This window comes from Heloderma suspectum, chromosome 2 (genome assembly GCF_057233095.1).
Source record: "Heloderma suspectum isolate Gila_16-S chromosome 2, 16-S_ref, whole genome shotgun sequence".
Classification (NCBI taxonomy): domain Eukaryota; kingdom Metazoa; phylum Chordata; class Lepidosauria; order Squamata; family Helodermatidae; genus Heloderma; species Heloderma suspectum.
In genome coordinates, this window is record NC_139459.1 from 222,597,318 (window position 1) to 222,740,682 (window position 143,365).

The following is a 143,365-nucleotide window of genomic DNA, read 5'->3' on the forward strand; positions in this document are numbered from 1 at the left end:
ATAGGCTTTTATTCAGGTTCAGGACATTAAACCTTGAACCACAGAATAGCATGAGTAGAATTTGCAATATCTTAAGGGCACCTACAAATGATGAATGAAAGTGTGGCTTGTCATGGTTGTCTGGCCTCAGCAATACAAATCACAAGATTCTTAACTTGTGAGTAAATTTATCTAGCAGCCTCCTTTCCTTCCCCATTGGGTCAGAACCCTGTTCACTCCTGAAAGAGGATGGAAGTTGACTTGCTGGGGAAACTAACTGGAAATCAGATTTAAAAGAGAATTGATAGTAGGGCAATACACTGCAGAGTGTATTGCTTTGGCAGTAGTGCAGAAGGAGCGTCCCTCAAAAGGGAATAAAACCCCACACAGAAAATTGTGCCAGCATTATTCCTCCAGTCTGTGCTGAACATTCTGGTCTCATAATCGCCTGTCTGTAATGCTAAAAGGTGGGAGGCTGGCACTAGCGATAAAGAGTTGGCTGCAAAGGTACAGTGTATGGACAGTTGACTCTTTAAAAATATAGTTGTACCATACTGAAAAGGGGTCAGAGATGCAGGTGAAAAACTGCATTCCCATCCCATGTCCTTTACCGTTTAGATCTTTTTTGTGCCACCATTCCAACTTACAACACGCTGGATTCCTTTGTCACTCCCTTGCTGTTGGTATGGCTCCCTGTTTATTTCTGGGGCTCCAGATTTTCACATTCCTTAATTGAAAAGGAAAGATACAGGCAACTTACTGCCATGTAAATGCTTATTCCATACAAAAGATAAAGGAACCAAATAGCTATAAAGTGGATATAATTGTGATAAAAGGTAAAGGTGTCCCCAACCAGTCGTGTCCGACTCTAGGATGCGGTGCTCATCCCCGTTTCTAAGCCGAAGAGCCAGCGCTGTCTGAAGACGCTTCCGTGGCCATGTGGCCGGCATGACTGAACACCGAGGCGCACGGAACGCTGTTACCTTTCCCGCCGAGGCGGTACCTATTTATCTACTTGCAATTTCTTGCTTTCGAACTGTTAGGTTGGCAGAAGCTGGGACTGAAGACGGGAGCTTACTTCGTCACGCAGCACTCGGGTCTTGAACTGCTGACCTGCTGACCTTCCAGTCTGCAGTTCAGCGTCTTAACCACTAAGCCACTGCGGCCCCGATAATTGTGATAGTACGATATAAATATAGTGCGTTTGTTGTAAGACAGTGATTACAATTGTTGTAGTCAGTGGAACAGTTATTATTTGTTGACTAGATCTCCGGATTATATCCTATTTCATTACTTTGTCAAAACCAACTTAAAACCAAAGATTCCTCCTTTAAATGTACATTTCTTACTCATGGAGGCAGCTGAATTCTTTCTTTGGCCTATAATATACCTCTTATAAACCACTTGTGAAGCTTCCAAAAATCTCTAACCACAGAATTTGTAGGAGTTCTTTTGTTTTTCTTATTGCCCTGAGCAGTTTCAATGCGAGAGAAAAAACAAATCTCTAACCACAGAGTTTACTGGGGTTCTATTGTTTTTTTTCTTTCTACTCCGCAAAGAGCTTCAATAAGGGAGACCAAACAACATTTCACAGATGAGTGGTGGATATGGGTTAACAGTGTGGTGGATATGTTTTAATGGAGGCATCTTTGGTTTTAAGTTGGTTTTGATGAAGTAATGAAATGGGATATAATCCGGAGATCTTGTCAACAAATAACTATTCCACTGACTACAACAATTGTAATCACTATATTATAACAAACATACTATATCTATATTGTACTATCACAATTATACCCACTTTATAACTATTTGGTTCCTTTTGTACAGACTTTGGTTTGGGAACCTTCTCCTTGGGTTTATCATGTAAATGCTTAATGCCAAGTATATAATCACTATTGTCCATTCCCCTTACCCAGAGAATCCCACACATGAAGTCACGATAATGCATTTATTTTAAATGTCAAAAACCCAAATCTATATGTTCACTTCAAAGCGAGTTCTACAGAATGCAATGAGGCTTACTCCCAAGTAAGCATGTATAGGATTGCAACCTCTGATAGCTCCATTACCCTTTTTAGCCTGTTGCAACCCATTGTTAAATGAGCCTCATGGCAAAACACACATGACTATAATTTCATCTCAGCTACTTAGGACGCAATCCTATGAGGATAGGTGACCGCCTCCAAATTCGGAGGCGATCGCCTATCCAATGCAGGGCAGAAGCACGGAGGGATCATTCCCTTTGCGCTTCTCCTGCCCTGCATTTGCAGCTAGACAGCCAATTTTGGCTGTCTAGCCGAGGGAAGGTGGAGCAGGGGAGGAGGCTGCCAGATGACACATAGGATGTGTCGTACTGGCATTTCCGCCTTCCCTGCCCCGGAACACTGCATTTTGGTTGCTCTGTGCTCCTCTTCCGAGTGTGGAGCACAGGGCCGTCCCATGTTACCTGTGAGGCAGCGCAGAAGTGGGGGAAGGTCGGTTCTCGGAAAACCACATATCCTATGACTCTCTAGCTGCCGACTAGAGGCCACAGGATTGCTCCCTTAAACAATTTAGCACTGGAGTGCGCAGCACACCATCTAACATGCATATTAAGCCAGGTGGGGACTCACAATGTGGTTATTTTGAAATCTGTATGGATGATCTGGCTGAGCAAAGGACTATGCATGTATGCTTCAGCTACCAATTTACTCACTGGGAGCTGAGCTGAGGGCCATTTGCACTAATTCTGTTCCCATGCATTAGGTTACCTTATATGACACTTCCAAGACTGTGACCTCCTTATCCAGACCACATTGAATGAATAAAAGATGCTACATTAAAGGACAATTCAGATGTTATTTTAAAATGCAAGGACTGCAGAAACACAAATTGCTTGGCCTTCTAATCTCCTGTATTTAAAAACATGCAAAATGTGCACTCCTTTTAAAATATCCAAGTAATTCCTTAAAAAATGTAAGGCAATAAATAGGATACAAGTCAGCAAAGTAGTTGAACATTGAACTTATACCAGTAAAGGGAGAAATCTACAAGTCTGCACACTGCACAGCATCTCTTTTTGCAGAATCCTACAAATTACGACACAGGAAATTTGCTGCAGCACACAAGGTGAAACACATGAATCTCTCAGAGTTTAGATGAAAGCAAAGCACAAGTGAAGTAATGGAAAATAAGATTTTATTTTAAATTAAAAAAACCCATAATCTTCATCCAATGAGAACAATTCTGAGCATCTTGGCTCCATTGTATGGATGGATTTGACGTAACAGAAAGTTAGTGGAGCTGGCACTTTAAATGTTGCTGTAAGAGTCCAGAGAGACTTTGCTCCTTACAAAAGGGAAGAATCAAGCTCTAAGGACCTGACAGGCAAAAAATCTCCTCAACATAAAGACACAGTCATTAAGAATTCAAGAAAGAAAAGCTGTTAGCACATTTTCCCAGTAAGTTGTGGGCGTTGCTTAAATCTGATAAAAAGCGAGGTTGATCAAGTTTGACTGAAGTCTGCAAGGAGGATTAAGAAAACCAGGACTTCCTCTGATGTAACAAGATTCTTCATTAGTGGGATGCCTGCAAAACATGCATCTTCTTCCATAAACTGGGCCAGTTAACAAGAGCTACTGTTTAACAGATTACAACTACCCACACATTAGCCTTTAAACTGCGCACCATTTAGGTAGAGGGTATCTCAACCTGCATAACCCAAGTTGTACCGCATTGTGCAGAATATTTATACCCAATACTGAATGTGTCTGGTCCTAGCAAGTCTTAATCTAGCCTCTCTCTCAAAATGTAAGTTTCTAGTTCTCATAGTTATAGAAAAGCCAACTATAGCCACCAAGTGTTTAGGCAACAGCCAAAAGTGCTTAGATCTACACCCACAGCTGGCATGATACAGACACTGTGCATTGGGTTTCAGAGGCACATAAAGAATAAAAGCCAATTTGTGAGAAGTAGGATATTATTTTAAAAATGACCAGTCATACTTTAATAAAGTTGTGATTTAACAATGATCCGTTCTAATTTTTCTCTGCAAGAATTCTTTGGAAGTAACATTGCAGCTTCAAAACTCTAGTGATATTGGTAATGTTGTCTCCCTCACAAAGGAAGCACTAAGCACACAAGCACTGAATTATTTACTTCTGCTTGCAAGACTGGGCCGGTAGAGAACCCATGACCCTGATTCCCTGCCCACAGCTACCTGATACAGTATACAGGAAACTGCTTTGATCTTTAAAGCTATTTAGTACAAACAGCCCTCTATTTTACTGTATTTCTTTTCTGAAAAGTGTAGGCAAGGAAGGTTTGGTACTAAACAGAATCAATACACCTTCCCCCAGCACAACAGTTGCCTGGCTTCAATGCAACCGGATAGGAAAATACTTGGCATCTGATAGGCTGATTAAAGTGGCAACCCGGAAAGAGCACAGCTGAAAGGAGCTGGCTAACTCACTATTCAGAGCCCTTCTTTTTGAAAGTCAAGTTAGGATACAGGTTTTAAGTGCAAGAATGTACAATCTTGTGAATAAAATCTACAACTTTTTTTTAAAGAAGGAAAGCCCAAGTTTAATGTGTGTTTTTTCCATCAGTTTGGGAATCTGCAATATAAAATATGCCCTATTACAGTAACAGAGACAAATAGCTTCTCTAAATGAACAAATCTCATCAATATTGTGGAAGATAGACATTTAAAAAGACGTAACAACATTGTTTGCAGCTGAGCACTTCAGTTGCATGTGGTTATTACTGTTAAAAAACCAAAACTGGTTTCACCCTGAAATAACAGAACTCTGGTAGGGTTTTGTTTTTGTTTTAAATGCAAACGGGAAGAAAAAAGCCATCTATTTTTTTTTTTTTAAATCAGATTTGGTACAAGGAGGAGAACTAGTCCATCCTTCTCAATGGTGGGTCCTTCAGTCTCAATCCAACCAAGGAAACTTAGCCCGCACGTCTTCCAAATTAATTTACTGATTAAGCCATTTAAATAATGCATGTGATTGAATTGATTTATCAGAATCCCAGTATTACAAATCCATCCATTAAATTTCCAGGTAAAGATGGCGTTCCCTGCATCCCTAGTGCCTAAAGGCCCCGCAGAACGTTTAACGTGGCATTTAATATATCACTTTGGAACCAAGCCTTTGTTTAAACACAAACACTACAAATACCACCCTCAAGTTTCAAAACCTCATGGTTGCAAAAAAATACTTTCTGCTGAATGTTTAGCAACTACAGGGCTACATAAACAGAACTTCAAAAAGCTGGGGAGGGGCCATAGTTCAAAGGTGGAGCACATGTTTGGCATGCAGAAGCTTCCAGGTTCAGTTCTCAGAATCAATCAACATGATGGGTTGGATTCAGTGTTCCTTCTGTGAACAGAAGGGCTCCTTCCATATGCAGAAAGGATTATGATCCAGCAGAGACTCCCACTGGAGGAACAGAGGTGTGTGTGTGCATGTGTGTGCACGCTATTCTTGCAGCCTCTCTGTTCTGGAGGGTGCCTCAACCCTGCAGAACAGCTTTTCAGGGTGAGGGAGGAATCAGCTAAAAGATCCCCCAGTGGAAGTATCCCTTGAACAGAACTCTATTCACAAGAACGCTGGGTCCCAGCCAAGATCAGGAACCAGGGCTGAGAAATACCTCTGCCCTTGGAAGTGCTGTGGCCAGTAAGTAGGCAATACTGGGCTAGATGGATTAGTGGTATGACAGGCAGCTTTATATATTCTAGGTCAAGGACTAGTGGTAGTTACATCAGTACTAGTTTCTTTCCTGTGTTTCCTTGTTGCTGTTTATCTGCCCCCATACTTCTGAATTCTCCATAGTTTTGAATTCCAGCAAAATTGGAAGATGTCAAGTTCTATAGCAGGGGTAGGCAACCTGGTTCCCCCCAATGTGTTGGACTACAACTTCCATACTCCCTGACCATTGGCCATGTTTGCTGGGGCTTATGGGAGTTGTAATCCAAAACATCTGGAAGGCACAAGACCGCCTAACCTTGTTCTGCATAAACTACTTTGAAACAAGTTGTGCAATCCAAGGGTATGCAAGGGAAATGAATGCAGAATTACCTGATTTGCAAAGATTATTCCTGTTCACAGAAGTGGTTTAGGAACAAGGATATTTGCCGGGGGGATCATTTGGGAATATATATTATCAGTGTTTACCAAAAAATAGTTGTTTCTTGCATGCATGGAGTTAAGGCTGGGAAGTGATATTTGGATCCCTGCATTAGTGATATGGTAGCATTTTGGCACATGCTAGAACCACGGAAGAAAATTATGTGTCAGAAGCTATTTCCTAAGCATGGAAATTTCCTGTAGGCATTTCCTACAGGGCCAGAAATCAGCTAGTAACTGGCTCCAAACTGGCTGATTTCACATTGCACCAGCTAGTAGATGTGGACTCTCTCTAGGTCCCTCATAATGAAGCACAAGAAGAGAACTGGAAAGCACACCCTCCACATCATGACTCAGAATGCACTGAGGTCCAGATAATCACTGTACTCATTTCTCAAGTGATCAGAGTACAGGACCTTTTCACTATGCTATTGAGTTTCAGGGTTGGGACAGAGTTACAGTTGTATATGGAGATGCAAGATCCATCTTAGAACATAATACCAATCTCCATTAACAACACAAAATGCCCTTGAAGCAGCAGCATATCCTGAAAGAATTCAGCTGCCCTGGGATACACACAACCACATCTTATTTCAAGACAAAACACACACATACGCACACACCTCAAATACCTGCCACTCTACAACAGCAGACAGAGTAGGAAGTTTCTGGGCTCCAAAGAAGCAGTTTCTTCATAAAATGGGATTGATATTGTATTTATTCAGACTCCACCCACTCTTCATAAAAAAGCATTCTACCTTCATATGACGTTTCCAGAAACTCCCACAGGGAGAGGTAAATGAAGCAGCTACAGCTTCTCCCATACCCGCTTTTTGTCTGGGGCAAACTCCTAAACTGACTGCAAAATACCAGCAGTTTTTCGTTAAAATAGAAAGCGCACGTAATCATAGCAATGAACTGCTTGTTCAGACGTTACATTTTCCATGAGTGTCATTAGTCCATGGTTGGTTTTATGTTATCTACAAATTAAGAACTACAAAAAGGTGCTTCTTGCAGGTGATCATTTACACAGTAGAAGAGTCACCTTAGGTGAATATAACCAGGCTAGTCTCTCTTCCTCTTGTCCTCTAGTAAAGATTCTGCTGGCCAATTACATACACTGGAGGTTGTAGTTCTGACCTCCAGTTGTAGTGCATGAGAATTCAACTTGTAAACATATGACAATGTTGGAGCAGGATACAGGCTTTCAGGATCTACCTGCTTAGTTTTAAGACAGCTTTGACAATAGAAATCCTCAGTTTCCTGTTCTGACTGCACAGAGTTGTGAGCCACAGCATAGCATTACAGAGGGCAGCACTGTCTTCTGATGTTTAGCTGACTTGTTTGATGGAGTGCAGAAAGAGAGCCTTGAGCACAAAGAAATTTCTAGTTTTCTCCTTTAGTTAGCAAGGATTCAGACTTAGATTGCAGGTCATGGCAGGTAGAAATTTGAATTTAAAAAGAATTAAAAAGGAGTGGTGAAGACTTGAGAAAGTTCCAAGCATACAGCTGATGGGAAGAATAAAAGACAGCTGGTTGGTTGAGACTGGCTTTAGATGGGTCTTGGTATCTTTCAGGGATGAGCACGGCTTCCACAAGATTCCCTAATCCTGTCAAAAAAATACAACTGCTTGTCAGGGCAAGTTTCTTGTAGCATACGAAATACAGCAGTATAGGACTTTTCATAGCGGCACTGCTGTATCCCAAACATCTTGGAAGTAGTTCCATGCTCCTCAACATTTGCATCAGTAGAGTTGTGTCTTACACTATAAAGAAGCAGTCAGAAGCAGCTAGCTGAACACATGGTCATTTGAGGAAGGTACTGAAATACACAGCTGGGAGACAGCCTTTAATTGCCCAACAATTCCCCATTCTGCTAGGCTTTAGGCCACACAAACAAATGGGAGAATGCCATCTTAAGACGTTTACTCCAACCAAAATCTTGCCTCACTCAGGTTTTGTCTTAGAGCAGTGACTCCTTAACTTTTTATCAATAAGATCCACCAAGAGAAGTGGATATGGTCAAGATCCACCTGCTGTTTCCAAGGAAATAGGAAAAGTATTGTAACTCCTTTTCCTATACCAGCCTAGGAACAAGGCTACCACCTATATCAACATTTAGGAAAGCAATATTCTCTAGAATGCAAGATTCAAGTGTAGACCATCTCCTTTGATGACAGGTTGCTAGACTGAAAGTACATTAGTCAAGGTGAAAGCGTTACAAGAAATTAACTTGAGGCAAAGATCTTCTATTATATAATTACTCATGCAATTCATAATCCTCCATTGCCAACTCTGGCACTTTTAACTCCCTTACAAGCATGAAACCTGATCCTCTCCTGGAAACAGCACAATCCTACCTCAACAATGTTGCAATTTTCAATTTAAATTTCTATTTCAGTTCTATTAACATTAAAGAAAAAAGCTGGACAAAACATGTAGAATGAATTTAATAAGCAAAGAAATCCTTCCTTGGCACTTCTGATAAACAGAAACAGTTCTCATTCAAAGCATTAAAAATGGACAAGGAGATGTATGTAGGGCAATCCAATTACATGAGCTGGGAGAAGCTCCCCTTTTTGTGGGCAACTTCCTTATTCTCCCCCCTCCCCCATGTCTGTAATTAGCAGCCCAGCCTAAGAGATCTGGCTAATTTCCATAATTTAATAAAAGTGGGTATCCTGGTTTAGTTACCTGGAGGAACTGCGCTCTTTGCTCACACAGTCATCGTGGGAGGTTGTATCACCATTCCCGATCATGCTGCACGTCCTTCGCTTTTTCCTTCGATGCATCATTCCTTCCGTCTCTGAGCTAGAATCACACTGAATGCAGAAGAAGCGGCAATAATAAATCCTTACTATCAAAATAGCAACTCCCACCATTACTGGTCCATAGTAATAGGTACAACATTTGAGGAAGAGCATTATTTAATAGTGACATCTATAAAATATGTTTGAAGGAGACATGCAGCATGTGGGCTATTGAGAGACGAATATAACTTTGCTTTCCCCCCCTTTTTAAATACTTTGGTGGCCCACTAGGACACATTTGCTAGGCATTTTATAAAGCAGTTCATCTCCAATTCAGCCATGATGTCAAGTTGCTGCTGAGTCTGAACCTGAAGAAACTATGACCTGTTATCATGGTTTGTAGCATCAATTTCAGTTTTTGGCACTTGAAGTGTTCAGCCCAACATTCTTCTGCTTCAGCCCTCCTCATCTTGGCTAATGAAATCTTGCCAAGAGAGACTAACTGGGTTGGTTCGAGAGGTGATCAATAGGTTATTACATGTGGGAGCGAAGCAAACTAACTCAGAGGAGGTGATGACTATAGCGCTGCTAAGAAAGCACATTTAGACTGCAGAACTGGGTATTTTTTTCGATTCCCAACATGATAGTTGGTGGCTATACTTCTAGGCACTCCTGGAAGAGGTAGATTTTACAGACGTATGTCAGGTGAGCTTCAGCCCAGGACTTGGAACTGATTTAGTGTCCTGGTGGACAAACTGTGCCTGGAAACCATAACCCTTTTAATTCTCCCAGTGAATTAAAAGATATCCCAGATATCAGTGGCATATCGTATTTACTTAGGAGTGAGCTCATTTTTTGAGCAGGGATCCTAAAGTAGCCAAAAGAGTACCATCCACACGCAAGAGGGAGGTATCAGTGGGGTTGAGGAAGCCTCAAGATTTGCAGAAGTACAACTTAAAAAACCCACTAAGGGGGTAGGAAACCAACACAGCCTAATGAGGACTAGGTATGCTATGTGGCCAAAGAACTTTGACAGTGTTGGCGGGGAGGGGGGAACCAAAACAAAATAGAAAACCAGGGTGGGTGGTGGAATGAAGCATCCTAGAAAAGGGCATGGCTGGCTGGCATCCTGAACAGGAGCACCCTACACTGCAACGTTCTGTTGCAGGTCCCACTATTGGCTATTAAAACCATCTGGACCACCTGCATAGGTTGAATAATTTAGAAAACATTTATAAAACAGTTCCAGTGCAAGGTTATGATTCAATTATGATTCGATTCAATTATGCTACAGTATGTATTTATTAGTTAAAAACTCACCATTTTATTTTGTATTATTTAAATCATTTTTATTATAGAGCATGCCCACTGATTTCAGTGGGAAATGATACACCCCACTTTGGAACAGTCGACATGACAAGTGTGTCGTAGTTCTTCGATAGGAATATTGGCAATAGCAGGCTCCTTACCTCTGAATCAGAATCTGAGGAACTGGAGCTGGAAGAACTAGAGGAATCACTGGAACTATCAGAAGCAATGCCTGTTGATTCTTGTAAGTCAACAGAATCTGCTAGCGCAGCTAGTTCAGGATGTTCTTGTTTTAGAACTCTTGGGGGAAAAAGAAGTAATTGTTGGCATTTAACAAGCTAACAGATATGTAAGCAGAGGACAAAAGCATTATGCACTCGGGAGAGATAAGAGCAGCTTCACAGAATACAAAGGAGAAACTGCATCCCGGAAAGCAAAAAAAACAATTAAACACTGGCATACACAAACCAAAAAGCAGCAATCTAAAAAGTATAAAATCAGCAGCGGTAAAAGTTTGGCACATAATTGGTATTTCCTTCCCTCTTCCTTCCACCAAAGGCACCTAGCATGCCAAGTCAGGAAAGAAGCCAGCCCCCACAAAAAAAAGTATTTCACCTGGCATTGGATCCTTTGCCAAAGTGCCCTTCATCTCTCTGGCAGCATCACAGACAAGGTTTCCCACCTAGAGATCTACCCCAGCCAGGGCCTCCAACAGAGGACAGGCACTCTACTTGCCTGCTATTTTCCTTGATGCCACCTGTCTTTACTGCACATCTCGTGTAGTTTAGGAAGCAAATATTTCACTGGCTAAATAAATCAGCTACTACGTTTCCAGAATAATTTGACACAAGCACCATGTTCACTGTGTTAAAGACACCTAAACTTCTGATCGATCTTTCTTATGTATTATCACATAATTTTATGTTTAATAATGAAGTGCCCAAATGCATGCTCAGACGTAAACTATGCTTTTCAAATACCTACAGTTGAGTCACCTTAGTGAATCTTGAAATCCAGAAGCCTAATCCTCCTTCTGGACTCCATGTACTCATGCAAGATGTTGCTATTACAAGCCAGACAGTCCAGAAAAAATCTTTCCAAAATGCAAAAACTTCATCAGGTTTGCATTTCATATATCCTGTCAAGCATCATTCCAGGGCATACTTTTTGTTCTAGGTGGCAACATTTGGCTTGTTGCTGGCTTTCCCAGCATCTGGGAAATCACTGAAGTAATTATCGCATCTCTCACCTGTACCATTTTCTTGATAATTTTGGCCTTCCCCTTACTGTCTTGTGCCACACCACAGGGAAGTTTGTACAACTGGCAAAGTTCTGAGTGACAGCAATGGTTGTATCAAGATTGAGAACTACATGCCACCAGCCACCTACAAATGCAACACCACAGAAAGTTATAAACTATGAACAGAAACACAACAATCATGCTGTTTTTAAATACAGGTTTGCCTGTTTGGAAACAGCCTTGAGTGGGGAAAAACAACACTCATCTCTCTTGTACAGTACACATTCTAACCATGCCTTAAGCTCATAATCACAAAGGTCCACACATTTTGGTCACCAATGGCCAAACACCACCGCACTGGATGATTCTATTCCCTGGGTTCTATGTACATTGTGGAGGCCTGGGGAGGGGGGTACAAGAGAAGAAATCTTTTACTTTTGCAAAAACAATGACAGATGTGTGCTGCTTCTGCAAAAGTCCAGCACAAAGATTACCCCCCAGGTCCTCTTGTGTGCGCGGGGGACTCAGGGGCGGGGACTTTTCTATCATTTTATGCAAGGCTTTTGCAGAGGACAAAAACAAGCTGAGCCTCTCACTGCTTTTGTAGAGAACCCCAGCTCCTCTTGATAGTGGTTTAACATATCTAAATAGTATACTTTCTTATAAATTAGATCAGCTGAAATCATGTGTTATTCAAATTTCCAGCTTTTAACATTTCAGTAACAGATAATAGCGAAGAAAATGTGAGTGGTCTTTTTTCTTTTCTTTTTTTTTTGGCAATCTTTCTAATAGCCCCTGTTACAGTCAACACAAGAAGCAAGCAATTAACAAGAAGGAAACCGGTCTGAAATTCCTATTTTCATTTGCCAAGAACTGAAAGAATCATGTGCTTGGGTAGGTACTAACAAGCAGCAACAAGAGTTTTTAAAAAGCTACTGAATTGGCTTACTGTTCATATGGAGACCTTAAGCATATCAGAACTCAATGACTGTTAAACACATGTCTTAGCAATATCATATGTGCTTGTGAACACAACAATCACACAAACAAAAAGAGAAGAACCTAAAGAAAATGAGCAGCAATAATCCCACTACATAACTTGAAAAGGAGAAAGTAAGCTCCCTACCTAAAAGGAAACAGATTTGCTACAGCTGTGGGAAAACCATGGGAGTTCCCCTAACTGCTGCTAATCCCATGGTTGGACGAGAACTGAGCGGGAAGGTATTCATCCTATCCCTCAAGGTATGCATATGTACATAAATGTCTCCCCAGGGGGAATAGGAAATGAATGCCAGCCAGAATGTTCTAGAGTGAGTTGTCTGCAGGTACAGAAGCCATATATGGGAGTGCACAGATACTGAAAAAAGGAATTTTTATACTCAAAGATGAAGAAAAATTCAGAGCAGCAGAGCAGGATAACAAGACACTAGATAATAGGAGGAAAAGGGTATGTCTCAGCAACTGGTGGATGGAAGTAGGGTTTCTGCTAATGCCTGCTTATTTGTAGTTGTCTCAAGCAGCATATAACTCTGTTCATGACCAACTATCCCTCTAGGGTAGGGGTAGGCAATGTTTTTGTCTCCAAGAGCCACATGCTGTGGTGGGTGGCGAGCGGGTGGGCTGGAGTGGGTGCGGCAGGAGCTGGTGGTGCCTGGCTCCCACCTCCTTCTCTCTTATGTACACACACAGCCTCCCCACCCCCACAAACATACACACACTGCCTTCTCCCCTTCCCCATTCTTTCTCTTTTTCTCTGCAGACCAATAATATTAATCATTCATGGAGTTCAATAGGATTTACTACTGTAGTGAGTTTAGGTTTGTAGCCTATGGTTACAATCATATGCACACTTACCTGGGAGTAAGTCCTACTAAACAAAGTGGGACTTACTTTCAAGTAAACCTGGATAAGATTAGGCTGTCAGTCACCTAAGAAGTCAGTATATGACAAATAATAACTCTCCCCACCCCCTTTTCTGGAAATGGTATTTTAGAACTCCACTGTACTTGATGATATTTTGAAAAAGTATCTCCCTGTTTTTTTATCTAAACTGGTTTAGCCTCTAATTAATGTCAAGGAGAGAAGAGATAATAAGCCTGAAATGACATAAATGAAATTGAAGCACAATGGCTTGGTTTTTATTTCAGATCTTACTGTTTCAGCCCCTTATACAATTATATTGTGGTTCAGTACAAGGTTTTAAATCAAGAACAAAGGATACACATAAGAATGGCATTTGTCATCCTTCCACACTTGGCAGCATGCTTAATCTAAGCTGCACAGAGACTTCTAATCAAATACCAGAAATCTCTTTTTAAACTGAGATTTTATAGCCAGAAGATTAATTTTCCAGTCATATGAACCTATTAAACCACAAGCACACAAACTTCTCATGATAAAGTTATAGGTACTTAAGACAAAGACAATTTATAAGGGAAACTGACAAGGCAACTCCTGTTAACTAATGAGAAGAGTACAAAAAGATCACAAGTATATTCTACATATAAAGTTTCAATTGCTAAGTGACTAAAAAGAACCCCGAACACCTAATTCTGGTTACTTTTTAAAAACTTCTTCCAGAAATGTGTGTGAGAAAGCCAAAAATCTGGTCAGGTCCAGAATGTGTTGGGAGATCATCCATCATTTTCACCTTGTGTATATGCTTTGTGTACAAAATCATGCATGGTGTGGAGAACGTGGATAGGGAGGCATTTTTCTCCCTCTCTCAAAATACTAGAACCTGGGGTCATCCTATCAAGCTGATTGGTGGGAGATTCAGGACAGATAAACGGAAGTACTTCTTCGCACAGCACATAGTTACAACTATGGAATTCGCTACCACAGTATGTGGTGATGGCCACTAATTTGGATGGCTTTAAAAGGGGGCTGGACAAATTCCTGGAGGAAAAGGCCATCAATGGCTACTAGGCCTGATGGCTATGTGCTACCTCCAGTACCAGAGGCAGTGAGCCTATGAACACCAGTTCCTGGGGAACATGGGTGGGAGGGTGCTGTTGAATTTGTGTCCTGCTTGTGGTTTCCTGGCCAACAGCTGGTTGGCCACTGTGTGAACAGAATGCTGGACTAGATGGACCCTTGGCTCTTACGTTCTTGAACAGTGTAGCCCAAATATGTATATTAAGCCGCCAGATCATTAAGCCTAACCTCAGGATGTATATGGCTCCTTCATATCAGCCTCCAAATGGCTCTGTTGAGCTGAGGGCAATAGGCTATCCAATCTCGAGAAGGGAAAGATAGTGGCATAGCAATATGGTAGTGTTGGCAGTGACAGTTATGGCAACTGGTCTTACACCTGATTCTCTACATGTCTCCTCTATCCTACCCTAGAATCAAAGCACAGGGCCAACTTTTTTATTAGGTGTGTCCCAACCTAATGGAGTCCATTACACTCGATCCATGTACTAGAGTTGTCTTGGGCTTCAAATGCCATCTGCCCCAACCAGCATGGTCAATGGTCAGGAATTCTGGAAATTGTAGCCCAAAACATCTGGAGGGCACCAGATTGGGGAAGTTTGTACTAGAGTTTTTGAGGTCAGAAACTGACAACATGACTTGTGCATTTTGGAAGAGCTAGTTCCATTTCACAGAACACTGGAGACACAAGATAAATTATTTTCCTAAAACCAAGTCAGGAACAAATAAAAATGAGGGCTGAGATGCTTCATTCTCTGCTCCATCTGCTGCATATACCTTTTTCAGAGAGATGCGCATCTGTACAGATGCCACAAGAGGTATTAGGCCTTTTTATCAGATGCATACGTGAGTGATTTTAAGAAGCAGGATTAAGCAGAGTCTGCTTGTCCACCTTCATTTTCTGCTTCCACTTTGGTGAAAGTCTCAAAGCTGACAAATCCTCTCCCCTATTCTAGTTAAGCTGCCTGTCTCTAATTTCCCCCCCTAATCTCCAGCAGTTCTTGTCCATTTTAGTTTCCTTCCTAAATGTATAATTTATTTCAGGATTAGTCCCCTACACACACATGTTGCATCCATCTTGTTCAACATACACAGTAAGCCAGTGTAACCGAATCCTGAACAGTATTCCTGGGACACCATTTTGTTTTGAAGAGTGGCAACTGCTATAGGCTTGGGGATCCTCTCAAAAAGGATACTGCATGAAGTGTAGTCTTCTACACGGTCAGATCACACTCCAGCACAGAACTTAACAAGGGCACATACCTGGTACAAAGACCGTCTCTCCTGGTTTTTGCACAACTTCCAGGGGTTTGAACTCAGAAGGCCAAGTGGAAAGCTGAGTTCTGGGATATATTACTCTGAACCAAGTGATAGCTTCATCTTGCTGGTTCCCTCCTTCTTCGCGAGTCACTTTGATCAGCTCTCTGGGAGTGCTGGTAGGGAAAAGGCACCAGCGCTTGTGTCCTTGAACTAAAGCATTCCAGGCACTGGTTCCTAGAGGGTCAATGTGAATGCCTGTTCCTGATCGAGGCGGGCCCATCACAAACCATCTGCACAAGAGGAACATCCAGGAGTGTTAGGAAAGACTTAATTACTGACCTTACCAAGTTTCTCAAAAGCAAGTGTTTCCTTTCCATTTCTAAAGCAGCTTGACATATTTTTATTTTCACTCTTTCTTTGGATACAGAGAGAGATGTAACAGATGTGCCAACAAAAACACACACGGAACTGCTCTATTTTACAAGTCAGAGCGTTTGTTCTTTTAGTCCAGTGCAGCCTACACTGATAGCAGCATGATTGGGAAAGCTCTGAAAGGCCTCAGGAGGAGGTCAGTTATCTGTGTTGAATGGGGGGGGGCACTTTGAGGTTGGGGGCCAAACTGGCCGTGGGCCAGACGGGAAAAGTGGATGGGGCGACAGCCCACTGCCAGCATGTGAGGCACAACCAGTTCCTGGAGGAGGAGCTCCTCAAACTGCTGGTTCAGCCTTAGCGGGCTGTCATGTTCCCCCTGGAGGAATCCTCCTTTGAGAAGGAGCCAGAGCTCTCACAGACAGACAATTCCAAGAAGCCAGCCGTGTTAGGAGACCTGTGGGAGCTTGGACCCTCAGGGGAGATGACCATAGGTGTATCCCTGCAAAAAGGGGGGAGTTCCACCTCTAAGACGGAGGCTGGGTGACCACCTAGCCCCTGAGAGCATTGTCACCCCAAGAGGCAGGCCAGTAGGGCTCCTTTGAGAACAAGTGCTCAATTACAAAGGAGGATTCCGCAAGAGGAAAGGAATCCTTGGGAACAAGGCCTTCCTCTAGAGTAGGACTTTTGCCAGAGGGCCTGTAACACACTCTAGCTGAGCCCTGGGTGGGGCTCAGGAAGCTTTGGCTATATAAGCCTTCAGTTGCAGCCTCACCACTGTTGGAAGAACATCCTTCTACTAGCTCCAGTGCCTTGCATCCCTGACCTTGCAGTTGGCTGTTTGACTCTGTTTCCTGAACTGTGTCTGGCTACTTATCTGTGTTTTGACTTTGGCTGCACTCAGACCTCTCTTCTGGAAGCCGCCTACTTGCTTGGTAATACTGTGCTTGATCATTTGCCTGTTTTCTTGATGTGCCTATTGGATTGTCCTATAATTTGCCCTAACACCGAGTCTGACTCAACCATAGCAAGACACTGCCTTTACCTGCCCTTAACCTTCCCCGATCAGGGAGGACAGAGCTCTAACTGAGCCAGCACCCCAAATAATTACAGAAACTTATTTCGTTGTTGAAATAATGTTTTTATGTGGCAGGCGTGCAATTATACATTTTCCCCAATGATGAGGATGCCCAATTACTCTGAGGCACAACTATGAAAAGTATAGTTAAGCATAAGTATCCACTGTAAACAGTACAAACCAGAACACACAAGAAGTACACCAAAAGGGTGATAATAAGGAGAAACAGCTGGCATTGACATAAACCACACAAGATAATTTCCCCTTTACCTTGAACTGATAAGCAGATATATAAGTAGTTGGTAAGTCTCTCTAAAAGCTTCCTATTTCATATTAGCTCTTCCCCATTAGGATGCTTAGTTTAGCTGGGCTTTCAACTCATTGTAAGATATTGCTCAAATGTAAGATATTGCTCAAATGTTAACAATGAACATTATTCTAGTAATGCTAGCTTAGGGGTGGCCCTCCAGATGTTTTGGCCTACAATTCCCATCACCCTTAGGCAGCCTAGCCAATAATGAGGGACCATGGGAGTTGTAGGCCAAAGCATCTGAAGGGACACAAGTTGCCTACCCCTGTATTAGCTGAAAGTAGTATTTACAGACCTCAATGAAGGCCAAGGCTTCATTAATGCTGTACATACTTGCTAGCAACAGCTGCTTTTCAGTTAATAACTGAAGTCACACCTGTATATAGTTAACAATTTCAGAACTGTAGAACAATTTAGTCTTCCTAGGTGGCTGGTTGAAGCCTAGAGATCCCTATGCCACCTATTTTCAAATGTTGTTGTATTGCAGACTGTTATTTTAGTTTGCTTGTTCTTTTCAGACCATCCCGTTGTTGGCATAATAGCTGACATTTCAAGACTTCTTAAATTCTGAATTAAAACCCAAGTCAGGTGTGCAGCTGCTGAACCATTTTCAACCCAAAGGCCAAATTCCATTTCAGAGAAGCTCTTGGGGGTCACATTCCAGTGGTGGGTAGGGCAAAAGGCTCCCCCAAAATACCAACCCCCCAGCATATTGTAGCTTAAAACTCTTACTGCCAGCAACTTAGAAAAGGCATTTCAACCTTTTAGGATGGGGAAAGAAGTGCACAAAAGCTGTGAAAGCATCAAATGATTGGTGGTTGGGGGATGGGGGTGGGGCCAGGGAAGGGGATGTGGCCACATGGGGAACCCCGGAGGGCAAGATTGGGTCCCTGGACCTGAGGTTCTTCACTCCTGGTGTAGGACAAAGGGAAAGCATTGGTCCCCTCACGGTTTGTGTGCTAGTTTAAAAATTACTGTCTCTTGCTGTTTCTATCCCGAGGCAGGAAATACTCTTTATACCTATAGGGCGGCCTTCTCTTCTCTCCTGCATACTTGAACAAGTCATCTGTGAAGAACTTCGGCACCTTGTAGTCCTCCAGAAGTTTCCTGCGCTTAGGATGCTCCCCATAGCTACTGTCAAATATATAGAGGGGGCTGTCATCCCGTGTGGTCTCCATGTATTCAATGTAATATTTCATCTTCATCTTCACAGAGTAACCATCATTGTCCTCTCCACACTTGAATTTCTGGTTCCTGTACTTGCGCTTCAGGCGCTCCAGAGTCCATTTCTCTAGGGCTGGCCACCCCACTTGAGCATTTAACAGGACAACAGGCTTGTAAGGCTTCTCATAACGTTCAATGAAGTCTTCCACTGACAAATGGAGTGCATCTGCTCTTTCCACATTGTCCTGCAGGATGGATGAAGAATTTCTCTTAATGCAAAGTAATGAACAAGGTAATACAGCAGAATGTTAGTGACCATGCTAGTCCCACAGAATGAGAAGCACAAAGCACACAAAATGCCTTTTACTGTTATCACTCATTTGAAAAAAAAAAAAAACCTAAGCAAGCTTTTCAATTCCCATCTCAATTAGTTCTTCAGGGAAACAGATTCATCCCAGCAATCAACAGGCAGCAGATCTCATTTTTGTGTTGAATACTGTACCTGAGGAATAGCACTGTGATACATTATGAAATGACCAGATAGTCCTATAAATGATAGCCTAATGTGCTTAATGCAATACATGAGATTATAATCTTTACTGCACTAGTATTTAGTGTATATCTAGTGCTTATATTAACAAGCACCCCCAAATATTTTTTTGCATAGAATAATTTAATGCCATTTTAAAAGACTGTAATAATGCAATCCTAAACACAAACAAGCCCTACTGAGTTCAATGGGACATACTCTCAGGGAAGCAAGTATAGGATTACTGCTGTAGTATGCAAACAGCTTGAACGTCATAGCAATGATGCTGATCATTACGCCTCCCCAACCTCTTTACAGACAAAAGTTTTAAAGGCACACATTTCTACTTTATCCTGAAAATATGAATTTCTAAATACCTGCAAAGATTACTGCATTTTTAGAATGCAAATGTAAACAAATTACCTTGAAAAGGATTCTATTCTTATTCATTACCAAAAAGAGGCAGAGCACTAACTAGTTGAAAAGAACAAATGAAACATAATGAATGAATGCGTGAAATCAGAGTAACAATTAGGGATGTTGGAGAAATTTTCAACAGAACCAAATGAGTTTGGATTTCCATGAATCTGAACCTGCCAGGTGTATTCCATCTACTTGAAAACTGGTTTATTAACTTTCCCAAATTTTGTGCAAGTTTTGTTGTAGAAAAATAAGCAACATTTTAAAAACCAGCCAAAACTGTGCACTTCCCCACAGGCTAAAGCATGAAAATGGGCATTTGAGGGGGATTTGTGCATTTCCGCACATGCAAAATTGTGCAAATGTGCATTTCCACAAATTAGGAAACAAAGAAAATCTGATTCTGGTGATGAGCATGCAACAGAATGAAAAGTGCCTGACAATCCACGAAACAGAGATGGAACAGATTTTATATAATCTACACATCCCTAGTAACAATACAGAATGGGGCTGTTTGCATGGCACACAGCCCACCATTTTGAATATGCAACCCCCACTTGGGGTTGTGTCATGCAAACCTGGTGAACATGTGTTATGTTTGGTTTAAACACCCCTCACATAACCCACCCTCGAGCATGTGTTGCACATTCAACCTGGTGCCCATGGGTCCTGTGCCTTGTTGTGGGTTAAATAACCCAGGACAAGCCATCCAAACCCAGTCATTGCCTTGTAACTTAATCTGAAGGCATCCAAAATTCTTGCAATAGCTAAGACAATTATCCCCAGAAACAGTAGAGGGGTTGAATGGAAATTTCCATTCAGGTTTAACTCAGTATGGAGTAGGTGAAGGTATTATGGTCTCTCAATTCACACCAACAGTTTTTTTCCACATTACCTCAGCATAGGTCTTCCAAAGGTTGAAGATAGCCAAGTGAAGCTTGAATATTGAAATCTGAACATTTGAAACACATGAAGTTTGATCTCATGCACCTATACAGAAGTAAGTCTTACCAAGTTCAATGGGACCTACTCCCAAGTAAGTATGCACAGGATGGCACCTTAGGATAATTTCTATAGTCCATCATGGGCTTGGAAACAGACTATTTTTGTATGCTTAGTATTCAAATTTTAAATGGATAATATCCATTCTCAGGGTAGGGTTAAACATTCAAAAAATAGAATAAGACAAGAAGTCTTAACATTTCCTTGATACTACCACTGACAAGCAAGACAGGATTCCATATCATGTAAAGAAACGTGTCACCATGAGCCTTGGCAAATGATTTCCCTTACACAGCAAAGTATTCCTTTATTTGAACAGCTCAACTTCCATTTTGTGCCACCTATCCACCAAGACTATTGAGAAGAGATTTATACAGTTTACTGGGAACACTAATGTTCCTGGGTTAAATCGATGTAGAGTGGTACAAAGATTGAATTATTTCCCAGATCTCCTGCAATAGTGTTGAAGTGTTTTGATCATTTCCCCCAATAAAATCTCAGAGCATGCCCTTTCTCTGCTTTGTGGGCCCTTTATTAATATAAAATAGCCAGTGATTGCAAGACTGTCAGTAAGATGACAGAACTCTAGATTTTCTTCTACATATGTAATTTGAGCACCAAATACCCCCTAACTAGTTTTCGACAAACTTGCCATCGTCTTATTTCTGTTGAGTCTCTGGATTTATCCAATAACCTAGTGAAATAAGAGCGTACCACATTCTTGTGTCATATTAACAAACCAGGAAGCCCAAAGCCCTGTCTCCAGAAATGGCCAAATGCAACATATTTAAAAGGAATACTAAAGAAAAATGAACGTTATACAAGAAAGAGATCGTCTGTTGTTTACTTCCTAGTCTAGTAGGGTTGCAACCCAGAGACAAAGACTTTAAAGCCCACAAATCCTGCTTGTTACAGCAGGTGAAACAAACAAAAGAGACGGGAAGTTGTGGCTGTCCATGGCCTCCTGCTGCATCTGTGAATGTAAAGGTCCTCTGCAGATCTCCAGTTGGCAAACTGATTATGCTATATTCCAGGCAGAAGGTAGATCTGGATCACTGGTGGATCTCTCTGTAATTTGCAGTAGATCCATTCTGACTCCCAATGGTTTAATAAAAGCAACAACAAAAAGGCCTTCCCTCCTCACACACCAAATTATGTTGCTGAAGCAAAGAAAACTTGGGGGAAATCTGGGATTGAATTTTTGGGCAGAAGGACTGTGAATTCCATCCTGGTACTGTAAAGGAATTCTCTGGCTGAGCATGTGCTTAGCTGGGCTCTGTTCCTGAATTTTAAGTATGATCACACCCATATCTCCACCCACTATTTTGCACTTGGCTCCTGTTGGTGTATCTATAAAGTAGATCCCACAAACCTGAAATCTGTCCACCCCTGCTATATTCTAATCATCAGATCAAACAAAATTATGGGTCAAGGTAATAAGTTTACTGAAATATACTACCATTTTTCTGAGCCTACCTTTTTACTATAGGATTTGAAAGGAATGTACATTATTTCCAGCATGTCTCACCTTGCCATACCCCTCACTTCCAGTTGTGGGGTATTCAGCTCCTGACTCGTTCCAAACTTGACATAATTTCTCTCAAAATGGAAGATGCAATTCCCTGACTTACAGCACAATCCTATATGTGTCTGCTCAGAAGTAAGTCCCACTGAATACAATGGAGTGTAATCCCAGATAAATAGGCATAGGATTGCAACCTTAGGACAACAGTGAGTCCTCTCTAAATGGCAGACTACCTTCTAACAGCTAACCTCATTCGCTTAGTACAATAGCTCCCTGCAATCCTGATGGATAAATATTACTTTACCAGTAATTACCACAGTAGCTTTCTCTCCATCCCTACCCTCACTTTACTCCCCTACAGAAAGGAATACTCTAGTGTGCCAACTTCTCACCATTCCTAAAGGGCTTTAAAACAATAATTTATCCCACACAGTTCTTCCCCCCCTTTAACTGCCCCATATGTTCCCACAATCCAGGTTGTTAAAGAGCAGACATCACAGCACCTACTCATGCTTTAAAAAGCAGACAGCGAAAATGTCTAATCCACATCAATACTTGCATTGCCTCACTTAAGGCTGCAATCCTATACCCATTCGCCCAAGAGTAAGAACCACTGAACCCAATGCAACAGTTCTGTGTAGACACGCATAGGATTGCACAATAGATTAAATGAGCACTAAGCTAAAAACACATAGGTCTTCTCTAATAAATGTGGGTTCTAGTCCAAGAACAGTACAATCCCATACGTGTTTATTGGAAAGTACGTCCCACTGTGTTCTATGGGGCTTGGCCCCAGGTAAATGTGTATAAGTCTGCAGCTAAAAACTCGTGTCACAGTATTTCTTAAGTCTTTAAAAGGGCCACCAAGGCTGTAATTTTCCCCACAAACACTCCCCCCGCCCCGAAATAGGAACCACGCAAAAGGGGCAGTGAATACATATGGTGGGGCAACTACTGCGGGTCAAGCCACTTTTCCCTTGCTCCCCCGAGTCTGGGGCTGCTACCTTCCCCTGCACACCCCCACGCCCGCCTACCCCCCTTGACTTTAAATGCTGCTCTTTGACGACCCACCGCCCCACCCCCGCCATTTTCCTGCGCCTCTGACTTCCCCCTCACCTTGCAGGCTGCCGGGTTAAGCGGGAAGCTCTCGCAATAGTTATGCCGGGTCCAGTCGAGGGAGTCCTTGAGCTCGGGACGGGCGCTCCGCTTAGCCTCGCGGATGCGCTTCTTGCTCTTGTGGTTCATGCTCCCGCTCCCAGCGCGCCTCGCCCCCCGCTCTTCCTCGCCCGTCTCTTCAGGCTACGGATTCACTGGAGACGGACACCCCCGCCCGAAGGAACAGCGCCCCGCAGCTTCCAGAAGCCTCTCGCCCGCGCCGCCTCAGCCACCGCACCGCTACCTCGGCTCAGCCAGCCTCGCTCCAAGCCTCGCTCTTTCCCATTGGCCGGCACCTTTCGTCCTCCCGCACACGGGCCACGCTCATTGGTCATTCTGGAAGAGGAAAGAGGCGGAGGAAGCGATTTAGGCGCCGGCGCAGGCGCCATCTTGAGAAATCAGCACCCCCGACCGCGAGCTCCGGCGTCGCAGTGCAATGTGAAAAACTAAGGCAGGCTCTTACCAATTTACGGAATTATCCTGTCGTTTAAGGAAGCAGTGGCGTTGGTGCGTAAGCTATGATCAGGGTACGTCAACAAGCACATTGCCAGTGTCAAAGGACTAGTGTGCAAGATCAGATAGACTGAAGGAGGCGAGGCAGTAAAGGCTGATAATCCATTTATAAGACTATGCTAGTCCCTCAGAATTTCATATAAAACTTGTGCAGTCCGATCCAAGGCACTTTTACTGTGAATTATTCCAATGAGTTCGATGGGACTTAATCCCAAGCAAGGGTCCATAGAATTGCAGCCTAACTGGCAAGCTACTCATTCAGGAGATGCTCGAATTTGGGGGGACAAAACAAAAGGTGGCAACCTTACTTGCACCCACAGTTCGGCGGCACCAAACTGCACAGGAATGAAGATTCTTGCCACAACTACAAAGCTGCAGCCTGATACTGTGCATAGAGTGCAGAGCGAGGCAGTATGGCTCCGTATGCCAGTTGATGGGGAACATGGGTGTGGCTATTGCGCTCATGTCCCGCTTCTGGGCTTCTCATTGGGAGCTGTGAGAAAAAGGATAAGCCTTTGGGCTGATCTAGCGTGCATGGCTCTTATATTCTTGCGCGAAAGTGGGTTCCACTGAAGCCAATGCAAAAGCTTACAAAAAACAAATACGTAAAAACTTCTGCGCACCTGTCTAAGTAGGTTCTGGTCCGCGAAAGCTCATGCCACAATAAGGCTGCAATCCTATCCGCATACTTTTTGCGGAGTAAGACCCATTGAACTCAATCGGACTTCTCAGTAGACATGTATAAGATTGCTCTGTAAATCATTTGGTCTGGGAAACCGAACAAGCCTTTTTGTGTTGTGTGGTGTGTTTAGGCTAGTTCAGTTGTGCTCTCCAGCGCATCTCAGCCTTCAGTTCAGTTGTGGTGGACTACAAGACCCATGATTCCCAGCCAGAATAGCCATTGGCCATGCTGGCCGGGAATCATGAGACTTGTAGTCCAGCGCATCTGGAGGACACCCGGTCGGGGAAGGCTGCCGTATCTCATCCCACTAATGTCTTGAGCAGTCAAATTTACTCCAGGGAAAAGGGCTTTGAAGCGCAGCCCCAGGAACCACGCAGGCCGAGAAAACGAAAAAAAGGGGGCGGCTTGCGCTCCTCGCGACCGAACGCCTTTTCGTAATCCCGCCCTCTTCATCGTTGGCTGTGATTGGGTGTTTTGCCGGAAGACGCGTGGAACGTTTTTGACTGCGAATGGTCCGCTTACACCTCAATCTAACCTCTTTGAAGTGCGTGCGAAGGTCGGGAAGGGCGGCGTGAGCCTCTGGAGCCTCGTCTTGAGCGGGAAGGGTTCTAATGTGCGACCCAGTATCCCAGTTCAGTGTGAGGGAGTACAGGTTTGTAGGAGGAGAGCAAGACGAGGAAAGAGATCAGCGGAGGCCGGAGCTGCTGGTGCTTATTCCCGAGGTGCCGATCCAGAATGACGATGATGATGATGATGATGATGATATGATGTTGTTGTGGTTGTGCAGTCGTGTCCGACTGTTCGTGACCCCATGGCCCACAGCACGCCAGGCCTTCCTGTCCTGCGCTCTCTCCCGGAGCGTGCTCAAGTCCATATCCATTGCATCGGTGATGCTATCTAGCCATCTCATCCTCTGCCGTCCCCTTCTCCTTTTGCCCTCAGTCTTTCCCAGCATCAGGGTCTTTTCCAGGGTGTTTTCTCTTCGCATTAGGTAGCCAGAATATTGGAGCTTCAGCTTCAGTATCTGTCCTTCCAATGAGCAGTCAGGGTTGATTTCCTTGATAATAATATAGTATATAATTAAAAACATATGTGTAGGAAGCAGAATTTAGAACGATGTAATGCAAAACAAGAAGAAATCAGGGCAGAAATACGTATGTTTGAAGCAAGTTGAATGAGTCTATTTTACATAACTTACAAAATCTCACCCGAATCATTTGGTGATACCTTCTAGGTTTGTTCCAAAATCCATATAGTGCAATACCGTTATTAGGCTACCTCAAAGATCACAAGAAAAGAAAGCATTTGAGAACTCCTAATCAGGCAATTGAGCCGGACATCCTCGAGAGTGAAGTCAAGTGGACCATAGGAAGCATTAGTAACAACAAAGCTAGCGGAGATGACAGTATTCCAGCTGAGCTATTTAAAATCCTAAAAGATGATGCTGTTAAAGTGCTGCATTCAATATGCCAACAAATCTGGAACACTCAACAATGGCCGCAAGACTGGAAAAGGTCAGTTTACATTCCAATTCCAAAGAAGGGCAACGCCAAAGAGTGTTCAAACTACTGCACAATTGCGCTCATTTCACATGCCAGCAAGGTGATGCTCAAAATCTTACAAGCTAGGCTTCAGCAGTATGCGAACCGAGAACTACCGGAAGTACAAGCTGGGTTTCGAAGAGGCAGAGGAACTAGAGATCAAATCGCCAACATTCGCTGCATCATGGCGAAAGCAAGAGAATTCCAGAAAAACGTCTATTTCTGCTTCATTGACTACACTAAAGCCTTTGATTGTGTGGATCACAACAAACTGTGGCAAATTCTTAAAGTGATGGGAGTACCAGACCACCTTACCTGTCTCCTGAGAAACCTGTATGAGGGTCAAGAAGCAACAGTAAGAACCAGACATGGAACAACCGAGTGGTTCAAAATTGGGAAAGGAGTACGACAAGGCTGCATATTGTCACCCTGCTTATTTAACTTATACGCAGAGTACATCATGAGAAATGCCGGGTTGGATGAATCAGAGGTCGGAATTAAGATTGCTGGGAGAATTATCAACAACCTCCGATATGCAGACGACACCACCCTAATGGCAGAAAGCGAAGAGGATCTCAAGAGCCTCTTGTTGAGGGTGAAAGAGGAGAGTGCAAAAGCTGGTTTGAAACTCAACATTAAAAAAACTAAGATCATGGCATCTGGCCCTATCACTTCCTGGCATATAGAAGGGGAAGAAATGGAAGCAGTGACAGGTTTTACTTTCTTGGGCTCCAAGATCACCGCAGACGGTGACTGTAGCCATGAAATTAAAAGACGCTTGCTCCTTGGGAGGAAAGCTATGGCCAACCTAGACAGCATAGTAAGAAGCAGAGACATCACCTTGCTGACAAAGGTCCGTCTAATCAAAGCTATGGTTTTCCCAGTAGTAACGTATGGCTGTGAGAGCTGGACTATAAGGAAGGTTGAGCGCCGAAGAATTGATGCTTTCGAACTGTGGTGCTGGAGAAGACTCTTACGAGTCCCCTGGACTGCAAGGAGGTCAAATCAGTCCATCCTAAAGGAAATCAACCCTGAGTGCTCATTGGAAGGACAGATACTGAAGCTGAAGCTCAAATATTTTGGCTACCTAATGCGAAGAGAAAACTCTCTGGAAAAGACCCTGATGCTGGGAAAGACTGAAGGCAAAAGGAAAAGGGGACGGCAGAGGATGAGATGGCTAGATAGCATCACGGATGCAATGAATATGAACTTGAGCACGCTCCGGGAGAGAGCGCAGGAGAGGAAGGCCTGGCGTGCTATGGTCCATGGGGTCACAAAGAGTCGGACACGACTGAACAACAACAACAAATCAGGCAATATGTTACGAAAAGGAGATTTGGAGGGGGGGGATAGGAAGTGGGGGAAAGGCTGACTGAATGCTGTAGTCACGATGTCTACATAGAATCTAAAGGTGCAATCCTATGCATGTTTAGACAGAAAAAGGCCCTACAATTCCAGCATTCCCCAACCAGCCATGTTGGATGTAGAATGCTGGGAGTTGTAGGGCTTTTTTCTGTTTAAACATGCATAGGGTTGTGCCCAAAGATGATAGCTTTTTGAAACGTTTTCCTTGATGAAAAGATGTGGAGATCTTGATAGCTTGCATATTTTTATGATCCTTGAGTTGGCTTAATAAAGGCATTAGACTATATGGATTTTGGCATTTTTCTTAGGGCTAACACAGCTGCCTTTGGTTTTTGTATTCTAGTTACGGACACCTTAGTGATAACGATTTTGGTGGGCAAAATCATTTTTGTTTTAGTTCTAGGCCAATCCTAAGTGGTTTGTGTGGTTTCTTGCAGTTTTTACCTTTACTGAAGAGCTTTATTTAAAAATAAAATGGGTTTATTTCTGTAGATGAAAAGGTATGTGTGTACACCCCACTTCTGAGCAGTGAGAACTTTTGGGGGCTCCACCACTTACCCAGGGTTCAGTTTCCTTAGGCTTAGAAGGTTACTAGAGATGACAGCGCTTCTGTAGTACAAGGTTTATTTACACATATGCACAGGCTTAGCATAAGAAGGGGAGGCCCGACTGGAGCAGATGTTGGTTTCATTTTGGCGCCAAGTTAAAACATGGCTTTTCACCAAAGCCTTTGAGGGCTAATTGAATTCCCCAAAGTTGCACACCATTTTGGCAGTTCTATTTTAGATTTTCCAATTGACACTCAGCTGTGGATGTGTCTGGTGGTGAAAAGAAAATCCGATGCTGTAAAGAACAATATTGTTTAGGAACCTGGAATGTCAGATCAATGAATCAAGGTAAGCTGGAGGTGGTCAAACATGAGATGGCAAGATTGAACATCGACATCTTGGGAATCAGCGAACTCAAATGGACAGGCATGGGCGAATTTAATTCAGGTGACCATCATATCTACTATTGTGGGCAAGAATCCCTTAGAAGAAATGGAGTAGCACTCATAGTCAACAAAAGGGTGGGAAAAGCAGTACTGGGGTACAATCTTAAAAATGATAGAATGATCTCAGTACGAATCCAAGGCAAACCATTCAACATCACAGTAATTCAAGTCTGTGCCCCAACCACTGAGGCCGAAGAAGCTGAGGTTGATCGGTTCTATGAAGACCTACAACACCTTCTAGAACTAACACCAAAAAAAGATGTCCTCTTCATCATAGGGGATTGGAATGCTAAAGTAGGAAGTCAAGAAATCACCGGGATAACAGGCAGGCATGGCCTTGGTGTACAAAATGAAGCAGGACAAAAGCTAATAGAGTTTTGCCAAGAGAACACGCTGACCATAGCAAACACTCTTTTCCAACAGCACAAGAGGCGACTCTACACATGGACGTCACCAGATGGTCAATATCGAAATCAGATTGATTATGTCCTTTGCAGCCAAAGATGGAGAAGCTCCATACAGTCAGTAAAAACAAGACCTGGAGCTGACTGTGGCTCAGATCATGAGCTGCTTCTTGCAAAATTTCGGCTTAAATTGAAGAACATAGAGAAGACCACTAAACCATTCAGGTATGACCTAAATCATATCCCTGATGAATATACAGTGGAGGTGACGAATAGATTTCAGGGATTAGACCTGATAGACAGAGTGCCTGAGGAACTATGGACGGAAGTCCGTAACATTGTTCAGGAGGCAGCAACGAAATCCATCCCAAAGAAAAAGAAATGCAAGAAAGCCAAGTGGCTGTCTGATGAGGCTTTACAAGTAGCTGAGGAAAGAAGGGAAGCGAAAAGCAAGGGAGAAAGGGGAAGATATACCCAACTGAATGCAGAGTTCCAGAGAATAGCAAGGAGAGACAAGAAGGCCTTCTTAAATGAACAATGCAAAGAAATCGAGGAAAACAACAGAATGGGAAAGACGAGAGATCTCTTCAAGAAAATTGGAGATCTCAAGGGAACGTTTTGTGCAAAGACGGGCATGATAAAGGACAAAGAAGGCAGGGACCTAACAGAAGCAGATGAGATTAAGAAGAGGTGGCAAGAATACACAGAAGAACTATACAGGAAAGATCTGAATGTCCCTGATAGCCATGATAGTGCGGTCACTGAACTTGAGCCGGACATCCTCGAGAGTGAAGTCAAGTGGGCCTTAGGAAGCATTAGTAACAACAAAGCTAGCGGAGATGACAGTATTCCAGCAGAGCTATTTAAAATCCTAAAAGATGATGCTGTTAAAGTGCTGCATTCAATATGCCAACAAATCTGGAACACTCAACAGTGGCCACAAGACTGGAAAAGGTCAGTTTACATTCCAATTCCAAAGAAGGGCAACGCCAAAGAGTGTTCAAACTACCGCACCATTGCACTCATTTCACATGCCAGCAAGGTGATGCTCAAAATCCTACAAGCTAGGCTTCAGCAGTATGCGAACCGAGAACTACCAGAAGTACAAGCTGGATTTAGAAGAGGCAGAGGAACTAGAGATCAAATCGCCAACATTCGCTGCATCATGGCGAAAGCAAGAGAATTCCAGAAAAACGTCTACTTCTGCTTCATTGACTACGCTAAAGCCTTTGATTGTGTGGATCACAACAAACTGTGGCAAATTCTTAAAGTGATGGGAGTACCAGACCACCTTACCTGTCTCCTGAGAAACCTGTACGAGGGTCAAGAAGCAACAGTAAGAACCAGACATGGAACAACCGATTGGTTCAAAATTGGGAAAGGAGTACGACAAGGCTGCATATTATCACCCTGCTTATTTAACTTATATGCAGAGTACATCATGAGAAATGCTGGGTTGGATGAATCAGAGGTCGGAATTAAGATTGCTGGGAGAATTATCAACAACCTCCGATATGCAGACGATACCACCCTAATGGCAGAAAGCGAAGAGGATCTAAAGAGCCTCTTGTTGAGGGTGAAAGAGGAGAGTGCAAAAGCTGGTTTGAAACTCAACATTAAAAAAACGAAGATCATGGCATCTGGCCCCATCACTTCCTGGCATATAGAAGGGGAAGAAATGGAAGCAGTGACAGATTTTACTTTCTTGGGCTCCAAGATCACCGCAGACGGTGACTGTAGCCATGAAATTAAAAGACGCTTGCTCCTTGGGAGGAAAGCTATGGCCAACCTAGACAGCATAGTCAGAAGCAGAGACATCACCTTGCCGACAAAGGTCCGTCTAATCAAAGCTATGGTTTTCCCAGTAGTAATGTATGGCTGTGAGAGCTGGACTATAAGGAAGGCTGAGCGCCGAAGAATTGATGCTTTTGAACTGTGGTGCTGGAGAAGACTCTTACGAGTCCCCTGGACTGCAAGGAGGTCAAATCAGTCCATCCTAAAGGAAATCAACCCTGAGTGCTCATTGGAAGGACAGATACTGAAGCTGAAGCTCCAATATTTTGGCCACCTAATGCGAAGAGAAAACTCCCTGGAAAAGACCCTGATGCTGGGAAAGACTGAAGGCAAAAGGAGAAGGGGACGGCAGAGGATGAGATGGCTAGATAGCATCACGGATGCAATGGATATGGACTTGAGCACGCTCCGGGAGAGAGCGCAGGACAGGAAGGCCTGGCGTGCTATGGTCCATGGGGTCACGAAGAGTCGGACACGACTGAACGACTGAACAACAACAACAACAAATTAGCTTGTTTATTGGTTTAATATGCTTTTAGCTGTTTAAGGGTGCAATCCTATTGGGATAGGCGGCCCCCTCTGAACTCGGAGGTGACCGCCTATCCAACGCAGGGCAGGAGATGCATGGAGGGGATTGTCCCCTCACCCTTTAGCCGCCCTGCATTTGTGGCTAGACAGCTGATTTTGCGGCTAGACAGTAGATTGCTGTCTAGTCATGGGAAGGCGGAGTGGGGAAGGCGGGTGCTGGTTCGACACATAGGATGTGTTCTACCGGCATTTCCGCCTTCCCCACCCTGGAATGCCCCGTTTTTGCCTTTCCGCGCTCCTCTTTTGAGCGTGGGGCCGTTCTGAGCTGCCGGCAGGGCTGTGGGGAAGTCGGTTCTCCAGGAACTGACTTTGGAGCGTGGGTTCCGAGGTTGGTTCCCAGAAACCCACATATCCTATGGCTGTCTAGCTGCTGGCTAGAGGCCATAGGATTGCTCCCTCCATTATTCATTGTTTTATATTGTTTAAATTGATTGTATGTGTACGACCTCCTGCGATCTTAATGATATAGGGCGGGATAGAAATGTTTTAAAGAAAATACATAAATAAAAGGGGCCTCACAGTGTTAACGCTCCAACAATTTCCAGCTGTCTAGGGGAACCCATAGTTCCATGGGATATCCTGCTGGGAGCAAAGTTCTTTGCCTCCTTTTCAGATCCAGTTACAGTACAGACTGACCAAAAAAGGACAGGATAGGGTAATCCTTCCCCTTGGCCTAGTTGGACAAAAGGGTGAGTCATCTTCATTCATCACTTATTCCTTGGGCCATCCTGACTTCCATTGAAAACACTGCTGGCTATCGACTGCCCTTTTGTTTTAAGAGATCTTGCCTTAGGGCACCTACACTAACAGCTTTACTTACAGAAATTTTACAGTCAAGAATTACAAGGCTGGAATGGATCTTGCCTGTGTTTGCAATCAGAGGCACTGGGCAGAACTAGTTTCAAGGCTTAAGCAGCAAATAAGTAATCAGATATTTCTCAAATCTGTTGTCAAGGAGATAAGAGTGACAGAACTTCATTTTTGGTCCAGACTGTTACATTGCAAGCATTTGACCTGAAAGGAAAAACCACTTGGAGAGCAATCCTATCTCCTCAAAAGTAAGTCTCATTGAGTTCAGTGAAGCTTACTCCCAGGTAAGTAGGTGTAGCATTGCAGCCAAAGGCAGTTATGTCGCATTATCCCTGACATCCCTCACTGGCTGGAAGTCTGGTGGCTCCACACTAATGCTCCCATGATCTGCTGGCACATTCTGATCTATCATTTGTGACAAGCGGTCATCCTGCTGAACACATCAGTGAACTGAAGAAGAGTTTCTTCAGTCATGGAATGGGCAGCCTCTAGACTCTAGTACCATAACCTTCCCTTTTCTTTTCAGAGTCCTGTTGCTTCTGCACTTTCGCTAATAAAAAGCCAAACAACTCAAAGCATATGTCAGCCTTTCCCAACCCGGTACTTTCCAAATAGGTTGGACTACAACTGCCATCATCCCCAACCAGCAATGCCTGGGGATGATGAGGATTGTAGTCCAACACATCTGAAAGGCTCCAGGTTGGGGAAGGCTGGCATATAGACTGGCTCCAAGATGTTTGTGCATATATATATATATAAGTCTGGTACACATCTCAGTGACGTCCCAAATAGGATTGAAGCTTCAGCACTGTTTCAAGAAAAAAAGTCACAAAAAATTGAAAGTTATTCTTAAAATGATAGAAAATATGTGTCAATTTGCAGATAATTTTTTTATCTGTGTTTGCATATCCCCTACCCCCAAGTGCTTTTATCGGCAACTTGTCTTCCTGTCTTATATAGGTTCATTGAGCAAATACAAGTATATGGTCAAAAAACGCTTCCATAATAATTGTTTCCTGCTTTTGAAGTTGGCTGTAATTATGATGACGTTACAGGGGTTAATACTACTGGTGGAATGGCAATGGTAACAGTGAAATTGTTTGTGCAAAAATTTTTGTGGCTGCTGCTGTTCCCATATGACTATATGTGCACTTTTGATCACAGAAATTCTAATGAATGAACCTCAGAAGTTATTACATCTGCTACCACAGTCGTCTTGCTTGATCATGTAAATAAGTTTTAATAATATCACTGTCAGGGTTATTATCATTTAAGTAAGTAGCATCAAAAAATGGTTATTTATTTTATTTACAATATTTATATACTGCTCCACATCAAAGATTTTGGAGTGGTGAACAAGAGTCAAACACCATATCAAAACAAAACATTTTAAAAGAAACAGATTCTGAACTTAATAAACTGTGGCTGGTCACTCAAGGAAAGCCTCTTGAAATAACAATGTCTTCAGGAGGCGCCGAAAGCAACACAACGTTGTCGCCTGTCTGACCTCCAAAGGCAGGGAGTTCCACAGGAAGGGGGCCACCACACTGAAGGCTCTTTTTCTGGTGGACTCCAACCGGGCCATGAGTCCACGTGGAACCACCAGGAGCATGCCCTCTGATTACCTCAGTGACCAGCAGGTTGGTAAAGGAGAAGGCACTCTCTCAGATATCCTGGTCCGAAGTTGTTTAGGGCTTTGTACACTAGCACTAATACCTTAAACCTGGCCCGGTAGCAGATAGGCAGCCAGTGCATTTCCTGGCTTGCAACCCCTCAGCCAAGGGGTTGCACTGAAAAGGGGCAGTTCCTGAGAACAGCTGAGCTGCTGCATTCTGCACTAGCTCCAGCTTCCAGACCAACCTCAAGGGCAGCCCCACATAGGGTGCATTGCGGTAATCCAGTCTTGAGGTTACTAATACCGTGGCCAAATTATGTAGGTAAAGTCTATCTGCACCCAGCATCTTGCATGGCTTGTTGTTTTGATTTCACTGACACTACATAGCTTATTGCAGGGTTGTGAAATAATACCCTCCGTTGAACCTACAAGATGTGCTGCTCTGTGATACATTCTGATCAGTGACAACAGCTCCTTTTATAGATACCCAGCAGGAAAACTCTGGCTGAATGCAAAATAAACATGATTTCATGTTTCTCCTTGAGTTGCAGTTTGTATGCAATTGTAGCATTCTGTGGGAAAGTGTTGACTATGTTGTCTTCTACAAACTGCTTCAGCTGAACTATTTGTCAGCTGAATTTTCTGGTATCTAATGATAAATGCAAAAGGTAGAGAAAATTGGTGAAAACTGAGAAATGCATTTGTACTGTATATTTTTTAAATGCATGTGATATTACCATATTTTGCAACAAGAGCTCCCTTTTTCAGGTCCTTGATCCCCAGTATGGCATGTATGTTTGGCCCTGTGCTGTGGTTCTAGCCCAGTATGTCTGGTTTCATAGAAGACTAGTCCGTGGCAAGAGAATTTTAGAGGTAAATGTAACACTTTTGATTCCAACCACACACTGTGAAATTAGAACCTTTAAAAAATAAAATTTGCTGTATCTCAAGCCTTCACATTTTATTTTAGCAGTAAGTTTTTTTCTTTAAATTTCTCTTTGTTGTAAATGTTAGGTTATTTATTTATTTTTATTTTATTGCATTTATATCCCGCCTTTTTTCCTGTTGCAAGGAACCCTAACCCAAGGTTAGGGTTCATGCTGTTAGGTTAGGGTTCAGGCTCTTGTAGCTGGGGCTCATGGACAACATGGATGTGTTTACGACTGGCTACTCTTTTGATCAGCAATTGCTGTATAAGCTGCTTTGGATAAGGTTAATAAAATTCAAATGTTTGCTCTTGGATATTTCCTGGTGGCTTGCACAAAAGTGGTATTTTAGGCAAGCTGATAATGTAGATGTTTGCAGTGGGCTAGATTAGCCCTTCCCAGACTGCAGCCCTCCAGATGTTTTGGACTACAGCTCTCATTGTCCCCAACCAGCAAGGCTAGATCAGTAAGGGTGGATCTGTGCATGTTTAGACAGAATGAAGTCCTGTAACTCCCAGCATGTTGGGAGTTGTAGGGCTTTTTTCTGTCTAAACATGCATAGGATTGCACCTTAAGGCATCTGTTTTTGCATCACTTACACTTAGAATTCTGTCAAGCTCAAGAGAGTATAACAAAGTGGAAGTAGCCATAGAAGTCACTTAGGGAGCAATCCTATGGTCGCTAGACAGCCATAGGATATCTGGTTTTCTGGGAACCTACCTCAGAGCCTGTGCTCCAACGTTGGTTCCCAGAGAACCGACCTTTCCCCGCTTCCACGCTGCCTCCAAGGCAGTGTGGAACAGCCTCAACCTCCGTGCTCGCAAGAGGAGTGTGGAGCGGCTGAAAAGGGGTGTGTCTGGGGGTGTTTCAGGGTGGGGAGGGCAGAAATGCCTGTAGGACACATCCAATGTGTTGTACAGCAGCCTCCTCCCCTGCTCTGTCCCCTTGCAGCTAGACAGCTGCAATCGGCTGTCTAGCCAAAAATGCAGGGCAGGAGAAGCGTCGAGGGAACAATCCCCTCTGTGCTTCTCCTGCCTTGCTTTGGATAGGTGGTCGCCTCCGAGTTCGGAGGTGGCCACCTATCTGGATAGGATTGCACCCTTAATCTACCCCAGCCCAATGGCAGGAACGTACACTGGTGGGTGTATCTCCCTCACCCACATTTAGAATAGAAAACAAAACAGATAGATCTTATACTGTGCTACATATATGTAATGTTTCTTAAGCTGACTGCCAGATCAGCAGTAAGCAGTTATCAAGTGTGAACATGTAGTTCTATTTCCCCATCCAAGTTTTCCTGCTGAACAAGTACGAGTCAACAGCTTGAGACCTTGTGTGAATTGGACCCTAGTTTGTTATTGTTCATTTCTGAATGAAGCACATAATCATAGCTTGTCCTCTGAAAAGCGTAAGATAGAAAATACTTAGGATTTGGAGTGTGTGATGGAATAGGGGCATCCAGTGAGATGTCATGAGTAAACTGCTGGTGTTATCATTTGGGTCATTAACTACAGTCCTAGACATGTCTACTCAGAAGTAAGTCCCATTGCGCTTTAGCAGACCACTCCATGAAGAAGAGTAACAACCCAAACGTGAGTGCCATCCTGAACTCAGCTATGAACACATTTAGCATTACAATTGGTATGCTACAAACCAGTTTTTTTACTTTATGCAGATTGGAGCAGGTGTGAGTCTTCCTGGGATAGTGGCAGCAAAATGTGGAGCAGAAGCAATATTGTCAGATAATGCAGAGTTCCCTCGATGTTTGGACAACTGTCGAAGAAGCTGTCAGATGAATAACCTCTCTGGGGTGTATGTCACAGGACTCACTTGGGGCCATATTTCACCTGCTCTACTGGCCTTGCCTCCAGTGGACATTGTGTTGGCATCTGATGTATTTTTTGAACCAGAAGGTAAATGTTCCATTGACACAGCTTATCTTATACCCACCATTGGGCATGTTATACTGTAGAATTTGACACACGTTTTACTTCCTGTGAATAGTGGCTACAAAAACCAGTTAAGTTATCCTTTTGCCCTTCCAGGTTCAAGAATGTGGGTTTTCATACAAATGATGTGCACTCTTAGCGGTCCTATGGTAACATACTGCTGATGTGGAAAGTAGCAATTGAAATTCTAAGGAATAAAACAGGATCTTCCCTTCTACTAAAGCCCTTGCTAGAACTGGCAGGCTAGCTACAAAATGAAGTTATTTGATACGGGCTTAGAATTGGTCTCCAGTATATTGATTCTTGTAAAATTATTGGAGCTCTTAGAGGGGATATCATTAAGGTTACCTAGAAATACAAATACAGTGGAACCTCTACAATTTTGATAGAAATGGTAAAACTTAACAAATTTATTGAGGCTGTGAAATAGCCAAACTAAAATTTATTAACTTCAAAACTAAATGGCAGCTATTCCTTAATTACTGGAATTGGTCTCAGGAATCTAGCAAATCTCAATTCCCTTCAGTTTTCTCCCATGAATATAGAATAGGCTAAATATTGGCCAGTTGTAGGGATATATGAATCTACCTTGGACCATTAGCCAATTACAGGCTAGTATTGTCTGCGTTGACTAGCAGTGGCTATCAGGCTGAGATCTTTCCCAGCTCTGCCATTAAAGATCCTCTTAGTCAGCATGCCAGGAATTCAATCCAAGACCTGTTGAAAAATTTTAATAAACCTTCGTTAAGCTAAGTGTACCTCTCCTTCACTGCGAGTTCAGGAACATTCATTGGGTTGTATCCAATTTTATTTGCCAATAGAATAGACACCACTGGCAAAACAGATTTCCCCCTCCCAGTCCCTCAGATCTGTTCAAGGGGAAGTCCTGGTATGTTGCCCACCGAGCCTTTATAGTGGCATATAACAGCTACCAGGAAGAATATCCTCTGCCCTCCAGCAAGGCCCTACCATTTCATTAACCTTTTCTTTAAAAATCCATTTTACTCAGCAAAGGCTGTGAAACCTTCCCACACCTATTGGCTTATTTTTCTAGGGGAAGTGGTAGAATGTAGGAAGCAGTTGGCCCATCTAGTCCAGTATTGTCTACATGGACTGGTAATGGCTCTCCTTTAGGCAGGCTTCTTTCCTAGTCCTACCTGGAGATGCCAGGGATTGAACCTGGGACCCTAAGCTACAGCCCCTCCCCGTAGTGAATGGCTAGAATAGTATATTATAGTGTCTTGTTCCCACCTCCTTCATATGTGGACTGGATTGGTGTTGAAGTAGGGACTCTCCAACAAAGGGAAAACTGCACATTGATCAGCTGGATAAAAAACACTTTGACAGACTGGACTGAAAATGACTTTCCAACATAGCTTTACTTCAAGACAGTTAATAGTCTTATGGGATAAACCCCAAGTGTTAAGAAGGCAAACAAGGAAATAGGTTAAGTAATGACTCATTAATTTTGCATAGTGAACTAGAGATGTGGAAAAGGCCCTGCCTACCATTGTAGTACAAAGCAATGTAAAGAAACCCTTGGGATGAAAGTGTGCAACTCCATATTGAAGTATACCTTTGATTAAAAAAAATAGCAAAACAAGGTGCACAAACACTAAGTCATAGTTTTATTACATGCTAATTTGGGGAGAGATTTAAGTCCAACAATCACAAGTGAACCAAATCTAACACACATAAACCAGTATTACACTAAATGTTTGTTGGCATTATTTGACAGACTTTGAAGATATAATAACTACAGTGCACTACTTAATGGAAAAGAATCCACATGCTCAGTTTTGGACTACTTATCAAGTCAGAAGGTATGGTTGTGCCAAATCTATTCCCGTATTGATCTCATAACTTTCAAGCACTTTCATTGACAAGTCTGCGTCACCAGATGTATCTTGTCTGATGAAGAGAGCTGGAGGTGGCAAAAGCTTGCACATTTGTGACCTTTGAATTGGCCTAATAAAAGTAATGCCACAATGAATGTTAGATGTTATGGCTAATATAGCTACCTTTGCTTTTTATCTAAAATGCACTCAGAGCTGTGTATGCTAAACACCATGAACTGCTGCTGAGAAATTAGCCTTAAAACACAAATTTGGCAACTATGACATGAATAGTAAAGGTGTGGACTCTTTTTCAGTGCTGACTGGTCTATTGAAGGATTACTCTACAAGTGGGAGATGGAAAGCATCTGCGTCCCCTTGCAGTCATTTGAGGCCAACAAGGAACAATTAGCAGGCTCTTCTCTTCCAGGGAGACACACTATTGAAATGATGATCATCAGTACAAATCAAAGAACAAAGCCAGATCCTGTAACTGTTTTGAGATAAGATTTACTTTAGTGTTTTTAAAAATAAATTTTTACCTCCAACCTGCTTGGTTTTGAAGTACTTCGCAAACTGTTAAAATCATCTGCTGTAAGTTGACTTAAGAAAATGGAAAAATGGTCCCGCAGCACCTTCTAGATAGCAAGTTCTTTGTACCAGCTTAAGGTGGTGTCCTTCCTCAAATCCCCAATGTTGCCCATCAAAACACTCACATCTTCCTCTGGAACAAAGGCAGTTGAGAATTGCCCCATTAGAGGGTTGTATCCAATAGTGGTTCACTCTACTGATAGAAGTCGTCCATCAGCACAGCAGGGAGGTCATTCAATGACACCCCCCCCCCACATCTGCTGGGGGGGCAACCCTCTGGAGCAGTTTTGGTGATGGCACAGTGGGCTGCAGGAGGAATTGCCTATCTCCACCTCTGTTCCATTGGTGGACTTCTTTGATCAGCTAAGTGACCACCCATAGTCTACATAAGGGATAAGCAACCTGGCACCCTCCAGATATTTTGGACAACTCCCATATGCCATAGCCACCATGACCAGAGATTATGGGAGCTGTAATCCAAAATATTTGGAGGACACCAGGTTGTCTACCCTTGTATTTATTAAGGTTTTAGATTGTATGTTCTAAGCATCAGTTTAGGTCACTGCTTCGGAAACCTCAATGAAGTAATTTGGCCACACAGATATAGCTGTGTAATGTAATTCTTATACCTCAAGTAGGTAAGAAGCCATTCATATCAATTTCACAGGAATATCAGTCTGTTGTGCTTTACTATCTATGAAGTATTAATTCACAGTACATAATACAAATGAGTTTTCTTGAAATCAAAACATGATCTTCCCATACTCTTAATAGACAAAACTGACACAGGACATTAGAGTTCAAAAAATGAACACCAAGAAAGTGTTTATTAAACTACAGACACAGTGGTTATAGTACAGAATGTTGTAAGAGATACTCCAAATTGATACTTAGAGGAATGAATCAAATGCTTTAACGTTACATTTTTATATGCAAGTTCACATACGTAGATGGTCTAATTTACCATTCTGGAAAAATAAGGTGTGTATATCACCAGCTAGATGTGCTCACTGTATGCTCCGTTATTTTTATGCAAGGCCCGGGTGACTGGAAGTGCAGTTGTCAGGCAATTTTAACTAACTGGACAGCCATTTGTTTCTGCACGACAAGGCATCGTTACAGGAGCAATCAGGAGAAAACAGGAAACAGCCAAGCACTCTGCACTGCAACACGCCACCTTAACAGCTAACCAGCATTACTCAACTGCTACACAACTGCGCCTAGTGCACAAAAATACATAAGAGAAGAGATTAGAATTTTGTCTTGATAAAAACAAATCTTTCAAAATAATTGTCAGCTGTAAAGTTTAATGTTTGACTTGAAGATACTATTTCAACTGAAGTATTTGCAAATGCATTTGAATTTAAAATTTTGGAACTGGAGAATAAAGGCAAAAATTGAACATTTGGACAGCATTAAGCTACTCAGCATATTATAGCTGCATATTTCTTTAATATTAAAACTTGAGGCAGCAAGTTAGTTTACCCATTTTATTTGCAAACATATCAGCACTATATGAACAAAAATGAAGTTTTACCTCAAATATCCAAGCCAATAATGAAATCTGTAGTCGTTCACTCCACTAAATTACAAGAAATTTGAATAATAGCAACAAAATGGCACGTAAAAGTAAAAGTCTGCTATTTGAGGCTCAAAAATAAAGTAAAAAGTTAGACAAAGTGTTACAAAATAACCTTTTCAACAGCTGGTTGCTTGTGCCGGGGTCTCTCCAATGGACTGGCGATTCAAATGATCATTTTTCCTCCAAAGGCATCCTTTATGTAGGTTTCTCATCTATTTGATGCATCTAGGTTTGAAAAAGGTATAGTTCAGCAAGGGTACCCATTGTATGTCTTCCATATTTTATGGATGTACTCAGGATTTCTAGTAACGCTGGCCTTGGCTCACCACGTTTTAGAGAGAGTGCAATGCCCACCTCCCACCATCACATAGGATACTAACGTAGATAAGACATGAGATTTTTGGAGTTACTGTTGAACTTCCACTAATCACATTGCATGCTGTCGGGCTACGTTCAAACCACCCTTATCCTGAATCCGGCCCGATTCACAGTAAATTACATGTAAGTTCTTATTCAAAACCTTGAGGAGACATTAAATAGTTGCGTAACCTTAACAGTTCTAGGCCCCCTTCCTTTGAAAAAACAGGACCAAACAATTTGAGGGAGGTTAAAGACACACTATCCATTTTCCCCACCCAGCATCTCCTTATAAGCCCACAATTGCACTGGAGAAGAAACCGGTTTCCATAAATTCCTGTATTTCAATTTGCACTTCTAAAAATATTTGCTGAGCTCTGTCACCACAGGACTGATTCTTCAATAACAGGATAGTGTATCTTTAACATTTAAAGACAAACCTGCTCCAATACACGCCCACAGAAACTGGTCCCTGGAGGATCAGCCAAATCAGTTAAAATCTGCAATACTGGCCAATATTCTTTAAGCAAACAGGAGACCGCAGCTTTAAAGGGGAAAATGCAGATGTTGGATAAGAACAGTAAGAAATAGTCATTTTCAGAAATAGGTTGCGTCTCAAACAATAGATATTAAAAAGCAAGCTATTAAGTGCAACAAAACACGAAGATATCCTTTATTAGCCATAAACTAAAATGCCCTCCTCAGAAAGGAATGTGCCCCATTAGGATTTACTTGCTCTAGAAGGCTATATGAAGGACCCAATGCCTGCTGAATTGCTACAATAAAACATGCAAATACAATAGATTGCCAGACACGTTACCATTTTCTTAGGATGACACAGCCCCTTCCTCTTCAGGAGACTTAGGGGGACTCTTCGAACGAGATCTTGACTTCGATTCCCTCTTTGAAACAGGTGGGGGGCTTCTTGATCTGGACCGGGATCTCGATCGCGAACGAGACCTGGAAACAGACGAGGACTTGGACTTTGATCTCCTGCCCGATCTGGACTTGGAAGTAGAGCGAGACCGGGAACGTGTGCGAGATCTCGATTTAGAACGACTATAGCGCGATCTGCTACGGGATCTGGATCGGCTTCTGCTTCGGGATCGGCTGCGACGTCGTCTTCTGGGGCTGCGGGGCAAAAAGAAAAAAAGGCACGGGTGGTTGGATAATCGCCATAAATTCATATACTGCCTCCCCTCGGAGCCTTTCTTACAGCGCCGGAGCAAGAAGAAACTGCAGGCCGCCCTTTCGATTCCTTGGCCTCCGATATCACGTGGCTTAGTTACTTTCCCGCCGACCTTACCCAAACCAACACAACTTTACCGCCGTCCCTGCCTCCGTAGGCCTTTCTTTTCTCGTCTCAAGTTATCCAGGATCTACTCCAATCCCGGACTTCCCGCCTCTTTGAGCGCCAATAACCTGTCTTTCCACACATCCCTCTCACTTCACTGGCCCCCCTTTCAGTTGTTCTTCCCGATCAGGCGCTTCTCGCCTCCTCCGAAGTTCCGCGCCCCGCCAATTCTTACCTCCTGCTGCGACGTCCGTAGCCACCGCTGCCGTACCGGCGCGGAGGGGGCCCCCGTCGGCTATGGTGGGAATCGGGGGGTCGGCCGTAACGGGCCATCTGGACACGCAACTCCCGCCCGTCGAGCACGGCTCCGTCCATGGCATCCATGGCGTCCTCCGCGTCGCGTTTGTCGTGGAAGCGCACGAAGGCGAAGCCACGGCTCTCCTTGGTGTAGCGGTCTCGGGGAATGTACACGTCCCCTACGCGTCCGTACTTCTCGAAGACGCGGCGCAGCGTGTCCGGAGAGGTCCGGTAAGTCAAGTTGTCCACCTTCAGGGAGGTCATACCCTCCACGTCCGGCGGCGGCCGCCCGTAACTCATAGCGAGCGGGCGGGGAAGAAGGGGATGACGCGGGAAAAGCGGCTAGAACAGGGAATCAAAACCGAAGAACACAGGAAGGGCTTTGCAGCGAGACCCGCAGGTGTCGCGGACCCACCGCCGTATTCCGTTTGGCGCACGCGGGCTAGATCTCATTCAGGCGCCACCATCTTCAAGCGCCGCCACGAGCAAATGAACGAGGCGCCGCCCTTCCTCAAGCACTTAAGCGCCACAAAATGGCCGCCGCTGACCCGGAAGTAGCTCCCGAGACCCACCCACCCCGCGCTCCTCGGTTAGATAGGAGTCAACTGAAATTATGTTTTCGCTTTTTGAATAGGAAATGGAGATTTAGGAAGGCACTGTTAACGGCAGTGGGACATAAACGGAAAAAAAAAATCATTATCGGCTTTGAACGCTAGACGCCGTTAGGGCGAAACCCCGGAAGGGATTATGTCCCCGAGCGAAGATATTTAGTGTTACCTTCCAAGTACCACCAAATATGAAAGAGGTATATTGGAGTCTGCTTATTAAAAGGCAGATTACATATTTTATTATTTTAAGTGTTAAATGGCAGTACTGACGCGAATGCTCGCCCAACGAGAAAAAGTGCTGGATTCAAAATGGCGGCGAAGGAAAAGAGGAAGCTGACTGATATGTCGGGGTGGGGCGTCCACGAGGTCTGTGGCGCGCGCCCGTAGCGCGCAACGAGAACGAGGCTGGGTTCAAGGGGCGCGAGGCGGAGCGATGATTTTCTTAGCGCTGCCGCAATGAAGAGACGCGAGCCAAGGCTGGGGGGGCGGGGCTAGCTTCTGCTCCGCCCACAGATTTTCGTGCTGGGTTAAGCGTTGGAGGCCTTAATGGACCTCATCGCTTATAAAGGGAGCCTCGCAGGTTGTGTTCCTTTGCAACCAAAGCATGCTTGGCTGCTAAGAGATCCTAGGCACAGAAAATAGCATCGATAGCATTGTTTGTCTATAAGGAAGAACAAAATCTAAAATTTATTCGGACCAGCCAAAACGTCACAAAATAGTGAGCAGCCTTTGGAATCTTCAGAATCCTTCTTCAGGCTGGAAGTTAAGCAAAATGGGGTGTATGTGTGGGTAGATTCTTACCTCCCTCTGAATGTGAGGATTGGGTCATCTGCTTGAGACAGAAGAAGCCATGTGCTCTGCATACACTTACCCTGGAGTAAATCTCCATTGAACACCGTGAGGTGCACTTCTGAGATCTACACTCTAAGGATCCTATGTTTGGGAAGTTGGGGGTTGAGTTTGAATTCAAGAATTTTAATTGATAAGGAGTGCAGCCCAGCAGCTTGCCAGCGTAATATGTTTGTGTAGCACAGAGGGCTCTGCCACACTTTTTTCTCCTGCCCCCAATCCTTAGTTATCGGATATGCTGGGACTATGCTGTCTGATATATCAAGCTGGAGCTTCTGAACTGAATGGAAATAAGTTCTATGAGAAGCTGGTACTCTGGAATAAGGGAGTGCAAGGAAATCAAGTGTACTCCCTCTGGCATTATACAGCTGTGTAAAACCAAGGTCATACAGCTGCACCGTAATGTAGCAGAATAAGTCTTCCGCCTCAGAGGTGTTGGCAAATCATTTTATGGTATCTCCTACAGCTCTTCCCTTTGTGCTGGCTAATAAAAATGGTTCAGCTGCTCTGGAAATTAAATCACAACCTTTTTGTAAGCATGGAGCAATAGTTTTATAGCCTAAGGAGTATCAGAGCCTGGGTGGGGAAACCTTGGGATTCCACTTCTAGCAAATTGTGAAGCATAGAAAGAGAGTCTCATTAATGAGGAAGTTGGAAATTATTTCAAGTGATAGGTGAGAGTAAAACTTTGGTTTTTTTCTGAAGTGGTGGCTGGTTTTTGCCTCTACTTTAGCCCCTTTTTATTTCCGATAAACATGTGAGCAACAGTACACATACTCGGGAGATTACTTGCCTAAAATGCTATATCTGTGAATATGCCCTAGGAAATCAACCATCACAATCCCCTTTTCCCCAAAGCATTTGAGTTACCCATAATGGAAGAATGTGGCTGCATTCTTGTCTCCTGATACATTTTTGTTGATTTTACAAAGACAAGAATTCACAGTGTGACCACACAAATTCACTTACTCTGGAGTAGTTCCATAGAAAACTTGCACTGTAGGCAATAGGATTACTTGAAGTAGGGGAACTGGAGATAACAACTGATGCATCAGAGAATGTGAATAGCAAATAGAATAGCAAGATCAACATTTCAGAAATATGGGTTATTATGAAGTGTAAGTCCATTATTTGTTCCGTAAAGGTTTATAGCCTTTATTAGGATCTAACCTAGGGTTCTTCCAGATGGAGGGTGGCTAGCACTAACAGTCAAAAGGCAGCTATTCCATGTTTTCATTAACTCTTTTTTTTGGTAGAATCATAGAATAGTAGGGTTGGAAGGGGCCTATAAGACCATCGAGTCCAACCCACTGCTCACTGCAGGAATGCATTGGTAAGAAAAATATTGGAAGAAATGGTGGGAAAACAGGAGGTCTACAAAATGAAGACAACATCTGCATAAAATTCCATGAATGGGGCACCGTGATTGGAGAATAAAAACTTTATCTGGACACACCCCTGGGCTGGAAGTCCTTTTCACATATTCTGAACCATATCCATGTTCTGTTTAGTACTAGTACACTGAACCAGGTAAATGGTAATTAGAATTAAAAAGATGTTATTTAGTTTCCAAAAGGAAGATTTTTTTCTTGAGGCAATGCATTCAGTTTATTTTTAACATTATTACATTTATATCCCACCCTTTTTCTTCTTGCAAGGAACCCAAGGCGGCTCACATGGGTCTCCTCTCCATTTTATCCTCACAATAACCCTGTGAGGTTGGTTAGGCTGAGAGTCAGTGACTGGCCTAAAGTCAGCTAGTCAGCTTCATGGCCAATTGGGGACTAGAACCTTGATCATCCAAGGCCAACATTCTGACTACTACATCACACTGGCTCTGAAGTTAATAAGTCATTGGTTGTGGGTCAGGGTAGGGTAGAACCTCTGAATGAAGATAATGTTCAGTTAGGGTGCAATCCTATGTGTCTTTAGACAGAAAAAAGTCCTACAACTCTCATCATGCCTCAGACTTTTTTTATCATCATGCTCCAGACATTCCACAGCTGGCTGGGGAATGCTGGGAGTAGTAGGACTTTTCCCTGTCTAAACATCCATAGGATTGCACCCTTAAGTTGACTTCCTGAGTGAAAAGTTCAGAAGTCATTCATTGATGGAGCTGACGGTACTCAAATATAAAGGATGGTAATTTTGATTTGTGAAACTGATAATCTGGAATAGGGACAATACATAAAAATAAGGGGCATCTTTTAAAATAATGTGCCAGGGATATTCTCCTCCACCAGTGATACAGTGCATCAGTGATGTTCCCAGTCATCTTATGCACCAGTGATATTCTGTTCTCATTGTGAATCTACCGCTATTGTGCTGCTTTGTCACCAAAACCTGCATGGGAAATTGTTGAGAAGTGGACTAAAGGTAAATAAAAATGTAGTTTCCTTATGCAGTGGTGCAGCTAAGTAATTTTAGACTCCAGACTTAATGGTCTTATGGGCTCCCCTTCAGGCGGTCATTGCATATGTATTACTTCATTTATGTACCACACAACTAACATTTCTCTTCCCCTCCCTGCTCACCATTCCATGCTGTACAACTGCTTCTATAGTCTTGATATGTTACAACAGCAGCTGTTTGCCAGCCCTGATTTAAAAAACAATACTCTGAGCATGTGCAGTTTTGCATTTTTAATTTACGTAAATAATAGAACCATCATGACTACAAGAACAAATAGAGTTTGCTTCTGCTGCCTTGATGTTGCCCCCAAAGTGCAGCCCTAGTTGCACCATTGTTCTTATGCAATGGAAGAATAAAGTGATAAAGATGAGTGAATACAAGTTCTTAAGTATGAATACATCATGTTTCATTATGGAGAATTAACAGTATGAAATCCTATGCATGTTTACTGGAAAGTAAGCCCTGCTATATTCAGTGAAACCTACTCCCTAGTAAATTGTGTTTCAGATTGCAGCCTAAAGCACTAACTAGCAATTGGAATGCTCAACTTAAAGTAAATGCTACTTAGCTGTCTCATATGTTAAACTGATAATGTTGCCAGCTGTTGGGTAATTAGCTGGTAAGGCTACTGAAGCATACTGGTTCCAAACCCAACATTTGGGAATTACCAGTTTGAAGTAAGGGATGCCGCTAATAGAATATTCAAAGGGGGTCTACCTCTTGACCTCATGGAATTCTTTGATAAAATGAGATGAGGATATAGTGTAACTAGGATTGTCACTTTTTTCCTGACTAAGGCATATGATTTTAATGGCTACATGACAGCAGAAATCTGAGCAGTGTAGCTTTTCCAAACTTGGAGCTACAGGGTAGGCATTACTTACTGAATTTTTCCTGGTAACGCAGATGCTAATATAGCAAAGACTCTCAGTAAAAATGTGGGAATCTAAGGACGCAATCCTATGTATGTTTAGATAGAGAAAAGGCCTACAACTCCCATCATGCCCCAGCCACAGAATTCCTGTGATGGTACTATTTAATATGGTAAGTAGGGGACCAAATACTCCAAACTCCTTGCATATAGAAAACTAGCACATCAGGCAGAATCCTCTCCCTGACATGGACAGGGAAATTATGATGTGGAGAAACATTTAAACATGTTCCCCACACGCAATTCCAGGAGGTCTGTACCAAATAGTTTCCTTCAATGTGCAGTTTTATCTGCAGCCATAACAGTTACTATTAAAACAATCCCTGCATTGAAAGAGATGCATATTGCAAGTATTATCATAACTAACAGATAATTAAAATTCATAAGCCAAGGTGGGATCTAATGCTGTCATTCCTGGATGGAACTGCTTCCGTCATCAGAACTGGGATGGGACAATTCCCTTTCCTTCTGCAGCCTCCTGCATGGCTTCAAAACCTGCTCTGGAAGGCTGAGAAACCCTCTGGAGCATGCTTTTGGGTGGCAGGGAAAGCTGCAGGGAGGGGGGAAGAAAGCTGGTGGAAGGCATTGGATTTAAGCCTAAGGCTGCAGTCCTATGTGTGGGAGTAGGCCCCATTGAACTCCGTGGGACTTGCTTCTGAGCAGATAGCATTGTGCTGTAATCGTTTCTATCTTCAAGCAAATTTAAATTCAGAAACAATATCAAATCTAAGCATCCCCTTTCCCACAGGCCAAATTAGCTTGAAGAAAACTTTCCTCAAACCTTGGCAGTGAGAAGAAAAATGTGCAGCCTTTCTGGTCTTAAGAGAGAGAGATATATATATATATTTACCATTCAGTGAAATTATATAGATCTTTGAACTAGAAATTACTTTTCTTTAAAAGGAATAAACAATTCCTTTTAAAATTGTCACTGAAGTAAACAAAGCAAGTCTTCAGAAGTACAGGCCGTATGCTTGCGCTTCCTGGTTTTAGTAAGAGTACATTTAGAACTACACTTCCCAGAATTCATATGGGGTGTCTCCCTTTCAATCAGCTGATCTGACTTGTGACCTGTTCTTTATTTCCTGTTGAGCATGAATGGAAATTATCTATATGGAGGCGTTCCTTTTGTTGTCATGTGATTGACTGAGAAATACAGTGGGTAACTGAAGCCAAGAAGATCAGCTGGGAAAGAATGTTTTTTATTTGGGGGGAGCCTACAGTTATCCTGCCTCTGAAAGGTAGAGAGAATCCCAGTGACTGGGTCTGTTTTGCGTAGAAAAATGGTGAGTACAGGGATACATGATAGAGGTGTGCAAAATTATGCATGGTGTGGAGAAAATGGATATGGAAAAGTTTTTCTCCCATCATAATACTAGAACCCGGGGTCATGTCATGAAGCTGCATGGTGGGAGATTCAAGACAGTTAAAAGGAAGTTCTTCACAGAGCGCATAAACTATGAAACTCGCTACCACAAGATGCAGTGATGGCCACCAACTTGGATGGCATTGAAAGGGGTTGGACAAATTCATGGAGGAGAAGGCTATCAGTGGCTGCTCGTCCTGATGGCTGTATGCTACCTCCAGTATCAGAGGCAGTGAGCTTCTGTGTGCAGTTGCTGCTGTATGCAGGAGGCTGCTATTGCCCTCCTGTCCTACCAGGCAGCTGCTTGTCCACTATGTGAACAGAATGCTGGACTAGATGGAGCCTTGGTCTGAGTGGCTATGGCTCTTCTTATGTTCTATGATCTTTCATTCCTATGAGTGGTTGTGTTTTCCTTTGCTATTATTGTACATGGTTATTATAACTGCACACAAATAGCCTTGATTTGTCAGAAAATAATTATTAAAGGAATAATCAGTTTAAAACTTCTGGTTATTGTGATTTTTGTTTGGTCTTGGCAGAAACGTTTTTAAAAGGAGCAGCTTAAAAGGTAGACGTTCCCCCAGATTCAACCTGGCAGCATCCTGAGAAAACACAAAATGAATTCTGAATCAAAAAAGCAGTTGAACATCATTGTTCTAGGAACAGCTTTTATGTTTATGTTCACTGCTTTCCAAACATGTGGAAATGTTGCGGTAAGTGCAAATATGAGAACACCCCTTCTGTGTGCATTTCTTTCCTTTTTTCATGGTGCTTCAATCTTGATGGTTGTTTTTCTTTGGGTTATAAGCCCATGTAATATGGTCCTCTATTTTATTTTGAATGTGTGGGGTTTCCTGCGTACCAGATAAACAGGAGAGAGATATAGGGTTCCTCTTCCCTTCATAGGCTCCATAGGACAGGGGTGGAACTTGTTGTGGCCTTCTAGATGTTTTGGCCAACAATTCTCATCTGCCCTAGTCAGCATAGCCAATAGTGAGGGAAGATAGGGGTTGTAGGCCAAAATATCTGGAGGGTCACAAGTTGCCCACCCCTGCCCTGGGGTGATGTAGAATCAAGGGCACTTCCCATGTCCCATTTCCCCCTACAGGTCCCCCTCACCAGCTAATTTGCATTACCTCAGCAGAATGAGCTTGGGAATATCTGTTTGCTGAAGCAATGTGTAGCTCTGCCTTCAGGAGAAGGGGAGACTGGAACATTCAGGGAGGTCAGAAAACCAGTATGTAGAATAGTCTAATTTACACAGACTTCAATCTTTCCTAACCATTAGATCTTTTTCTACGGCAACATCCTTATGAAGTCCTGTGTTCACATCCTGCGTGAGTCAGGTGTCTTATCAGCTGGCTCTTCGGCTTAGAAACAGGGATGAGCACCACACCCTAGAGTCAGACACGACTGGTTGGGGACACCTTTACCTTTTTTTTTTAACTCAAGCAATTGTTTTGAAGTTTAATTAGTGTCAACAATTCTATTGTAATTAGTTAATCTGTATTGACTTTGATTTTTTTTATTCTCGTATGTGTTTTAAGTTTTTATCTTTTGAAAAGAAAACTCTCTAGAGAATGTTCCGTATCATTAATTTTTTAAAAATTCTTTCCATACAGCAAACTGTTATCACAAATTTAAACAACACTGATTTTCATGGCAGTGGCTATACAAGGTACTTTAAACTGGTATTGTTATCCCTCTGTTGCTTTTGAGCTGTACTCTGTGGCTGGATTCAGACATAATGGAAAACCATGGCTTCCCCCAATGAGAAAAAGCCATACTAGGCTCACAAGCTCCCCACTCCCCTTTCATGTGGCAGAAGAGGTAACTGGAAGCATTCATTTCCAACTATAACCAGATTTCCCTGTGATATCTAAACTCAGGGAACTGTAGCTTGAACAACCCAGGTGCAGAAACTGTGGTTTGATCCTGGCTTGTTCTCACTATAGTGTAAACAAACAACAATTCTCTGAATTTGGACATCATGGGGAACTGTAGTTAGTTCAAAATTAAAAAAAAGGAAGCTTCTCAGCTCCTCCTCTGGCATGTGAAAGAGGAGGAAAGGGGGAAGCAGGACTTTCAGCACATGTATATTGTCATGTAAGCCAGGGGTGTTAAACCTCTTTCAGCCTCTTTCAGAGAAGCTTTCAGGGGCTGCATTCCAGTAGTGAGCAGATCCGAAGGTAGGGGGTGGAGCCAAATACCAAAAATACCAGCACATTTTGGTTTAAAGCTCTTCCTGCCAGCAGCTAAGCCTTAGGAGAGGCATTTCAACCTTTTAGAATGGGGGAAATGCTACACAAAAGCCAGGAAATCACCAAAGGATCAGTGTTCGGAGGAAATGGGGTCAGGCCAGAGGAAGGGGGCATGGCCCTATGGGGAACCCTGGAGGGCCAGATTTGGACCCCAGGTGGGCTGGCTTTGTTCCCTGGGCCTGACGTTCTGCTTGTCTGCCCTTTTATATGCATGTCTCTCTCACAGAGAAAGAGAGGGGTGTGGGTGATCAGGCAAACAAGTAAAATGTTCTGAAATGACAGTCTGAAATTAATACCAAACAATATTTTGGATTTTCTTTGGCATATTAGTAATGATTGTTACTTTCTGCAGCATGGCTGTTATTTATGGCGTGTTTTCAGCATCAAATCTGATCTCACCATCAGTGGTTGCCATCATAGGACCACAGTTGTCCATGTTTATTAGTGGCATCTTTTATAGGTAAGTAAAAATACTTAACTCTTTGATATTTTATTCCTGCTGTCTTCTTCTTTTTAATTATCTACATTTAGAAGATCTGCTATTCTTGTGCCCAGTATTAGCAGGTGGGGAGAATGTAGGTTATCATTTACTGGAGAATAAGAAAAGCTGTTGCTATTGCTTTTCTCTAAAATGCGTAGGCACCCTGATTCCCTTCAGATGTTGCAACTTGCACCATCCCCAACCAGCATGACAAATCATCAGGAATTATGGGAATGGTAGTCCAAAACATCTGGAGGGCCACCAGATTGCCTACCCCTTCCCTGGAACAAAGCATGTTCTGCTAGTAGCTCTTGGAGTAAAAGACCAATGATTTCCCTCTTATGAAAAAGTGGTAGCAGGAAGGGGAGACAACATGGTATAGGATAGGGGTGGGCAACATCTGGCCCTCCAGATGTTTTCACTTACAAATCCTATCATTCCTCACCATTGGCTACGCTGGCTAGGGCTCATGGGAATTGTAGGCCCAAACACCTGGAGGGCTGGAAGTTGCCCACCCCTATATTATACTCACTGGGGGCTGGGGGCAAGTCATCTGCTCGCCACTAAAATTAATTTCTCAGGGTTGCTGTGAGGCCAAAAGTCTGCTCTGAGCTTCTTGGAGAGTGAATGGGGTACAAAGTAACAAAATAATTATCGTTAGATTGAATGAATGCAGCTTGTCAGGTGCTTTAGTGATATGAACATATTTATTTCAAACATACTGACATGGTCTTTTCTGCAGTTTGATTAGGAATAAGAAATTGAGTTACATAGCTAAGCAATATATTTAATGTAACATAAAATATACCTGTTAAACAGAAGAGGTAGGTTTCAGAATTAGTTGACAGCGGTAACAACAAATTGACCTGGTTCACATATAACAACAACAGCCCATTGGTTTCCAAACTGGTGGGCTGTTGTGCACAAGTGGGTGCGCTGCTACCACATAACCCATGATCGGCTCCTTCATAGGTTGTGCAGCATGACATGCAAACCCGGACTGCTAAACAACCCAGTGATCCAGGTTTATAAACTGATGGGTTGTCGTTACATGTGAACAAGACCATTAAGTCCTCTTAAACATAGCCAACTCCCAACTCCAGCTGGGAATCCTTTTATAAAGTATCATGGGCATGGCATCATCCAAGTTAAAACTGAATGCCATACATTGTCATCTTTTCAGCATATACATTGCCGTTTTTATCCAGCCATCTACTTGGACTTTCTACACAGCCTCTGTTTTCCTTGGAATAGCTGCTGCTGGTAAGCCCTTCCCCTCAACCTGTATGCTGTTCTCCATTTTGTATCAGTAAAATGTAGGAAAGTGTACAGCCAGGCATTTGTAGGTTGGACCTGGGCTCTTGGTGGAACCATGAGATTTTGGGCAGAATGCCCAGACCGTATATTCAAGGCACATCATGTGTCTATGGAACTTTTAGATTTTTCTCCTTTGATTGACAGACGCCAGCTGTCCATCCCCCTCAGCCGTATTCCAGTTTTGCTTTTGAAATTCCCGCAGTTTCAGAAGAGGTTTGCCATGTGGCCCGGGGATGTCTTGCTTGAGACAACGAAGTCCAGAGGTCCTTTGGGCAGATGGAACTAGTTGTCTTCTTTGATCCCGGCTTTAATGTTTCCATTTAAAAAAAGAAGAAGCTTCTAGTCGCTATAGTTGTAGAGAAACATTTGACAGATTTGATTAATCTGTACTAAATATGCAGAATGAAAAGACAGCATAAGACTAGAATAAAAAGAACTTTGAAATTAAAAGATCCCAAACCTTATTCTGTTACCAAATGTCATGACTTTAAGCTCATCTCTTTTAATTGTAATGAAGGGATTCATGGTTCTGAATTCGTAACTTTTAGTGTCCCCAAAAGTTAACAGGAAGCCTAAAAGCCAAATTGGACATGACACCAACAGTGCAATCCTATGCATGTCTACTCAGAAGTAAGTCCCACTGAGTTCAATGGGAATTATTCTCAGATATGTGTGTATAGGATTGCAGTCTAAATGAGTCACTTGCTATTGCGTCTTTCTTTTTTTAATTGCTAATAGGAGGCAGTGGGGGCAGGGAGCAACTGATTCTTGTTTGGACCATTGTGAGAGTTGAAAAGGTAAATCCTCTCTCCCCATGTGTATAGTCTCAATGAAAATTAAGGGGGGCGGGAAATTCCTATTATTAACAATAACTAAAAGACACAACAGAAAGTGGTATGGGGTGCTTCCAGTTGAGGCTTTTGTTATAAAATAGCACTATCTCGTTCACAGAATTTTACAGGGGGCCAGAAGAAGCCGCCTTCAATTTGTAGTCCTTCCCTTGTTTACGCACCAGAAAAAAATCCATTAAGGAAGAAAAGACAGAATATCTGCACAATGCCTTTTGATTTTTAGTGGTAGGAGCCCTCCCATCTGGAAGCACCCATGTTTTGAGAGCAATCCTATGGCCGCTAGACACTATCTAAAGGGCCATAGGATATGCTCATTTCCGGGAACCAATCTCAGAGCGCGCGGTCTGAGGTTGGTTCCCAGAAAACTGACCTCCCCCCTCCTCTGCGCTCGGAAGAGGAGCGCGGCGGGACGGAAAAGGGGCATTCTGGGGCGGGGAGAGCGGAGCTGCGCGTACGACACATCCGATGTGGTGTACAGCAGCTTCCTCTCCCGGTCAGCCCCCCCCACACCTCTAGACAGCTGAAAATGGCTGTCTAGCGGAAAATAGCAAGGAAGGAGAGGCGCGGAGGGAACAATCTACTGTGCCTCGCCTCTCCTGCCTTACTTTGGATAGGCGGTCGCCTCCGAGGTTGGAGGCGGCAGCCTATCTAGTTAGGATAGCTCCCATAGCATCGTGTCTACTTTGGCCCTAACCAGGTGAAAATACAGTTGTTACATTTTTAGCACACAAGTTGAGAATTGCCAAGACCTGTGTTTTTGAAATGAAACATTACACAAGCCACATAATCAGGCATGGATATGGCTCATGTGGAAAAGTTCCAGCGGGATTTAGAATTATTTTCTGTCTCTCTTAGGCTGCAATCCTCAGCGCATTATTTAGGAAGTAAGCCCCATTGAATTTAGTGATATTTACTTAGTATCTATTAACTTGTCCTTTTTGCTGTGACATCTGGGGATGAACTGAACTGCTGCTTTAAGGAGTTGTATTTCAAAATCACAAAGGTAACATTTTAGCTGAAATGGCATCCACTTGGAGCATCTTTATTTTATGCATCTTATATAGTATGTACAGTCAGGGCCAGAAATACTGGAACAAGGATAACTGTTTTGGCAGTTGGCCTCTGTACACCACCACACTGAAGCTGAAAGGAAGCACACCCACATGGGAGCGAAGTCAGGACTTGCAGCTGTAATTCAAGGGGTTTGACAAAAGTGGGGCACTAACCATTCAGGAAGTACAGCCAGTGGCATACACCCCCCCCCCCCATCGTTGGTGGCTCATAAGTAATGGAATAAATGGCTGACAAGCAGCTGCATGGCCAGGTGTGGCCTGTTTCCTGGGTGCCCCATGACCAATCAAGCAGATAAAAGGTCTGGGGGGGGGGGTTCTGAGTGTTACGTTTGCATTTGGTAGCTGTTCACTGGAACTCCCAAAGGTCCAAGAGGTGTCCATGCGAGTGAATGAGGCCATCATTAGGCTGAGGAAACAAAATAAACCCATCAGAGAGATAGCAAAAATGGTGGGAGTGGCCAACACAACAGTTTGGAACATCCTGAAAAAGAAGGAATTAACTGGCAAGCTCAGCAACAGCAAAAGGCCTGGCAGACCACGGAAGACAACTAAAGAGGATGACTGCAGAATTCTGCTCATGGTGAAGAGGAACCCTTTCACAACATCTAGCCCGGTCAAGAACGCTCTTGAGGAGGTAGGCATGTCATTGTCAACATCAACAGTCAAGAGACGGCTTTATGAATGTAAATACAGAGGCTTCACAACAAGGTGCAAACCACTGGTAATGCTCAAGAACAGAGAGGCCAGATTAGCCTTTGCCAGCAAACACCTAAAAAAGCCTGCCCAGTTCTGGAATAAGATTTTTTGGACTGATGAAACCAAGATTAACTTGTACCAGAATGATGGGAAGAGAAAAGTATGGAGACAGAAAGGAATAGCTCATGATCCAAAGCATACCACATCATCTGTCAAACATGGTGGAGGCAGTGTTATGGCATGGGCATGTATGGCTGCCAATGGAACCGGGTCACTGGTGTTTATTGATGACCTGACTGCTGATCAAAGCAGCAGGATGAATTCTGAAATGTATAGGGCTATACTTTCTGCTCAGGTTCAGCCAAATGCTGCCAAACTGATAGGACGCCTCTTCATATTGCAGACGGATAATGACCCAAAACATACAGCAAAAGCTACCCAAGAGTTTCTCAAGGCAAAGGAGTGGGATGTTCTTCAATGGCCAAGTCAGTCACCTGATCTCCACCCAATAGAGCATGCTTTTCACTTACTGAAGACAAGACTGAAGGCAGAAAGACCCACAAACAAGCAGCAGCTGAAGGCAGCTGCAGTAAAGGCCTGGCAAAGCATCTCGAGGGAGGAAACTCAGCATTTGGTCATGTCCATGGGTTCCAGACTTCAGGCAGTCATTGACTGTAAAGGATTTTCATCCAGGTATTAAAGGCGACCCTTAAGTTTGAAATAATGTTGGTTTGTTCCATTACTTCTGAGCCACCAATGATGGGTGTGTGTGTATGCCACTGGCTGTACTTGCTGAATGGTTAGTGCCCCACTTTTGTCAAACCCCTTGAATTACAGCTGAAAGTCCTGGCTCTACTCGCATCTGGGTGTGTTTCCTTTCAACTTCAATGTGGTGGTGTACAGAGGCCAACTGCCAAAACAGTTATCCTTGTTCCAGTATTTCTGGCCCTGACTGTATGCTACAGATTTGCTGTTGCCTGAGGCCTGTGATAAATCACAAAGTGATCCTTAGTGCATCTAGGTTACCTTGCAATAATTAAAGAGATTGGTTTTATGTTATTTTGTATCTGTGAACTTGTGGATGCTTGCAAATGTGTGATTAGTTTTACATTTTGAATCTGGGCAGTAAATTTTGTTTCACACATGGCAACCAACTCAGGTTTGCTACTACATGTACCCTTAACAAGGGTTTTCAGCAAATTCCAGCTTTCTGACATGTGTACGATACATCTTTGTTCCATTCACACTTTATATATGTACACTTAAAAACTTATTTAGGTGTATACCTAAACATGTATGAAGTGATCGTAAGATGTGTCCTAAAAATACAAATGTGAATTCCTTGTGCGCTCAAACATACACACATTCACAGATATTATGAGCAAGCCCTAGATTACTTTCTTTCTTTGTTTACTAGTGTTCTGATTAAATTTCAGTACTGTGGACTGCTCAGGGAAACTGTCTGACAATAAATTCTAATGAAAACACAATTGGCAGAAACAGTGGAATATTCTGGGCATTATTACAATTCAGGTAAGAAATAAAACATACCTTTCATTATATCCACCCAGTACATTATATACACCCAGTTAGCTTTGTTGGCACAAGGATGACATTTGTTTTTAATACTAAATAGTCACTTTTAGTAATTCTGTCTCTTCTGAAATGGCCATGGTTAGTTGTGACAAAAACTTGTGTTTAGGTTGCAGTCCTATGGACACTTACTTGAATTCAAGTCCCATTGAAATTAGTGGGACTTTCTACGAAGGAAACATGGATAGAATTGAATTGTTAGTGCCTTACTTAGTGCTTGCAATGGATATATGCCTGCTAGAATAACAGCTTCCAGTAGGTTCTGTGTTCCAGAATGGGTATCGCAAACAATCTTTTATATGGAAAGAGTGCTTTCCTCTGAGGTTGTTCTGAATCACCTCTGTGTCATGGGAAATGATCTGCCTTGCTCCTGAGGGCAAGCACTCAAAATTTCCCATGAACTTACAGCTGCCCTGACATTGTAGTAAAAAATTAGGAGAAGACTGCAAAGTATCCCGTACAGTTTATCTAGTCAATTTTTTAAATATATATACAAACTTTATACCAGCCTTGCAGATCAGTTTTCCATGGCACGAGTCCACAAAAATGTTCACCTGCCTTCAGGCTCACACATACATGTGGTGGTCATTTGTCTTTTCTGATAAAAAAAAGTAAAATAACTGCTTTCTGCTTCACATAAGCTTCCTTGCCTGATCGACTGGAAGCAACTCACATTCACCATAGGTGACTTGACAAATAGCTCTTTAGATACCTGCTTCATGTTTCCATTTGGGAGAATATGTCAGCTGGCTTTGCTTTTGTCATGATGTTGCCTGTCTGTTGTTTTTTTTAATAGACACCAGATTTAAATTTGCTTAAAATTTGTCAGTTTTATTGTTTAATGCTAGTGTGGTGTAGTGGCTAGAGTGGTTTAAACCAGGAAAACCCAGGTTCAAATCCCAGCTGAGCCATGAACCTCACTGGGTGGCCTTGGGACCAGTCACTGTCTCTCAGCCTAACTTTATGCAGTTGTTGTGAAGATAATGGTGGGGTGAAGATGTAGAAACGTGTGTGCCACCTGAGATTCTTGGAAGAAGGGCAGTTTATATTTGTCATAAGTGTTATTTCGCACACCTTGAAATTGATCCAGTATGGGCATTTAGTTTACTATTTATATCCCCCTTGCTGTTAAAAATAATGAAGTGTCTTAAAATGAAGATGATACAATAATAAAAGAATTTTAAAACAACACATCCATTAAAATAGTAAAATGGCAGAAGCTTGAAAAGGCAGAAGTGCTAAAGCTTCCAGCAATTAACAACTTTAAAATTATGAAAGAGCAGTTTACAGATTACAAGCCAGGTGGAATAAAAAGGCCTTTAGCAGCTGCCTAAAAATGGAAAAAGAGAGCGAGAGAGAGCGAGAGAGAGAGTGCATGACAAATCACCTCCAAGGAGTTCCACAGTCATGGCACCACCACTGAGAAGGTCTTGTCTCTCATACCTCCCAGTTTGATCTTGCTTAAGGGTGGCACACAGGGCAGGACCTCTCAGGCTGATTTTGAAAGTCAGGCAGGTTCATACGGGATCAGAGGTAACCTGAGTCTTAAGCTGTTTAGGACTTTAAAGGTCAATACCAGCACTTAAAATTAAATCCAGATACAAATGGCCTTCTACAACCAACTTTGAGCTCTGTAAGAAAAGAAAAGTAGAACAGCACAGTGAACAGAGGACAATGCTGTGATCAGATGGTGGGCAGATAATCACGTTAATTCCTGCTTCCCCACCTTGCCCCCAGATCAAACACAAAATCTGTTCTCCTGTTGATCTTGACTTTGCAGCATGTGTTCTGCTTTCATTTCAGTGGGTGAAAGGCATGCAATTCTTATCTTTCTCTGTGTCTGGATATGTTGGAATCTGCCTGCAAAGCAAACATAATTTAGGGTGCAATCCTATGCATGTTTGCGCAGAAAAAAGTCCTACAACTCCCATGCTGGTTGGGCAGTGCTGGGAGTTGTAGGACTTTTTTCTGTCTAAACATGCATAGGATTGCGCCCTTAATCTTTTACCAGGAAATCCTTAGGCTTGTTTAGAACCCACTAAGATTTGCAATCTTCTATCTTCTTCTGTTTGGACTTTAATGTTTTTCTGTTCTTATGGTATAGATAACTAGTTTAACCAATAATGTGCTTTCTTCTGTTCACAGCTTGTTTTTTGGAAATCTCTATATATACTTTGCCTGGCAAGGGAAAACTCTTATATCAGGTTGGTTTAATTTATAAAATACCTTTTCAGGCAGCAAGGTTGTGAATGAAATAATAAGAGGAAACTGATGTGTTGGTGACAGGTAATTTTTTTTAATGCAATGGAGTTACGATTAAATAACTTTTAAATTGCCTTAGGGCTCTTTTTATCTTATTTTTATAACCATAAAAATATGGAGACTTTCTTCTGTTGCCTGTGTTTCTGGGTTTCATTCCACATGTGTTTCTGCCTCTCACTCTCTTCATTGTGATGTGTGCCTTCAAATTGCAATCCTTGTTGAAACTAATTGATTTGGAAATATTTGGATGGTGCTTCTCTTCTTGACCTTACCTTGATGAGCCTTTCATTTCTTACTTTACTCCACGTCTTACTGTTTATCTTTCAAATCTCTCCTCAAAATACCCTATCTTTCTTGAACTCGCCTTCGGTTGCACTTGCTCCCAGATAGTGCAGCTAAGCTAAGGCCACTTTCCAGAAGTGAGGTGTAAATCATTTAAAGATCTTAAAGAAAGAGGAGATTCCATAAAACAATTGTTAGTGTGTCCAACACATTTATGCACTACAACAAAATCCTTGCTCAGCTCTGAATCCAGTCTTATCCTTTTCTTTCTGTTCTTGTTGCCAATCCCTGTACAACCATTCTGATTTCTTCCAAAACACAAATGTTGCAATCTAAGTAAACAGTGTATCTTATGTCAATATGCATAGTTATCTTCAGATACACAGTTTGGGTTCCATTGGTGGAGAGCTTATTCAAAGTTAGCTAATGTGTGTGCGTGTAAGCTTTGTTCTGTGTGCTGTGTTTTGCTTCAGCACAGAAATGCTCTAGATATTTTGGCGAGTTTGAGTGGATGTGCTGTTTGTTTATGAAGGTGTAACACACTATTTTCCTTTCCACAGAGAGTGACCGTAGGACTGTCTTCATCGCCCTGACAGTGATCAGTCTTGTGGGCACCGTTCTGTTTTTTCTCATTAGAACCCCAGAAGAATCAAAATCGGAGGAGGGGGAAGCCACTTCTGATAACCTTGAAGAACACACGTAGGTGTTTATGGCTATCCTCCTGCTGGAACAGCGTGTTCCTAGCTCAGCTGTTTCTACTCCTATGTGAAAAAGAAAGATGGTGCATGATTATTACAAAAAGAAGTTTATGCATACTGTCTTCATTTGGATAGCATGTCATACTTATAACTGTGCTTTTTGATTAATGAATAGGGTGGGCACTCCTAAAAGACTCCATTTAATTCTTCCTAATCTTTACCACATGTTATCCAGGGTAAAATGTGTGACTAAAGTTAAATCATTCTAATACTTAGGATTCAGTAGCCATGCATCTGCATGGGAAAAATTAATGCGGGTTTGAATGAAGGGGCTATTCTGTCTGCAGCACATGAGTCAGGAATCCCTGGCCTAAACAAAAAGTAGTTCAGTGGTGTAAGTAGACAAAGGCTTAGTTCTTACTGAGGGTGGTAAAGCTGGGTCAAGGCTGTATGACTTCAGATTGCAGGTGAGGACTCACATGATCAGATGCTTAGGATAGTGGGCAGAGCTAATCTGATAGGAAAAAAGCTTATGGAGGATTCCGAAGGAAGAAATTTAATTTACGTATTATTTAGAGAGCAATCCTATACTCTCCCTAGAATGCTCCATATTGGAGTACTCCACCCTTTCCTATGCCCTTTTGGGAGGTGTGGCTTCTTGTATTTTTCTTCCATCTGCAGAGGCCTTCCCATTGCTAGTAATGGGAGGGAAACATTTAGATAATCTCTTGAGTGTGCCTAGATGTTTCCCAGGGGCACGGGTGGGGGCTGAGAAGGTGTTGGATCCATCGGATCCACGGTCTCTCCCTTCCTCCCCACCCACCCACCAGCACACCCCTGACATACCTGTTTCCTCCCTATGAGTTTTGACCTTGTTCAAGGAGTCACTGTGGAAACCTCCATAGTGGCTGGGCAGAGCCAGGAGGGGTGTACCAACCTCATAAAACCCCTTGTGTTCGGAGCTCTGTCTACAGCCCCAGAGGGGGTTTTCTGAAAAATCCTATGGCTCCTGGGATGCTGTCTAGGGACCACAGGATTGCCCTCTTAACTGAGTGTTCTCATTTCTGTATGGGATGTTATTTCTGATGTCTGTATTTTAAAATTTCTAATGGCAAACTGTTATATAAAGAAAAATGTTGTTACAGCTTAGTGAATATAGCATGCTATAATTTATGTTCTCAGTTTATTATTTATTTTCTTACTTTAAATATTTGTTTTAACCAGGTCTGGCCAAAGCAAAATGACAAGGGCTGTAGATGCATTTAGTAAGTAAAGTTCCAAGGAAGAAGCACTGCAGGAAGTATTACACTTAGACATTTCAGCATGCTCAGCCATAGTCAGATATGAATGCTTCCAATTAAGAACTTGCTGGCAGGTCTCTTTATGAATTATAAGAGATCTACAGTGTTTCCCTTCTCCAACTATGACCTGTTTTCCCTGTATTATAAGATCTATACCCTTTCCTTACCATCCAGCTACAAAAACTTTGCATTTCCCAGGACCACAGTGGAGTATATAATAATAGTCTGGGATCTCCCCAGGGAGGAGAAAATGCCTTTAGTTCCCCATATGTGATGACTTCCTTGAAACTTCCATACAACTTGGCACGTGGTGGCTGTTCCCTTATCAGGGGAGCAGCGGCCGTGTTCCCAATGGGCTGGGAGGAATTTGGAATACGGCTTGCCTTGTGTTAGGAGCAGAATGGCAGTGTGCTCTGTAATGTGGTCTGTTTCAGAGGTGGAGAAGGTTGAAAGGGAGCCTTTTAGGGTGTCCTATCCTGCCTTGGCTCACCAAGTTGGAATATTCTGCCCTTATGTAGGCTTCTTAAAGCCCTGCATTTCTGGGTTCTTGTATGCAAGTGTGTGAGTACTAAATAGAGAAGAGGTCATTCTGACTGGGGGAAGGAGTAACGTAGATCAGTTCAATTCCCTCCTTTTTTTAATCCAGCATCCAGTGAGGATTCTCATTGTTATTTTAACTGTGATTTCTTTGCAGAAAGATCTATCAAGCTATGTGGCACAAAAGAGATTTTGCTGCTTAGCATCACAACAGCATATACAGGTAACTGAACAGGAGTACAAACATGACCCTTGGGGGTTTGTGTACGACTTTGGTCAAGACTGGCTTTTTAGTGCTCATCTGTCCCTTCCATCGCAGATCCATTACTCTTGGCTGCATCATGCAATTTCGCAAGTGCTCTTCTTTTCCTTTTATTTCCCAAAGCTTTTGTCAATCTGTCTTTCTGCCCTTACTCCAGTCCCCAAGATTTCACACTGTGATCCCATGGAGCTGTGAGAGAACCATGCACAGAGCTGAAGCTATCTCTAAAGATTTCTTTGCAGCCAAAAGGACATTCTGCTTTTTTGCAGTGAACAGCTGCTTGTTTTGATGCTTGGAGTTGCTCTGGACCAAAGCCCTGGCTGCTTGTTTGATTCGCTTGTGCACATTTGTTGACATTTTTTGGAATGTAGCCCTTGCCCCCTTTAAGAGATTCCTTTCCAGCATGTTTTAGTACCTTTTCCAGCATACTTTCCTTTTCAGCATCTTTAGGCAGTCCTGTTTCCATCTTCCCACTGGAAACAGAGTGTTTGGTGCCTTTTGAGGGATGTGCTGTAGAATTGCCATCTGTTGGTTACAACAGAAAGTATCTGTAGTTCCTTAAGATACACTCATTTTTTAAAAAAAAATTCCCTCTTCAGATATGAGGGCCAGAAGCTTTTGCTTTAAGAGTGGAGATATGCAGAATTCTAACAAGTGAGCTTGTCTGCATCAAAAATAATTTAGGGCGCAATCCTATGCATGTTTAGACAGAAGAAAAGTCCTGCAACTCCGAGCACACCCCAGCCAATGTGGCTTGTTGGGGAATGCTGGGAGTTGTAGGACTTTACTTCTGTCTAAACTTGCATAGGATTGAGCCCTTAATCATATATTTCATGCACCTTGGTTGGCTTAATTGCCAAAACTCCATATTTCTTATTTCCAAATTGGAGGTTGCTCTCTAGTTCCTGCATTAAATTGTGTTTTTGCTGGGTTCTGTCTGCAGGCACTGTATAGTCTGGTGGAAATTTTTGGGCTCATGTTAACCAGGCTCTCAAGTACTCTGGGAAGTAGAGTTAGTTGGCATATGCTTAAATGTCTCATTTAGCTTAGCCAGGTACTTTAGTCAGTTTATATCCCACCTTTCTTCCAAGGAACTCAAGGCTTATGATAAAGGCCACTTCCATTTTAAATGGCAACATACAGAATCAAACAGCTCTGAGGTAAAATGTTCCAGGACCTTTTTTTGGTAGTTGTTAGTAAAGTTGCCACTCAACTTAGGGTTGATATCCATGCCAATGGTACTTGAGCACCTTGGTTGTTGTTATGGTTGGATCCTACACAGACATCCGTAGGCTTCCCAGTACCAATGTTTCCTCCCTACCCTTTTTGCTACCAGCTGCTTCCTCCAGATAAGTTAGAGTGCCCAGTGGATGGGTTCTCACATCATGCTAATCCACCCTGTAAATAAACCATGGTGGGTGGGTTGTTCACAGAACAACCCACAGTATGCCTGACAGATGATCGGGCATGCCATGGTTTGTTCTTCCCCTCCTTCTCCCTCAGTCCTCTAGCTGGCTCCAGCACGTATCCCAGGCACCTTTGTGGCAGAACCCGTCTTGTCTTCTTGCCCTGGCCCCCTCCCCACTCCAATCGCTAACCCTTTTCGTCACCACCTTTAAAAAACAACAACGGTGCTTCAGGAGTACCCAAATGTGCTCATAATTTTTTTTTTTTAAATTCTCTTTCGCAAGTGCTCAAGAGCACACTTATGGCTTTCCAATATGTGTAGTCTTGCCTCGTCAATTTCCTTGTATGTTGCAGCTGTCAAAGGGAACAGTGAAGTGGAGTAGGTAACATACCAGGAAATTGACAAGATGAGGCTGCATATAGGGTAATTTGTGCATAGTTGTGAACGACCAGGGCAGAAATAACAGAAAGGGAAAGGGGACCCAATAGTGCAATTCAGAAGTACCAAAAATATGTGTGTGTGTGTGTGTGTGGGAAGGTGAATGGAGTAAGTGCACCAAAAGGGGGGGGGGGAATCTCCTCCCTTGGCAATGTGATCCTCTCACTTTTAGGTCTTGAACTGACACTTCTCAGTGTTCTCCAACTTTTCAACACTTCCCCAAGTCTCCAGCTAGTCCAGAAAGGGGAGATATTAACTCCCTCACCTTTTCGCTGCTCATTTTTGGAGCAGTTACTGAATTGTGCTTCTGAATTGTGCTATTGGGTCCCTCCTTTTTCTTTCTGTTATTTCTGTCCTGGTCCTTCACAACTCTGTGCAAATTAGCCTGTATGCAGCTTTATCTTACCAATTTCCTTACTCCACTGCATCACTCCCTTTGACAGCTGAAACATACAAAGAAATTGACCAGGCAAGGCTACACATATTGGACAGCCTTCACTGTACTCTTGCGTACTTGCTGAAGACTGACAAACAAAATGATAATAATAAAATTAATATATCCTCTGTGCAATTTTGAGGCACCAATTTTTTGTTAAGGTGGCGAATGAGTGATGGTCCTTCCAAAATGCTGCTTTGGCAGTAGTGGAAGGGCAGTCACTGGTGAGGGAAGCTGGAGGTGGTACTGGCAAGATTGTAAAGACCAGCGTGGGGCTTTTGCCGCTCTTGCTTTGCAGCTCTGTAGCCAATCCCAGTAACCCATGATAAAATCGTTCTCCGTGGGTAAGAACAACCCTTCAGCAAACCATGGGTTCTTACGGTGGCTTGTTCGTGAAAATTAAGCCACCCAAGGAGACTGTGCCGGGTTTGGATGACATGACAATCCACCATGGCTGGCTGTCCATGGCGGGTTGTTGTGTCATGTGCACCCAAGTCAGTTTCACGGCTGGTCAACTTGGCTTGAATTGCAGAATAAATGAATGACCAGTTCTGTTACAACAGCCATTATATTGTCCAATGTGAGAAATATTATTGACACCATTTGAGGCTTCTTGCAATTTCATCTTAAAACTGTAGATTGTAATACAGCTTTAACCAGGAACTCTCTACTTCACTGGGACATTCCTTTGGAGTTAAAGTAATCTCATAATTTTAGAAACTCTTTTTTTAGTACAACATGCTTGTGGTGATGTCAACTTTGTTTAGTCACTCTTGTTTAGTTACAGAGACATTTAATTAAGAATAGTTCTTTTAAGAATTGAGCTGTATACTTGGGCAGTAGCTTATAGGGGAAATGCAGCCAGCTGTTCATTAACTATCAGGATGCAAGATAGGAATGGCCAACTTCTTTACTTGTGAAAGCTTAGTCTATTCTCAAGACATTAATCTGGGGGACGGGGAAGACCAGTCTGACCCCCTCATGAATGGACAGCTGATATAATATAGTTGGCATTAACTAGCTCAAGGGCTTCATATGTGTGGAGCATATTTGGAAGTTGCTATCCTAGAATCCATCTGTGAACTATGTTGTTTGCTGTTCATTGCTTGTTTGGTCTCTTAAATTAGGAAGACCTCATTGTTGTACTGGAATTCTGCTACGTTAATCTGAATATTATTATATCTTCCCCTGTTGACAGTCACTCTTTGAAAGTCAGTGTCAACAGTGCTTAAGGATAAAGCAGTGATACATAACCATGTCTGAAATGTTGTTTCTTTCAAGGTCTGGAATTAACATTCTTCTCTGGAGTGTATGGGACCTGTATAGGCGCAGTAAATAAATTTGGTACTGAAGAAAAAAGCCTTATTGGACTCTCTGGTATTTTTATTGGCATTGGAGAAATATTAGGTGAGTCCTAACTGGATCTGAAATAACAGAAAATATTTTTTTGGCCACGGTTGTATAATGTGCATGCAGCTAAAATAATACAGCACAGGAATGGTCATGAAATGCATTTAATATAAAGAGCTACACCAGTTGTTTATCCATCAAATAAGAGCTGGGACATGGGTTAGCATGTTTATATTGATGTATAGTAGCAAGCAGTGCTTAGTACTCATTATAGAGTATGCATGCTCTGCAGCGTGAGACGTCTGACAGCCAAGACAAGCAACTGTTCAGTATAAAAAGCAGATTGGCTTTTTGTTTTTTTGGAGTCAATGCCGACAGCAGCATTTGTCACATACTTAGACCTAGTACTTACAAATAGCAGATGAGGTGGAAAACCTATGTTTGGACTGTACCACTTTAGGCTTCAAGTGGAGATTTGCCTGTCTAAATACTATTCTGTTAAAAACAACAACACCCAAATCCCTGCACATAGAAAACTAGATTTCAGGGAGAAATATTCTACCCTGTCCCTTTCCCTGACATGCTAGTGTTCTATGCGCAGGTATTTTTAATTAAAAAAACATGGAGGATCATTCAATCATGTGAGCCCCCCCCCCCCCTTTTGCGGTCTCAGTTGGTCCCCTGGGGATGCAGTTTGCCACCTCATCTGCTGTTGTGAGAAATATGTCTTAGGTCTCCGGTTGGGGAACAGGCAGTGGTGCAGTGTGGGAGAACGAGGCTGGAGCGCTGGCCTTACTCTCTGCCATAGCCAGCCCTTTGGCATGGGTTTGCTTCTCCCATGCTGCAGTGTGCCTGCTTTCCATGTTGTTGGACTAGAGGCAAAGCCACCACAAGGTACAGACGGGGCTGCAAATGAACTGTAGCATGTACTATAGTGGCACTCTCTCAGCCTTGGATTTACAGAACACTTTGCAAAACGGTTGGCCAGCACAGCTGTAGATTGTAACAGCCATAGAGATACCTGAGAAAGTGAGAGATGCCTTTAATTTCTTTTGGTGCCGGAGAGAAACTTGAGCATTATAGAGCACCACCAGTGCAGTGGGAAGCTAGCAGTTCTGGAAGCTGTTCCAAATGACAGACCTTTCCTTAATGGAGGTAATCCTAAGAAGCCAGTGCTCAAGTCGATCTCTGCTCTGCTTGCTTGCTTGCTTCCTCCTCCTTGATGTAGCAGACAGGTTTTAAGGCGGCATTTTTCTTTTTACATGTGCTGTCATAACTTAAAACCTTGTTCCCTATAGTTGTATCCAGTGTTAGTCCTACTTCTTAGAGTGGACCCACTGAAATGAATGGGACCTAAATTAGTCATGACTTCATTCTAAGTAGTAGGACTAACATTGGTTACAACCTCACTGGAAATGATTTTAACTGTTCTCCTCCTTTGATACATTCTCTGTCACAGGTGGAGGAATCTTTGGCCTCCTGAGCAAGAACAACCGATTTGGCAGGAACCCAGTGGTGATGTTAGGCATTGTGGTCCATTTCATAGCCTTCTATTTGATTTTCTGCAACATGCCAAATGATGCCCCCATTGCGTCCATGCGTGGGACAGACAGCACAGCATTCATGGAACCAAGGTAGAAGTTAGTTTTCTGCTCTTCTTGATCAAATAGTATTTTTAGGAAGTGAATAGAAAGAGATCCTTTTCCCCACTAGCAGTGAACTGAAAGCACATTGGGTGAACAGAGCCTCTGAATTCCAGCAGCTTTTTGCTCACTGGTCCCCAGTGAGTTTTGCTATATTGCATTTTACCAGCTGACAACCCTGTATGTTTTGATTCTCCTCTGTCATGATGGGAAGGACCATAGCTCAGTGGTAGAGCACCTCCTCTACATGCAGAAGCTCCCCGGTTCGACCCCCGGAATCTCCAGGTAGGGCTAGGAAAGAACCTGGCTGGAAATCCTGGAGAGCCGCAGCCTCTCAGTGTCGGCAATACTGGGCTAGATGAACCAATGGTCTGACTGAGTACAAGGCAGCTCCCTGTGTTTCTAGTGCTTCTGCTTAATATGTGTTATTTTTGTTTTGGTTGTAAAAAACATATTTTCCCGTTGTTTCTGTGGTGGAATAGTATCTTCTGCTTGATGTCTGAAAATCCTTCCTATTTGTAAATCATTTGGCTGGTTGTAGGTCTTCATGAATTTTGTCATCAAGTTCTGTATTCGGAAGAGGTAAGCAGCTACGGACCATCCCTGAAACGATTTTCTCTTTAATATGGTTAGATGAGTATGAGTTTCCCGTCAGAGATACATTCTGGCTAAATCTTTCAGGTTTTCCTGAAATGTATTTTGCAACTCACTTGATAGGCCTCCCATCATTTAAAAGGGCATAAACGTCCATTTTAAGAAGTGATGCCAGAAGCTGAGATGTGGTAAAATCTGAGATAAACTCAGTGATGCATGGGTCAGACATGATTTTCTCTCTCGGATAAGAAGCACAGGACGGAGATGAGGGTGTGCGTGAACCTGAGACTTATTTCTCATTCTGGATTAAAAAATGAGCAACTGATCAAGGCGTCAGTGAAAACCTCATTGAATACAGATGTTGCCTTCTTTTTAAACAGAAATCACTTTCTTTGACTCTACAGGGACAATTTTTGACTCTACGGGGACAATGTTAGTTGCGTACCCTTAACTCTCTGACTATAAACTACGTCATTTTCATCCATTTCTTGCACATTGGAAATCTCCCCTTTCATTAGGTGGCAGCTGGAGGTGACCAAGAGATCTGATATTGCTAATCTGAAATTTTCACAGTCATGACCTGGCCCTCCAGTTTGCATGAATGGAGCTTAGAAATAATGAGGTTTTGAAAACAGAGGACATTAAGGATTTGTTTAGTTGTTCTAAGATGCAATCCTATGCATGTTTAGACTGAAAAAAGGCCCATAACTAAGGCTGGGTCATGCTGGGAGTTGTAGGCCTTTTTTCTATCTAAACATGCATAGGATTGCACCCAGAGGGCGCAAACCTATGTGGAGAGGTGGCTGCCTCCAAACTCCTATCCAAAGTACGCTGGGAGGAGCACAGAGGGGATTGTCTCCGCCATGCTCCAGCCACCCTGCATTCACGGCTAGATGGCTGGTTTCAGCTATATAGCTGCAGGACGTTGGAATGCAGGGTGGGGAGGCCAGAGTACACGTAGGAAGCGTCGCACTGGCACTTACACCCGCCCCGCTCCGCCCCCGGGACCGCCCCCTTTTGCCCCGCTCCGTGCTGCTATTACGAGCACAGAGCCTGGGGACAATCCGTGCCACGTACGAGGCGGTGGGGAAAGGGGCGGGGAGGTGGTTCACAGAAACTGACCAATCCTATGGCTGTCTAGCCGATGGCTAGCGGCCATAGGATTGCGCCCTTAATTGTCTTATTTATTTTAAACTCCAAAGTTAATCTTTTAAAATACATGTGAAAATTTATCTTATGTGTGCATACAAAACTGCTTCTGTGGGTGAGAGGGTTAACAGTGAGCACTTGTGGCTCACACTACTATAATATTTTACTCCAAGGATGTTTAAAATGTTATCTAACACGTGTCTTTGATCTATTAACTGCAATGCATACATTCCATAAGAATTCTAATTCTCAAAATGAAATAGCTGTTCAGTAACAATTTGGACCTTGCAACTTTTCTCCATTCTTTCTCAGTCAACCCTGACAAAAGTGATAAATGATAGGATTGTACATAACATTTTCCAGTGATAGTTGTATATGTTTTGCTTAATTACAGTATGGTTGACGTTGTCTTCTTTTTATTTTCAGCAAAGAAGTAGCAATTTTTTGCAGCTTCTTACTGGGCCTTGGTGATAGCTGTTTCAACACTCAGCTTCTCAGTATTTTGGGATTTCTGTATTCAGACGACAGTGCACCTGCATTTGCAATCTTTAAATTCATCCAGGTAATAACTATTGCCCAATGGCACAACCAGACATGATGCTGTGTATATAGCAATAGTCCATTGGAACACTGCAGTAGTTTATTCTTTACATGTACAATTAACTTTATGTAACGTTGTAAGGAACCTAATGGCCATCTAGTTTTGGTTGGGTGAGCTTTGAAGAAGGCAACAACACAGAAGCCTTTGTGCCAATGCAGGATGTTTGGGTAACCCAAATGGAGAAATGTAGGCTGCCGTCCTATGGACACTTAGCTGGGTGTAAGCCCCATTCAAGACAATGGGATTTCTGAGTAAGCATGCATAGGCCTGTGCTGTTAAATGTTTTGCAGGATGAAACAATGGTTGATATAATAATAATAATAATAATAATAATAATAATAATAATAATAATAATAATAGCTGGTAGAACAGTAGCCATAAGTGGAATACATGCATTGGCAGGTATGCTATATAGAAAGGACAGGCTAGTATCTTACAGCGCAGTCCCGTACATGCCTACTCAGAAGTAGGTCCCATTGAATTCAATGGGGCTTTCTTCCAGTTAAGTGGGTATAGGATTGCAGCCTTAATAAATTAAATGGTATTGATAGCAGGAATGGAAGAACAGCATTCTATATAAAAATAAATTAAAGTGGATAAAATAGATGCAAAAATAATTAAGTTGTTGCTCAGTCTACAAATCAAAATGGTTTGTTGGATTTGAGGCAGACAAGCAGTAAAGACTCGGTAAGGAAATTAGGCATTGGAAATTACATTGGATCAGACTGAGTCCAACTTGATGTGGAAGGGGATTTGCTGGTCATATATTCAGTTTGAAATAGACAGGTTTTAAAAGCTGAAGGGGTTAATTGGAAAAGTAACTTGAACTGTGGAATTTATGCTATGGAATTCAGAGGAAAGTTGGAATGTTCTTAAAACTGAACTTCCACTAGTGAAAGTTGTGTTCACTATTTCTCTGCTTTCCTTTTCAGTCTGTCTGTGCAGCCATTGCTTTCTTCTACAGCAATTATCTGCTTCTTCAGTGGCAGCTTCTGATTATGGCTGTGGTTGGGTTCTTCGGGACAATTTCGTTCTTCACCGTGGAGTGGGAGGCACCAGCCTTTGTTGCCAAAAGCTCAGATTATAGCAGCATTTGATGACAGTGTTTTCATCAACCTGAGACAATATTCAGATACAAATACACCCACACACATGTATTAAAAAGACTTGATAGCGGAAAAACCAAACACCAACACTTCAAAAAGTTTTGTTCTTTTATCCACCGGTGGGGATGGAAATCACATACTACAATGTTGAATAAGAACCTGGTGACTGGAGCATAGTGGCATGCTTTTTACATTTCCACTTTCGGAGTGCCTGCATCTTAGGTTTATGACCATCTATTTTGGAAATTCTACTATTATCCTTTTTAATTATATTTGTTTTTCATTTTTACTCGTCTATATCTGAAGCCTTGCAAACAGCCTTGACAGAATTTTCCCTGTGCATGAGAATATGCCTGCCCACCCACTCACCCATAAGATGCAATATACTACAACCCAGGTGTATTTCTGGAAGACCAGCTCACTTTGTGGAATTCTGTGTAAATCCACAAAAGGATTCTAGTGCTTTTAAAATGTATTTTCCAGTCCTGTTTTCTCTAATATTTTTACATTACAGTGTGAAATAGCATCAGTTTTTAAAAAGAGAACCTATATATTATGGGATAATAACATAAGGGAATTAAATGCACTTACAGAAGCTATTTTCCTAAATTTATGTGAAGTCTAATCAGAAGCAAAAATGATTAAACTCTAGAGCTCCTGTGGTCCCTATGTCCTTCACTGTATGTTCTGAGACAATTTATATTAGCTTTTCTCAGGATTGTAATGATGTTTGCTGCTATAAGATTGTTTAGGAAATTCACTCTAGAAATCCCCAAAGACTTTGCCATAATGATCACACAAATATTCAAATACCTCAGTGGCCTCAGTAAATTCAACATGACGTGTCAGATTTATGGAAAAGGGGCATGATTAAGGAAAGTGCCATGCTGGATTTTAGCCTCATTTAGGACTCAATCCTAAGCATGTTCAGACAGGAAAAAAATCCTACAGCTCCCAGCAAGCATGGCTGACTGGGGCATGCTGGGAGTTGTAGGACTTCTTTCTGTCTAAACATGCATTGGATTGTGACTTTAACTTTTTGTAACAGCATTTGGGGAAAGCCTCCACCATTGCAACCTATGGAGATTTTTAAAATTCATGCTTAGAATAAGGCTTTAGACTATACATGTACCATTGTCAGGGCCCGAAGGAAGAACGTGACTAAGAGCAATGGCACTGGAGCGTCAGGGCTATTTTAAATATATTTCCTACAAAGTACTTCATGTATAACTGTGCAATCCTATACACGTCTACTTGGAAGTACATCCCATTGATTTCAGTGGGTATTACTTTTAGGAGAGTGTGTGAAAACCATGTGTGACGATGACACGTGTCTGTATTTTTGCATTTACACAATTATATATATTGTACGGTGTTCTTCAACGGATAACAGAAGAAATAATGACATTTGGCTGGTATCCTTAAGTTAGTTGTTCCAGAATAATTCTGTTGATGATGGTGAGATTACTATAGAAGAAATGATTTGAGGCTCACAACCTATTCCAAGGGAGTACTTTCCCAAGAGCATTGTTTAAAGAGTGCAAAGATATTGTTTTCTCTTATCCTCAAAAGGCAATAATGGGTGATGAATGAAAAAACACAAGGAGTAAGAGGCCAGCATCATTGAAATGAATAAGGGTGCAATCCTATGGCCGCCAGTCAGCGGCTAGACAGCCATAGGATAGGTTGGTTCAAATGCCAAATATAGAACAAAATTTAGCTGCCAAGGATATCAAATTTTGCTGTTCAATACCATGCAATCTTAAAAGTACTACTTTTGCCTTTTCCATGCAAGGACTAAATAGTATTGCATATACAGGAAGGCGTGGTCCATAAAGAACTTTTAATCGGATCGCTAGCTCCTAGCTCGAGCTCATTAGCTCAATGAGCTCATTAGTCACTACATTCTAGTGTCCTAATTGCACCTCAGAGGCAAACTTGCAGAGCCTAAAACTTGGTCCACCACAGATTCTTTGCTAAGAGCTAAATTCTGCAACAGACTGTTCCCATTAGGGCTATAAGGCTTAATTAGTTTAGGACATAATCTTATTTGTGTTTAGATGGAAAAAAGTATTTTTCTCTGTCTAAACTTGCATAGGATTGCACCCTTAGTCAATTAAAATGCTTATTCTTTAGAAGTATTGCTCTGTTCAGTTTCATTGAACTCAAGGGGGTTTACTTCTGGGTAGACATGTAAGGGATTGTGCTCTTAAGCTATGCAAACTCGTATGGTTGATCGTCTAATACTTGTTTAATTGAGTGACAGCCATAGTTCACATTTAGCCTATTTACTGTAGCAAGTTGTACTATAGCAGAGCCACCCAATCCCCATTTTGGCCATTTTCACTTCTAGGAGCTACAGAAGGCACAGAAACACGGCCCAGTTGGAGGGGGGAAGAGTTGCCTTAATTAAGGAATACATGGGCTCCATTCTGCATAGCCATGGAACTCATACAGCAAGAGGCTGATGCTTGGCCTTCTCAGTGCAGCAAATGATTGAGGTCAGCTATGAAGGAGCATAAAATGTGCTACTTTGCTGCTGTTTAAAGTTAATCTGCAGCTATGTGATGAGTCCTACAACAATATGTAGGGGGAAATGTATTTTTCGCATCACAAAGTTTACCTTGACTCGCTTATTTTGTGATGCGGAAAAAATGCTCGCCATGTTTGGGAAGATGGTGTTCTTCCCAAGATACTGTTCTTGAAGTTGGGATACCTCAGAAACCTTGCTGATTGCATCATCTTTATTGGTATTTTTTATTTTATTGGATGTTTACACTAATAAGTTTACTGAAGGGAATGCTTCTCCATAAAATGCTTTTTTAAAAAATTGCAGAAGAGGGACAGAGTTTCTTGGTAAAAAAACAAAAGCAAATATAACTTCTTCAACATTCAATACATACCTACATCCCAAATAGCAGGCATGGTGATCCCTGAATGGTATTTGCTACTGGACTAGCCATCATAGCTAAAGATGAAAGCTCAAGAGATGTTCTGCCACTGCTGTAGCAAGGCAGTTTTTATAGGCAGATATCAAGCTGTTAGCTTGTACGCAACAGGGGGATCTGAGTATTGGTCTTTAAAGCACCAGCCTTGTGCTGCTGGGAGGCGGAAGCAAGACAATTCAGACATCTCCAGCTTTGACTCTAGTCTATGTAGAGACAAAGGTGTACAGACCTAAGAGGGCTACTCTCTATCTACTCACCAGTGGTTGGTGAAGAGCAGCAACACTGGCCCACCTGTGAGCAAAATTGTTTCCTTGTAAAAGTTACCCATCTTTGTAAGGACTTATTAATTACCACCACTGTATGTATGAGTTTGGGAGCTAATTTTATTTGCTTTTCTTAGAGCATGGGATTAAAGATTGTCAAAACAAGCATCCCTATTTCCAGAAAAAGTATTCGAGTTTCCCCCAGTTGTTGGTCTGACCCAGAAATGGATGTAGGGGATTTAGGGGTTGGGGGTGCAGGGCAAAAGTAAAGCCAAGGGGCAGGGAACTAAATGAAGCAAAAAGCTCACAAAAATAAAGAATTGGCCCTATCAGTCATTGCATCTCTCAGATGGGAGAGATACAGCTGTCTTTTCTGAGACCACTGAAAAACAAAAACTGTGAAGGAGCACTGTGTCTGCAATTAGTTTGAGGCAGTTAGATATTATTGGCATACATTTTGCAGTGCATTTACCTTGCTGTTCCGATTTATTATTTCCAGTCATAAAAGAAATTTGCAAATTAGCCTTTCTGGTTTTGTTGTCATATTTGTTTTAACATCGATCGCTCAGGGGTGAGCAACTTGTGACTCTCCCAACGTTTCGGCCTACAACTCCTATGATCCCTTACCATTGGCTATGCTAGCTAGGGCTGATGGGAGTTGTAGGCCAAAACATCTGGAGGGCTATAGGTTGGCCATCCCTGCTCTAAAACCTCTTGCTTATTTATGATTAAAGGTATTCTGTTATATGACCCTGCTTGTGAGAGTGTTGAGAAAAGTCTTGATTCATTTCTTTTTGTGATTACAGCCAGCTAAATTAAAGTGAATCACAATAAATATATATTTTGCAAAGGTACTTGGAGGCGTTGGGGTTAAATGGGTGAGATGGATTAGGTGCAAAATTCTTTGTTTTATCTGGGATCACTCTAGAGAATAATTAAGTCAGTCCTGCATTAATAAGCCATTTCAGCAATGGTATATTCCCCCCATATCTGATAATTGTGATGAGTGCCCATATTGTTACACTTCTTGTGAGCCATTTAATAAAATTGGTTTTGTTGGGAAGAATATTAAAAGCTGGTTATGTCACAGACTTTTTTTAAAAACGACAACAACACTTATTTGTAATACTCTATTATTTATTTAAAAGATTTCTAGGCTACTCTTGTAAAGCTATCAGGGCAGCACACAAGCAATGATAACAAAACATCAGTATAAAAATCATGAAGCGTAGAGCAAATCAGCAGGGAAAAAAATCAAAATTAAAAACTGAGTAATACCAGCAGAGCAGGTAAAACCAATTCATATTGTGTGCTGGGATGCTTGGGCAAATTTAGATGTCTTCACCTGGCACCAGAATGCTATCACAGTTGGTGCCAGCTGATCCTCACTGGGGCAACAGTCCATAAATAATGTCATGACTGAACAACAGGCCCTCTGTCCTGTTACCATCCACATAGTTTGAGATGGTCATGTTGGAAATCTGGAGGAGAGCCTCAAGTGACACGCACAGTGTTTATGTATAAATTTTAAAATGTATACCCCACTTTTCATTCTAAAATAAACTGAAAGCAACTCACCAAATGCTCAAAACATAATCAAAACTCCAGATTACTAAAATCAATTCCATGCAATAAAGCCAAGAGCAATAAATAAAACCAGGGAGACAGAACTTTAACCCACACGAAAAGCTTGGTAGGATAAAAAGGTCCTAGCCGCTTGCCTGAAGTGTAACACAGGAAGCCAAACCAGATCTAAGGAGGGAGTTTCATAACTTCTCTGCTGTAAGCGAGAAGGTCATGTTTCTGAAAGTGGTGGGACATATAACAAGGCCTCCAGCGTTGAACACAGCAGATTCATGTGTAATTACAGTTCATCTCTTACTTATGAATGCATAAGATTTTTTAAAAATTCACATCTCTCTGACATCTGAAAGTTCCCCCTGTTGATTCCCTGTTCCACTTAAGAGTTACTGTGTTTTTCCTGACAGAGGCTCTGTGTCTTTAATGGCTGTCTGACCAGCATAAAGCCAGCAGGGGCAATCTTCCCAGCACAGAGGTGCATGTTGAGACAGCCTCCGTCAAGAAAAGGGTAGCAACAACCTACCATATACTGCACATTTCCACTACAGGTGTGTTCACACTATCAAACAGCAGCAGTTTAACTCCAGCAAAAACGGACAGTGCACTTTGACAACCACAATACAAATTCAATGGGGAGTAAACTGTGTGGACAGTAACAGAAATGAAGCACACTGCCCGTTTCAATAGCATAGGTTGTATGAAGCACTCCCAGTAAGTCGGCCACCATTCCAGGTCTGTACAAGCCGGAGGGAGCAACGTTATGGCCCCTAGACATTGTCTGAGTGGCCATAAGATATTGGGGATTCCCCCCTCCAAGATTGGAGACACTGCTTCAGTCTTGGAAGGGGGAGCCAGCGATCCGCCCCCTTGCAGCAGGCATGGAAAGAACCACTCTGGCTGTCTTCCAAGGTCGGATAAACGACCTCAGAGAGAGGGGAAACGGAGTGTTCCTCTCGAGGTGGGGGAGGAGACTGGAGATGCTAGGATACAAGCTGTCCTGAGGCCTCTCCAGGTTCTTTCCCTCCCCCTCCAAAACGCTGTCGTAAAATTGTTCCCAAAGCCCATCTAGCAAAAAATGTATGGTGGAAGGATGGGGTGGCAAAAATGCCTCCACTGCTGCTCCCACCCTGCATTGGATGGTTGGAAGCCTCCGTGTTTGGGGGCTTCCAATCATCAAGGACGCAGTTGGTAGGATTGTGCACTTAGTAACAACCACTCTCCTGTGAGATGGTCTCTAAAGCCATTCCCACCAAATATGCTAACAGGCCAGTTAAGAATGCCCCTATAAATTTGGGATAATTTGTTAAGGTTAGAATTTACTTCAGTTATTGCACTGGCTTCGCTCATACCTAAATATATTCTGATTAGGTTTGATATCCTGGAGCTATGCGGCTCCATACATTTCTTCTTCCTTTTGTTCCATAGTCCACTGAAGAAGAATGATCTGAAGCATTCAGATAAGTCAGAGCCAAAACAGCAAACTGGTCTTGCCAAGTGAGTGTTTGTTAGCTCCGGGTAAGCTTACCCAAAGCTGAGATTGCTTTGGCAGCAGGAGCAGTGCCCTGGCGAAAGACAGCAAATAAGGGTGTGTTTTTTCCTGTTAACAGCAGTGCAAATGTACAAGAAATGAAACAGCTCGCGGTTTAGCAAGTTATTTGAATATACTTTGTGAAACAAACAATTGTGTTTTTTAAAAAGCATTGGGAGAAATGCATGTACCGTAAAATCCTCTGAGGAAAAAAATGTTGACAAAGCAATCTAAATTGACAATCCACTGAATGAACAGCTAGCAATTTACCAAGTTAACGGAACAACGTCTGTGTGTGAGAGAATTATATATATGAGAAATGGTTAGAAAGCAAGTAGTACCTAAAGTAAAAGTTTAAAGTTGTTTTATGGTTTCAGTCTGTTCTGCCCTTTTTAGCTGCTCTTGTTTGTTTTTATGATGCTGTGCATTGTGTATTGTGTTTTTAGCATGATTAACGGTAGTCACGCCTTGTTCGTTGCCCTGATACCATTGGATAAAGGGCAGTCTAAAAATAATTTTAATAAATAAATAAAATGTGTTAACATACTGCTCCCTCACCCTGCTTGCCCACCAAAAAAGCTGCAAATATTCAGGAAAGGCATTGGTATTAATAAAACAATGTTCAGTTCCTGACAGGCCATTAGGTTCAGGGAACAGTGACATATAGGAATGTAGGAAAAAGAAATCTGAGGGAAAGAAAAGCGATGAGTGCTTCTAAAATAAAAGAAATGTAAAAACGTGTAACTATATCAAAAGTTTGTATTATAGACCGAGGGCACCTGATAGGACATTAAGTTAGATTATCAGGGGGTTGGACTCGATGGTCTTGTAGGCCCCTTCCAACCCTATGATTCTGTGAATATACACATAGCTCAAATATAAAAAAAAAGATGCAAAGAAGAGAAGATATCTGTGGATATCTAACAAACAAGCAAGTAAGAACAAAATAGGCAAACTGTGATTCCCTCCCACATGTGTCCCCAGTTGTGAGTATAAAAAGGTTATGAGCAAAGCAGACACCCTCCGGCTGGGACCTGGGCTGGGGACATAACGCCATATCTGGACCATTGTCTCCTAATATCGCTTGTAATTATGCCTTTTTACTGCCCGCCCCATGCTTTCAATGCCCCCAAGCCCTCCACCCTCATCTGCACCCCAGTCCTTGCTGGAAACTATCCCTTTCTGTCACAAAAGTAATGGCTGCAGCATTATGGAAAGCAAAGTTATTTACATAATTTTATAGATGGGCTGGCTTGAATTCATAGCTTCCAGCTGGCATCCACAATCCTTCCTAAGAAGAAGAATGTATTTGGGTCCAGCCTGCCATTTGCCAAGGGAAAAATTTACCACGTGGTGCTGGCAAATTGGGACCTGGGAAGCTGCTCAAAAAGCAATGACGGCCAAGAGCAACTGAATTTATCTTATGCTCAGACGGTTTTCTCTGCACTGTCCATTCAGATTTTAAAACATTTTCCTATTAGCATGTTTGTTCAATAACATTTCAAATGTTGTTCTTTGAAACTTGGAGTCTTTTTATTTTGGCTTACCCCATGTTTAATAGCCGACTCTCACACTGCAAATGTAGATACCTGAGACGCAGGCCCAATCTACATGGCTGATTTAGTGCAGAGCGAGAGCACATCAGGGTTGTTCATGACAGATGACATGTTGCCAATCTGCAGCCACCGCCCAGCTTCCCTCTGGAAAAGGCCCATTTTCAGAAAGTCCTTTTAGGGTGTCTTTTTTCCTTTAACACGGCTCCACAGCAATGTGCCCCGTCCCCCCACATTAAATCCTGGACATGCCTCTGTGACCTGGCAGTGACTTGGCCAAGGGGTGGGACCACCCCTTTTTACCCCCATTCCCTCTTTTTCCCATTCTCAGTAGGGTACTTTTAGACACAGGCTTTCTTCCTACTTAGCACTACTTTGCACTGTTTCATTCTTTCCCTATATTGCAGTAGTGCTATTTTCCCATTCACAATACGTAGCCCAGTGCAGTAGCCGCTTTACCCATTCACAGTATGCAGCCTGTTTTCCCATTCATAATAGGGCTGTCGTGCTGTTTCAAGCATTCACAATAGCACAGTAGCTGCTTCACCCATTCAGATTATGTAGCCTGTTTTCCCCATTGACAATAGCACTGTTTCAAGCATTCACAATACACAGTAGCTGCTTTACCCATTCACAGTATGTAGTCTGTTTTTCTCATTCATAATAACACAGTAGTGCTGTTTCAAGGTTTCACGATAGCACAGTAGCTGCTTTACCCATTCAGATTATGTAGCCTGTTTTTCTCATTCACAGTAGCGCAGCCTCTTTTAATCTTTCATAATATCCCAATGGTGGATGAGAGGGGAGAGGTGTGGGGTAAACTACTAGAGCTTAATTAAGTGCTTCCGGTAAGCTTCTCTGAGCAGGGGAGTGTGGACAGGGGTGGAGGGCAAGCCTCTCTCATTTGCTGAGCAGCACCTGCAGGGCTGATAACATTCAGTTCTACTCTGCCCACTCAATCCCGAAGTATGAGGGGTTTCAAGTGCTGTGTGACCCATGAAAGTGGGTTTTTATGTACTGTATACTCCACTTTTCTTGCTTCATGTGCTCCTGATGGACCAAAGCGATTTCATGAAAATCCAGCTATAGCCAGAAAGTGCTTCTCATTCCATTTCCATGTAGATTGGGCCCCAGAGAGTTTAAAGTCTGGTTTGGTGGAGACAGCCAGAGGAAAAAAAGATTTCCACCTCGTGGCAGCAGAAAGGGCTGGAATGGAAAGGAAAAAAGGTGTGTGGACACATTATTTTGCCTGTTTCCCCTTCCACTCACAGTGACGGGGCATTGCCGATCCATGCCAGGGTGTTCAAGTGCACATGATATAAATCATATGGAAAGAAAGCAGGAGCATGGTGGGTGGCTCCGCCCTCTCTGTCACGTCCATGTTGACCCAGTTTGCATGACATGCTGGGTTCATTGGGGGTTATTTATTTATTACATTTCTATACCAACCAATAGCCAAAGCTCCATTATGATTTAACCCCCAATGAGCCACAGCGCATGCTGAGTGACATTTTGAATACGTATAACCCTTGGTTTGTTGTAGGACTATGTGACAGTTTTTAACCCTCACATAACCCTCTCTAGCTTGGTTCTGATTTTCCAGGTTTTTAAAGGGGAGCCTACACAAGCACAGTCCCATTCTCCTTCCTTGTGAGATTTGCACTGTGTGTGCTTGAATGCTCTAAGAGGGCTACAGTCTGCCTGATGCCTGGTTTCTTTAGACAACCCCCTCTCTGTCCCAACTCTCTGTAGAGTCAACTTCATCAATATTCTTTAAGCTCACAGGTTCTTGTTGGGCAATTTTTGGTTTAATTTAATTTTTTTAAAAATCACAAACAGATGTACTTCTGATTTCCCAGGGTGTTCTTTGAGTATGTAGAAGCAGCAATCCTATTTTTGGGTGGCCCATTTTGTTTCCAAACTCAACCATCTTAGCTCACTACTCGAGGAAAAGATGGATGTGTCCTTTTGCTGCCACAGAATGTTGAAAGGGGCAGGGAGAATCTCTGAATTTTGATCTAAACACTCTAATGATGAGGCCTGGCTGGGTCCTTTGTGGCACTTGTGAAACTCAAAGATCTGAGCTGATAGATTTGACACTGGGGGGCTGTTAAAAGACATTGGGTGTAAATGGTACCATCTAGAAAGGTCTGGATGTAGGATTGCTGTTCTGTCCATTTTTTCCTAATAAGTGGCCATGTTGAATCTTTTTCATACTCAGATTTCTTGACATTTTGAATCTCATTATTCAAAGTAAATGAGTTTCTCCTTGGAAAAGAAGGAGAAGATAAATGGGAAGCAGGGTTGGTTTGTTCTGTTCCTCCAAAGGGCATTTGGTCTTCAGTATTATCTCTTAGAATGGGGAATAAATAGAAAGGAGCTTAGTGCTTTAAATAAGAAATCATTCATGCTGTCATATTAAAAGGAAATTGCCATTTATGAAGGTCATTTGTTGAAATTAACTTCAATTAGAACACCATAGTTTATGCAATGATTTCTACCCACTGGCAGATGCATTTGTCTTGCAGCAATAGCTACTCTGAGTGGGTTTCTGGCTTCTTTTTAATAATTTTAATTGTTTCTGTTTATTATAAGTGACCTAACATGATAGCAAAAGATCTGTGTCACCCTTCACAAATGGTTTTATGCCACTAATCCTCTTTTTTTTTTTTTAACATTGTTTGTGACCTTTGAGTTGGCCTAATAAAGGTATTGCACTCATACGGATTTTGGCATTTTTCTTATGGCCAACACAGCTACCTTTGCTTTACTGATGAATCACTTGGTCTTCACATGATAGCAATAGCAAGGTGGGATCATCCAATTGGGATTTCAATGTGAGAACTACACCTAGGCTTCCCTCTTCCTCCTGGCAATGAGGACTGCAGTGGAATATTTATTCCACACATACATGGTGGCTGCTATGTTTCTTGGAGGTCCAGTACTTATCCTGCGCTCATGCTATTCCTATAGGCAGGACTCTACAAGTAACAAGTCCACTTCAAGAATGTTGGGAATCATGGATTATTATGCCAATGTTCAAGCCAATGGTCCATCTAGTGAAGTACTGTAGACACTACAGTGAATGATCTTGGCTACCAAGAAAGAGTTTTCTCAGCTCTCCTTCCTCAGGTGCTTCTACACAAGGCTTTTATTATATAATTGCACTGAATTCACAGAATTTTATGGGAGGTCCAGACATTGTGGTCTTCAGTTTGTAGCTCTGTCATGTTTTCTTTGGTCTTCTGTCTTTTTTCTTACCAGAAAAAAAATCTGTTAATTTAAGGAAGAAAAGATTGTAGCTTTTGATTGCTAGCAATAGGAGCCCTGTGCTTGGAAGCACCCTTGGAGGTGGTAGCCTAGAGCTTCAGGCAACCCATCATTTTGTTGTTCAGTCGTTAAGTCGTGTCCGACTCTTCGTGACCCCATGGACCATAGTGCGCCAGGCCTTCCTGTCCGCCCATTTGCTAAATGAAAGGTGAGGACAGCTATCAAAGTGGCCCATTGACCTTGGGTGCTTCCAAATGAGGGTATTATTGTGCAATTGCCCTGCCTCATTCACAGATTTTTCCATCTTCCACTTGTAATAGTGCATGGTTTTCTCACCACTTCTGCCTTTTTTCTTGCCAGAAAAAAATAAGTTAAGAAGGAAAAGATGGAATAACTGTACAATGTGTTATGATTATTAGTGCGCTGCCCCCCATCTGGAAGCCCCCCTTGTCAAAGAAAGCTACAAAATGGCAACGGTAGGCAGGAGCCTTGGTACCCAGACACCTCTAATAGATGAGGTCACATAATCTGGAGGAGTAAGCCACAAACAAAAACAGATGACAAGAGCAGATGACGACAAATCACTTCAACAGGGTTGTATTATTAGATGAATTATGTGAAGATTGTGGAGCAGTTTGCAAACAAAGCTACATCAGCTTCCTACAATTTTCCACAGAGCACAAAGAGACACAGAATCCCAGGAAAAAGCTGATGGGGCCTTTTCCCTTCGCTATATAGCCACAATGACTCCTATCGGCTATATGAATGAGCAGAGAGTCAGAAATAACTTCTGAACAAGGAATGCACTTAGTCTAAACCAGATTAGATAGTTCAAGCAAATGAGTCTTGCCACACTCTACAGAGAAATTTAGAAAAATAATAGCATGCTCCTGAGAAACAATCACCTCCAACACAAGGCACAACTTGCATGTTTTCTGCTCCAGACACTGATCTGAACCCAAGCATTTGAAATATTCAGTGCAAGGGTGCAGAATGAGTTCTGGCTAAAATCCTAGATGGTTTGTGTAAGAGATGTTGCTAATAAGGGTTGGTAGGCCGTGTCCTCATTGAATATTAGTGTCATAGTGTTCAGTGGTTCCTTTTTATCCCAACAGGTGTGAGGTAAATAATTATTATATGATTACCTTTCTCCAGTAACATTCAGTACTGGGTCAGCAAAGGCTGCGAGTGGCATAACTATCCACTTACAATGTTTCATTCTCAGCATTTGGACATCCTTAAAGGTATTGCTTGAATCATATCAAGAAATTGCTATTACATGCAAATTATCCTTGAATGGGACAATTATTCCCCCACACACATTTTGTTGTTATCCATGTATAATGCAACCCCTCGCTATTTCCCATGCCAGTGAGTTCTGTAGGCCAGTTGTGTGCTCTTTGAAATGAAGATCATTCCATTGGTTCAGCTGTGGTTTCAGTCCCTTTAACTTACATCAAGGGTGCAGAACCTCAGGCCCAGGCGGCCAAATCCAGCCTGCTTGTGGTCCTAATCCAGCCTTCCAGGGTTGCCCAAAGGGCCACACCCCTTTCCCCCACCCCCACACACTTTCCCCCAACCATCAATCATTTGGTGGCTTCCCAGTTTTTGTGCAGTTTCCCCCCCCATTCTAAATGATTGCAGTGCCTCTCCTAAGGCTTCATTTACTGGCAGTCAGAGCTTCAAGCTAAAATATGCTGGCATATATGGTGTTTTGGCTCAGCCCCTTTCCCCATTGACTCCACCCCTTTTCCATTCAGGCCCGCCTACCACTGGAATGTGGTCCCCCACGAGCTTCTCTGAAATGGAATTTGGCCCTCGGGCTGAAAGAGGTTCTGCACCCCTGATTTATGCATCACACAGATATGTAAACTGTTGGTCCCTAGTGCCGTTTTTCAAATGTCTGATAATCTTATAAACGCGATCACATCTCTTCCCTCTCCATTATTTCCAATCTGTCTCTTTGGCAAGCTGAAGGGCGCTTATCAGAAATAGACTGAATACTTTTAAGAGGTTGAGAAGCAAGATCTCCTTTCTGAAAGGGATTGTAATCTCTAGGGCTCTTTTAAGTCTTTTGTCATCTCTTTCACACAGATGTTGAAATAAGGGGGAAATAGCTGTGGATTTTTTTTAAAAAAGTATTTCTTCATGTTTGCTAAGAGCTGCAGGCATTGAACTAATATGCACGCACACACAAATTTTCCTTAACAAGTGTTGTATAGGCAAAAGGAATGACTGTAGAATCAGCAGGCCTCAAACACAACTGTTCTTTAATTCAGCACATGCAGTAGTGAACACTTTGCAGAACCTGCATCCACTGTTGCTACTCCCAGCTCTACAGCATCTGCCAAGGTTCAAAACAATAACTAAGCCACACTACCCCCCCCCCCGATACATAACACAAGAAAATAGTAGGAAACAGCTAAATTCTATCACAAGTCCTCAGCCCCAATTTAATGAATACAGCACAGGGATTACCCTTCACCCTAGCATGTCAGTTCCTTCCACTCAAAACCTAACAAACCCAGGCACTTTGCTGCTATGGTGGGACCCTGATTACTCTTGAGTTCTCATCTGTATTCTGAAACATCTACCTGAGTGCAAACTTGACACTCACCTCTTCGCTTGTTAGATCATGATCAGCGTAGAACATACCAGTGAGAAAAGAGTTTGCTGTAGTTGACTGAGTTTTGCGGTGATGGTGTTGTTTTTGTTGATGGGCAACAAAACACAATGTCCAGAGCTAAAATAAAAATGACTTCTTACTTTAGTGGTTACAAGCCTGCAGTCCTCTGGCCTCATAAGACTTGCCTACATTTCATGGGATTAATGTTATATTATCAATTTTAGGGTGGCAGCTTTTACTTTCTGCTGGGTTGTTTGCCAGCTCTTTCCCTACACAGGGTTCTGCTATATTTTAAGAGAAGAGAAGCATTTGCCCCCCAGCTGGCTGATTTTGTCTTATCCCTTCTAGGGTGCTGCTCTGCTATATGTTTGCCTTCCGCTGTGCTGTGCAAGAGCCAAGAGAGAACAGAATCAATAGAGCACAGCCACACTATGGTCAAGCAGCGGCAAACAGGGGAACCTATTAAGCATGCACAAAGTGCCTTCATGTCATGGAGATCAGAAGGTAAACACTGTGCAAATGATTGCGAAGTAAATATACTGCATGGCGGCAGACAATCATAGGTGTGGGAATACCATCTTCTGCTATGTCAAGGGTTGAAGACAGGTGTCCAAAACATCTGGAAAGCATCAGGTTGGGGAAGACTGGATTAGGGGATGTCAGGAGGTTCACCCAGACTAGTGGCAGCCTATCAATAATTCTTTTTGGGGGAACCCTTGAAAGAAAGGGTCTATCACTTCAAGTGCTGAGCAGGGCAGAGCTACAAAGCTAGGATGGGCATGCGTCCTACTTTACAGGGGACAGTCCTTTATAGGAAGGCATCTTATTTGAAGAGTTGTCCAATTCGAGTCCAGTTTAGAGATAAAGCATCATAAGAAGGGAGTGCAGAGGCTTTGCTGTTGCCCATCAGAAGTCAGCACCTGGACAGGAAATTGAGTAGGTGCACAGGTCATCTAGTCATGGTCTTCACCCGTACGGTGTGACATACTGTATTTCTCTCCACCCCCTTTTTTAGAGTTTATGAGTCAGAAAAAACAATTTGGATGTCAATAAATATAAGACACATTAAGGAACGGTGAGTTTTAAAGATTAGGAATAGTATCCAATGTTGCCATTGTGCCTTCGCTTATTATGTTGCACCTGCAGGACCTAACTGCTGGTGAAACAGGAAGCTGGTACTTCCAAAAGCAACCAGAAATTCATTTAGTATTTTGTTTTATTTATTACATGTTTATACTGCCCAATAGCTGAAGCTCTCTGGGCGGTTCACAACAATAACCTGCTCATTTCTGGAATGGCACAGACCAGTGGAGCTATCAGAAGGGAGCTTTGCCAACCTGTCCCATCCTGGAATTTAGCGTTTTTGGCTCATTTCTGGGGTTGCTCGAGGAAGCACTAGCTTCCCACAATTCATTTCCTCTTTTGTCCTCTTGCTTGGTGATGCATTTCCTCTTCTTTCATAAGTGGCCACTCTATACAAAGCTGATCAGCCAATGAGCAATCTGCTCATCAAGAATGTTGCAGCAAATCAGCCACCACTGACCAATAGGGCTGACAATTTTTTAAAATGGCTCCTGTTCCTGTGCCTTTAACAGCTCCATGACAATAAGAAATTCAGCAGCTGAAGCTTTTTTCCCACAAGGCAATTTCCTTGTGCCAGGAAAAAGCTACAGCGGCCAGCTCCTGCTGGCTTCTGCCCTCTGTACCTTTCTCTTCCAGCAGAAGAAGCTTTCCCCTGCTTTAAATCTAAAAAAGCCTTTGCAGGTTACTGCTGCATTGTCTCCTATTTTAGTTCATTGAGGTGACAAATTGTTCCTTTCTTTGCCCGTGTTGTTATTGTTTTGTAATTTAAATACTGCATTGTTTTATTAGGGATTTTCCTTAATAATTGTATATCACTAAATTGGGTTGGGAAAGTGATTCAAACCTTTTATAAATAAAATAATCACCTTTATAAAGACCTAAGGGGAGGGGAACCCCAAAAACAGACTAATGAATCAGTGGACAAAGGATGCTGACTATTGTGGGTGGGGGGGACAGAAAATTGGCGGAGGGGGAGAGGAATGGAATAATGGAGTATCCTTGAAGAGGGCATGGCTGGCTGGCTGGCTGGCTGGCTGGCTCCCTGAAAGGAGCACTCCATGCTGCAACATTTTGTTACAGGTCTCACTTGTAAAATAAAACATTCTAAGACAGGGGGTAGGGACAGGGGTGTTCTAAAAGTCACAGTTCTGCTTACTAGCGGAAGTATATATATAAAAAAAGGGTCATGCATTTAATGATTAGACTGTACATAAGCTGCGCAATATTTCTGAGCTCGGTAACTAATATTGGGTGTGTGCGCGTGCTCAGTGCACTCTTTGGCTATTGGGAGGTACAGAACAGAATTGCTGGACTGATCCATCACACTCCTCACTGACATCTTTACTGCAGAGGGACTGCAACTCAGTGGTAGAGTACATGCTCTGCATTTAGAAAGACACAGGTTCAGTCCCTGGCATCTCCAGTTAAAAAGGGATCAGGTCACATGGAATGGGAAAGACCTCTGCTGGAACCCTGGAGAGCCACCGTCAGTCAAAGTACACCCAGCTGGTCTGGGTGGACAAATACCGTGGCTTAGTATCGTGCAGCTTCCCGTGTTCGGTGTGACTGGCCCTGCAGGAGCGGATGTCTGAGGTTTCATTTCATGCCCACATACAAATTTAGATTTAAGTGATTTCAAGGCAATGAGATAGACCCTGAACTGCCTGAATGGAGAAAATGAACCAACAGCCAGCAGTGGTGCAATGGCAGGATGATATATGGGGCAGCATGGCAGATGGAGATCTGCTGTCTAGAGGACCCATCTGAAAACCAAGGAACCAGGTGCTATGAGGCAGACGTTAGTGGACTTGCCTGACAAGGCTGCTGGAGTGATGCAAGTAACTGGACGAGCCTCCCCCAATCTGGTGCCTTTCAGATGTGCTGGGCTGCAACTCCCATAATTCCCAATCGCCATGCTGGCTGAGAATGACGGGAGTGCAGTGCAACACACCAGAAAGTGCCAGGTTGGGGAAGGGTGAACTGGAGCTAGCATTACAATGGGTTGAAATTGCTCTTCCCAGAAATCCAACATGACACATCTTTTTTTTTTCCCCCTTCTGTTTTAGCTTGCTCTTTGGTTTACCCCTGGGAATGCCAATGAGCAAGCTAGAGTTGCTCTGGTTTACTGGAAGATTGTTTGTGTATGTATGATGGAAATCAGTTAACTTTACACTGCTGCTATTTAATATTTGCTTGAAGAGGCAATGCCCTTACAGTGACCATTGAGAGAAACAAGTGTCACTATGGTTGCTTGGAATCTGCAGTCACAGAATTCCAGTAGCAGAATATGCCATCGATGAATATGACCTCTCTGTTTTTCTTTTCAAATATCTGTTCTACATGATATTTTCTTTTCAAATATCTGCTTAAAATGTTTAAACTTCTTTTAGGGTGCAATCCTCTGCATGTTTAGACAGAAAAAAGTCCTACAACTCTCAGCATTCCCCTGCCACCTATCCTAGCTGGGGAATGCTGGGAGTTGTAGGCCTTTTTTTCTGTCTAAACATGCAGAGGATTGCACTCTTAATATCTGAATGTATTGTAAACTGGCTAATTTAAGCCTCACTGATTTCAATGTTCTACTCAAAGTATGATTAAGTCTGGATCCAACCCTCGCTTTTGTTTTACAACAGCAGATGGCACTCTTTCACATAATTATCTTGATCCATTGTCGCAATCTGATATTGAACATTAAAGGAATTTTTTTTAAAAGAAATGATATGGTTTTAGCTGGGTAGAAGTATGTTGTTTGTGAATGTTAAGACAAGATACAAAAATGGAAAAGAGTAATTCTCAGCTGAATATGCACATTCCAGGCACTTGATTTAGATAAAGCCAGGGGAATTGCAAAACCCAATTTAATGCTATTTGTGCAAATGGCCTCAGTCTTTGAGACACACTCTTGGTATGTATCTTTTAGTGTTCTGGAGCGTGCTTTATGGGCCATAAGTAAGCTGATCTCTGTTCAGGGAAAATACATGATAAATTCTTTTTAAAGGAAATTCTATAGGCAGATCTGTTTTCTAGACATGAGTTCCAGTCCCAGATCTTTGTAGGAAGCGTTAGGCCACTGTTTCCAGATTATTATATGTTGGTGAATATTCATGGAATATCCACATCCTGAGAGAGCAAACTTTGACTGAGTTCACATAATCACGGCAGGGGAAATAAGCCATGGTAGTTTATTTTCCCTGCCGCTTATTTCCCATGGGCTGTTGTAGGATTCTGACTGAGGTGGCTTGTTAATCATGGCAACAAGCCACCCTTGCCAGGTTCACATGACACTGCAAGCTGTGTCAGCACAGGTAATTATGCAAATTCCCCCATCATGTGACCAGCAGGGTTATTTTTCCCCACCATAGATGTGCGATCTGGCCCACTTATTTAAGCCATGATGGTTTGTGGTGTGTGCCGTGGCCGTTCTACATATTCAACCCCTGGCAGGGGGCTGCCATGGTTTGTCATCCAAACCTGAGCAGCAGGGGTTGTTTGAGGGTTAAACAACCCTCCAATAACCCTACAACAGACTTAACCCTCAAGCAGCCTCTGCCACCCGGGTTTGGACAACATGAGAAGTCATGTCTAGGGCTTAAGTAGGCAACCTGGCTCCTGTGGGTGCCACAGCTTGTTGTGGTTTAAAGAAGCCATGGTGGGCTGCAGCGATCATGTGAACCAGGTCACTGTGTCTCTTTCTGCTCTGTGTGTGCCCCCTATAGTGGAATGCTCTCCCCACTGAGGTCTGCCTGGCACTAACATTGTTATCCTTTTGGTGCCAGGTTAAGACTTTCCTTTGTTTCCAGGCATTTGACAACATATGATAAGGTTTTAACTGGTCCTGGGGTCGTTATGGTTAAGTGTTTTACATTGTTTTATTTTGTAGGTTTTTATATTATGTTATATATTGTATTTTAAAATCTTTTGTGCACTGTCCAGCGAGCTTTGACTACCAGTGATATAGGAATATAGATGATGATGCCAATTTTTGAATGACAGGGAACACAGCGGATATGTATAAGTACACAGCAGAGCTTGTCAGAGCTGAGTTCCATCACAGTGTATCTTTGTGTATCTTTGGAGCTTCATCCAATGATTATTTTCACAGCCCCCATCCCCCTTGGTTCCCCAGAGAAGGCCCACTCCCTTCTTTCCTGCATCTGGACCTCCCTAGGAGGAGGCACCTGGTGGAGGGCCTCGGATGATGCTCGAGGTGTACAAGTAGGTTCCTGCCCTTAGAGCTCCTGCTCCCAGTTATTAAGCTTGAGGAGAGGCGTTTCAACCTTTTGGAACGTGGGGGAAATGTGCAGAAGCTGGAAAGCCACCAAATGACTGGCCATCAGGGGAGAGGTGGTGGAGGCGGAGCCAGGGGACGGGGACATGGCCTTCTGGGGAGTCCCAGAAGGTGAGGTTGGAAAGCCAGGTGGGCCAGATTTATTTATTTAGGGTATATACCACCCAACTGGGGTAGTTTACGATACTTTGGCCCATGGGCTTGAGGCTCAACACCCCTGCCATACTGTAACAGAGCCTAAGTGAGTATAACTGCAGTCACATGTTCTTCACATTTCTCTCCCCTTCCTTATTCTCTCCCTTGGGTCAATTTCCAGCTTGTAAGCCACTTGGGGCAGGGACCTGACCTCTCAAAATCAAATAGTCTTTATTACGGTCATTTAGACCCATTCAAAACCTGACCTCTCATTCTTGGTACCGTGACATGAACATAGTCTGTCTGTCTAATCTGTCACATCACACATGCATCTGTATGTGTTCGATCCAGACATAGTCAAACATAGGGCAGACCCATTGAAATCAATGGGGCAAGTAAGTCATGACTAACATAAGCCCCATTGATTTCAATTGGTTTACTCTTAGCATGATTCAGTTTGGATACAACCCATTTCTATATTTGTGTGGGTTGTAGAAATCCTGCCAGATGAACTAATCATGCTTTACCACATGATCAGCTTTGTTTGTAGCTCTCCCTCAAGCTGTGGAAGGGTGTGACCTGTATTTAAAGCAATTACTAATGCATAAAAATGAGTGGCTTTTCTAAAAAGAAAGGTAGTGGAGGAGAGGTGACAAACAAAGCTCAGACTGTTTGCCTACAAAGCTTCTAAGGTAGCAGCTGGTAGTAATAATATAAGAAATCACTGATAATCAAATAGCCACATGTAATTCAATTATCTTTCCTTCTTTCAGTGTGGTAGATGTTAATCAGCTCTCCTCATACAGCAGGGAAGGCCTCCTCCTTGCCACAGATCTCATTTGAAAGGCATGAAAGAGAATGCTGTGTGCCGCAAAGGATTAAACCCAGTTTCAAAAGTTGACAAGTTTATACAGCTTTTTTTTTACAGGATTAGTTTGAATTGTGTCAAAAATAAAAGGGAGCCAGGATCTGCTGATAAATCACAATCACATGAAATTCTGATGAGGCAACCAGAAATGAATGGCTTATGAAGACGCAATGGCTTAAGAAAGAATAGAGATGAAGAGATGATATATATTCCACCCTCACCCTTCCACCCCTCAGAGGCAAGAACCTTTGGTACTGTAAAGTGTAATTGAAATTCATCAAGTAATGCTTTCCTCTAAACAACAACAGAAATTAAGATGATGGTGATACTCATCATCTCCCCAAGAGTGGGCCTGCTCATTTGTCTTATTTCAACTTCTTTCTGTAAGTTAGGAACTTCATGGCCTGATGTTGTAATCTTCCTTAACAATCGCCCTGGGCCTGTGTAGGACCGGGGTAGGGAACCTCAGGCCCTGGCCATCCCGTGGTCCCAGTCCAGTTCTCCAGAGTTCTCCAGATGGCCATGCCTTCTTTCCCCTTGTGAAGGTTTGAGGCCTACAGAGGCAATGGGGGAAATGGTCAGGCTTAGAGGCTTGAAGTTTTCTGTTGGGAGGGGGTAACCCAGAGAGGAGTAGTTTCATTTCTCCGCTTAAGTTTCATTTCTTCAGGTTTGAAGCAGTACTTTCGGTTTTGAGGGAGGAGGGTATATAAAGAGAGCCAGTAAGAGCATAGACAGCCGGAGCCTGAAGTGAGAGTGGTTTCTGAAGAGTGACCAGGAAGAAGCAGCTTAGAAAAGTCTAAGGACAGCTAGGATAAAGGAACTTGTGTTTTGCAACTTTTATTTTCTTGTAATGCCTTTTGTATCACTCAGCTCTACTGTGTAAATACCTTTAGTTGTAATTTGTTTGCTTTAAATCTACTTGTAAACTGCTGTGGTTAAACCCTGTGTCTAGAGTGTCAGCACCCCACATCTACAACCTAAACCCCATATTATTGGGAAAGAGGGGATTCAAAGAAGGAAGGTGAGACTCTTAAGGAGGCAAGAGATCCTTAAGGAGTTGCTAAGGTGTCCAGGTCATAAGTGGAACCTTGACACCCCCAACCACTGAATGTTTGGTGTTTTCCGGGCGTTTGTGCAGTTTTCCCCTATTCTAAAAGGTTGGAATGCTTTCCCTGAGGCTTAGTTACTGGCAGTGAGAGCTTTAAGTTACAATAGGTTGATTTTTTTTGTATTTCTTTTTGTATTTTGGTCCCACCACTTTTGGTTTTGGCTCTATCCCTTCAGCCTTGGTCCTGCCTCTGCAGACACTGCCTGTCCAGACTTGGCCCCATCATTGGCCTTTCTCACCTCTTTTTAAAAAACTTATACTTGTACGACGTCAGGCCCTGTAAGTCCTCCCTCTCAAGGATGTCACTGAGGGAGGGCTGGATAGGCCGTCACCTCTCCACAATCCATTTCTAAACAGTCCCTAAAGGGCTGTCACACAGGGCTGTCACACAGGGCTATAACTTGTTCTCTATCAGCCATGACTATAGGACACAAAATATAGGACACTTTAGAGCAGTCTTCCCCAACCTCATGTCCCCCAAATGTGTTGGGCAACCCCCCCCCCCTGAATTCCCCAGCCAGCATAGTCAGCACAGGGAGGGCAACCCGGCTGGAGGGCAGCAGGTTGCTGTGTTTGAGGCTTTATATGCATGTCACAGGGGGGAAAGAAAGAGTTACTACAGCACTCAGCTGTAGTAACTCCTCCTATCTCCCTTTCTGCTTGCATCTTGGCAAAATGGTGTTCCCAAATGCTTGCCATCCCAAACCATCAGCCACCTTCAAGCACATCGCCTGCCTCTGATTCAACATCCTTACTGGAGCTGACCAGCAGAGGATGCTGTTCGCTCACTAGTTCTCCATATCCTCCTCTCTCCCCCCCTCTCCAGTTTCAGCGTCCTTCTCCCATTTCACAAGTGACTTTGTGCTACACTCTTCTCTGAAGGTGCCCTTTCCAATATCTCACTCCCACTGCCAACAGGAGACTTTCAATTAAATCCAGCGCAGGTCAGCTCTGACAAGCGGCCTGCCTTGTAAATCCAGAAGGTTATCAACCGATGTTTTCCTGAAATACATCTAAGGGGAGGCAGGGAGAAGGGGAGCGTTCTGCTGTGCTTCACTGTCTCTCCTTTTTTTAATTGGTTGCTTTCTCTTTGGCCATTCTCTCTCTCTCTCTCTCTCTCTCTCTCTCTCTCTCTGCTTCTAATGTAAATTTCAGGCTGTCATATGTAAACCATTTGGTTGTCTTATTAATTATTGTTATGATTAGGATATATTGAAAGGGGATAGAACATGCCTAGAATGTTAATTATGGGAAGGCTGCTAAGGTTTCCTTCTACACCTTGAAGCAGATGGAAATAGAGTGTCATTTTAAACCAGATTTCCACAGCCTGGGGCTCTTGGGATGTGTTGGACCCCTATCATCTCCAGCCAGCATGGCCAGTGGGAGTTGGAGTCCAACAGATTTGGAGGGTCCCAGGTTGGGCAGGGCTGTTTTAAACAAGTCTGTATTGTGATGGCCACCAATTTGGATGGCTTTAAAAGGGTGTTAGCTGCTATCAATGGCTACTAGTCCTGATGGCTATATGCCACCTCCACTATCAGAGGCAGTGAGCCTATGTACACCAGTTGCTGGGGAACCTGGGCGGGAGGGTGCTGTTGTGCTCATGTCCTGCTTGTGGGTCTTCTGTGGGCAGCTGGTTGGCCGCTGTGTGAACAGAATGCTGGACTAGATGGACCCTTGGTCTGATCCAGCAGGCCTCTTATTACGTTCTTATGTACAAATACCGTGCAAGTGAGCCAGGTATTACAATGATGGGGAAAACTGTGTAGATTAGCCCAGGGTCAGTGTGTTTTGGGACAAGAAGGTATTGGAGACCTATGTAACAATTTCCAGAGGGGTAGCTGTGTTAGTCTATTGCAATAAAAACAACAACAAAGAAACTTGTGGGACCTTAAAGACTAACAGGTTTATTTTGGCATAAAGCCCACAAAATCTTATGCCAGAATAAATTTGTTAGTCTTTAAGGTGCCACAAGACTCTTAGTTGTTTTAGGAGATCTATGATGCCTTTGTAATAGCCTTAATACCAAAGGATCCTATGGCACCTTAAAGGCTATCAATGTATTCTGGCATGACCTTTTGTTGACTACAGCCCACTTCAAATACAGAATGTATTTTGGTGGAAGGGGAGAGGGGAGTATAGAGCTGGAGTTGAATCTGGAGACAGAAAAAACTTTCAGGTGGTATTGAAAACTGGTATGAAAGAGGCATCACTTTCTATGACATACACCAGGAGATATCCCAGGGCCAAATTCAATTTTGGAGACACTTTCGGCGGCTGAATTCCAGCAGTGGATGGGGCTGAAGGCAAAAGGGGTGCAGCCAAAATGCGAGCGTAGTTTAGCTTAAAGCTCTTATAGCCAGTAAATAAGCCTTAGAAGAGACATTTCAACGGGGAGAAGAACTGCACAAAAGCTGGGATACCACCAATTGGGGGAAAGAGGGTGGAGCCAGGGAAAGAGGTCGTGGCCATCTGGGGAACTGTGGTGGGCCGGATTGGGACCCCAGCAGGGTTAGATTTGGCTCCTGGGCCTGAGGTTCCCCACCCCTCATTTTTTTTTGGGGGGGGCGTCCCACTGTTGTGTCTGGTCAAACAGGTTTTGAGGGTTTCTAAAACAATACAAAAAACTTGCAAAACCCATTTACCCAAGACAAAAAGTAGAATGAGCGTACACACTGCAGCATTCAACTACCAGGAAAATAATCTACGACTAATCTCAAGCCTCTGTTCAACCTAAGCAGGTGTCATCAGCCCATACAGTGCCTGGATGGGAGGCTGTCTAGGAGCCCAAAGAAGCTGCTCTGAGTTCCCTTACAAATGGCAGAAAATGACTATCATTAAAAATAACACCCCCACCCCAATAGTTAGTTTTCAAGGAGGTATAGATATATATAGTATGAAGCACAGACAAATACAGACCTGTGTAATTAGGGTGGCCACATGCATTGCCAAAGAAGAGGACAAAAGGGGACATCCATTTGCATAATATTTGCATATGCAAATGTATATGTATCGGTGCAAATCTAGCAATAACTCTAATGTAAATAGAAATACAATATCTCACCATAGTAGAGAAGACTGACTAGAGGTTTCTCCACATGGGGCTTATATAGTGTGATCAAGATTGGTTACTCATGGAAGTTTGTGGGTCCTTTACATGATGTCGTCAACCTTCAGGGTCTCTCCCGTGGTTTATGAACTTTATCCCACCATTGTAAAGCATGGGGAAAGTCCGATTTTTCTCTAGGAAGCACTATGAAGCACTTTACTTGCTGGCTGTATTTCCTTAATGGTGCTATAACAGCAGTACCACCCAGTGGCTATAAAATGAAACATATAGAACTCACAGAGAACTTACCAGAAAAGAGAAACAGCTTGTGTCAACCCATGTAAGGCGACGAGCTTAATCCTGCAAAGAATCTGGAAGCAGAAGCCACAATAAGTTGTAGGATAAAAAGCCTGGTGTGGCCCTGTGTGACCTATGTGCCTGCTCAATCTGTTGCTCAGGTGGTAACAACTGTTGATGGGCAACTTCAAGTCCCATCCTCTCCCTCCTTATGATTCTTTGACTTTAGACCAGACTTGGATTAGATACCTCTTCCAATACGGGATTGTCCTCTGCCAGCTCTCCAAAATAGAGGACTCTGTAAAGTAGGACACAATTTGTGCGCCACCAAGCTGAATGCAGCCCAGCAGGGGCTGTTTCCTTCAGCCTGCCTGGGACCATAGAAGCAAATTCAGGGAGTGGGGCTGCCTAGAAGCACCTGGCAGGCCACAGTAGAATGCTGGTTAGTGTCAGGGTGGAAACTGAGCTGACAGAACCCCAGTGCAATTCTGATTCTGAGGAGGATCAGCAATCCGTGGGAGAGGAGTCTGCTCATCCCTCACAGGCACAGCAGCTGGCAGAGATTCCTCCTGCCGGCATTCCTGAGATAGATAGTGACCCGGGCAGTGAGAGAGTGCGGGAGGGGGGCTTGCTAGACGCTCGATGCAGATGCAGGGAGCGACAAGCGATGGAGGGCGTGGAAAGGAGGTGTAGCGCCCGTTTGGCGCGCAAGCAACGGCCGTGTCCCATGGACCCAAGGGAAAGGGGGAGGATCTCTCCCTAGCCCATAAGTTCAGGGTCTTCAAGTGATTCTCCTTCAAACGGGGACCAACTGCTTACCCGGAGCATAGGCAACTCTGCTGTTCATTGCTTAGTCGCTGGTGATTAGCATCTGCAAGAGTCATTAAGTTATAAAAGGATTAAAGCCTTGAAAAGAATCCTTTTGTCTGTGTCTTGAGTTGGCTATTGGAGTGTACTGATAGAGGCCGCTATGGCGCTCCTGACAGTCTGTCAGGATCTGCCCTTGCACACTACCCAGTAGTCTTCTGGAATCTAAATTGTGAGTTCCCAGCTTTAAAAGTCCACAAGCAGAGTGCAAAAAGTCAGGACAAAATGTGCTATGGATCCAGTCTTGATTGCACAAATCACTAATCCCACAAAACTGGTCTGGTGCAGACATTTTACCCAAGGACGCAGAGCTCGCACTGACAAAGGAAGGGGCTCACTTTGCATTCATGATTGCTGGGTCTATCTATATAAAAATCATTTCTAGGCCACCTTTAAGGGTGGAAACCTTCTCATGATAAAGTGGTCTGATGAAGCACAGCTGACACTAATATTACCAGGAACTTCCTCTGCTCCCTCCATCCTGAAATGTGCAGAGATATAGCTAAGTGCTTTACCACCACCCACTGAAGTAAATGGAATATGCTTTGGGATAAAGCTTTTTTTATATGCATATATACTATGAAGCTTCCCATGCTGGAGGATGGTACACAGATAGAGGTGGCTCTGGCCATATCTATGCCACCAGCTGTAATGCGCATTAAAGTTCCACCACGCAGCCTGCTGCACCAGCCTCATGACAGCACATCTTCTAATCCATCCTGATGCTGCTGAACAAACCAGACCCCTTTCTCTTCTGCATTGTGAGTGGCAGCCTGTACGGGGGAATTAGCTGAGGTTGCAGGAGAGGGTTTTTCTCTCTGGCCTGGCGCTTGCTTTGTGGAAGGGCTTTGCTGCTGGCTGTCTCTTGTGCAGACACAGCTGCTGGCTTGTATTAGCCAACCTGCGTATCCAGTATGGATGAAAGGCGTCTCTGAACAGTTTTAATTAGTGAACTTCATTTACTGGTGGCCAGGAGAAAGCCTCCATGCAACCATTTGCCAAGCAGAGATGTGTGCCTGTGGTGGAATCCAATGTTTGAAGATATCAAATTTTGTCAGATTGTGGAAGTCTGGGTTTTTAGATAGAGGGAACAGTGGAGCTAAACTGAGTATAATATCCAGAACTCACATCTTAATAGTTTACTGTTCAAACATTTGGGTTTCTTTATTTGTCATGATGGTACTTAAACATCGCTATTTCACTCTGATGTGTATATTGAAAATTCTGAGCCAAACAGTTTTGTCCAGTAATGGAAACTCTGTATGCATCTATACTACAGACTTGTGCTGTTAATCCAGTTCAGTAGTCATACTTTATTACCAGTGAACCCTGGGAACTGTCGTTTTGTGAGGTGGACACCATCACCATTCTAGCCAAGAATTTTGGGCACCATCACCAAACAACAGTTCCCAACATTTTTTTTTTTTTTAGAAAGCCATGACCATTAAACTGGCCTCAAACCAAGTTTGATATGTAGATAGGCCCAAAGAGGGTTGTACAAAATGAACATTTCACTGGGCTTTGTGAAACAAACCATGAACCACATGTTACAGAGAATATTCACAGCAAGTGTGTCAAGTAGTGGCAGTTAGGTGTTCTGTAAAAGAAACACTGCAGCCATAGATATAAATGGGAATTTGAAGGACTGTTTTGGACTTGAAAATTCCACTCCTTTCTCGCTAACACACTGATTAACCGGAGTCTTACCAGACCCTTGTGAATCACAGAATGACAGCATATTCCTGTGCCTCTTTATTCAGAAGTTTGTTCTAGTGAATTCCAAGAAGTTTGTTCCCAAGTAAATGTGTAAAGGATTGAAACCCAAGTGAATTGATACTAACCAGGCAGCCTAATCCTATGCACATTTCCTCATTTCTGAGTAATTGTGTATGGGATTGGGCTGCATTCATGGGCTGCACTTAATTCAATGGGATTTACTCCCATGTAAGTGTGCATAGGGTGTCAGCCTCAGTTATTTTAGTAATGTTTGAAAGCAGAGTTTGTTTCTTTATCAGACAGACAATGAAAGCCAAAAGACAACAGATTTTGTTATGATTTTCAAGTTGGAGAGCCATCTGGCTGGATCTTCTTCTCTAAGGATAAAGAATGTGACTAACTTGGCACACTTAATTAGATTGTTGGACCTCACGCAGAGAAATAACAAATGATGACCCTGGTTCCTTCAAACCATTCAGGAAAAGAAAAATGATTGAAATAGAAATGTGATAATCTTTAGACTTCGGAATGCCACCACTATCTATCAGCTGCCTGCCATTCAGATTGTTAACTAATGCAGCAAGAAAGGCTTCCCTTTCACTCCAGTCAAAAGCAGAGGAGATGGTGGCATTCAGTAGCCTTTTGTTCTCAGAAGAACATGAAAAGAGCCATGCTGGATCAGGCCAAAGGCCTCTCTGGGTGGAAAAGAGAACAAGGCCCATCTAGTCCAGCATTATTTTTTCTCCGTGGCTAACGAGACGCCCATGGAAAGGCCCCAGGAAGGACAGGAGGGAAATAACACCCTCCAGCTCATGACCCCAGCAACCGGTATACAGAGTCATGCTGCCTTGAAACTGGAGGTGTCAAGGTTCCCTTTTGTCCCTGCTGAACTTCAAATAGCCAAATCAAAACACAGACAAGAGGCTTCTATCCACGGCCCTTTAATTCTTTTACTTCAATGGGTCATACAGATGCAAATTGTCAGTAACTCACAGTTTACAAAGGAAGTGCCTTCAGGGAGTTCAAAGGGTAGCTATGAAGGTTGCAAGTTGCCCATTGTTTGAGAAAAGGCGGGCATGCTTTCCTAACTTAAGGGGTGGGGTGGGGATCTCCCTTATCTTGTGAGGTCTTGACATGTAGCTGTTCTTGCTGGGCTAGTCAGGCAGATTGCCTAAGCTCCGTCCCGCCATCTCTCTCTTGGCTCTGCATCTGCACCTGGTGTCTAAGAATTCAGGCTCTCCAAGCCCCACCTCTACCTGTTTGCTATCTCTCACAGGGGTGTGTGAAGAGAGGCACTCTGTCCAGCTGGACTATTGAAACCTGAGGAGTCTGTCTCTCCCTGTCTGGAAGAGTCTGGGAAAGTTCCTCCCACACGTTTTGCAGTTCCTCTTCAGAATCTGAGCTACTGTGCCACTGCCTATGCTCAGAGGCACCCCTGACAGGAGGTGGCCATCATGACTAGTACCCATTGAGAGCCTGATCCTCCATGAATTTGTCTATTGTCCTTTTAAAGCCGTCCAAATTGGTGGCCATCACTACATCCTGTGGTAGCAAATTCCACAGTGTAACTATGCACTGGGTGAAGAAGTACTTTATTTTATCTGTTCTCCATATCCCACCTTTCAGCTTTATGGGATGACCCCAGGTTCCAGTATTATGCACTTTTGCAAGCTTGATTTTGTACATCTCTATAATGTCTCCCCATATTTACCTTTTTTCTGAGCTAAACAGTCCCAGCCATTTTAACCTTTCCTCATAGGGGAGTTGCTCCAGCCCCTATGAGGGGGGCTCTTTTCATTCTATGTTTAACAAACATAGATTTTAGATTTTATTTAGAGGGGTTTAGATTTTAACCCCTCTAAATAATTTAGGGTCATCAGCAAACTTGGCCACTTCACTGCTCAGTCCTAACGCCAGATCTTTCATGAACAAGTTAAAACACACTGATCCCAGTACAGATCCCCACTGTTTACATCCCTCCATGGTGAGAACTGACCATTTATTCCTACTGTTTGTTTTCTGTTCTTTAAACAGCTACTGATCTATAAGAAGACGTCTCCTCTTATTTCATGACTGCTAAGTTTGCTTAAGTGTCTGTGGTATCAAAAGCCTTCTCAAAGTCCAAGTAAACAGTGTCTACCAGATCACCTCTGTCCCTATATTTATTGATACTTTCAAAGAACTCTAAAAGGATAGTGAGACAGGACTTACTTTTGCAGAAGCTATCTTGATTTTTTCCCAGCCGAATTTGTCCTATATGCTTGTCCTATTTGCTTGATAATGTTATATTTAATAAAGTTTCCCACCAAATTGCTCAGAAGAGATGTTAAGCTAACCAGCCTGTAGTTTCTCAGATCCTCCCTAGATCTGTTTTTAATAATTGGTGTTACACTGGCGACTCTCCAGTCCTCTGGCACAGAGGCCAATCTTAGGGACATATTCCATATTTTTGTTTGAAGACCAGCCATTTCACATTAGAGTTCTTTCAGAACACTTGGATGGATGCCATTTGGACCCACTGATTTGTTTGTTTCTAATTTGTCAATAAGGACTAGACCTTCATCTCTCGTCACTGCTATTTGCCTCAGCTCCTCAAATCCCTTCCTGAAATATCAGTTCTGGCATGGGTATCTGCCCTACATCTTCTCCAGTGAAGACCGATGCAAATAATTCGATGTCATGGCCCAGCTCCAGCGCTTCAGTGGGCCTTATAGTTTATTGCAAGAATCTGATCAGAAGTGGTCCAGAAGGATTTGGGCCTATTCAGCCCGTGGAATGCCAGAGTCAAAGTGAGCTTATCTCTGTCGATGTTCTCAGAGAAAAGCAGGCTACAACTTTTCCAGCTGCTAGCTTTGGCCTTGGAGGGGAAAGAGGCTAGCAGCTTCTCAGGGAGAACCTAACAGAAGGGGGTGAGGGGTTTGGAGGTGTCACACCAGTTGAGCTGTCACCCTTGAAGAGCAGAGCGGAGATGCCCTGTTTGGGCAGGGGCCTCACTGGTGGGCTAAAATTCCTACTCAGGTAGTTGTTTCAGGAGGAGGGCTGTTGGAGCCACACCTTTGCTTTTAAGCAGATGTTCAGGCTGGGAGCCTTTGCTAGGGACATTCTCATCTTCACTGCCCAAATCTTCTCTGTGTGGACTTACTACCGTCTGAACCTCTTGAGGCACTCTTCACTTGGACTCTTCATCCAATTTGGACTCTTGTCTCTTTGAACTTCGTATTGTTAAGCACTTGCCATGAAAAGTGCTGGTATACTTTTCATAGATTTTGAATTTTTGCTTGCTATGGATTTGGACCCATGTACAGTGGAGAAACCGAAGTGGAAGCTATGGTCATTGAAATCTCCCTCTGTGTGGGATTACTCTGGATTTACTCTTGACCCTGTCTTGACTTTTAGATTTGAAAGGCCTTAACCAGTGTAGCGCATAGGTTCCAACGAAGATTTTAAGGCTGGACTAAACCTCTGCACGTGTGGATTTGTTTAAGTATTTTTCTAGGACCCTTGTCTTGGATTGCCTGGGATGGATTATGCCAGGAATCATTCAAGCCCCTTGCCCTGTATTCTGAGCCATAGAGGTTACAATGGGGAAACCAAGTGGTCTGTATCTCTGACATGGTTATAGTTATTAGCTTTGGACTTATGGAGCCTATAGCTAATTGTCACCAGCTATATGATTTCTGAAGAGTGCAACCATTAAACTTTTACCATGGGATTTGCGGCAATAAAAGAGTCTCACTGATTTGGCATGTCCTGTGTCAGAATGCCAGAGTGTGTGCTTGAAAGATCGGGCCCATGACATTGTCATCCAATGGTCCATCAGCTTCCCCAGTCAGTTTCTTGAAAGCCAAGCCTACCCACGGAAGAACTACATGGGGGTCACTTTCTGCCCTCTCTCACTCTCCAGAGGCTGCACATTCTTTCTGCTTCTGGTTTAGTTTCATTAGTGCTCAGAGGCAAAGAGGCATATTTCTCCCGACTTTTGAAACTCTCCAAAGTTAAGTCCCATTCAGACCTTCTGTCGTTCATGCCTCTCTGCTGGCAGCGCTTCTGCCTCGAAACATAAATCCCTATGACTTCTCCCCAAGAGGGCTAATACTTCATTAATAGATGTTTCAGGATACCCTTGTTCTGCCAGACAGTGTTTGGCATGGATCCCTGCCTGGGGCTGGTCACATCAGATGACATAAGGTATCAGTCTTGCAGGCATCAGCCTCTTCATCACATTATCTTAAATGGGCAGGTTTCCACACACTAACAAACCAAAGTGTATTGGTTTGAAATAATAGCCATGGATAGATAAGTCTCTTAACAGTGCAATCCTATGCATTTCTACTGGGAAGTAAGTCCCAATTAGTTCAATTGGACTTCCTTCCAAGTAAACATGTATAGGATTGTGGTGTAAGACTGCAATCCTATGCACACTTACATGGGAGAAAGTCCCATTTAACCCAATGAGACTTTGGAGTAAATATGTATAGCATGTTTACTCAGCTGTAAATCCCACTGAATTCAGTGGGACATACTCACTAGTAAGCATGCTTAGGATTGCAGTCTGTCTTTCATCAGAGTGCAGCCGCATTCCTATGGCAAAAGGCATAATGGGGGGAAGATTTCGATAGTTGCCTACTTATGAAGCAGGTACAGCTAGGTGAGAGAATCCAAAGCAGCTTGGCATATCCAAAGATGTATTACAAATCATTCCCAACTAGGTTGCAGCTTTTATCATGGGGGTGACCTGTAATTACATTCTGAACAAAAACTGTATGTTGGAAAGAGTGAACAGTGCATTTTATGACCCTAAAGTGATGCTGCTTCGAAATAACTGTGAGATGTAGTCATTCATGCAATAATAAGGCTATCTGGCTCCATTTCCCATATTCATTCGAGCTATTTGGCAGTGATCAGAATGGATACAAATCAGTTTTTCTTCTTCTGTCTCCACAATAATGTCACAATCCTATTATTTTAATACCTTATCTGAATTTTCTCGAGTTATGGAACTGGGAGGTGGAATTACTTTCCCTACTGGTGGACCTCTTCTTTCCAAGGGTTCCCCCCAAAAGAATAACTGATAAATGTTGAATAATAGGAACAACTCCGCATGCTTCCAGACACTAGGGGGTGATAGGGAATGTCCATTGTTGTCTGATCAGTTCTTTTGTCCTGCTCCATCCCGTTCCTCTTTCTTCTTCCTCTTGCCTCTACAGCAAGCACTATGTGGTCTCTCCAAGAAGGAAGCAAGTAACCATATCTTGTGCCTTAGCTCACACTCATGTACCCAGCTTCAGGGGGTGCTTGTAGTTAAACAGTGTTAGCCTTTTTTGATGATGTGTATCAAAGCACTAATAAAAGAAGTTGATTTGAACATCTTTTAAACTGGCTCTAGCCTGTGTTTATTGCCTCCAGAACAAAATGCTGTGTTGCCACACTTTCTCCATGTAAAGCAACTCTGCTGTAAGTCACACCAAGCTTTCCAGCAATAAGTTTCCCCCAGTCAGGATGAACCTCCTGACTCACCCTACTCTTGGGGAGTTTCTGAGCCCTGTTGCCAAGGATGCCTTCCTTCAGCCCAGCATTGGGGAAAAAATAAGAAGAAAGTTGCCTTGTATTTTTTTGTCCAAAGCCCAGAAACACAGGACTCAACAAAACTCTTGCAAACATCCTAAGAACACAAATGGTAGTTTTGTAACCATATGGTCCTTTCTGTAGGGAAGAGTTTGGTGAGAATTCCCTTTTTAAAACAATGCAGTCAAATGTCCAAATATATTCAAAAAGTTTATTTGGGGGAAAAGGGAAAGAAACAACGGAAGACAACAGAACAGTACAGGCAGGTAGCACAGAATTGCAGGGATGGCATCAGGAAGCCTAAAGCTTCGGCTATTGGGCGGTATAGAAATGAAATAAATAAATAAATAAATAAATAAAGCTGAGAACGAGCTGAGGTTAGTGAGGGATGCTAAAAGCAACAAAAAGGCTTTCTTCAGCTACGTGCATAGTAAAAGGTAGAGGAAAGAAATGGTGGTTCAGCTATTAAATAAGGATGGCAAAATGATAACAGATGACAAAGAAAAGGCAGGGGTGCTCAATTCCTACTTTGGCTCAGTCTTCTCCCCAAAAAGGCTCTATGACCCCCCTGGCAAAGGCAAAGTACCAAACATGCACATAGCTATGATGAAAAATGAATTCCAGGTGGTTCATGGATCCATGTACAATTCAGCACTGTACACGCCAATCCAGTGAAGCAGGAGAAGCAGCCCCCCTTGCCACAGAAGAAGGAAGCAGATGTGCCCTGCAGTATGCACTTCATCTTATTTATGGTAGTTGCAAATGTGTCTCTGCTGCTCTTGCAGCCCAAGGGCGGGAGCCATTTTACACACAAAATAATTTGCATCTTGATTTGGAGCAGAAGTCACCGTGAGCCATGAGGGGGGAAACATATGGACTAGGATAGCTGCCAAAAGCAAAACATTGGCTTGAAACATGCAGTTCTGTTAAAACAGAGTGGCGTTCTCAAACAGCTGGCAGGCTTGCCAAAAACTGGCAGGGGCAACCTGGAGCAGAGAAGTGGCAAGAGGGGAAAGAGTGAAGTACTCCCTCCTCTTAATCTTGCCATTTCTCCACTCAAAACCAGCCCTTCCAAAGTAACTTTTCCTGAAATAAAAGAACCACCCTTCAGGGGTTGGTTACACATGTCTGCATGTAACATATAGTTAGGCCCTAAAATACCTACATTCATCTAGATTTGTGGGGCATGGCATTCTGTGACCCATTAAGCAGGCTTATAAAGTTTTAATTAATTGGTTAGATTAATCAATTTTAATTTTTTAACTGATAAAAGGTGCCCTGATTAATTGGACAGCGTGTGTGTGTGTGTGTGTGTATTTTTTTTCTGTTGTTATTCTTTCTATCCTTCATAAATATACATACATACATACATACATATATATGTTAGATCCAGAGCATCTCTGTTGTTGTTGTTTAGTCGTTAAGTCGTGTCCGGCTCTTCGTGACCCCATGGACCAAAGCACACCAGGCCTTCCTGTCCTGCGCTCTCTCCCGGAGTCTGCTCAAGTTCATGTTCATTGCATCTGTGATGCTATCTAGCCATCTCATCCTCTGCTGTTCCCTTCTCCTTTTGCCTTCAATCTTTCCCAGCATCAGGGTCTTTTCCAGGGAGTTTTCTCTCCGCATTAGGTGGCCAAAATATTTGAGCTTCAGCTTCAGTATCTGTCCTTCCAGTGAGCAGTCAGGGTTGATTTCCTTTAGGATGGACTGATTTGACCTCCTTGCAGTCCAGGGGACTCGTAAGAGTCTTCTCCAGCACCACAGTTCGAAAGCATCAATTCTTTGCTGCTCAGCCTTCCTTATAGTCCAGCTCTCACAGCCATACGTTACTACTGGGAAAACCATAGCTTTGATTAGACGGACCTTTGTCGGCAAGGTGATGTCTCTGCTTCTGACTATGCTGTCTAGGTTTGCCAGAGCTTTCCTCCCAAGGAGCAAGCGTCTTTTAATTTCATGGCTACAGTCACCGTCTGCGGTGATCTTGGAGCCCAAGAAAGTAAAATCTGTCACTGCTTCCATTTCTTCCCCTTCTATATGCCAGGAAGTGATGGGGCCAGATGCCATGATCTTAGTTTTTTTAATGTTGACTTTCGCACCAGCTTTTGCACTCTCCACTTTCACCCTCAACAAGAGGCTGTTTAGATCATCTTTGCTTTCTGCCATTAGGGTGGTATCTTCTGCATATCTGAGTGTCAGGAGCGCCCTAGCTGCCTCTTGCAGTCCCCTCCAGTAGCCAACTCAGGACACAGATGACGAGGATTCTTTCCAAGACTTTATTCCTTTATGACTCTTACAGATACTAATCACTAGCGACTAAGCAAGGAACAGCACTGGGGAAAGATAGCAGAGTAGCCTAAGCTCCAGGTAAGGCAGTTGGTCCCCGTTTGAAGGGGAACCACGGGAAGACCCTGAACATATGGGCTAGGGAGAGATCCTCCCTCTTTCCGTTGGGTCCTCGGGACGCGACCGTTGTTTGCGCACGAAGCGAGCGGAGAGCCTCCTTTCGGCGCCCTCCATCTGTTGCCGCTCCTTGCATCTGCGCTGAGCGTCCAGCAAGCCCCCCTCCAGCGCTCTCTCGTTGCCAGGGTCACTATCTATCCCAGGAATGCTGGCAGGAAGAATCTCTGCCAGCTGCTGTGCCTGTGAGAGATGAGCGCACTCCTCTCCCACGGATTGCTGTTCCCCCTCAGAATGAGAACTGCTCTGGGGCTCTATGGGCTCAGTTTCCACCCTGACACTGAGGTTGTTGATAATTCTCCCGGCAATCTTAATTCCGACCTGTGATTCATCCAACCCGGCGTTTCTCATGATGTACTCTGCATATAAATTAAATAAGCAGGGCGACAATATGCAGCCTTGTAGTACTCCTCTCCCAATTTTGAACCAATCGGTTGTTTGAAATCCGGTTCTTACTGTTGCTTCTTGACCCTTGTACAGGTTTCTCAGGAAACAGGTAAGGTGGTCTGGTACTCCCATCTCTTTCAGAATTTGCCACAGTTTGTTGTGATCCACACAATCAAAGGCTTTAGCGTAGTCAATGAAGCAGAAGTAGACGTTTTTCTGGAATTCTCTTGCTTTCTCCATGATCCAGCGAATGTTGGCGATTTGATCTCTAGTTCTTCTGCCACTTTGAAACCCAGCTTGTACTTCCGGTAGTTCTCGGTTCACATGCTGCTGAAGCCTAGCTTGTAGGATTTTGAGCATGAGCTTGCTGGCATGTGAAATGAGTGCACTTGTATGGTAGTTTGAACACTCTTTGGCATTGCCCTTCTTTGGAATTGGAATGTAAACTGACCTTTTCCAGTCTTGTGGCCACTGTTGAGTGTTCCAAATTTGTTGGCATATTGAGTGCAGCACTTTAACAGCATCATCTTTTAGGATTTTAAATAGCTCAGCTGGAATACTGTCATCTCCGCTAGCTTTGTTGTTAGTAATGCTTCCTAAGGCCCACTCGACTTCACTCTCTAGGATGTCCGGCTCAAGTTCAGTGACCGCACTATCATGGCTATCAGGGACATTCAGATCTTTCCTGTATAGTTCTTCTGTGTATTCTTTCCATCTCTTCTTAATCTCATCTGCTTCCGTTAAGTCCCTGCCTTCTTTGTCCTTTATCATGCCCATCTTTGCACAAAACGTTCCCTTGATATCTCTGATTTTCTTGAAAAGATCTCTAGTCTTTCCCATTCTGTTGTTTTCCTCGATTTCTTTGCACTGTTCGTTTAAGAAGGCCTTCTTGTCTCTCCTTGCTATTCTCTGGAACTCTGTATTCAGTTGGATATATCTTCCCCTTTCTCCCTTGCTTTTCGCTTCCCTTCTTTCCTCAGCTACTTGTAAAGCCTCATCAGACAGCCACTTTGCTTTCTGGCATTCTTTTTCTTTGGGATGGATTGAGTTGCTGCCTCCTGAACAATGTTACGGACCTCCATCCATAGTTCCTCAGGCACTCTGTCTATCAGGTCTAATCCCTTAAATCTATTCCTCACCTCCACTGTGTATTCATAAGGGATATGATTGAGGTCATACCTGAACGGTTTAGTGGTTTTCCCTACGTTCTTCAATTTAAGCCGAAATTTTGCGATAAGAAGCTCATGATCTGAGCCACAGTCAGCCCCAGGTCTTGTTTTTACTGACTGCATAGAGCTTCTCCAACTTTGGCTGCAAAGTACATAATCAATCTGATTTCGATATTGACCATCTGGTGATTTCCATGTGTAGAGTCGCCTCTTGTGCTGTTGGAAAAGAGTGTTTGCTCTGATCAGCGTATTCTCTTGGCAAAACTCTATTAGCCTTTGTCCTGCTTCATTTTATACACCAAGGCCATGCTCGCCTGTTATCCCGGTTATTTCTTGACTTCCTACTTTAGCATTCCAATCCCCTATGATGAAGAGGACATCTTGTTTTGGTGTTAGTTCTAGAAGGTGTTGGAGGTCTTCATAGAACTGATCAACCTCAGCTTCTTCGGTCTCAGTGGTTGGGGCATAGACTTGAATTACTGTGATGTTGAATGGTTTGCCTTGGATTCGTACTGAGATCATTCTGTCATTTTTGAGATTGTACCCCAGTACTGCTTTTCCCACCCTTTTATTGACTATAGAGCATCCCTACACCAGCCTAAAATCCTGCATTTAAAATGGGGCTTTCTGATTCCGTTTTAAATACAGTATCACGAAGGACTAACTTTACATGCACTTCCTTCCCCCCTTCCCCCCTTATCTGAATCTTCAATATGTTTCATTATACAGCTGCTAGATGGCACTGCGGTCTAGCTCCTCTTATTGCAGGTTTTCCTCATTTCATGAGGGAACTCAAGCATTGTAATTTGATAGCTCCTTCTCTCTGATCTCTTTAAAAAAGGAATAAAGGTCATTTAGTGCGGGAGATGCCCTGGAGGTTGACAATGACATCTGATAGACCCGCAAACTTCTGTGAGTAACCAATCTCAATAGCAGGATAAAAGCTCCGTGTGGAGAAGTCCCTAGACTTAGTCATACTTAAGAGTAGTCCCACTCGGCTGCATCCAGTGTTACACAAGCAGACTTCCCTTGTGTGATTGGAGTTTCCCTTCCCCTCCTCCCTTCTGCAGCTCCCCATGCACCTCCAGCATCCCTGAACCCTCCAAAGCAGGTTTGCAGAGGGCTGCAAGGGGGAATGAGAATTCAGTCTGCCAGTGGTGTCTGTTGCACAGGCAGAAGGACACCATTAGATACAACACACTGAAGTCAGCAGGCCTTGGGTTAGTCATGACTAGCCTAAGTCCCATTGATTTCAGTGGGTCTACTATTTATGACTAAGCCTGGATTCAATCTACCCTCTTGAACACAAGTTCATATATTAGCCTTCCTCAACCTGGTGCCCTCCAGATGTGTTGGACTGCAACTCCCATCATCCTGAGGCTGAAGAGAGTTGTAATCCAACACATCTGGAGGGTCCCAGGTTGAGGAAGGCTGATGTACAGAATCATCTAATAAGAGGCATTCTCTACCATTCACCTTCACCACCAAACAAGAAGGGGTGCCTCTTCCAGGATGATGCTTGTTTTGACATATTCATCCATCCTCTGAAAACAGAGAAATGCTGGGTGGTTGTTGTTTTTGCTTCAGAGCTATTGTTTTTATTCATATGCAAATCTCATCCATTCATTAATCAGCTATAACCCATATGATTAACTGGGGGAGAGAGCAATCCTATGGTTCCTGGGCGAGTGTCCCAGGGACCATAAGATAATTTGGATTCCCCTTCCGACCTCGGAAGGGGAAGTTGGAGATCTGGCCCCCTCCCCCTCACAGCCAGTGTGGAGGAACCATGCCGGCTGCCTCTCTGAGGTCAGAAACCCGAACTTGGAGGGGGGAAAAGGGGGCATCCCAGTAGGTAGGAAGGGGAGGAGACTCGAGAGGCCAGGATACGATTTAGCTGGAGCCTCCTCCAGCCTCCTTCCCTCCCCTTTTGAAGTGCCTTGCTAGACAGGTTGAAAAACCCATCTAGTGAAAAATCAAAGAACGGATGGCAGGGAGGCAAAGATCGCCTCTGCTGTTCCCCCCACCTTGCTGGCTTCAGCCTGGCAGGGCATAGGTATCTCAGAAGTCCCCGAGTTCAGGAACTTCTGAGCAGCACGAGGAGTGAGCTTGCATCCTAAGATTTCTTTAATTGGATGACAGCCAAACCATTAAGGTAATAGCCACCAAAAGCAAAGAAGGGACCTGGATAAGCTTGGTACTGTATGCTCCCAAACAAGGCTATTCAGACATATATGGCGTATCTGGAACTTATGAAATGAGCACTCATTTTTGGCTCATTTATATAGTCTTGCTTTCAGGATTTTGAGTCACTACATTCAGCCAAAAGCTCATGCATGCAAGCCCTAGTTCAGGGGTGGGGATCCTGTGTTGTTGAACGCCAGCTCCCATCAGCCACAGCCAGCTCAACTAGTGGTCAGGGATTATGGGAATTGTAGTCCAACAACATCTGGAGGGCCACAAGTTCCCCACCCCTGTTCTAGGTTTGGACCCAGGTTAAACTGGCTCAATCATGCCCCCTCCTTCTCATGGTAGCCCTCCAGCCCCCTGGAAAATGCTACACGGTGAGTCAGGAGGCCCTGCTGAATGGGGTGAGCGGAGGTGTGGGGGGAAGGGGGATCCCCTCAAATCAGGCAGAAGGATCTTTGGCAAGCGGAGCCCATCGTCTTGAGGGAGGCAGATCCTGGATCCAACCTAATAGACTTTTCTCAGACCTGATATGATCAGCACTGTCAGAGCTGACAGTACTGATCATGTGTTAGGGGGACCGAAAGCATTGCGCACAACATCTGAATGCTAGATGGACTTGTTTCTCCCCCTGCCACCGCCGGCTCCAAAGCCCTGTCTCATGTTTCTGGTGGAGCAGATCCAGAGGCGGAAGTGTGCTTCACAGCACAGGGGTCACTCTCATTAGATTGGGGCGCACTGACTGAGGTTATTTCCCAAAGGATGGAAATTCAAATATACAACAAATGAAACACACTGTCAGATATGAGTGATGAATATGGAAAGTTCTTTTCGTGTCAAATCTATCTACATCAGTTTGATTATGTTTTTATTATATCGTATAGAAATTCTTCTTTTTAACGTTCTCATCTGGAATTAAAGTATTTATTTTTGTTGGTTCTCTTAATCTGAAAAACCAGTTCCTCACCATGAATATCCTGCATTATGTGAAAAGAGACCTCATCCCAGCCTAGGTATTCAACTTTCAGTTTCAAGTGTATCGCACTTAAGGCTCTGCCAAGAGGACCCCAGGGCTATCGCTAAATACGTCAGGGGATGATGCCACCCCAGCAAACACTGCCATTGTCAGGGAACATCTGAAGACTATTAGTGAGGGCTTTCTAAAACAAATTCCTGAAAAACAGTAATTGCCAGCTGTAGCTTCCTCCAGTGTGAGGGAGATGGCTTTGTAAAGCTGCAATCCTGAGAGTAAGGCCCATTGAACTCAGTGGGACTTCCTTCTGAGTAGACATGCCTAGGATTGCACTGTTACTGTCACAGGCAACTATTGGACTGGGCATCACATGACACTACCAACCATTTCCCCCCTCTGACTTATCTTTTTGGAAGCCATGCCCCCACCTCTCACTGTGCTGGACAAGCTGCCTCCCACAATTAATTTTATTTAAATGTTCACCCATGGTAATGCAACCTGCAAAGATAGCTCTGCCTCTTTCAGGCTGCAAAGATAGCTCTGCCACTTTCCAGGCTGCGGGCAGGAGGATTTTGCTGTCGACAGCTAGGGCTCATTCATCGCTAGTTGTCTGTAGTATTGTCTCAATGGGAAAAGAGCTCTCATCTGGAAACCCCCTTAAGGTTGCTTGCTAGCTCCATTCTTATGCCTTTAACAGCTGCCGGACATGCAGAGATTTAGGAGGTGCCATTTTACCCATTGCTTTATCTCTATACCAGAGAAAACTCCAGCTCCTGACGTTTTGTATGCTGGGAAGTTATCAAAGCCTCGCTGACTGGCCTTGTGTGAGCTCTATGGCATAATTCAACAACAGAGCTGCTGGTGCTGCTGAAAGAAAGGAAAAAATCCATATATCAGGGGCTCCATGTGACTATGAGGATGTTTCACTCTCCTTCCCTTATGGACATGCTGGTTTGTGTGCAAAATAACCATGCCGGTGCCATGCAGGTTGACCACTTGGAGGGTGCCAGTTTGGGCAGGGGTGTCAGCCCTCTTTCAGCCCGAGAGAAGGTGAATTCAATTCTGAAGATGCTCTTGGGGCCCTCATTCAAGTGGTGGTGGTGGTGGGGGGGGGGGCTGAAGGCCAAAGGTGCAGGGACAAAAATGCGAGCATATTTTAGCTTGAAATTCTTTCTACTAGTAACTAAGCCTTAGAGAGGCATTTCAACCTTTTAGAATGGGGAAAAAAGAACTCTGCAAAAGGTGGGCAACCACAAAAGGATTGGCAGTCAGGAAAAAGGAGTCAAGGCCAAGGGAAGGGTGTGTGGCCACTTTAGGGACTCCAGAGGGCCAGATTGGGAGCTTTTCTACATGAGGCTGTTAATTGCCTGCATCTGCTATACCTACTTTACATTTTATCACAGAATTGAGCTCTGAGCACTACACGAAGAATGTTTCCTTTTCTGCTACGTAATCTCAGGTGGCACTGCGCTATAGCAGAATAGTGCAAATACACAAGTGAAAAGGTGTTTTCTTTCACTTTTACAATTAAATACTGCATTTTCCTTGCTCTAAAAAAACCGTCCCAGCGATCCTTGCCCAGCAAAGCCTTGTCATGGCCAAGCAATGCTTGCTCTTCTTATCTTCTTTTTGGATTCAGCCTGATGTTAAAAAGCCTTGTTCTCCTCCTCGCTTTGATGTATTTTCAGAGAGACCATAAGGAAGGAAAAAGTATAACTTGTTCCTTCCCTATTTCTCTCTCTGTTTTGCCAGGTTTTCAAATTACTCACCCTCCTATTTCCCCTTGAATAATGAAGCACTGCTGTGCAGCCTCCTTTGGCTCACCATTGTCTCACATTTCATTCCCTCTATACACCTCTCTTCTCTAGGATAGCCATCAGTAGTTAGCCCACAAATTGTCCTTCATTTTGCTTTCGCATTAATAATTCCTTTTCTGGAAAATGCCTGATCTTGTCTCTGTTGCTCCCTCCTGCATACATTATGAGGGCACTCTGCTACCTAGATTAATGCTTCTGTGTTACACACACTGTGCTCCCACATGTTTTGGTAAAGGTGCTAGTTTCTGAGCCAGCTCTACTGGACTGAGAGCAGCCTGGAGAATACAGCCAGAGACGTGGAGGGAAAAGGTTCCCCAAGCAGATGGGTGGGGAACATGTGGCCCTCCAGATGTTGGTGGACTTCAACTCCCATCAGCCCTCAGAAATATAGCCAAAAGTGAGGGATGATGGGGGTTGTAGACCCAACAACATCTGGAGGGCTACATGTTCCCTATCACTGATTTAAAAGCTACAAAATAATCCAGAGTTCATGATTTTCCCAGCATGATTTATGCTTGTCATGTAATTGTTAAAGTCACAGAGCCTCTGCCATGAAAAAATATGGCAACCCTAATTGTCACTCTTCCTGTGTTTTTGCTAAAGGGAGGAATGAAAGTAAAATAAATATATAATCCTAAAATTTTAATTGAATTTAGGGTAGTGGAAGTTAACAGTACCTCCTGCTACATCAGGATATTCTGATTCAGTTTTTTCTCCCAAACAAATGTTTATTTTTCATTCATAATAAAAGAAATATTCCCTAATGATTACATGAATTTGGCCTACTGCAGAATGCTAGCAGAAAATGGAAATCAAGCTACAAAAGCTGGTAAAGAATGGCATAATTTAGTAACTCATTTTCTATTGAGTAATTATTATTTCTTAAAAACTGAAATTTGCTGAAAAGTACGTCAATTTCTTTTCATTAGCAGTACAGAACAAAGTGCTTGTGTAATTAGTAAACATTTGGCATGCCTGCAAATAGGTTTTTAATTACATCCAAAGGACACTGTCAAGGTGTTTTTAATCAGTTTTAACATAATTTCTTTGATGTGCTGCTCTTGAATTGCTCTGCAGGAACCAATTTCCAAGAGTGGGAGAAGAGATCTATTAAGCTTGGAGACTGGAGTTTTGCTTTTGCTGATGTTTCTTCTATCATTCTTATCATAGCTCTGGTAGGCAATTTCAGTGGAATTCCTGGTTCACAGACTTTCAAGGGATATTGAAACACACAGCTGTGGATTGCCTGGGCCAATAAAACCCAGCCCCACCCTCCCAAACTCTAGTGAAAATTGTTGATAGGAAGTGAAACTGTACCTGTGACGGGCTTTTGCTCAGTACGTTTGAACTCTTTAAATTGCTTAACCTGAAAGGTCCATCCATGCTTTTCTCCACAGCAGAATGGAACCATATTGGGGTCAGAACTTTGTGCCAAGATATAGAGATTTTCTACATGACACATTTATTGTGTGCCCGTCATTCCCTACTCATAGTTTTTTACAGGTTCTTTAGATGGTGTTGTGACCCTCCAGTTTTGCTTCTATTTTTAAATAGCACTTTTGGTCAGTATTATTAGACCAAGGAAAATGTGGTATTATTTCTAAAAGTGAAAGAAAATGCTGTTTCCACTTGTGCATTTGTGCTTTTCCACTATGCTACAGTGCCACCTAAAGCTTTTCTACACGAGGCTGTCAATCTGCTGTATCTACTTCTGGTTGCATCACAGAACTGAGATTCAAGCACTACAGAATGATCATTTCCTTTCCTGCTTTCTGCTACATAACCCCTAGGTGGTATAGCAGAAAAGTGCAAATACACAAGTGGAAAAAGTGTTTACTTTCACTTTCAGAAATAACACCGCATTTTCCTTGCTTTAAAAAACCCCACTGAAAGTGCTCTTTAGACACAAAAGTGAAACTGTAGGGTCACAACGTCATCTAAAGAACCTGTGAACAACCGTGAGTAGGGTACGATGAGCGCACAATAAATGCCTCATGTAGAAAATCTAGAAGTTATGTAGCAGAAAAGGAAAAGCTCTTAGTGTACTGCTCAGATCTCAATTCTGCTACGAAACCGAAAGTCGATACAGCAGATTAACAGCCTTGTGTAGAAAAGCCCACAATATTGGCATAGGAGATTGTCCTTTTCCACAAAAAAGCGAGGCAACCCCCCAAAGGTGGTATGAAACCTTTAGCTTTTGCATATAAAATGCTTGTAGCACATCGGCCCTCCTGGTTTGCTATACCAGGAAGGACCTGAGTCAGTTCTCAGGCACTGTGCTTTCAGATTCTGTTCAACCTTGCCTGCCGTGTGAGTTTCAAGACCTGTTCCCAATAAGCTTTATTAAAGTTGTTGTTGGCTTTCTATCCTCTGTGTGGCCTTCTCCTCATGACATTCCTTAATACTACTTTTCCTTAGAGGCAACTGCAGAACTACTTAAAAAAAAGTGTAAATCAATCAATATATCCTTTAAAACCCATCTTGGGTTCCTTGCAAGAGGAAAAAAGGCAAGATATAAATGTAATAAATAAAAAAATAAAAGTCTGTGCTATTAAAATGTTTTAATTATTATCTTTGAAAGGTCTAAGTTGGTTTATCAACCAAAATTTTCTTCAGATTGACACAATAAGACTGCCTTCCTTTGCATGCTTTTCTGGGTGTAACTCAAATGGAACTCAGTGGAACTTCCGAATATGCATATCTGGTATTTGGCTATAGCCCTTGCTGAAAGAGATCAGTTGCAGCTCAGTTAAGAAAGCAAAATTTATAAACAGATCAGAACAAGCAGATACAAAGCCCAAGGAATACTCTTCCCAAGAAGGTAGCTATGACCATTCTCATACTAGGGCTCTGGGCATAGCTTTTCCTCAATCAGTGGGAAGCGAAATTACAACTGTGGTCCCACAATCCCCTAACATAGTAGTATATTCCCGATAACAATCCTGCAATGTCGGGGGCAAGAGCATACATGTTTTATTCAGAATTAAGTACTGGAATGGATGCTTAAGATTGTAGTCTTCAATCAGTGAAACTCCCCATTTGGTATTATTTTAAGTGGCTCCTGCTACTATGGACTACTGGCATTGAAATTAATTTCAAAGCTTTGTAAGCTTTGAAATTAGCTAGTTGCTGGCTGATGTAGAAATATTTGTTGCTCATAGGGTAGCTTTATATGCATTGGCAGCAAGTAAGATAAGACCTGTTTCTTTGCACTACAATAGTGTGAACTGCTAAGGGGATTTCTTTACTTAAAGTAGGGATGTCTGAGAATTCCACGACGGATCTCGTTGAGGCCGAATGCCAGTGCATTTGGCCCCCCGAAATCCATCACGGAACGAAGCCCCTGCCCCCCCAACCCACAAAAGGCGTGCGGGACGAAGTCCCTGCTGCTCCCAACCCACAAAAGGCATGCAAAATGGAGCACTTACCTGCTCCCGTCTGCGCTGCTTTGCGAATGGCGGCCGTCCTGCGGCCGCCATTCGCTTTCTTGTCTTCATAGCCGTGATAGGCTACGTACTTACGTAGCCTATCATGGCTAATGCAGGGACACCATTTGCGTCCCTGCAGAGGCTCTGATAGGCTACGTAAGTATTTATGTAGCTTATCACGGCGGGGGGGGGGGGAACCCAGCATATGCAAATGGCGGCGGCTACCGCCATTTACGTACACTAGGTCTTTTTCCCCCTGCCGTGATAGGCTACGTAAGTATTTACGTAGCCTATCATGGCAGGGTGAAAAAAACCCAGCGTATGCTGGGTTCCCCCCCCCCCCCCCCGCCGTAAGTATTTACGTAGCCTATCACGGCAGGGGAAAAAAACCCAGCATAAGCAAATGGCAGTGGCTATCGCCATTTGCATACGCTGGGTTTTTTCCCCCCGCCGTGATAGGCTACGTAAATATTTACGTAGCCTATCACGGCTCAATACAGGGACACAAATGGCGGCGGTTAAGACAGCTGCCATTTGCGTCCCTACAGGGCTGCCTAGCAGCCGGATGTCTGGCTGCGGGCGGCCGGAGCTGGCTGGCGGCTCCACAGCTTGGCTGTGGAGTGGAGCCGGCCGGGCAGGATTCCAGGGGGAGGACCGGATCGCCTCCCCCCCCATCGAGGATTCCGGGGTGAGGGACGGAGCACCTCTCCCCACCATGGATTGCTCGGCGTGGAGCCAGGTAGGTGCTTCGTACATCCCTAACTTAAAGAAATCCCCTTAGCAGTTTTTAATTTTGGTGATTTGTATTTTTGGAATTCTATTTCTTTGGGTTAATTTTTCTGGTCTCATATGTATTGTGTTTTGTGTCTTACACTGTTAATGGTCATTGGCTGTAAACAATAAGATGTGATTTGATTTGATATTCATAAATTGTCTTGGTAGGTTGTGGAATGAACTCCCTAGAGAGGTATGCCTGGCACCTGCGTTCCAACACTAGGTGAAGACTTTAGTTTTCCCAGGCATTTTTAGAATTTTAGCATTCCAGGTTTTTTTAGCTGTGCCGTCTTAAATCTGCTATTGCATTTTAAATACCTGCACTGCTGCTAGGTTTTACTCTGGTTGTATTTTTATTCTGTAGTTTTAATCGATTCTATTTTATATTGTATTTTCTGTTGTATTTTTGTGGCTTTAATTTTGTCAACTGCCCAGAGAGCTTCAGCTATTGGGCGGTATAAAAATGAAATAAGTGGCATATACATTTCTTAAACAAATAAGCGTGCTGTGTGGAGCCACAGTCTTAATTCCACTTCTATCTGCCTGCAGAAGCAATGTCTCAGCAGCACTAATAATCCCCCTTGTTGAGAAGATTATTACTTGGGCTTTGCGAGTGTGTGTGTTCTAGCTGACATAATGCTTGCCTGTATTATGGATGTGGCATTTACTCCTTGGGAAAGTTTATGTCCCTTTAATACCTGGGGGGAATAAGATCATTGTGATCAGGCTAATTGAAAGGACAGCTGCTCAAGTGAGCCATTTGCCATCCCATCCCTCCATCACGCCTGTCCTGTCTCAGAGCTGACCACAACCTCTGCGTGGTTTTTGAGCTTAAGTATCAAAGAGAACCCACTTGTTAGGCATTTTCATTATCAAAGACGCCAGCTCCTATCTTAATGAGAACAGAAAAATGAGGGTAATTCTGATTTTTGCTAAATTTAAAGTGGTTGTATGTTAGATGATACTACTGCTGGACTCTGGAAAGGGATAGATGAGGTCTCCTTTAACAAAAGAAGAAAAACTGGTAAAAGAGAACTCATCGTTTCCTCTTCAAGTTTATGCCCAGACCAGATTCCATCTTATTGTGAACCTTAGTTAATGCTAGCACTGTCTTTAAAACAAACATATAAATATTTTATTGTAATATTTAGTCCAAACATTTAGACATAGCACACAACAGACAAATAGAACAAATGCAAAGAAATCCATCCAGCCTTTTACGTTTCCACTAAGTTTTGAAAATATTCTGAATTTATAACAGATGGGACCACTGCAAACATGTATTGTGAATCATCCCCCCCCCCCATTTCTTCTTGAAATGAATTGTGCAATCTGGGTTATTAAATAGGGCCACTTTGGCTTCGGTCCAGGAGACATAGGAAGCTGTCTTACGCCGATACAGATCAATGGGCCCATCTTGCTCAGTATTGCCTACAACCATGACCAGTCAGTGTATAGTAGCCTCCCGCAACCTGGTGCCCTCCACATGTATTTGACTGCAACTCCCATTATCCCCACACAGCAAGGCCACATTCTTTGGGGATTATAGGACTGGTGCCCTCCAGTCAAACATCTGGAAGTCTGGGGAAGGCTGGTGTAGAGACAGCCACTGACTGGCAGTGGTTCTCCAGGGTTTCCAACGAGTCTTTTTGAGTCCTACCTGGAGATACCAAGGATTGAACTTGGGACCTCCTGTATGCAAACAGGTGCTCGCTCGACCACTGAGTTACCTCTAGGAGAACAATAGAAGAGCCATGCTGGATCAGACCAGAGGTACATCTAGTTCAGCATTCACACAGTGCTAACCAGTTGCCCACGGGAAACCCACAAGCAGGCCATGAGTGCAACAGCACCCTCCTGCCCATGTTCCCCAGCAACTGTTGTTCATAGGCATACTGCCTCTGATAGTCATCAGGACTAGTAGCCATCAATAGCCTTCACCAGTAATTTGTCTAACCCCCTTTTAAAGCCATCCAAATGGGTGACCATCATGACATCTTGTGGAAATGAATTCCATGGTTTAACTATGCCCTGTCTGAAGAAGTTCTTCCTTTTATCTGTCCCGAATCTCCCACCAATCAGCTTCATGGGATGACCCCAGGTTCTAGTATTGTGAGAGAGGGAGAAAAATGTCTCCCTGTCCACATTCTCCACACCATGCATAATTTTGTACACGTCTGTCAGGTCTCCCCTTACCCTCCTTTTTCCAAGCTACTCCTTTACTCTAAGCTAAATGGCCCAAACCCTGTGGACAGGAAAAAGGGAATTATTCAATCTACATAAAGCTGTATATATTTCAATAACATACCTTATGCATTTATTTTCCAAATGTATATCCCAATATTCTGACCCAAATAGGCTGTCAAGGTGGCTCACAATATATTCCATAAAAGAAAGTTAAAAGCATTAACACCAATAAGAATAGTCAAATATTCAACAATTCAAAATAATAAAAGACCAAGGAAGTCAAAACAGCAGCATCAATCTCAAAGCAGTGAAATTAAAAAGTAGGGCCGGCATCAAGGGAAAACATGGTTGGGCACTAGCTGGGCCCACTGACAAGAGTGCCCTGGGCTTGCTCCTCCTCTTCATCACCGCAACCTGCTTGTTTACCTGATTTCGGCTCTGGCCCACATAGTGGTGGTGGTGAGAAGGAGGAGCAGTAAATGCCACTGCCTACTTGCTCACTGACCCAGTCTCTACCTGTCAAACAAGGAAGTGCTGGTAGCAGTTGTGAAGTTGAAGAGCAATAGCAGCTAGCGACAATGGCAGTGAGAAGGAAGACTTATTGAAGTTGGGGGCCCGTTGAAGGTGCCTCGCCCAAGGGCCCTCCAAAACCTGGAACTGGCACTGCTAAAAAGCAGTGTTTTAGATATGGCCTGCCAGCCAGCCAACCAAACCTATTGTGACATCACTGACTGGAGCTATGTGAGGACAGTGAAGCCCATCCTGTTCCTGTGGGAAATCCTGCTCAGAATTCACTCTGGTATCTGTTTTCTCCAGCTAATGCCTATCATAAGGGTTAGGGGGAAAGGAAAAACAAAAGAAGAAAAAGTAGTTGAGATTTTCAGGGTTCTACACTCAATAATAATTTCTGTGTTAGTGTGGAACTGCAGCATACATTGGGATCTGGGATGTCATCCCAGCTCAAGGCAGTGTTAGATGTGCTTAAACCCATGGATTCCGATTGGCTTAGGTCAGGGATGGGGAATGTTTTTCAGCCCAAGGGCCAAATTACAAAATGGGGAACATTGGGGGTGGGGGAGAGCCATTCCATCTGTGGGCGGGGCCAAGTGTGATTATTTCCATTTTAAGGCTTCTGCATGTCTATTCAGAAGCAAGCAGGGCCGAGCCACCCAGCAGCACTTTCAGATAGCATCCCAAATGCTAAGCCTCTGCATGTCTACTTATAAATAAGCAGGATGCTTTGTATGCATCTTAAAGAGAACTGTTATAATTATTCTTTAGATGATACTTAACACCATTCAGACTTAGCAAAATACATAGGCAGGTAGAGGATAAGTGTTGGAGATGTGGCTCTAGTGAAGCAAATATATATCATGTTTTCTGGTCCTGCCCCCAAATAGTGAATTCCTGGAGGATGGTAAAAGATGAAATCATGAAAATCGTAGGTGCTGAGATCTCTTTGGACCCACTGATATTTGTATTTGGATATGTTAAAGATATAGTTCCAATTGATGATGTAGAAATGGTAATTCACTTACTGACAGCCGCCCGTATGGCAATAAGCCATGGGTGGAAGAGAGTTAATCCTCCAACAATTGACGAATGGTGTATGAAGTTTTGGGATATGGCCTCAATGATGAAATTAACTAATATGATCAGAGCCAGAGAGGGATTAAATAATCTTTTTATAGAAAAGTTGAGCCAATTATTTTAGATAAAGAATCTTTGTTAAGTACAAGACTCAGTACAACTTTATTTACTGGTAGGGGCAATTTAAGTGGTATGAGTCTGATTAAGTTCATAACTCTTGCTTGTTACAATGTGTATCTGTGAATTAATGCAAGATGAAATGTTTTCCTTGGTTTACCCACTGGGAGTTCCCTCTGTAATAGCAATCAATCAATCAATTAATCATTAAAAAAAAAAAAAGCAGGATAGGGCCTCTGCATGTCTACTCAGAAGTAAGCAGGACCAAATCACTCAGCAGCACTTTCAAATAGAATCCCAAATACCAAGCCTCTACATGTCTCCTGCCTTTAAAATGCATACCTCAATCCTGTGTAGCAGCTTCATCCTTTGCAAAGTATTTAAAAGTTATTTGCCTTTAAATACCCTCTTATCTCTGATCAGTGATAACAGCAAAAGAAGCTTATTGGTGGATAGGAGGTTGCCCATCCCTGGCTTAGGTGTTCTTAGCTCTGGCACAGGCTAGGTTACATTTCCCCTCTAGTGATGTGCAAATGTAATCTTAGCTGTGATCCTGCTGAAGAGAACTGGGTATGGGATCCAACTCTCCCCAAAATATCAAATTCACATAATTCCAAGAGATGGTGGTGGAAAGCCTTGATATGGGGAACTAAGGTCTTTTTACTGATTTACTTTAGGCATTTTTACCCCACCCTTCAAACATGTCGCCAGGGCAGCTTGCAGAGTTTCAAAATAAAACACATAATGAAAAGAAATGCAATCACAAGCTAAAAAGCAGCCATCAAACTGGCAGCATAAAAAAGGAAGTTTAAAACAGTCAAAACCAGCATGTGACATTGCTCATGGCATGGAGTGAAACTATTTTCTCCTAACAGCTGCAGATGAAATTTCTCTTAAAGATGGGCAGCTACTGAGGCTGCTTCAAACGTTTACAACCCTAGTGACCACCTGTTATATCCCACAACCCTAGTGACCACCTGTTATATCCCAGAATGCACCCTCCTCCCAGCCTCACACAACTCTTCAACAGTAGCACCTGCCTGGACTGGGGAAAATGCTTAAAGATGAGAACACAGGATGTGAGACCAGATATAGACAGTTATAAACTGATTTTCATCATATGCAAAGCAGGTGGATCGAGCCCTTGCTTTGCGTGCAGAAGGGCCCCAAGTTCAATCCCCAGCATCTCTACACAGGGCTAGGAAAGAATCTTGCCTGAAACCCTGGAGAGCCACTGCCAGTCACAATAGTGGGCTAGATGGACCAAGGACATTTCTCTATGAGGCTTTTAGCCTGCCACTTTCCTGAGGCTTCTGTTTCCAGATTCTTGGCAGGATTAAGACTGGCTCCTTTACACATGTTTTTTCCAGGTGTTTTCTTTCTCTTCCTTTCCTTATGTTCCATTACACAAACACTAGGTGGTGCTGTGGTATAGGAGAATTACATAATTACACTAGGCTTTTCCCCGCCATTCACAAATAATACCAGACTTTCCTTCTTAGAAAAATGGTTGCAAAGCATGGGGAAAGCCCTGGAGGATGACAACATTGTGTAAAGGACCCAGTGCCAACTACTGTGAGGAATCACAGGCACACAATAAATGCCTGGTGTAGAGAGGTTCTAAAGTTCTGACTCGGTATAAGGCAGCTTCCTACATTCCGAAGTATCTACAGCCAATAGCAAGTAACTAGATGGGTCAAGATGCCTCCGTGTTCTCCCCACAGCCCTCTCTGCTCCTGGTAGAGCTGTGTGCAAATGGCCTCTTGAAATTCTCCACCTTACTTGGCAGAGAAATTTTGGAGACAATTTCACCAAATTTCTTCAGGGGGAGGGGAAATTCTCAACAGTTTCTCTCAGATAGGGCTCCCTATTGGCAGGGCTTTTAGCACAGCTTCTTTTTTTTCCCTCAGGGTTTTGGGGTTTTTTGTGCTGCACCAGTGACACTGTGATTTTATTTTTCCTATTTTTCTTCAAGTTGTCTTTCTAATGTCTCCTCATATCCACTTATATTTCCCTTATATCTTATATGATTGTTTTTATTAATTTTCTCTAATTTCTTAAATCCACCTTTACTTGATTTTTGTCAATAAAGATGGCTTCTCTCTATAACTTCTGTCCCTGCTCCTAGTAGATAACCTTGTAGACTTCAGGCACCACAGTGTACTCTTGTTTTCTTTGCAATGTAACAAATGTGGTGTGAAAAGAAATAGAATGCAAAGTTTGACCCTGAGCACAAGCCTGAATTGTAAACATCCTGAGATGTAATCTGTGACCCAAGGCATCTGAGTGTTAATTTAGAACACTATGAAACGTAAAAAGGTCAACAATTTAAACCAGTCCATGTCATGTGAATGGCCAGATGAGGAAGGGGAGGTGTGAATGGAGAATGAATGGTTTTATTGCAGGAGGGCCATATGAGGGTGCTCTGGTATGTGCTGAAGAGCGCCAAGGTATCAGTTACAGAAGATGGACATGGGCCAATAAAAGAGGAGGATGGCACATTATGACCACAGAAGCAACCTTGAGAAATGTTGGGGAGTCAGAAGGAGATGTCAACCTGTCAGTAATAAGGTCAATCCTGGAATTGGGAACATGATGTAATATCAATAAAGAACATACTGAACCCCTCTTTGATCCCATGAATCCCAAAGGAGGGAAAAGGGTATAAAACCCCTGAATCTGTCATTGTTCAGGAGGGGCGTGGTTGCATCTGGATTGTTTGTATGTGCACGTACCAAGAGCACCCTCGATCCACGGGACACGTATTAAGTGCTCTAGCCAAGTGCTTGATAGCGTTGTGGTGAGTATGTGTTGGGTAAAATTCAGGGAAAGGATTCTATTGTCTAGGGCTTAGATAAGGCGCTGTTATCTTTGTTCTGTCATACTTAACTGTTTGGGTTTAGGATATAAGACAGCAGGCTTGGCCTGGCTGATACTGTGTCACCGTTGCGTCAGTGGGCCATTTGCGCGGTGGATCGATCTGGAGCTGAGCAACAAACAGGGACTAACTGTATATTTAGTCATTTAAATGCATCACATTTGGGTAACTAAGTTCCTACCTAAGAGGCGTGCAACCTCTTAAGCCTCAGAGAAGGGCACATCTTCTTGAGGATTGTTAGTTTTGGACTCTTATCTAAGAGGTGTGCAATCAATCTCTGAAGTTTCAGAGAGCTGAAACTCTTTGAGATTTCTTTGTAATTAAGTTTGTACCTAGGAGGTATGTAACCTCTTCAGTCTTGAGCTTCAGAGAGCCTGAAACTCTTTGAGATTTCTTTGTAATTAAGTTTGTACCCAAGAGGCATGTAACCTCTTCAGCCTCAGAGAGTGTGCAACTCTCTGGGGAGGTTCTACTTTTGCTTATTTCTTTTATTTCAATAAATCTCCTTTTCTTTCATCTTCATTGGTTGTGTGCATGTTCTTTTCCACCTCATAAGATCCCAAACCCCTCAGCCTGATCAACTGAGTGGTCCTGGGTAAATTGAAATCAATATTTCACAGCAGCATCAACTGTCTTGGCTGGCTGGCCCCAGTTTGCATCCACTGTCGTGCAGCTGGGGGCAGTACTGTGTCTAGCTCTAGGGATGAGGTGGAGTTAGTTCTCTGCTAAAATCTGTCCTCCAATTTCCTGAAAAATTTTTCCCCCTATGAAAGAGGCCTCCGTTGTTCTGCCTCATTCTCAGGGTATTTTATAATTTATTTTTGTGGTGTTTTTGAGCTTACCTAATCACAGCTTACCTCCTGGCTTGCCTGCACATCCTGATCTGAAAAAGCGCTATGGGAGGAATTACCTCATGGTGCCTTAAACTGGGCTTTAATTGAAGTGTGGGAAGCTGAGGAGGTTGCAGGCCGCCAGAGATATGATTATACAATGAAAAACAGGACACTTGTGCTCATTCCTTGGCTACCTCCTAAGTAAGGTAACCCAAGAACCCCAACCCCAACCCATGAGAACCTATCTGGAATTTCTTCACCACTGTATTTCTTTTCGAAATCAATTTCTCTTCTATCAAATTGAATGACAGTGGTCGAAAAAAATGTGGGAGAAATTGTTGGCACAGCACTAGCTCCTGGCCTCCTAGCTTATTCCCAGTGTTGTGTCACTATTGGTCTGAGGGGCAGTTCTGTCTCTGCAAGGGGGATGTGTTGCTGCTGCGGGGAAGTGTTGCTGCTGGGGGGAAGTTGGATGCCAGTCTTTCCCCTTGTCATCTTCTTCCCTTGCATTTGCCTTTTACTGCCACCTGCTGCCTGTGTTTTGCTCTGTTGCACCTGGAAAGACAGAATCATGACTTTAAGGTATTAATAAAGTTACCAAGTTAATGTTTTCTTCAATTATCATTGAGATATTTATGTTAATATAAGAATACAAAACAATCCTACAACAGTACCTTTCCCTCCCTAAACCCAGTCAATGTAGAAGCGACCAAGAGGGACAACAAGAGAGAAAGATGGAGGCTTTCTCTCCTTTTTTTAGTCCTGGCATCAGGGTAGCAGCAGCTGGAGGTGGGAAGGTCTAAACTTCTCTGCCCATGAACAGTGGTCCAGATTACAGTACGTGTATGAGTAAAGAAGACTTGTGTGAGTGTGTAGGGGTTGTAGGGGTTGATGCTTTCTAGTGTCGGAGAGTAAGACATTTAGCTATCATGTCAGCATGCAAGATCTCTTTTTGGTTTTCTCTCTCTTACATGCTGTGTTAAGTATTTTAGGCCCCCAGTATTTTAGCCCATCCCTGGTTATTTGGTTGGCTGTTGAAAGAACCAGCTTTGCTATGGAGTAAGGCTAGATTGCCTAAAGAGAAGGAAGGGTAGCTCTAAGGGTCTGCATAGCCACTGAGCATACCCCACATATACAGTGTTGCCAGAATGTCTTGTCAGAAATAGCAGTATTCTGGAGATGGTGGCATATCCCAATCCAACCTTAGCCTGAGAACCTGTGAAAGCTCAAAACATTTGGTTCAAAACCACACGGAACCAACTATCCAAAACTGAAACACAGATCGCTCTATCGCTCATCAAATGCTGTTATTACTGAACTGCACAGCCTCTCTCTCTCTCTCTCCATAATCCAACATCAAGGAACATTGTTCCATTAGCAATCCTTGCTTTAATTACCAACTCCCAAATAGTGCCAGTCATCTCTCCATACCTTTCCAAAGCATTTCCTGATGTACAAAACTGCTATGTCTCAGTGCTGGGTTATAATCCACACCTGGGCAGAGAAGGTAGCTGCTTATTGGTCGTATTCATGTGACCCAGGCTTGATTGACCCCTGTGGATGTCAGCGTATTCTCCGCTTTTCCTCTCCCTGTGCAGCTACCAGGCACAGTTCAACAACATATGCGCAGATGGTTGCTAAATGATAAATGAGGCACATGGGGATGAGGCATCCATCCACATCAAGCATTGTTTGTCTTTCTCATCCTAGACAGGAATTTGATTTCCTGCTTCCTCCCTTCAGAAAGACTGCATAATTGAAATACATGGAATGGCTGGAAATGGTTGAGAAAGGTGTTGTTGTTGTTGTTGTTGAGTAAAATAAGCTGCATCCTAAGGGCTTAGGGAAAGATTGACATGCAATCTTCAGAATTCAAGCTGGTATCTTCAGCATACAAACTCCAGGAAAGGTGTGCGTGCGTGCGTGTGTGTGAACAAGCTTCTTTGAGCCACAAATCTGTGCATAACATCATGTAGGACTCCTGTGCCTTTAATGGCTGCCTGACAGGCACAAACACAACTGGTCAAGCCTTCTGCAGCAATGCATCTCCCTGCTGAAAAAAGCTTTATCTGGTGAATTCCTGCCTCTTGTGCAGCTGATAATGATGATCCTTCCAGATAAAATGGGGGCAGCTCTGGCTCAGCAGTCCTTCTCGGTACCTGGATTCTAACATTTGGGACTCACAAACTGAAGGACAATCCAATGAATGCAAATCGGACAACCAACAAACCAGCTTTCTCAAGTTGGTGGGAGAGCTACGCTGTGCTCTTCACCCCCTTACAGGTCTCTGCATGATGAGATTGCAGCCTGCTCATGCAACACAGTTCAGAGGCAACTCTGCCACATGGGGCAAGGTGAAGCAGCTGCCTTGGGCAGTGAGGTTTCAGCACTTTTAAGGCTGGGAGACTGGCAGACACATCTACGGAGCTCAACCCACTGGGGACTGAGCCCTCCTACACAAGCCCTCCTGCAATGAATTCAAGGGTTTGTGGATGCAACCACTGAACAGGTAGTAAGCCCCATTGCTTCTGTGCAATAATGCATAGGATTCCAGTGTGTAGCATGTGAAACAGGGGATTGCCATTATATTCTGTGGGGTTAAGATGTTCTGGAGGACCTAACAACCTGTGATTAAAATAAATACAGCTCCTGACAGCCTAGATGCCAATAGACTGAGGTCATCCATTCCAGGGGCTGAAGCGTAAAGGCAGTGTATCTTCAGAACTCCTTTAAAAGGGATGTAAATACTAATAATAACAAAGCTCTTCAGTGGCAAATGCAGCCTGGATTTTCGTTTCCAAGGAGACAGAGGTTCATACATATAGAGCACAGCAGGTGAGCATCTGCCCCCATTCCACATTAAAAGGAGAGGAATGGCTGCATTAAAAGCACTGAAGACTGCATATTCTAGTGTTGAAATTAGGGATGTCAGAGAATTCTGCCACGGATCTTGGTGAGGCCGAATGCCAGTGCATTCGGCCCCCCGAAATCTGTGGCGGAACGAAGCCCCCTGCCCCCCACCCCACGAAAGACGTGCAAAATGGAGCACTTACCTGCTGCTGTCTGCGCTGACTTGCGAATGGCGGCTGCATTTGCGGCCGCCATTTGCTTCCTTATTATAGCCGTGATAGGTTACGTAAATAATTACGTAGCCTATCACGGCAAAAAACAAAAACAAAACAGCGAACGCAAAATGTTTTAACCTACGTAAATATTTACATAGGCTATTACAGCAAAAAAAAAAAAAAGGGAATGCAAATGGTGTAGTGGCCGCCATTTGCGTTCCACCTTTTTTTTTTTTTTTTGCCATAATAGCCTTCATAAATATTTACGTAGGGTAAAATGGCGGAAAAAAAAGGGAATGCAAATGGTGGCTGCCGTAGCCGCCGCCATTTGCGTTCGCTGTTTTTCTGTGATAGGCTACGTAAATACTTACGTAGCCTATCACAGCAAAATACAGGGACGCAAATGGCGGCGGCTATGGCTGCTGCCATTTGCATCCCTACAGGCTGCCCAGCGGCCGGATGTCTGGCTGCGGGTGGCCCCGGCCGGCGGCTCCGCAGAATCTCCACGGAGTGGAGCTGGCCAGAGAGAATTTTGGGGGGAGGGATAGAGCGCCTCCCCCCCATCGTGAATGTCACCCTTCGAAAAGGTAAGTGACTTTCGTACATCCCTAGTTGAAATGATGCTTTGACCTAGCATCTCCTTCCATAGTGCTGGACAGTTCCATGGCCCCTATCTCCTTCACAGAAAATTCAAAATTGCTTTCTCTCCTGCAGCACAGATATTTGAGAGTGAAGAATTCATCTGTGTTGGGAAAGGCAACTGCTCCACCTGGCAAGGGGCAAAGCACCACGGAGTCTGCTTTGGCATAGCTGATGCAGTACTCCCTCCATCAGTGTGGTGATCTCCACTGGATCTGAAACATACGGTATCAGTGGAAGGAAGGATGCCAGAGTAGACGGAACACTGACCTGATCTCCATGAGTTTCTTTGCTTCCTCAGTTTGCTTCTGTAGTTTCATACCTAGATCAGTGGTGAGGTAGGTCAGGGGTGTTGAACATCAGGCCCACAGGCTAAATCTGGCCTGCCTGGGGTCTCAATCTGACCCTCTGGCATTCCCCAGGTGGCCACGTCCCCTTTCTCCCAACTGCCAATAATTTGGTGGTTTCCCAATGTCTGCATGTTCTTTCTGCATCCCAAAAGGCTGGCGTGCCTCTCCTGTGGCTTAGTTACTGGCAGTAAGACCTTTACGCTAAAGCACTCCAGTATGTTTGGTATTTCGGTTCTGTCCCTTTGGTCCTGCCCCCTCTTGCCTTTGGCGATGCTCCCGTCTTCCCTTCCTGACCATTTTTTAGCACTTTGTCTCAGTCAGCAGACAGACAAAGCTCCTTGTGTGGGAGGATGCGTTTAACTGGTAGTCACAGCTTTGATGAGATCTTGAGGGTTTGTTTTCGAAAATTCTTTTTATTCCCTTGAAGTGCCAGATAGTTTTATTTTGAAAAGCTAATTTCGCAGTGTTTGAGGGGATTTCAAAGTGGTGTGATTAATTTTGCATCTGGACCATTAATTTTAACAGTAACAGTGGGTTTCAGGATTTCCAATATCTCGGATACAAATCCAGATTGACTGTTATGCTAACAATGCCATGACCCCTCCATGGTGTGAGTAGCCTAGGGAGGACAGTGTGTAAATGTTGTTACCATCTCATGCTGCTGTTTCTTCAGATTATTTAGGGTTATAGGGAAGCACATTATGGGACCTGGCTTCCTATGTCCTCTATTTCTGTCTGATGTCATTGGTTGACAAGCTGCTCAAGTGCTCCTTCACCCATTGCGAATTTCACAGCATGAAAACCATTGAACTGATCTCCCTCTGTACAGAGCTAAAGTAATTCCTGCACACTTGGCATAAACAGGAGTGTAGCCACCAATTTCTACACTAGACCAGAACCTCTTAGGGGATATGGTGGTTTTCACAAACTCATTTGGGATCAAACCTCAAATCCTCAAAGTACCTCAAGATGACCCGGTCAAAATCTCCCCAACTACCAAATGCTTTGGATCTATCTCCAGGCCAAGATACACCTATTTTGGACAACTAAGAAATCTCAGTCCTGTCCAACAGCCTCAGTCTGAATATGACAATAGCACCACTTCATTAAGTCTTCACATGACCCCACATTACCAGTGTAATATTTTATTTTTATTTATTGCATTTCCTCCAAGGAGCCTAGAGCAATGTACATGATCCCCCTCTTCTCCATTTTATTGTCATAGCAACCCTGTGAGGTAGGTTAGGCTGAGAGTCAGTGACTGGCCCAGTCACCCAATGAGCTTCATGGCTGAGTGGGGACTAGAACCTGGCTCTCACGAGTTCCAGTCCAGCACTCTAACCACTACACCAGGCCACAGTAAACAACCTGGCTTTCTCCAACAGTCTTGTGAGCTAATCTCAGAAGAGACCAAGACTAAGGAAGTTCAACAACGCCCCCCACCCCACAAAGTGGGAAAACTGGAATGGGTCTCCGTCTGGTGATAGGTAAACAGACCATGCACCTTTCATCACACTCCTGCAATCAAACCGGCTCCAAATGTATTAAGCAGTTGTTCCTTCCCCCCACCTTTTTTTTTTGGATTCAGCCTGTAACGCCTGAAGTGGCCTTTTTGGGAAAGTCTGCATCCCCGTACATTGCTGCTCAGGCTTTTATTGCAGACCATGGAGAGGTCACTTTGCCCTTACCCCGAGAAACACTGCAGACCCCTAATCTTGCAAAGGCAGACAGTTGCTGACAGTCATTTTGTAAGTCTGGCAAATTTTAGACAGCAATAACAAGTTCCCCACATCCCATTTCTCCTCCTCCTCACCTGTGCAGAACTTCAGAAAACAGGATCTACCCATGGGGGGTGGTATCTAATCAGAAGCGGTCAAGGCAGGAGCTTTTACTCTTCATCTATAAAACATAACCACAGGCGAAAGTTGGCATGAATTATTCATGTGAACCAGCAGGGGGATTCTCTTCCCAGTAATTATCCATGGATCCTGCAGCTTAGTTTATCCACTTGCAGGACACGGGTGGCTTCTCCAAGCACAGGGAAAAGGAGAAGCACCTAGCTGTTCTGCCTTATATCTCTCTTGCCCTCCTCCACTGGCAGATTTTTCTGCCTGCCTGCCAAGATGTGCTGCCTTTTAATCTCTCTGCACTATTAAGACTTCTAATTAAAGTAGCTTATGGATATATATATATATATATATATATATATATAGTCTAGGCAAAGGAGCCATTGAGTTTAAGTGAATCGCCCTTTAGTGAGTTCCTGAGGTAGTGGGATGAGTCTGAAAGACAAATGCAAACACTCAGCACTGACTCTCAATGCACTGCAAGAAAATAAATGAAAAACAGCACAACATTAATGACACCTGGCAGCTTTCATGCTTTATTTTCATGCTGTCAACTTCAGAAGTATTTAATTCATGGCACGGGCTGCTAAGCATCTTTGACCGACGCTCATGCAGCAGTCTTCAAGTCTGATCCTCCACTGTACTTTGTTCTTCATTGTGTTCTGTGAATCAAGGCCTTGGAGTGATTCTGCTGGAAGTCAGCCCATGCTGGATTTCTCCCAGGACTGCCACAGGTGAAAGTGGACATGAGATCAGGCCTTAGATAGGATGGTCTGTGTCCTGCTTTACAGAGGACAGTCCTCCCTTTGAAGGTGTCCTCTGCCTGAAGGGCTGCCCAGCCCCAGCCCAGTTTAAAGACAGTCAGAAGGGAGAGCGCAGGGCCCTTGAAGGTGCCACCAAGAGCAGTCTGAGCAGGCACACGGGGCACCTGGTCACAGTCTTCCCCGCTATGGCAAAATGTATTTCTGTTTACATTTATGAATAAATGTAACAACATGTGCATGGATACATGTAACTCAGCACACGCAAATCTATCTTGTCCTCTTTCAGTGATGTACTTCCCCTTTTTCGCTGATGTTTAAAAGGTCACCCTCGGTAAAGCTTGTAGGCAGGGATGGATGAAGGCATTACTTATCCTTTTTCCCACTTTTGGTTGTTGTTTTTTAATCGCAAGTTCTTTCTGGCCCATTTAGAAATAATTTGAGATTTTGGGAAAGTTCTTATAACATGCCCCCCCCCCCCACCGCCCAGACCAAATGAAATTCTCACCCATCTGCGCGGGCCAAATTGGACAGGTGCAGCTGTTCCCAGCACGGGGAGGACCATGTTCTACCTGCCTGCCACGTAGCTGTTAAAGATGAGCCTGTCATAAAAAAGGGGAGTGTAGGAAGCCTGAATTCAGACCTCCTGAAGACATGGTTATTTCGGGAAGCCTTCTTTGAGTGACTAGCTGCGGTTTATTGAATTTGGTCTTATCAGAACTTGTTTCTTTTTACAATATTTTAATTGTTTCAACATGGTGTTTTGTTCTTTTATCTTTGCCGTTCACCACTCTGATGTGGAGCGGTATAAAACTATTGTGAATTAATAAATAAATAAATTCAGCACCACAGACGTGGTTGCATATACAGGGATTCAAAGCCAGACTTTGAAGAGCTAAGCATTCAAAGCCCTCTGCCTGGATGGATCTGTCCGTTTTGGTTTCTCTAACATGTGATTTTTTAAAACCCTCCAGTTCCTCCCATCCTATTTACGAAAAGAATTGTAAATTTTGCTAATTTCTTAGGGGAAAAAATGACTCGACCAAAATCCTTGACCCTCAGAAGAAGAGCCCAGCTGGGTTAGACCAAAGGCCTATCTAGTCCAACATCCTGTTTTCCCACAGTTGACAACTAAATGCTTCTGGGGGGACCACAAGCAGGACATGAAGGCCTAAGCCTTCCCTTGCTGTTCCATCCCAGCAACCAAGATACAGAGGATGGCTGCCTCTTCTGAGCCAAGAGGTTCCACAAAGAACATAAGAATCCCAACAGACCTCCCATCAGACCCTGAATACATCATCTTTCAGAAGACCTGCCTTTAAAGTGGGGTGGCCCTCCAAACGTCGCTGGACTCCAAGTCCCATCAGACCCAGCCAGCATGACCAATAGACAGGGATTATGGGAGTTGTAGCCTAACAACGTCTGGAGGGCCACTGGTCCCCCCCTCCCCTGATTCAAGCATTGCATCTAAGGATAAAAAAAAGGGCACCTCTGCTCTGTCCTTCTTTGTAACAGCAAAGTCTCTATTAATAATGGTTCTAGAATTCCTCTACAATGGATAGTAGTAAGATTTGCCACCCTACCCCCTGTAATGCCTGCTGTTTCCTAGGTGAAATGATTGTTTTCAGAGAACAAATTCTATGTGGATTAATTAAAATGAAAAATGGCAAAAAAGTTATTTTGCATTATTCACCAGCTTCTTGCAGTCATAACAACTGCCAACATCCTACTGTAGGTGCTTGGGGGCAGAAGAGCAAAATAAAGCACACTGTTTGTGCTGGGCTGGAAGAACTGAAATCTGGTTGTGCGATCATGCGTTTTAAGACAAAATTATTTTACACTTTTGCCAGAGCACTGAAGGAAGGGTTTTGTTGTTGTCATTGCAATCTGTCTTTTCTCTAGTTAAACTAGTTAAAGCTTTTGGTTTCACCATACAATGTGTTGTGTGATAAACCGGGAGACCTCTGTTACACATCCCTGGAGTCTGGGAATATCCCGCATCACGGTTTCACAGTGGAAAGAAGTAAACAGCGGGATGCCCCAAGTAGGGTGTCCAGACACAGAGGGGACACAGACTCCTGCATCTTTAACTGTAATATAGAGGAGTGGATTTTGGCAGGCTCATTTAGTTCCTTAGAAGTTTGAAAAGCCACTGAAATTCCTTCTCTGACACAACTACTAACAGTGAAATCCTATGCATGTTAACTCCAAAGTAAGTCCCATTCGGTTCAAAGGGGTTCACTCTTAAGTGTGCACAGCAGCCTTCTCCATCCTGGTGCTTTCCAGACGTATTGGACTATCATCCCCATCATCCCCAGCCATGACCATGTTGTCTGGGGATGATGGAAGTTGTAGCCCAACCCATCTGGAGGGCACCAGTTTGGGGAAGGCTGGCGTATAGGATTGCAGTCTCACCATACAGAAGCAGCCCTGTATTCCTTTGCAATCTGGCCTCTTTAGCATCAAAAGTCGCGAAACGTTTTGCTTCCGTTGTGGTGGTACATCCCTGTTGCCTCCCCCCTCTTCTCTCACTTGCTGCCCCTATCACTGATGCTGCCAGGAGGTGGTTGCCATTTCAGACTGCTACTGCCTGCACTGAAGTTCCTGCTTTTTTTTTTTTAAGCTCAAAATTTCCAGAAAATAATATGGACAATAGGGCTTCAGGCCAGCAAGAAGCAAGATAAGCAGTGACTAGGACCAGGTTCACTTGTAATGGTGGCAAATCATGGGTTAATTAACCTATGATTTGCTGGGTTGTGTGCTGCACACAAGTTGCTTCCTTTTTGCATAATCAACCTCCAGCCAGCCCAATCAGAGGTTGCTGTGCAATGTGCGAATCTGGACACTGGGGTTGATCGTGGCTTTAAACAGCTCACAGTTACCCTACAATTAGTTCTTAGGTTAATTTTGGGTTGTTTAACCCATGAATAACCCATAGACCCAGTTTGCATGTAACAGTGGCAAATCTTGGGTTAATCAACCCACCCTGTTTTTTTCTTGGGTCTTTCCCACCCACTCACAAAAGCATATGCAAGCAGCTGGCATCGAGGGGAAATCTAGCACTGGCGTTTGGTTAGGATGCAGAAGAGGGTCTTCCCTGTGGCTGTGCCAGGCTTTGGAATTCCCTTCCAAGGGAGACGCACTTCCCCTGTCCCCTGCTCATAGCCTTTCATCACCAGACCTTCCTTTCCTGGCAGGCATTTAGACACCCGCGATGTTACTTTTCTTAAGCTCCCTGGCTATAGTTCTCCAGTCTGTTTTACCTGCTACTTTGAAGTGTGTGACTGTGTGTGATGTCTGATAAAATCATATATACTGATCCCAATCTTTGGCCAGGGTTGGTGAGGCGTGTGTGATGTTGCTTATGTAGACAAAACAGGACCACACACACACACACACACACACACGAGCAAAAGGCTGGATGCGCCTGATCTCGTCTGATCTCGGCAGCTAAGCAGGGTGAGCCCTGGTTAGTACTTGGATGGGAGACTGCCTGGGGATCAGGCTTCCTGCACTGAGCAGAGGGCTGGACTCGATGGCCTTGTGGCCCCCTTTGCAACCCTATGATTCTACAAGAGGAAAGTATCACCAGGCTTGGGGGAAACCCAAGGTTTGCAGAAGAACACAAATAAACAGAGGAACCCTCAAACCATTGCAATGAGGATCAAGCATGTTCAGCGCATTGCCCATGGAATGCTGACTGAAAAGTGGACAGTCAGGTGGGAGGCAGAAGGGAATGGAGTGGCCGGAATCCTGAAGAAGGAGCACTCCATACAGCAACCTTTTGATGTAGGTCCCATTTATATGTTCCGTTACTGATTTTTGGGGGGCTTGGATCCGGCGTCTTCATTCCACCAGAGGAAGGATACGGGTTGGGGGACCTTGTGGAGCAAATGGGGAGGGCGGGTGGAGGAGGACATGACGTGGAAGTCTCATGCCGCCGGTGGTATATTTCCACTGGCAGAGCAACAAAGCTGGATCCCACTCATGGTTTCATTCCACTAGCCAATTTAATAATGGCAAGTCTTTATAGTAAAAGTAAATAAATAGCAGCAACACAGTCTCTTTAGTGCATTGTCAGATCCACAGTGGTTTATCCGGATTACTAACTTGCCTGGGCTGCAGGGGCTTCTCCAGACGGGACCTCTGTTGAAGCAAGAAATCTAGGTTGCTGGCTTAAGAATTTAAAGTTTTAACTTGCAACAAATCATCAAGTAATTACACTGCCCCACATTTTCATTGGTTTTACGGATTAACTTCCAATCTATGGCAAGGCCACCCTCCACTTACACTTTCTCAGCAGGATTCAAAAGTTGAATAAGAAGACATATTAATATTGATTTGAGCTAGAGCACATTTAATGCAACTGGTTTTTTTGTGTGTGTGTTTACAGCATGGAGAAAAATATGAGGGAGACTGACTCTCACTAAGGGTGTTTTAGAAGGCAAAGAATGGTTTAACAACCAGCCATAAAACCATGCAGGATGGAAAAGCAAAAGCAGAAATGAGCTGTTTTGAAATGAATGTCACCATTTTGCCAGAAGCCCAGGGCTAGCTTGCATCTGTGGCCACAAACAGAATTGCTTATATTGAGCTGCAGGCTTTTGTTTGGTTTAATTTTACACCTTTGCTTTCATTTCATTTGATAAATTTTAAGTGAATCAGACCAACAGAGATTCGGTTATGTACATTTTCCCAAGTTTCTGTCACTTGGAATAAGTGATGGCATCCAAAAATGGTGGCCTTAATCCGCTTTGATTTTGGTAGACTTTGGATATGTTGATCAGGATACCTGTTTGACCAGGAAAACCCATCATATAAGCTTTGGCCATTTCCTTCAGGTTTTACTATAAAATTACAAGCCTACCAGGTCAAGTGACTATGGGGTTCATCACACAAGGCTGTTTATTTCACAATTTGCTGGGGCTTCTGTTTCTGCATTCTAAGTGAGATAAAGGGCTTCTTCACACTGAGCTTTTATCCTTCATGGAAATTTGTGGGCTCTTTACATGACGCCGTGATCCTCCAAGGCATCTCCTGCATTAAATGCCCTTTGTTCTATTTTTAAATAGATTACAGATAATGAGCTATCAAATTACCCTGTTGTGTTCCGCTTCAGTTCCCTCTGTGTAAAGAGGAAAAGTGGCAAGAAGAGGAGTGAGATCAATGAAAGATAATGGAAGACTCAGATACAGGGAGAAGGAGGGGGAAGGTGGTGGGGGAAAAGGAAGCACGTGAAAAAGGGAGTCGTCGTGATCCTGCATTTAAAACAGAAGCAGAAAGCCTAATTTTAAATGCAGAATTTTAGGCTGGGTGTAGAGTAGGGATGGGGGAGAACTCCGCCACGGACCCCAGTGAGGCCAGATTCCAAGAATTCGGGCCCACTGGGGCCCGTGGCGGAATGGAGCACTCACCTCGGCCTATTGCGTGAAAAAACAGGGATGCAAATGGCGTAGTGGACACCATTTGCGGCCGTAAAGCTGGTAGATTAACCTAAATGCAGCCGTAAATGGCTGCATTTAGGCTAATCTAATAGCTTTACGGCTGCAAATGGCGCCCACTACGCCATTTGCATCTGGAGACTTAACACAGCGATACCGCACGGCAATGATGGCCGGCCGTATCGCCAGCGATGCGGAGCAGGCGGCTGGCTCTGCAGGATCAACGCGAAGCAGAGCTGACCCAGACGGATTCCGGGGTGGGGGGGGATGGATCGCCTCCCCCTGCCTGCGGACCCCCCAGCCAGAACGGGGTAAGTGATCCGCCCATCCCTAGTGTAGAGATGATCAAAGATCAGCTGTTTACACAGGCAAGTTCTCTGCACTGTCAGGGCAGAGAGCAAGCGGTGAATCAGTGGGTATCACAAGGGATTCAAGTATCTCTCTCTCTGCAAAGCCACACGTGGGTAGTGTGGTGGTGGTGGTAGTGGCAGCTTCATTGCTGTCAGCCATTTACATGGGGAGTCACCATTTTCTTCTTCTTCCTCCCACAGCCAGCTCCACGCTCTCTTTGAGCCTCTCTGAGACCGGCCAAGAAAACTCTCCTCCCAGTGCAGGTCAACAGGCAGACACATGGGGGGGGGGGAGAGGGTGCAGTTGTGATTTTCCTGCTCTTCTAAATGGCTTCTTTTTCTCAGGTTGTGGTTATAGCGGAACAACACACTTATACACAGCCATTAAAGTGGATTTACATTTAAATAGTGGATTATGTCAGGTTTGTGGGTTTTTTTAAGCTGGATAAAGATCAAATACAGCTGGATGTGCCAAGGAAGTTGTTGGTGTCCATGAGTGACCAATCATGAGTGCACTATAAATGCCTCATGTAAAGACAGCCTATGGAAGCAGGTACTGGAGACAGGCAAAGAAAGGTGTGTGGGAGTTCAAATTTCTCCTTCTGCTCCTTTATGAGGTATTATGTGTCTGAGAGGGTTAGGTGTACAAAGTGAAAGAAAATGCAGGAAGGAGACCCACTCGGGGGCACTAGAAACAGAGGAGGATGGAACTAAATAGTACAACTTCCTTCCTTCCTTCCCTCCCTCCCTCCTTCTGCTTTCTCCTCCCCATCCCACTGCACGTTTTTGCAGCTCCTCTCTAGCTAGTCAGAATTTATGTTTCCATATAATTTTGCCTTTTCCATTTAGCAGGCACCTACTACCAGATTGCTATTGTGACATTCCCCCCCCTCCGCCATTGGAAAGAGGGCTTCACAATTAGCTTTGTTACATTTGAGTCAGCTGACTGTATTGGGTTGGATCCAGACCAAGTCATACTTAGAGCAGACCCATTTAAATCAATGGGACACATAGAAGCCATTGATTTCAATGGGTCTACTCTAAGTATGACTAAGGACACAATCCTGTATGGCTGACACCCACTAGATCGTGGAACCCTTCGACTACCCTAGGTCCTGCCGGCAAAAGTCAGGCAGGGCGGGGGGAGAGGTAGCTTTTACAGCCTCTCCATCCTCTCCATTTTGAACTAGATGGCCCTCTGAGCCCATCTAGCTCACCTCTGAGCCCATCTAGCTGACCTACCTGACTGCAGGCAGGGATGGGAACCGAGAGGCTTGTGGATCCAGCAGAGCCATGTCCTCTCTCGTCCCGCACAACCCAAACTCCCATTACATCCCCTCCCTGACGGGATGTATATGGTATTGCTGCCTGTTGTTAGAAAGGCAGTTAGCGGAGTAAAAACAAAATGGCAAAGCAGAATGAGCAGTTGCCAGTCCCACATCCACACAGAAGGGTAAAAATAAGGAGCCCACACTCTTCCTCCAGCAAAGGAACGAAAACAGCTTTACTCACAAGTAAACTAGCATATCATGCAGGCATGGCGCATAGTTTCAGGAGGAAACTGTTCAGTCCGTTTCTCTGCGTTCTGTTACACAGGCAGGAGAGAGAGAAAGTAAGCACACCATGTGCTCCCAACAATGGAGGAAGGCAGAGAGGGAGGGGGGGCAAAGGAAGGGGAGGAGCAAGAAGCCAGGCAGTAGGCTGTAGAGATCCTAAGCCTAGCTATGCCCAAATTCCCATGCATTAACTAGCTAACTGCCAAACTGTCTCCTTCCTGTAACTTGCAATATTCCCAACATTCCCAAGGTCATGACACCAACCTTGGGAGAGGGAGCCACTGTGGAGCTTTCCACGCTGACTGTGAGGGATGGGAAATCCTCATGGGGATTGCCCTCCCCACTGAGGTCGTAGCTTCGGAGGGGTAAACGCCCAGTGTCCTATTGATGCATTAGCTGAGCTGGGAATTAAATATATCAACTGAATAGGTCAGCAAGGACTGTTTTGCTAGCACAGTCCTAAACACTGGGTCAGCAAGAATCACTTTTGTTTATCCTAGCATATTCTTAGACCCTTGGTCACAAGGAACTGCTTTTACTCATTCTAGTACATTCTTAGATTTGGTTGCTAAGGGGAAGGAGCAAAGTTTTGAGTGAGTCACCTATTACCTTATTTCCACATAAGAGAAGCAATATACCATGAAAGTGCATTAGCCAATCAGAGGAAGGTGCTTTGTCTGTATAGCTTATAAATATATTGCCTCAGGCGTTGCTCAGGGCCAGCTTTGTTTTCGGCGTTAGCTGCTTGCTGGACTGTTTGCAAACAATAAAACTGTGTTGGACCAACCCTGAGCGTGACTTGTTTTCTTGGGGAAATTGACTGCCTCCAAGGGAAGCTGAACTGCCCCTTGTGCAACACTATGGCCCCTCGGATACATCAAGGGCCCTAGGATTGCTCTCTAAGTCTGGATCTAACCCAATAACTTCTCCCATGAAAGCAAGACCCTTTAAGATCTGCTTAGTGAAGAAAGAGAGAGAGTCCTCAAGGTGTGCAGTGTTAGGATATACTGGCTGCAATGTGCAACTCACCATTTGCAAGCTGTCCTGACAAAACCTCTGTCCTCATATGCACGCAGCATCAGGCTCTCAAATAATATGAAAGTGGCTATCTGCTTTAGGCAGACAGAGAGGCAATCCTCTCTCACAGGTTATTGTCACCCCAACCCTTTTAAAACTGTGCATTTGTTCTTTGCTTTTAGTTTGCGGATTGGAGACAAATGCTCTGATGTAGTCTGAAACCCACTCTTCATCCTAACAGTTTTCAAAAGTGCTTTCATCCCCCTTGAGCTTGTGTGCCATCTGCAAATTTGATATTTGCTCTCCCTTCCTTCCTCCAAGTCAGTAATGAAAACGCTGAGCCGTGTGCAACCCAGGACAAACCCTCGGGGGAGAGGTCCTCCTAGTTATCTCCTCCCAGGATGACACTGACCCACTATTTGGAGTAATAAGTCTTACCAAGTTGTTCGTGCCCATCTGACCAGGGCTTCCATCAAGCTACATTTCAAGTTTACTCACAGGGCTGTCAGGCTGTGTTTCTTTGAGATGCCTTCCTGGAGTCAAGGAGTGTGACTACCCCATAGGTAATGGGGCCTTCAAAGCATGGCACTGGCACAGCGTCGCATTGATGTTGATGGGGTTTGTGTGCTTGCAAGAGAAATGTGAAGGTTGGTTTGTAAGGCAGATAGCCAGTCAAATGAATTTAAACTGACATGCCTTCCTCTTGTGGTTTTAAAAGGGATTGTTTTAATTACATGATGCAGCAGTTAACTGGGCATTTAAATTAGGCTAGCAGAGCTATAATTTCCCACTTATTCTGTCTTTACTCATCTCTCTTCTAATGGGGCAGTTCGTATGATTACTCCTCTTCCTTCCTTCACTACCAACCAGGGCCAGCCCTCCCCTGAAGCAGAGGGAGGTGCCTGCATCAGGCGGTGGAGCAAAGGAACGGTGAAGTGTGCTGCGCCCCCTGCCCCTCCAGGAGGCCCCACAATGGCTGCTGGTGACCCCATTACCAAAGGACTCCCAGAACCAGCAGCTCAGCCCATTGAAGTGGCCAGCCCAAGTTTCCAGAGGAGCCACTTCAGCCACTGGCCAAGACCTCATGTTCACCTCTCCTCCCTTCTTATGCAAGATGCCAGCAGGTCTGCCAAGAGAACACAGAGCAGTGAGGAAGGGCTAGATTCATTCCAGGCCAGAATGTGGGCTCTTTGAGACATTCCTTCTTCACAGGAGAAGCATGGCATGGGTCTGCACCACAATCTAGGGGCTAGGAGGCAGGGAGCTGCCTACAGAGAACTTTTTATCTGCCTTGCTTTGCCATACTCCAACACAGATCCCTGTCTTCCATCTGTACTGCCTGCGCCTCCTGTTTTCCTTCTGTGGCTGTGTGCCCTGACCTGCAGTCTTTTTTAGCTAAGACAGGAACCTAAGGACAGTGGCCTTCAACTTTTCGGACTCCAGGCCCATTTTTAAGATGAACCTGCAACATGGTTCGGTTGTTCACTTCTATTTTTATCTGATACCTTATTGTTTTTAAAATATATCTGTGTACCTTTATCTAGATCTTTCCTCTTCCTTTCTCGGTATATCACCCCCCCCCTCTCTCCCCTTTTCTTCCATTATATTTCTCCTACTCTCAATCATTCCCCAAAAGATGACCATGGCAACATGGATGCAACTCTCGATAAGCTTATAACCCTGTTCTAGATTAGGATGTACTAGTTGAAAACCAGTGCCTTAGGACAAGATGGTTCTGAGTCTTCATGGCTATGATCATACACAAATCATAGAGTCTGACCCCCAGCATAGAATATACTGTATCCCTCAGAATCCTGACAATCTATATTCTATTTTTTTAAAACTACAATTTTCTAGTCCTTATGGTTTCACAAAAGAAGTTGAGATTGAGAGGACACACTAAATGTTTCATTTAGAGGCAGAGACATGGCTTACAGTTGTCGGAAGGGGAAATGTATCTTCTATCATCACTCTCTATAGACTTAAGACATTGGGTGTTTTTTTGCTTTTTTGTTTTGTTTTTGCCATTGCACACTTAGGATAACACCACACTGGAATCTACCCTATGACTGCCTTAGAATGATTCCTATGAAAAACATTAGGTTGAAACTGAAGATCTTCATGGATGAGCAGGAAAGACATGCAAGCAAATTCCAGTTCATACATTTATGATGGTACACAAGGGGATGATAATTGTTGTGTCTGTTTAAATATTTCTGTTCCACCTGTCAATCTCAATTTTGAGGTGCCTTACAATATAATAATTAGAACAACCCCCCCCCACACACACACAAAGAAGAAAAAAGCAAAAACAGGTCTAAAACTGTCATCAACATCATTAAAAGAACTTTAAAACCAGCAGCAGAAAAATATAGTCAATGAATACTAAACTAAACTCCATTAAAAACCTGTATAAAGGCTGGTATCTAAAACTCATCAAAGAGGGCAGTGAGCAAATGGGCAAGGGCAGGGAGTGCCACAAGTGAAAAGGCCCATCCCTTTTTCTGACTCCTCTCCTCTTAGGAGGTGGCACTACTCTGAGCAGGGCCTCTGAGGAAGATCTTAATTGCTGAGCAATTTCCAGGTCCAAGCCATTTAGCGCCATCTTTGGCTTCCACTAACATACTGAGTCTCCAGTAAAAGATGGCTGAGTTGATCATTACATTACAGCTGCTTCAGCCAGCGAGCCTTGTGATGGTGAGGGCCTGGCATCACTGGGCACTATGAGGTCCTGTTCACACCAAGAACATGGGGCAAGTCAAGTTCAGTGGATTCCAACCAAGCAGGAGTCAGGTTTCCCAGTGAGATAGGAAACAGAGCAGCACCACGGAGATCTCCAAGTGATGCTGGGGCTGAAAGCCAGACAAGCTTACCTGCATCCTGCTCCAGCAAGCAGCAGAATGTGACTAAGCCTTAAGTATGGTTTTGGCTTTTTAGGCCGGTTAGTTCTGGCTCCGTATTGACTGAGGCTTTCTTCCTTAAAGGGGCCTGGTCTGTTTCAGCAACCGCAAGCTGCCATGACACAGATGTCGCGGCTGCAGCCTAGCAGTATCTTCATGGCTAGAGCCCTCAGAATCTGAGGACAGCAGTGTGACTTTCTCTGGACACAGGGGAGCTGGTCCCTGAGGTCTTCTTGGAGAAATAGGCCCTAAAGAGATGGGAACTTTATGATTCTGTAACCAAACCCTCTCCCTTATCCATTAACTCAGGAGCCCTGTCTTCTGAGGATGGGGGGTCAGGGACCTGAACCATGACACCAACAAACCTGCACTCTTCCAGAATGTAGTAAAATACTATGACCATTGGACCACTGCACCCCATTGATGGGTGGCTTTAATTTTAAAATGTAGGGAACAAGTTAATTGGCTACCAGTGAAGATGGTGTGTAGGGGATTAGAAGGGGTGCCAGATGGCATAAGATGTTTTTGCATGCTTCTTTCTATATCCATGTATTGCATTCTTGTCTTAGATATACAGTATGTACAAATATTCAAGGATATATGTGGAATGCTGCTCAGTAGCAGTCAAATTCCATCCCCACCTCCCAACACACCATGCACACACACACCAAAAGCCAAGCTAAACAGAAGCAACTTCTCTACTTACATTAAATAGACTTAAAACTATTTTCTGAAAACATTGCATTTTTTTCTAAAGGCAGAGTAAGCCCTCTTATTGAGTAGTATGCCATAATGAATTGTGGGCTGTTTATCAACACTGGAGCCCACAAAAGAGTTTTCATATCTTTATCGATTCCTTGCATTTGGGAAGGAGAATGGAGAGAGAGAGGGAGGGAGAGATGGAAGATGGAGTTGCCTTAGACACAGCAAAATAACCTACTTGGCATTTGATTCACAAAGCATCTTTTTGCAAAGTATGATGTTATCAACTGGTGAATGCTTCATGTTAGATAAAAGTCTTTTGGGGGCAGGGCCAGGGGGAAGAGCCATCTTGATTGATTTGGCACACATCTCCCTGGACAACTCCAGAATGCTTTGGCTTGCTTTGGAGAGGCC

General features: G+C 43.5%; 4 protein-coding genes across 16 annotated transcripts; 2 read left to right on the forward strand and 2 right to left on the reverse strand.

The window, feature by feature from the left end:
- Positions 1 to 567: 567 nt before the first annotated feature.
- JMJD6 (jumonji domain containing 6, arginine demethylase and lysine hydroxylase) lies at positions 568 to 23,406 on the reverse strand. Of its 3 annotated transcripts, none has more exons than XM_084838208.1 (7): positions 23,101 to 23,406; positions 18,365 to 18,753; positions 15,591 to 15,877; positions 11,403 to 11,538; positions 10,315 to 10,453; positions 8,790 to 8,917; positions 568 to 706 (listed from the first exon to the last, which is right to left on the reverse strand). In XM_084838208.1, the coding sequence occupies exons 1-7, from the start codon at positions 23,227 to 23,229 to the stop codon at positions 646 to 648; spliced, it is 1,269 nt and encodes a 422-aa protein (XP_084694334.1). In that variant the 5' UTR covers positions 23,230 to 23,406; the 3' UTR covers positions 568 to 645. The 3 variants fall into 3 exon arrangements, with proteins under 3 accessions (XP_084694334.1, XP_084694335.1, XP_084694333.1); XM_084838209.1 differs by lacking the exon at positions 568 to 706 and adding an exon at positions 2,860 to 7,705; XM_084838207.1 differs by lacking the exon at positions 568 to 706 and adding an exon at positions 3,144 to 3,549.
- A 108-nt stretch (positions 23,407 to 23,514) lies between these two features.
- METTL23 (methyltransferase 23, arginine) lies at positions 23,515 to 39,965 on the forward strand. 5 transcript variants are annotated; one of them, XM_084838221.1, is made up of 5 exons: positions 23,515 to 23,666; positions 34,214 to 34,318; positions 36,047 to 36,284; positions 38,059 to 38,143; positions 38,473 to 38,671. In XM_084838221.1, exons 1-5 carry the CDS (start codon positions 23,658 to 23,660, stop codon positions 38,660 to 38,662), a joined length of 627 nt encoding a protein of 208 aa, XP_084694347.1. In that variant the 5' UTR covers positions 23,515 to 23,657; the 3' UTR covers positions 38,663 to 38,671. The 5 variants fall into 5 exon arrangements, with proteins under 5 accessions (XP_084694347.1, XP_084694349.1, XP_084694346.1 ...); XM_084838223.1 differs by having other exon boundaries at positions 23,515 to 23,646; XM_084838220.1 differs by lacking the exon at positions 23,515 to 23,666 and adding an exon at positions 24,870 to 25,056 and having other exon boundaries at positions 38,473 to 39,965.
- Positions 37,926 to 42,763, reverse strand: SRSF2 (serine and arginine rich splicing factor 2). Of its 5 annotated transcripts, XR_014788310.1 has the most exons (5): positions 42,215 to 42,763; positions 41,506 to 41,816; positions 41,126 to 41,229; positions 40,441 to 40,553; positions 37,926 to 39,966 (listed from the first exon to the last, which is right to left on the reverse strand). XR_014788310.1 is itself a non-coding variant. In XM_084838226.1 (3 exons), exons 1-2 carry the CDS (start codon positions 42,574 to 42,576, stop codon positions 41,513 to 41,515), a joined length of 666 nt encoding a protein of 221 aa, XP_084694352.1. In that variant the 5' UTR covers positions 42,577 to 42,763; the 3' UTR covers positions 37,926 to 40,553; positions 41,506 to 41,512. The 5 variants fall into 5 exon arrangements, 1 of the variants encoding a protein (XP_084694352.1); XR_014788309.1 differs by lacking the exon at positions 41,126 to 41,229; XR_014788308.1 differs by having other exon boundaries at positions 40,441 to 40,946; positions 41,122 to 41,816.
- A 5,453-nt stretch (positions 42,764 to 48,216) lies between these two features.
- Positions 48,217 to 85,054, forward strand: MFSD11 (major facilitator superfamily domain containing 11). Of its 3 annotated transcripts, none has more exons than XM_084838203.1 (14): positions 48,217 to 48,362; positions 48,982 to 49,155; positions 50,065 to 50,120; positions 51,056 to 51,163; positions 52,368 to 52,447; positions 56,558 to 56,654; positions 58,860 to 58,918; positions 59,819 to 59,957; positions 61,181 to 61,221; positions 61,952 to 62,017; positions 65,620 to 65,745; positions 67,148 to 67,322; positions 69,501 to 69,636; positions 84,899 to 85,054. In XM_084838203.1, exons 2-14 carry the CDS (start codon positions 49,060 to 49,062, stop codon positions 84,965 to 84,967), a joined length of 1,248 nt encoding a protein of 415 aa, XP_084694329.1. In that variant the 5' UTR covers positions 48,217 to 48,362; positions 48,982 to 49,059; the 3' UTR covers positions 84,968 to 85,054. The 3 variants fall into 3 exon arrangements, with proteins under 3 accessions (XP_084694329.1, XP_084694328.1, XP_084694332.1); XM_084838202.1 differs by lacking the exon at positions 84,899 to 85,054 and adding an exon at positions 70,608 to 75,237; XM_084838206.1 differs by lacking the exons at positions 65,620 to 65,745; positions 84,899 to 85,054 and adding an exon at positions 70,608 to 75,062.
- Positions 85,055 to 143,365: the final 58,311 nt, after the last annotated feature.

Coding starts and splice junctions, on each gene's coding strand:
- JMJD6 (XM_084838207.1), bottom strand. CDS start 23,229: ATGAACCACAAGAGCAAGAAGCGCATCCGCGAGGCTAAGCGGAGCGCC. Junction 18,754..23,100: donor TTAACCCGGCAGCCTGCAAG/GTGAGGGGGAAG, acceptor TCCATCCTGCAG/GACAATGTGGAAAGAGCAGA. Junction 15,878..18,364: donor AAGAGAAGGCCGCCCTATAG/GTATAAAGAGTA, acceptor CCTCTTGTGCAG/ATGGTTTGTGATGGGCCCGC.
- METTL23 (XM_084838220.1), top strand. CDS start 24,946: ATGTGCGACCCAGTATCCCAGTTCAGTGTGAGGGAGTACAGGTTTGTA. Junction 25,057..34,213: donor TGCTGGTGCTTATTCCCGAG/GTGCCGATCCAG, acceptor TCCCTTTTTCAG/GTCCTTGATCCCCAGTATGG. Junction 38,144..38,472: donor ACTACTTATCAAGTCAGAAG/GTATGGTTGTGC, acceptor ACTCTTTTTCAG/TGCTGACTGGTCTATTGAAG.
- SRSF2 (XM_084838226.1), bottom strand. CDS start 42,576: ATGAGTTACGGGCGGCCGCCGCCGGACGTGGAGGGTATGACCTCCCTG. Junction 41,817..42,214: donor TACGGACGTCGCAGCAGGAG/GTAAGAATTGGC, acceptor TTTGCCCCGCAG/CCCCAGAAGACGACGTCGCA.
- MFSD11 (XM_084838202.1), top strand. CDS start 49,060: ATGAATTCTGAATCAAAAAAGCAGTTGAACATCATTGTTCTAGGAACA. Junction 58,919..59,818: donor AGGGAAAACTCTTATATCAG/GTTGGTTTAATT, acceptor TCCTTTCCACAG/AGAGTGACCGTAGGACTGTC. Junction 59,958..61,180: donor GATAACCTTGAAGAACACAC/GTAGGTGTTTAT, acceptor TGTTTTAACCAG/GTCTGGCCAAAGCAAAATGA.